General features: G+C 41.4%; 16 protein-coding genes, 1 long non-coding RNA gene and 1 pseudogene across 18 annotated transcripts; 7 read left to right on the plus strand and 11 right to left on the minus strand.

The window, feature by feature from the left end:
* Positions 1-2,948: 2,948 nt before the first annotated feature.
* On the minus strand, positions 2,949-4,761 carry LOC127778622 (ankyrin repeat domain-containing protein 2A). Its single transcript, XM_052305239.1, has 6 exons — positions 4,640-4,761; positions 4,404-4,491; positions 3,853-3,917; positions 3,684-3,752; positions 3,537-3,586; positions 2,949-3,309 (listed from the first exon to the last, which is right to left on the minus strand). Exons 1-6 carry the CDS (start codon positions 4,706-4,708, stop codon positions 3,198-3,200), a joined length of 453 nt encoding a protein of 150 aa, XP_052161199.1. The 5' UTR covers positions 4,709-4,761; the 3' UTR covers positions 2,949-3,197.
* A 3,082-nt stretch (positions 4,762-7,843) lies between these two features.
* LOC127780399 (uncharacterized) lies at positions 7,844-8,853 on the plus strand. Its single transcript, XM_052307308.1, has one exon. The coding sequence runs from the start codon at positions 7,852-7,854 to the stop codon at positions 8,560-8,562; it is 711 nt and encodes a 236-aa protein (XP_052163268.1). The 5' UTR covers positions 7,844-7,851; the 3' UTR covers positions 8,563-8,853.
* Positions 8,854-10,463: 1,610 nt separating this feature from the next.
* Positions 10,464-13,768, minus strand: LOC127778536 (uncharacterized). The gene is made up of 6 exons (XM_052305157.1): positions 13,222-13,768; positions 12,667-12,773; positions 11,392-11,500; positions 11,145-11,306; positions 10,870-11,043; positions 10,464-10,697 (listed from the first exon to the last, which is right to left on the minus strand). The coding sequence occupies exons 1-6, from the start codon at positions 13,486-13,488 to the stop codon at positions 10,668-10,670; spliced, it is 849 nt and encodes a 282-aa protein (XP_052161117.1). The 5' UTR covers positions 13,489-13,768; the 3' UTR covers positions 10,464-10,667.
* A 4,167-nt stretch (positions 13,769-17,935) lies between these two features.
* Positions 17,936-26,341, minus strand: LOC127779731 (condensin-1 complex subunit CAP-D2). The gene is made up of 17 exons (XM_052306623.1): positions 26,081-26,341; positions 24,641-24,966; positions 24,394-24,554; positions 23,166-24,306; positions 22,887-23,078; positions 21,493-22,143; positions 21,219-21,389; positions 21,061-21,128; positions 20,750-20,972; positions 20,532-20,631; positions 20,317-20,432; positions 20,169-20,226; positions 19,473-19,624; positions 19,161-19,356; positions 18,788-18,961; positions 18,627-18,711; positions 17,936-18,444 (listed from the first exon to the last, which is right to left on the minus strand). The coding sequence occupies exons 1-17, from the start codon at positions 26,226-26,228 to the stop codon at positions 18,432-18,434; spliced, it is 3,975 nt and encodes a 1,324-aa protein (XP_052162583.1). The 5' UTR covers positions 26,229-26,341; the 3' UTR covers positions 17,936-18,431.
* An 887-nt stretch (positions 26,342-27,228) lies between these two features.
* LOC127780115 (annexin D3-like) lies at positions 27,229-29,313 on the minus strand. Its single transcript, XM_052307066.1, has 6 exons — positions 29,113-29,313; positions 28,575-28,738; positions 28,237-28,473; positions 27,886-28,110; positions 27,682-27,771; positions 27,229-27,582 (listed from the first exon to the last, which is right to left on the minus strand). The coding sequence occupies exons 1-6, from the start codon at positions 29,186-29,188 to the stop codon at positions 27,379-27,381; spliced, it is 996 nt and encodes a 331-aa protein (XP_052163026.1). The 5' UTR covers positions 29,189-29,313; the 3' UTR covers positions 27,229-27,378.
* A 984-nt stretch (positions 29,314-30,297) lies between these two features.
* LOC127778691 (F-box protein SKIP5) lies at positions 30,298-32,567 on the plus strand. The gene is made up of 5 exons (XM_052305312.1): positions 30,298-30,520; positions 31,470-31,614; positions 31,704-31,782; positions 31,928-31,986; positions 32,085-32,567. Exons 1-5 carry the CDS (start codon positions 30,409-30,411, stop codon positions 32,428-32,430), a joined length of 741 nt encoding a protein of 246 aa, XP_052161272.1. The 5' UTR covers positions 30,298-30,408; the 3' UTR covers positions 32,431-32,567.
* Positions 32,568-34,510: 1,943 nt separating this feature from the next.
* On the plus strand, positions 34,511-38,242 carry LOC127778378 (E3 ubiquitin-protein ligase DIS1-like). 2 transcript variants are annotated; one of them, XM_052304964.1, is made up of 4 exons: positions 34,511-34,694; positions 36,083-36,308; positions 36,599-36,985; positions 37,377-38,224. In XM_052304964.1, exons 2-4 carry the CDS (start codon positions 36,108-36,110, stop codon positions 37,695-37,697), a joined length of 909 nt encoding a protein of 302 aa, XP_052160924.1. In that variant the 5' UTR covers positions 34,511-34,694; positions 36,083-36,107; the 3' UTR covers positions 37,698-38,224. The 2 variants fall into 2 exon arrangements, with proteins under 2 accessions (XP_052160924.1, XP_052160925.1); XM_052304965.1 differs by lacking the exon at positions 34,511-34,694 and having other exon boundaries at positions 36,086-36,308; positions 37,377-38,242.
* A 2,483-nt stretch (positions 38,243-40,725) lies between these two features.
* On the minus strand, positions 40,726-41,953 carry LOC127778886 (uncharacterized protein At5g39865-like). The gene has a single exon (XM_052305530.1). It carries the CDS (start codon positions 41,807-41,809, stop codon positions 41,174-41,176), a length of 636 nt encoding a protein of 211 aa, XP_052161490.1. The 5' UTR covers positions 41,810-41,953; the 3' UTR covers positions 40,726-41,173.
* Positions 41,954-46,463: 4,510 nt separating this feature from the next.
* Positions 46,464-50,543, plus strand: LOC127779729 (DEAD-box ATP-dependent RNA helicase 10-like). The gene is made up of 13 exons (XM_052306622.1): positions 46,464-46,701; positions 46,788-46,917; positions 47,035-47,104; positions 47,442-47,504; positions 48,044-48,118; positions 48,369-48,488; positions 48,842-48,883; positions 48,986-49,060; positions 49,244-49,390; positions 49,500-49,637; positions 49,783-49,897; positions 49,993-50,081; positions 50,397-50,543. The coding sequence occupies exons 1-13, from the start codon at positions 46,521-46,523 to the stop codon at positions 50,517-50,519; spliced, it is 1,368 nt and encodes a 455-aa protein (XP_052162582.1). The 5' UTR covers positions 46,464-46,520; the 3' UTR covers positions 50,520-50,543.
* A 40-nt stretch (positions 50,544-50,583) lies between these two features.
* LOC127779730 (uncharacterized) lies at positions 50,584-52,470 on the minus strand. The gene is made up of 2 exons (XR_008018726.1): positions 51,137-52,470; positions 50,584-50,935 (listed from the first exon to the last, which is right to left on the minus strand). It is a non-coding gene; the product is annotated as an uncharacterized LOC127779730 (long non-coding RNA).
* Positions 52,471-52,713: 243 nt separating this feature from the next.
* LOC127779728 (protein CHROMATIN REMODELING 5) lies at positions 52,714-66,871 on the minus strand. The gene is made up of 31 exons (XM_052306620.1): positions 66,414-66,871; positions 65,236-65,935; positions 65,044-65,105; positions 63,812-64,234; positions 63,263-63,496; positions 63,058-63,141; positions 62,470-62,529; positions 62,282-62,385; positions 62,028-62,079; positions 61,855-61,918; positions 61,385-61,478; positions 61,218-61,305; positions 60,989-61,123; positions 60,169-60,360; positions 60,018-60,085; positions 59,754-59,847; positions 59,533-59,657; positions 59,388-59,451; positions 58,691-58,900; positions 57,907-58,149; positions 57,675-57,785; positions 57,501-57,590; positions 56,898-57,080; positions 56,719-56,799; positions 56,343-56,582; positions 55,802-55,954; positions 55,540-55,717; positions 55,278-55,459; positions 53,990-54,337; positions 53,820-53,910; positions 52,714-53,649 (listed from the first exon to the last, which is right to left on the minus strand). Exons 2-31 carry the CDS (start codon positions 65,888-65,890, stop codon positions 53,162-53,164), a joined length of 5,196 nt encoding a protein of 1,731 aa, XP_052162580.1. The 5' UTR covers positions 65,891-65,935; positions 66,414-66,871; the 3' UTR covers positions 52,714-53,161.
* A 1,786-nt stretch (positions 66,872-68,657) lies between these two features.
* LOC127780466 (RNA pseudouridine synthase 6, chloroplastic) lies at positions 68,658-72,300 on the minus strand. Its single transcript, XM_052307381.1, has 9 exons — positions 71,910-72,300; positions 71,697-71,825; positions 71,345-71,599; positions 71,102-71,183; positions 70,572-70,687; positions 70,434-70,488; positions 70,239-70,350; positions 69,497-69,666; positions 68,658-68,991 (listed from the first exon to the last, which is right to left on the minus strand). Exons 1-9 carry the CDS (start codon positions 72,116-72,118, stop codon positions 68,686-68,688), a joined length of 1,434 nt encoding a protein of 477 aa, XP_052163341.1. The 5' UTR covers positions 72,119-72,300; the 3' UTR covers positions 68,658-68,685.
* Positions 72,301-72,762: 462 nt separating this feature from the next.
* LOC127780468 (putative cis-zeatin O-glucosyltransferase) lies at positions 72,763-74,562 on the minus strand (annotated as a pseudogene).
* A 3,176-nt stretch (positions 74,563-77,738) lies between these two features.
* On the plus strand, positions 77,739-81,937 carry LOC127778489 (WD repeat-containing protein 55). The gene is made up of 15 exons (XM_052305097.1): positions 77,739-77,903; positions 78,013-78,045; positions 78,622-78,686; positions 78,893-78,980; positions 79,070-79,142; positions 79,466-79,572; positions 80,087-80,129; positions 80,252-80,308; positions 80,397-80,473; positions 80,713-80,758; positions 80,856-80,902; positions 80,990-81,063; positions 81,148-81,203; positions 81,377-81,503; positions 81,625-81,937. The coding sequence occupies exons 1-15, from the start codon at positions 77,809-77,811 to the stop codon at positions 81,696-81,698; spliced, it is 1,062 nt and encodes a 353-aa protein (XP_052161057.1). The 5' UTR covers positions 77,739-77,808; the 3' UTR covers positions 81,699-81,937.
* Positions 81,938-86,877: 4,940 nt separating this feature from the next.
* LOC127779648 (N6-mAMP deaminase) lies at positions 86,878-90,272 on the plus strand. The gene is made up of 11 exons (XM_052306485.1): positions 86,878-87,046; positions 87,925-87,995; positions 88,231-88,322; positions 88,396-88,455; positions 88,563-88,784; positions 88,883-88,959; positions 89,051-89,120; positions 89,226-89,339; positions 89,418-89,484; positions 89,692-89,796; positions 89,903-90,272. The coding sequence occupies exons 1-11, from the start codon at positions 86,937-86,939 to the stop codon at positions 90,025-90,027; spliced, it is 1,113 nt and encodes a 370-aa protein (XP_052162445.1). The 5' UTR covers positions 86,878-86,936; the 3' UTR covers positions 90,028-90,272.
* A 510-nt stretch (positions 90,273-90,782) lies between these two features.
* On the minus strand, positions 90,783-98,492 carry LOC127779647 (uncharacterized). The gene is made up of 11 exons (XM_052306484.1): positions 97,976-98,492; positions 96,536-96,623; positions 96,346-96,437; positions 96,125-96,243; positions 93,369-93,484; positions 93,162-93,289; positions 92,983-93,069; positions 92,171-92,231; positions 92,014-92,054; positions 91,808-91,928; positions 90,783-91,252 (listed from the first exon to the last, which is right to left on the minus strand). Exons 1-11 carry the CDS (start codon positions 98,353-98,355, stop codon positions 91,193-91,195), a joined length of 1,293 nt encoding a protein of 430 aa, XP_052162444.1. The 5' UTR covers positions 98,356-98,492; the 3' UTR covers positions 90,783-91,192.
* Positions 98,493-105,428: 6,936 nt separating this feature from the next.
* LOC127779161 (ubiquitin carboxyl-terminal hydrolase 24) lies at positions 105,429-110,018 on the plus strand. The gene is given in 8 exon segments (XM_052305877.1): positions 105,429-105,678; positions 105,681-105,790; positions 106,269-106,958; positions 107,042-107,229; positions 107,810-108,051; positions 108,624-108,766; positions 109,095-109,271; positions 109,559-110,018. Coding segments are annotated over 8 exon segments (1,989 nt in total). The 3' UTR covers positions 109,748-110,018.
* A 2,060-nt stretch (positions 110,019-112,078) lies between these two features.
* On the minus strand, positions 112,079-113,132 carry LOC127779162 (protein EARLY RESPONSIVE TO DEHYDRATION 15-like). The gene is made up of 2 exons (XM_052305878.1): positions 113,014-113,132; positions 112,079-112,894 (listed from the first exon to the last, which is right to left on the minus strand). Exon 2 carries the CDS (start codon positions 112,880-112,882, stop codon positions 112,418-112,420), a length of 465 nt encoding a protein of 154 aa, XP_052161838.1. The 5' UTR covers positions 112,883-112,894; positions 113,014-113,132; the 3' UTR covers positions 112,079-112,417.
* Positions 113,133-120,364: the final 7,232 nt, after the last annotated feature.

Genomic DNA, 120,364 nt, shown 5'->3' on the forward strand with positions numbered 1-120,364 from the left:
TTTTATGATTAATATTTTTATTGTGATTGGATGATAAAACATGAATAGAACTTTATGTGTGACTATTTTTTAAATATTTTTATAATTTTTCTAAATAAGACAGACGGTCAAACGTTGGACACAGATACTCACGGCTACATTTACCTTTGCACGGAGGTAGTACTACTGTTGTACCTATACATGATTCTATCAAGAACTAATCATTCTCGGGCGCACTAGGGATTCAGATCGGCCGCCTGGGCGAAGAAGCTTTCTTCTCCGAGGCTCCGTCGACTAAACACACTCGCCCAACACAGTACAGTGGTCTGATCTACTCGAGAGCAGAGCTAGCATGAGCCTGTTTGGATGACACCATCGATCGATCACTTCGCCACAAAATATTTAGCAAAATGTAGCATGCCACACACTTTGTAGCCAATAAAATTGTTAACCACAACATCAACAAGTTGTGCTGGCCACAAGTTATATAACTCGGGTAGTATTGACTAGTGAGGTAAAATTAATGTAATAGTACTACCAGTAAATAGAGAGTGAAATGAATGCTCATGCTCGTACAGATCCTAGCAACAAATGCTGCTATATGTACGATCTGAATATGCATGCTTCTTTCTAACGATACCTCCGTGTGGTCACTGGTTGGGTAAATTTCCTGTGCCTATTTATGTGAAACGCTTCAATGCAGCCGGACGCCGACATGTGGATGCAGATGAGATGGATCGAAATGTCAATGCACCAGATCGATCAGGAGCTCCTCGCTGCATCCACTATACCAAGGGTGTGTTTAGTTCACACTAAAATTGAAAGTTTGATTGAAATTGAAATGATGTGACAGAAAAGTTAGAAGTTTATGTGTGTAGGAAAGTTTTGATGTGATGAAAAAGTTTGAAGTTTGAAGAAAAATTCTAGAACTAAAGCCCGTGTTTAGTTCATACCAAAATTAGAAGTTTGGTGTAAATTTGGAACAATGTAACGGAAAAGTTGAAAATTTATATGTGTAGGAAAGTTTTGATGTGATAGAAAAATTGAAAGTTCGAAGAAAAACTTTGGAACTAAACACGGCGTAAATACTACTACTAAAGGAACATAAGTAGCAGCAATACAGAGTACAGTTACACAGCTTCTACATCGCAGCATTTACGTGTCCCAGGTGACGCTCCAGATAAGCATTGAAAAGAAGAGGCGCCGGCGCTACACAAATTTTGACAATTTGATCCTTTGAAAAAACATTTTACAAATGAATCGTCGCCAAAACTTATTTGAAAATGACCTTTTTTTTCAACGCCAAATCATGTGGCACTGAATTTAGACGCCTCAGCGCCACGTCAACTGACGCTGAATACCGTGTCACCGCAGATGAGAGGTTAAGTTAGCATGTTACCATACATTCAGCGCCATGTTATTTGACGCTGAACAAAAGGGTCAAAATAGGTTTTGGCAGTGGTTATTTGTAAAAATAGTTTTTGCGAAGTGTCAAATTGTCTAAATTTGTGTTGGCGCTAGCTACACCCAGAAATTATTACCCAGAAAGGGCATATCTTACGTTACTTTGTTTGTCCTAAAATAAAATTAATTTTTTTTGTCATTGAGTATGCACATAACAGAACAACTATGGGCACATTTGAGTATGCAAATCAAGAACATACAACAGTATGCGTGACAAGTATCGCGATTCACGAGCCATCCGCGGAATTCATTTCGATCATAAGGCTAAACTACATAGTCGTCATGTACTGTAGTAAACAAGAGCTGAGCATGCCTCATGTATATCTTCTGCGCAAGAACGGCGAAAGGATCAGAGTTCATTGATGTATTCTTCTTTTTTAGAAGCTCCTCGTCTGCTAACCGTGAAGCTGACATGAGACTGGGTCCATTGATATATTCTTCTTTTGTTGGAAGCTCCTCGTCTGCTAACCATGAAGCTGACATGAGATTAAAAGCAAGGTATTACTACTACTCCAATGGAGAAACCAGAAATGATTCAATTCGCTAGACATATGGGGGAGAGCGACCCGGCAGAGAGCAACATGCAGGTGAGTGGTGAGTAGTGGCTATCAAAAAACCTGCTGAAAATGGCCCGGTTGTCTGTCGGGAGAAGAAAGATTGTGCACCCGTAGGCGTTATCTCAAATTCTCAACTCGACAAAGGCCGTGTTTATTTGTTTTGATAAAAAAAAATTGACGTATACGGACACACATTTGAAGTATTAAACGTAGACTAATAACAAAACAAATTACAGATTCCGCCAGTACAATGCGAGTCGAATCTATTAAGTCTAATTAATCTGTCATTAGGAAATGTTTACTGTAGCACAACATTATCAAATCATGGCGTATTTAGGCTCAAAAGATTCGTCTCGCAATTTACATGCAAACTGTGCAATTGATTTTTTTTCGTCCACATTTAATGCTACATGCATGTGTCCAAATATTTGATGTGATGAAAAAGTTGTAAGTTTAAAGGGAACTGAACACAGCCAAAACTGTGATTTGCTGAACTTGCATACTAGTCAGATAGCATCTGGCGCCTCTGGATTGGGCAGCAGGATAGGCAAATTAATCAATCGATCAAATCATCAGCAACAGTTCATTTCGGTATAGTATTCCACAAAAGAAAATTAAGGTCAGTTCATGGGCCATACTAACTTGGTTAGAAGTGGACGTTGCACTGTGCCTTGATACTCCCATGCAGGCCCAAGTACATACAGTTCAGAATTCAGAAACATAGCCCACATGAAAAATCAGCTGTACAACGCGAAATACCCAGATGGGTAACAGCTCACAGATTAACCCAGCTTACAAGCTGCAAAGCTCAGGCCAATAACATCTGTTATAACAAGCAAACTACACTTACTTCCATGAGTGGGCATGACTATGTTACTAACACGGCAAATGCAAAGTTCCAGTCCACTACAAGTCTGAAACCAGAAGATCAGTCCAGGCGACTTCGACTGGTGCACAAATAGCCTATAACAGTATATATCCATGTCCATCGTTTTAGGTCATTGATTGTAATAGCTGATTGCCGACAGAATTGATAATATTAAGTAATGGTTCAAGTTCTCCCATTGCCCAAGATACTAGCATATCAGCATCACAAGTGACACAGACAGTAATACACAGTACCAGAAAAGATAAGAACAAGGTTATATGTCATCCATTGTCAAGGAGAGGACCGTTCAGAAGGAGTACCAAGTCCTTTTAGGAGACAGTGACACCATCGAGTTCTGCTTGAGCTACTGCTGCACCGATTGCATCGATCACCTCCATCTTGCCCTTCGTCACTGCTTCATCCATAGGGGTTTTCTCATGGCTGCAGAAACATCAAAACTTTCATTCATAAACAAACTCATTTTTAACGAATGTCTAAAGACAGGGTACAGACAATTCTAACTCATTACTAACTAAATGGCTGCAGAAATACCAAATCATTGCTTAAACAAACTCATTACAGATGAAAGTCTAATACTAGGTCCATGCAATTCTATTTTGCTGATACATCATTGCTTGTTCAGATGCGGTCATTTACATTTCACATACCTGTTCAGTGCACTGACACTAGCCCCAGCGCATATCAACGCTTTAATTACCTGAGAAAGTTATTTTCACAAGCAGAGGTGCCATCAGCTATTTATTTCAGTGCAAGAAAAATCAAAAGATGGCTATAGCAGAGGGCAACACAAATACCTCGATATGTCCATTGAGGCATGCCCAATGGAGGGGTGTGTTCTTCTCTGAGTTTGTAGCATTAACATTCTGTATATCAAACACACATTCATAAACTGCCCTTCTCGCTATAACATGAACTGATGCCCAATACAGGAAAAACACTATGAAATACTAGTAATTTTCTTACCGCTCCATTTTGGATCAAGTACTGCACCACAGCGAGATGTCCATTGGCAGAGGCCATATGAAGTGCTGACAGAAATAGGAAAAATGGTTAGGTAGCTGCTGATCGAATAATTAGTCAACATTCTACAAGGAAGTTTGCATGATTAAACAGCAGATCACTCAGGGTGCTTAGGTCCTTCCAATAAACTAGAAAACTAATCAGTTTTCAGATATATTAGCGCATACAGTTGAATTTATGATATATGCAGCTAAACATGTGGCAAGACAATTGAAACAGCAAAGGGAAAATGATAGCTATATCACTCTCCATAGTTAGTCATCTACAAGACAAATAAAAAGACACATCGACTCATTATTCATCCGCCCCCCAATCATGGAGCTACCTCTACTCTGCTTCAATTAAAAGTCATGGTAAATATTCAGTTATATCCAAGTACCATGCAACATCTCTATAGCATATTCCAACATCATACTAGCATGTCGAGACCAATAATTATAACAAAAGGCTAAGATCAATCCAGGCAGCATGAGAGTTCGGGGAACCAAACCAACCCGTTCGTCCTTGCGAATCCGCGGAGTCTAGGGAAACACCGGCGGTGAACAGCGCGACGACGTCCTCCAGGTCATCGTACCTAGCGGCCTGCACGAGAAGCGACACGGCGGCGCGCGATTAACCCAAGCGAAGAAGCATCCATCTCAGTACTACACACTACAGCAACGCGTAAGGAGCTGAAAGGGGAGCAGAAGCCGGCCGGCGAGGAGGCCGCGTGGGAGGGTTCAGGGCTTACGTCGATGAGATCCTGCGCCTGCTCGGCGGTCGCCGCCGCCGCCGTTGGTTGCTCCGATTCCGCGCCCATCGCCGCCGCCGCCGCCGCCTGGAGCCGAGGAGATGGGTAGAACTGCGGTTTGGCTGTCCCTACATGTCAGTACCAAGCGGGTATTTGGGCTAGTGGGCCGGCCCAGTTCAGTATGTGGGCTTTAATTAGGCTGGACCCGAAAGATTCCAGGCTTTCTTGAGAACATTTTCCTTTTTGCTTTTCATTTAGCCCTGCTTGGAATCTTGGATGAATGAAGATTAAGAAATGAAAATTAGACCAAAGTTAAGCGCAATTTTTCTGAGAATCATGGATAGACTGGCTCAACTAAAACCTCTGCAAGAACTTAAAAACAACTCTTGAATGTAAGAATGTTGCCCTATATAACTATACAAGCATGTCTAAAGAGTAGAGATGTCAATATTTTCATGCCAAAAGATGTTATTTTCCCTTCATAGCAATCTTTCAAAACAGTTGGTGCATAGACCCAAAGTTATAACACTTCCATTACCTAAAACGTAAATTGTGGCTCTTGACTTTCAAAAAAAGGGTGCAATAAAACACCTTTCAATATACATGGGATTTTCTCGAACTCATTTGTCAACCCATGATCTAACCCTGCATTAACTCCTGAATATTTCTTTTGAACTTTATTACTATATGGACAGCTTCGTCAGAGGCAAGAACAGAATTTCAAATTAAATTACTACAAGTGTTGTGACAGTTTACAAGTCTCAGCTGACCTGCCAAAACAAGCTAGTGCATACCTGGATTAGGATCTCTCTCTAGACATAACAATATACTAACATGCATGCATGTCACATAGAGGACTTGTTCAAAATACGCTTTTGTTTATAATTTACTGGTTAATTAGCAAGCTGCGCACCACAGGCGCCGCAATTTTTCTATGAAATTATTCTTCTGCAGTTGGAGAGAGATCGATAATGTCGTCGACAAAGTCTCACGTCGTCACTACGCAGCGCATTTTCTGCGCAATGTAATGCCTGCATGACCATGGGACTTGCCTGCAGGGCTTACCAAACAGTCGAAAGCTGCAGGACTAGCTCGAAAACACAAACCTCTTGGTTTTTAAAGTTTGGTCTGAGATGAAATTGGTCCTGGTTCATAAAACGAAAGGTAAGTTTTGAAAAAAAAAATAAAGCAAGCTAGATTTTTTATATTCGATAAAATTCGATAGGATTTTATCGTTAACTTTCAAATGGTTTTCACGAAAACCTAGGAAACCGCTGACCTTCGGTTTTTTTTTTTTTTTTGGTTTGAAAACCGTTTGGTGAACCTTGCTTGCATGCACCTTTGCAGATGCTATGTAAATGTACTATATTTTAGGATTAGGAGTATGTGTCTAGCTTGAAGATGCTATGTATTGTTCTACTTTAATTAATATGTAAATGTTGTAAGCAGTGCGAAATGAGGAGTAAGTCTGTCGTGGCGAATTCCATTTAATAATAGAGAAATGATTCAATTGGTTAGATTAGGATCCGGTCATGGGACAATCGAGAGGAGGATTGGAGGAAGATGTCAAACACAACAGCAGCAAGAGTACTTGCCCAAAACGTCGTTGCCACTGACGTATCTTTCACTGAATTTATAGCAAGGCATTTCATAATGCTTAGGTGCATAGTTATACTGCTAGTATAAATTATTGCGCACGTTATAATAGTAAAATAATACAATTTGGTCTCAGAAATGATACACATCTCTCGACTGCTGCAGTGCTGCGACGACTGATCAGTAGATCCGTATTGGAGTGGAGCCTGCAGAGTACGCTGCTGACCCAGCTTGATCCTGCTGAAACCTTCCTTCCAAGTTTCACCCTTAGCTTGATCCTGCGAAAACAATAGGCAGTTGACAGAACCAGTTCATCTCTGAAAAGTAGAAACCCACCCGATCCAGAGGAATTTTCACAATCTCACCGTTTGAACTACTAATAACGACTCTAACTACCAGCCACCAGCTTCCGTGCACTTTTTGTCGTAATAAGTGTCGATCTAATTTGAATTTTGGCCGTGTTTAGTTGTTTTGATAAAAAAAAATGTAATATATACGGACACACATTTGAAGTATTAAACGTAGACTAATAACAAAACAAATTACATATTCCACCTGTAAACTGCGAGATGAATCTATTAAGGCTAATTAATCCGCCATTAGCAAATGTTTACTGTAGCACCACATTGTCAAATCATAGCGTAATTAGGCTTAAAAGATTCGTCTCGTAATTTACATACAAACTGTGCAATTGATTTTTTTTTGTCCATATTTAATGCTCCATGCATATGTCGATGTGACGGAAAAGTTGAAAGTTTGAAGGGGTGACATATCGTACACTGATTTATCCCATCATTTTTTAAAACTACTCAAAAGAAATAGAGGGCTGCTACAAAACGGGATCCCGTTGCAATGGGATAGATATATTAACTATTCTCTTTCACGAGTATCATAGGTGTCAGATCCTAGGTATCACATGTACCGGGTAACAGGTATCATAACTATCGGATACCATGTAGCTGGTACCACGACAGGTATCAAGTATCAGGTACTGTCTCATAGAAGGGTATTCCGTTCCAACGGGATACCGTTGTCTAGGTTTTTTTTAAGAAATATATAAAAAAAAAGAGAGAGAAGTTTTCCAGCATGTACGTGTAAGGTGTAACATGTGAGATCAATCGATCGCTAGCTAGAATCAGGCCAGTATCCCCCCGTTGCCTTGCCGACTAGGTTACGTCGCCCCCTGCTAGCACGATCTCCACCACAATCTCGTCCTCTCACTCACCCACGCACACATGCTGCGCCCTCACCGCCACGGCAAACTGCACCAGCACAGATGCAGCCGCGCCGCCCGCCCGCCCGCCCGTGCCGCCCCCGCGCGCGATACGCGACGCGCCTGCAGCGACCACCACCAAAACTGCCCAAAAAAACGCCCAAGTTGCGCGAGATTTCACTGTATCCCGTCGTGTCCCCGCGTGAACCGTTCCACCGGCGAATCGCGCGCGCGCTAGTCGAACAAACGCCCGCGGACTTTTGACCACCGACGCGATGTCAACCTCGCGCGCGCCTCGCACGGATCGGCTCGCGGCTCGTACATGTACATGCATGTCAACCCCTTCGTGCTCCGCAATATATAGTAACGCTAAGCTCGTGTTGGTTGCTGGGGCTAGCTAGACATGGCGATGGGGAAGAATGGGTTGCTGGGGTGGCTGTGCGTCGTCGTGCCGGGCCGGCGGCGGCGGCGGCGAGGGGCGCGGCTGGTGCTGTGGGGAGGGGAGAGGCGGGCGGCGGCGGCCGGGAGGATGGCCGGGGAGGTGATGATGGAGCACGCGGGGCGCCTCGTGGTGTGCCGCGCCGACGGGTTCCGCCTCGGCCGCGCGGCCCCCGTGCTCGCCATCGAGGACCGCCTCGACGCCGGCGCCACCTACCTCGTCCTCCCCGTCGACCGCCTCCCCCAGGGCCGCGACGTCGTCACCGCCGCCTCGCTCGCCGCGCTCACCTACGACAGGGCCGCCGGCGCCGCCGGCGCCCCGCTGCTGGCCGGTGGCGCGAAGAGCCCGTTCGAGTACGTCAAGGACGACGGCGGACGGACGGTGATCAAGGTCACGGAGGAGTTCATCGTCAAGGCCGTCACGGGGAGGCGGCCACCGGCTGGCGGCGGCGGCGAGGGGGAGGACGCGCATGGGGCGGCGGCGCTGTGCAGCACGCCGGAGCTGAGGAAGCACTACGAGCAGCTGGTGGGCGCGGCGAGGGGGCGGCCGTGGTCGCCGCGGCTGGAGACGATCAAGGAGCGGAATGGGCGGCGGAGGGTGGTCGACGTCGTCGTCAGCCCCACCGGCAGGCTGTCTCCGGTGAGGTTGCTCGGGTTGGACAAGGGAATCAAGTAGACATGCATGAAAATTTTCGTCTAATCCTCTCTTCTAATTGGCTGCTGCTAGTTTTGCTTTGAAGATCGAAGCGATTTTTGGTTGGAAATTTGGATTAGATGTACATATGTTTTGGATGGGTATCTCTTGTTTGTTTCTACAAGAATTTTGTACATCCAGACCGATCTCTGTTTGTAAGGTAAATGATTTACCGTCAAATGGCAAACAGATTGCATGAACTATCACGTCTTGTGTACATCTTCTGACAATATATGCTAATTGACATGAGCTGAAGTTGTTACAAAATTTGAATTTATCTTATTTTGGCGTGCAAATCAAAACTTATTGGGACTTTTGCATGGGGTTGTTCCATTTTTACAAGTTTTCCGATTAGCTTCTTTTGTTGGATTTTCATGTCAAAGTTGCCAAGCAAGTTTGTGCTGCTCACTTCCTTTCATTTTTTTTTAAAAAAAAAAGGTTTACTGCTCACAGCGACATGCTTGGTGATTTTTTTTCGATTACATGGCAGATACACGCACACACACCACTACACATGCAACACCTTGCTTACACCTCCGTGAATACTTCTCCTAACATAAGCTCAAAGAGATGAAACCAGCCAGGGGCGAAGCTAGAAAAAAATATCATTGGGGTCACTCTTCACCTACCATGGTGCAAATGCTTAATTCTAAGAATGATTTATTAGTTCCAAGCATATTTAGTAGTGTAATTAGCAAAAATATTAACTACACGGCAATGTTGTCAGTATCCCGATTCATATCCTAGTATCTTACGATACTACGATCTACCAAACCGAAACGATACCGATCCCATCTAGTATCCTAATTTTCATAGTATCTCGATCCTACTATTCATTACTACATGATCATACGAAATCTTAGGTGGTATCCCGATTCTACGATCCCTACGATACTACAAAATATTATTTAAAATAACATGGTTTGAAAATAGTGTAACTAAATATGCTCAAATTTATATAAAAATCAGTTAAATATATCGAAACCAACGTGGTTTCTCTTGATAAATGTCTCTATTTACATGACATATATCATTACTATATTTTTTTATATAGAATGGCTATATATAATTAATATAAGTATTAATTAAATATTAAAAAAGAAAATCTCATAGTATCCCGATACTACGATACGATCCTACGATACGATATTACTTTGAGCAAAACGATACTACCTAGTATCCCGATCCTGACAACCTTGCTATACGGTGGATCCGCCCCTAAAATTAGCGGTACATTCATGATCTTACCAACACCTTGCTCACATCTCCGTGAATCTGCCCCTTAACACAAGCTCAAAGAGATGAAAAACATCGATACAATCCTTATCAAGAGATGAAAAACAGCAGTACATTAAAATCTTATTAAGAGTACACTTGCATACGCGTAATATTCGTAGGTAATAGAATTTAAACCTTGGATGGTGGAGTCATGGACCCACGATTTCACCACTGACCTTAGGACCTTACTGGTGCGCCCCCGACCCTGCTTGGTGTGTGCTCTTAGCTTGCACTTTCAAATCAAAGTAATCATCTTTTGTGTTGAAATGTTCTGTAGTTCAACATGAAAGTTTTGAAGCCAGTTAAAAGTTTTACTCCCTCAGTTTTAAAATATAACAACTTCTTGATATATTTTAGAACAACCTAACTTCTTGATATATTTTAGAACAGAGGTTGTATATGATTAGGACGGAGGTAGTAAATGATTAGAGTTGAAAGTTTTGTATGGAAGTGCTGTTAAAATGGAAAAGAAGTGTGCGCTGCCCAGAACTGGTAAGCATAATGCAGGCCTGGTCACCTGGGCCGGCGACCCAATGTGGATGTTGATGCCAATCGCCTTCAGGTTAACGTTTTCAGGTTCAGCTAACACAAGGAGACATTCAGAGTTTCAGACACCAGCAGGGGTAACGTAAATTGAGCGCTCAAAGTCTCAAATGCAAATGCAGTCATACAGATATATACTACACTGCCATCGGTTATTCTCTGGAAAAATATGTACATCAGTGGAGCAACAAGGGTTGCCGCTATGTACAAAAGTGCAACACCTCCCGGCCTTCTTATTTCAGGTGACCCAGCGGACGAACGACTCCTTACACCTTAACTCCGATCCTTTCTGCGACCTGCATAGCAATCCAGATTTGATGATGTGAGCTTGGTTCTGAACAAAGAGAGACAAGTAATAGAACAGCAACTTTGGTATTAAATGGACTAAAACAAGAAGAGAACTATGATTGGTTTGTTTGTATCTTGCAGTGTTGGAGCATCTGAAAATTTAAGGTATGTAGTTTGTACCTCCTTGAAAGAGTAAACATCACTGCCCCAGAGCCAGGCATCACAGCCTGCATCCCTGGCTCCCCAGAGATCATTCCTTCGGTCATCACCAATATGCACAGCTTCTTCAGGCTTCACACCTAAAAACTCGCAAGCCTTCAAGAATATTGTTGGGTTTGGCTTTTCCGCAGCGACCTGTTGATATAGGATCCAGAGACAAGAACAGTAAGTCAAGGACCAGCCAGGGCTTGGACATTGGGCCAAGCTAACCGGTTCATCTGAAAATGGAAACCCACCTCAGCAGATACAGCAACTGCATCAAACCAGTGATCACAATTCAGGGCCTGTAAAAGTGGCCGAAGACGTGTGTCAAAGTTGGATACAACGGCTGTTTTTACACCAGCCTTTCTCAATGCTTCAAAAACATATTTAGCGTCAGGGTCGCAGAGCTGCCAAGCCTAGCAAACATGAAGAACTTCATAAGGTATATATAACATGTAAAAGCAAAATTTGAAACGATTATGATTGCATAGTTTATCTCACCTTTGCAGTTGTATAGTACTGATAAAGTTCCTCAAAGTACTGTAAATCTGAGCATCCAGTAGAAGAGCTAACTATATGCTGCCAGAAGGGCCTACCATCATCCACATACCTGGATATATTTAGAAGCATTTTAGTCCATGCAGCTCAGATAAATTTGAAGGATAAGAAAGGTAAATATGGTTGAAATATGAATCTAGAATGTGAACAACACAATCACATATCTGGAAGGCTGCAACTCTACCATGGTTATATCTCTATTCTATTTTGGTAACGCAACAATCAGAGTTCAAGGAGGCACGTGAATGCACTGGTTAGATAAAAGGTCCATAAGAAAGAATAAATGCACATGTACTGCCTATCACCATCAACCAAATATGTCAAGAAGAATTAGATGCAGATGATTGTCCATAGTTATGTGTGCTTTGCAACATAAAACCAGGTCAAGAGTTTCACTAGTCAACCGTATAGTGTCTAAACTCTAAACCACACACACAGAGAAAAATTATCTGTATTTGATCTGAATACTGCCTATAAACGTAAGATGAAAATTCATTTCCCCTCTTCTGTCACCAAGAGATAACTCATTCCCGAAAATTGGTTAGTTCCTGAATATCAATCTGAAACATTGATTGTTCATAGAATTATAAAACAACAGTTCTTGAAAGGTTCTGTTTGGCATCACGGTAACAATTTTCTTCAGTTGAGGTTCAGTTTTGATAGAATTTTTTCGTCAGAAACAAGATGGAAGTTTTCTATCCCGCAATTTATCATATTGTTGAACGATTCACTCTATTTAAAATCTTTCATGCTTGTATGCCTGTTGGATGCTCATATTTTTCATCTTTCATGAGTTCGTACCACTTGAAGATCAAATTTGCATGTGCCCACAAGAGCAAATTCTCTGTTACGGAGTAGATAGAGGGAGTCAGGGAATATCATGTTGATAGTTTGAAAAGACCAATTTGTGCTGACTGAGTGACAAATATTAAGTTGGCAGCCGCGCTGCTTCTGCATGACACAAACCTTGTTTAAATCGCACAAAAAGCATTAATATACGACACGTCAACAACCATTTGAGTAAGGATTTGACACACTATAATGCACTCGACAGTGATAGCATAATGTCCCACAACCAGACGCTATTCTAAAAATCAAATCATCAAAATCACAGGAAAAATAAAATCACAAGGCCATCCAAGACACTGCAAAAACTAAATCCAAACCTCACAGTTACAGTAGTGGTGCAGAACAGTAAAAGCAAATTATATGATGTACCTCAGCCGCGATCTACCCCATGGCTGCGCATACGCCCTCCTGTATCTCATCAAGATCTCATCCTCTGAGTAGTTGACTCCATACTTTTCGCCAATTGTTCTGTATACCTGAACAAACACCAGGACATCAGGAGTAAGCCACATGAAGAAGACATATCCATATGCATAATTGCGCACACATATCCCAGCATCGCAAAAAGAGAGCTTTTTTTGTTGCCAGCCCATTATGTACGGAACAAATCCACCCAAATGGAAAACTCGAAGAACACAAATAGATATCACTAAGTCTGACACAACCCAAATCGATCTATAGACTTGGATCGGATAGAACATCAACACTGCAACAGATCAGATCGATGCACTGTTTAATCGCGCACATGACCACAGAAATTGTCGATTTGTCACACTTAAATGAATAATGAGCGGTGTGTAAGATCAAAATCCGCCTAGAAAAACTGAACTATTGGCATCCCGCGGAATGGAGGCGGCCGCATCAGAGAGAGAGAGAGAGAGAGAGAGAGATGCGACATGCAAATGGGGGAGGAGGCGAGCGGACCTGCGCCATGGGCTCGGTGGGGGCGAGGAGCGTCCCGGCGGCGTCGACGAGGATGGCCTTGTGGGTGATGTCGCCGTAGATGGCCCTCCGGTAGTCGTAGTACTCCCGCGCCCCCATCGGCTCCCACCTCGCGATCCCGGCGGCCGCCTCCGCCGTGGCCGTCCCCATCCACCTCCCCTCCCCACCACCACCACGTCCCACCGCCATCGCCGCCGGCCCGACCACGAGCCTTGCCCCCGCCGACCTCAGCCGCGCCGCCACGGCCATTGCCCACCACTCACAGCCTCTCCTCCTCCGCCGTTGCCGCTCGCGCGGTGCAGTGGTGCGCGCGCGCGCGCTTCTTGACCGGTGTCGCGTGCGTGTGTGTGAAGGAGGAGTTTGAGTTTGTGTTCTTCGTTGGTTTATAGGAGGAGGAGGAGTGGTGAGTTGGTGAGGCGACGGCGAGGATGGTGGTGGCGATGGCGTCCGTTGGTTTGGTTGGTTGCTTCTTCTCCCTCGGTTTCGGTTTTCTGTTTTTGTGCTTAGCCGTTTCGAGGAGGAGAGGATGAGAGGACTGGCTACAAATGGCAAATTCAGTACAAACAGGGGGCTCCAAATGGGAAAAAAAGTTTACATATAAAGTTTTTCTTGCTAACAAAACATTGAGTAAATTTACATTTTCTTTACTGTAGTTCAGTTAGATCTAACGGTTAAGAGTTAATTTGAGAATGCTAATTAGGTAGACTAATTGGCTGGACTATCCGTTCATTTTAATGTATGTCCGTTTAATCTGTGCATGCATGGTGGATTAGGACTTATGTTCAGTTCTTAGAATAATATTAAATAGGGGTATGCTATTAAATAGGCTAGAAAGTTTTTTTAAGTAAATTTTACTTTAGGCTATTATTTTTATTACCGACGTTTTGCTTTGTTCACTCTTCAAACAGTGTTTTCACTTTAGACCGGGTAATCTTGCTTTTGTTTTACTGTATCGGGCATATGAACGACCTCAAGAACGTCGGCTCCTACTCGTTAATAAACTCTCCGGTTATATATATAGACCATTTTTTTAACATATGACAAATTAGATTATTTTTTTAGATAATGAATAGAATACCATCCCGACATGTGCTCAACAAACTACAATCAATGGCAAATTAGATGTAGATAGATAAAATAGTTGAGGATGGTTTAAAATGTCACAAAGATAAAATTATCCAATCTAAAATGAAAACATTGGTTGAAGGGTGATCCAAAGAGAAACATTGATAATAAAAGGTGGCCTAAAGTAAAATTTACTCTTTTTTATTTACAACAGTTGTGGTATTACTACTACCTTGTACATTTGCATTGGTACTTGGCAGGCCTTCAAAGCATACACCAATCAAGGAAAAAATATCATGTTAGTTGATTTAAGCATCTTGATGCAATAGCGTTTTATGGTAGTAATATAGCTCAACTTAAAATTTACAATGACTGCTAGGTAAGCAGTCTGAAACCTGAACTTTCGGCTCAGCTGCTCAGGGGAGGTTAACAGAGAGTAGGATTAAAGTTGGTTTGCATGTCTACTCAACTGCAACTTGCTTTTGGTAATGATGATACTGGTTGGAACCGAATGTGCACCCATGTTAGTTTAAGAAATCATTTCACCTAATCACCTTTTTCCTTAGGTATGTTCCAATCATAAACAATCACACTTGACTAAGCTAAGACGACCCTGACCGTTTTTATTCAGGTAAAGCCTCAATCAGTCGCCACAGAGCCAATGGTTTCTCATGTCCGTTTGGTCGTTTTGTACATACGTGGATGTCCCGTAGCGTTGGTGATGGATCGCCAAAGCAAAGCTATCACGATTAGTTTAATTAGGGACGCTGCCACGGTGGTTTTAGTGGTTAATTCGGTGTTTTATTGGCCTGTGCCCATTGATTCGTACGAACGTACCCACCGAATCTTTGGTCCATTCTGTTGGAGTTTACACGCATGACGCATTAGGGAGAAGAAAATGGCTCGTAGAACATCAGCTGCTTACTCAGCGATTCGTCTTGTTCTTATTATTATTATTATTATTATTATTATTATTATTATTATTATTATTATTATTATTATTATTTTACATGATCAGGTCTTCCATTCCAAGCTTCTAATGCACGGGACAATAAATCTGGTTATCACACAGCAGCACTAAAACTTTGGAGTTATTTTCCTGATTAATTATTAATTCATCAGGAACAATAATATACGTGATCATCAATCGATCGAACAATCACGCACCAGTTTCCGCGAGAGGAGATTGGATTGGGTTTTGGGGGTTTTGGCCACGTTAGTGCCCATGCAGAATATTTCTCGACGCTTGGGTTGAACGGCATGGCATCCCGATCGATCAAGTTACGCCACGCCAGCCGCCGCGATGTCACGTACGTACCCGACACGTTAGCACGTACGTTAACGCCATTCCGATCGAATTCCCGGGTTCTTTAGCGGTTTAGCCGCGCGCTCGCGCACGGGACGTACGCTCGCCTCGCGTGCCGGCCGGCTCGTTCGATCTCCACGCGCCGCGCGGCCACACGGATCACGCGACACGGCCCGGGAAGCGCACGCACGCACGGCTCCAACTTCCCGGGGACGCACAAACCGCACAGCCCGGCCAGCTTATCAAAGGTAGTATGGTAAGTCAAAAGAAAGTGTGACTAATAACAAGTCGTTGGTCACGAGAGTGACCAATCAAACACATGCCTAACAAAAATATGATTTGTCTAACATGTGACGTGGTAAACTGTGGTAGCGAACCAAACAACCCCTTTAGTCTCGATCGCGTCACAGCTTGTACAGGACTCGGGAAGCGCCGCACGGCCCCAAATTCCGCCGCGCGGGAGCTTGGAGCGTGTGAGTGTGACGGGATCGATCGGCGCAGTTTGATTCATGAGTCATGACCAAACTGGGCTGATCTTTTGCCCGACTTTTGTCAGGGGTGGCTCTAAGGCGTAAAGGCATAATGCGAACGTACGTATACACCGGCACAATACAAACTTCGCGCGATTTTCAACTGTGCAAAAACGTGATGCTCTCGTAGTCTGGTGTTTCAATCGGGCATGGAGTAATCGACGATCTCAGCAAGTGTAGCTTAGCTAAGAGGAACAGCTTCTGTTTTAGTTGAAGGTCCATCATATCGGAGCATAGAATCTTCGCATTGGAATCGTGTGGCTGCGACGACGCGAGCTTGCACGCAAATTGACAGCTGAACGAGAGGGAATCATGTGGACATGGCGCGGTGAACGGAAACAGCTTAGCTAGCTAGCTCAATCAACTTCCTGCTTAAACCACACGGCAAGCGGGTCTTTGTCACAACATTACAGCAAAGTGTATATGCTTAGGTTGTGTCTAGTTTCTGAAAAAAGTTGTAAGTCTGAAGAAAATTGGGAGTTTGAAAAAAAAAGTTGGAAGTTTACGTGTGTAGGAAAGTTTTCGATGTAATATGATGTTGATGGAAAGTTGGGAATAGGGGGAAACTAAACACGGCCTTATTATCCCCAGTTCTTTATTACCTTAAATAAAAATACCATATTTGAAAAATATAAGCACTTTTAAGAGTTTTAATAGAAACTAACGTCCAGGGAGACATAGTTGTGATTGGTGAAGATGGGAAAGTTGATAGAAAAATGTTTATAATGGAATACATATTTTAAGTTCCGGAAATGCTTATACTGTTTTGGAACAGAAGGAGTATGCGAATATATCAGCTTATGAGCTTGGCAGTTGACATTGCTTACATCGTATAACCACAAATAAGCATCGAAATCTTTAGAGGACAAATAGTATGACTGATCAGGTGGTGTTTGAGATAGATTAAGATGAAAATGAAATTACGCAACACAAAACAAAAAATCCATTAGCGTATGAATAATTGAGTTGTAATTATTATAAACTTAAAAAATAGATTTATTTAATATTTTAGGGTAACTTCTGTATATAAAGTTTTTATAAGAAATACACTTTGGAAAGTGTGCTTATAGAAACCGAAGTAAAATCTACATCTTAATCTTAATGATTCAAAGTAAAACACCTGCTCATATTTCTACATAAACATGTCTAGTGTGACAATGTCTTTTTCACCGTGGAGAAATATGCACCGGTTGCAGTTACTGCATGGAAAAAGTATGCAAGCGACGAAGCATATGACCGACTATTACTTTTTCATACTAGTGAACTGTTATTGTTTCAGCACTGAATTAAATCTCAGATAAATCATCTGCCACTCAAATCAGTGGTCCAAATCAGCCATGGAGCATGAGGAGGACCGCGGCTGGTGGAATCCGTCAACGTCGCGGCTGAATTTCGTGATCAAATTCTTTGAGGAGAAATGGATGACATGTGGATGTGAGCAACCCAGATTCGAGGCAGACAGCGAAAAAAAGAACTGGATTGCACAAGTGGCGCAACATGCCTTTGCCTTGTCCCTGGACAACGCAAATGAGCTGCTGCCTGTTGCTTTGTTAAGTGAGGCCATGGATGATTTAGCCTGGGCTTTCCAGGGCCCCAGCTCTCCAATAAGCATATGTAATTCCTATTACTCCATCTGGTTAAAAAGTATATGATATTTCAGATAAAATTCAATCAAAATTTTAGAACTTCGACTATCAATGAATTTATATTTTTTTAGCTATATGTTCATAACTACTAATAGTATAAAGTACTTTTTCATGAGGAATCCACTAGTATTTTTTTTTCACACGACAAATGCTAGTAATACATTTAGGAATACATATATATCCAAAGTTTACCTGCATACACCTAAAACATGTACTCCAATACTGAGAATTTAGGCAGTACAGTCTACAGACAACATACAGGTACATCTCTCTAGTAGTACCAAGTTCTGGATTCGACCAAGCGAGTATAGATTTGTTCAAGCAGCGCAAATCGTAACGAACAAATAATTCAACATACGGGGCAAGGAGACTAGATACCGAACTCCAATTACGGATTATCAATCAGAGGCAACCTACTAGATGAAATATCAGCATCCAGCAAACCGTTCCGTGTGGAGCTGACCAAGATTTAGCAGGTCAACGCAGGCTTATAAACATTATGATTCAACAAATATATCGGCGTTAGATAGAGTTTCTGGTGGGACAAGCTGCCAGGGAGACCAGTTGCTTCAGAACTCCAAGATCTCAAGGCGAGATCTTCCCAGAGAGGAGTTGTTGCCACTTGGTCCATATTACAGTTCGGCATCACCTAACTGGTCTGCAAAGTTTGTAAGCAAATGCATTTCTTAGTAATTCATGAGTAGGAATTAAGGACGAGTCTAATAGCACTGCTTAGTAGTATGAACAAAGCAATGATCCAGAAAGATTTAAAATTAGAGGACGTGAAACAAATACTACTACTATGAAGTAAGATTGTTGTAAGGTAATGAGTGTAAACACCTTCTGCGAGACACACGTCTTATTGGAGCACTGTCTTCTGAGTCTTCCGGTTCTCTCATTTTATTTATCCTTGAACGCGACACGCCTGCATAATGCATGGAACAGATTCCTTGAGAAACTGGATGTGTCATGCGAATATCAGCAGTGCAACCATCTGTTACCTTTGCAAGTTCTCGCTGATTGAACCTCTGTGCTGTCACCGTCTGATTCTGTAAACGTGGATGATGTATGACTCTTTTCCGAACAAATATTGTCACTGCATTCTGGCATGTTCTCCTTATCTTCAGAATTGCTCTCCGTTGATGGATCAACTACCTCACTAGTTTCCTCTGCCACTGACAAACAGAAAGAAATGAACCTCAGTTTAAGGTAAGCATCAATTTTTCTGGTGTATAGATTATAGACACAGATTTACAGCGTAACCTTATTCTAATCTAATGTTTGAGTTCATAGTCAATACATGATGGATGATCATGTGGAGATTAACTTAAATGATATAGATGATAAGGAGATTCAGAGAAAAAAAAATTGTACCTTCAGCAGATTTTCCCTTATCCTTCCCAGTTCTCTTAGTTACCATGAGTTTGTCAAGTGAACCAATTCTTTGTTTGTGTGCCTCGGCATTCCTGGTCGTGGCCTCTTGCTCTTTCTTTTCCTGATGAACCTTGCTGAGTTTCTCATCAAATTCCTCAATGCAAACTTTGAGATCTGGCTTGGCAAACTTCTTGCACTGATAGGAGGAATTACCATAGATTAAAAAAACATTGAAGAGTTCACAAATTCAGCCCTGCTGTATTTAACATAATAACATATGCATCCATTCAGCCTAGGCTACTGAGCACCAACCTTTGCTATCACAGTTCTGAAGTGGTTCATTACAGAATCTTCAGATAATGCATGCTCAAATATCTTGAAATTATCAACTAGTTTTTTCAAACCCTTCTCTGTGAAAGTCAGCTGAGAAAGGCAATAGGATATATACTCCCACTGTCTAACATCTGAAACACAACAAAAAGAAAGGTCAAGGATCTGAAAATGGGATCACAACAATTCAATCATTCATAAATGTTGAAATATTGCATGTGAAAATTCAGAAATCTCAAGACAGGATTAAAATGAAAGGAGTGAAAATAAATCAAATTGGCTCACTAGCTTCCCATATTGCTAGCTTATGCAAAAGCCACTCCACTACAAGGTTGCAACAAAGAACAAGAATGCTGCATCACAACATTCCGTTTCTGATGTGTGCTCACATTTTCCATGTAAATATCATTGCCACTCATTTACTACCTCCGTTTCAAATTATAAGACTTTCTAGCATTGTCTACATTCGTAGAGATGTTAATGAATCTAGACACATATATATGTTTAGATTCATTAACATCTATATGAATACGGGCAATGCTAGAAAATCTTATAATATGAAACGGAGGAAGTAATATTATTTATGTCATGGTATCTTGAATACAGAAGCAATGGTAGTTGATTAGCCTTAGATGGGAAAGCTCGAACGAATATAGATGCAAGGTATATGCATAGTACCATTTACACCAGCAAATCTATTGCAGAGCTTATCCACAAGAGCTTCCATTTGTTTGTCCTGAGAATGCAGTTAGAAATGTATATAGTTACTCAAAGTACAGTTAAAGCATAGTAATTGCTGAAAACAGAAAAAAAGTTATGCTTATACCTTTTTAATAGAGCTGATCAAGAATTGCATAATGCTGCAGAACGTTTCATCCTTGAGTTGTTGATTGCACAATCTACCCAGGATATCCGGAAGAAGATTATAAATTGGATTGCTTCCTAAAAAGATCAAAAAGAAAAAGAACTAAACGTCAGACAAGTCAAACATGTATATTCAAGTTACGCAATTTATTTGACTGACACATTTGCTGGACATGCCTTTCTTTGATAACTCATGAAAGAAGAGTTTTGCAAGGCTTGAGATCCTCTCGTCTTCATCTTCTATCCTTACGGCCATTTCATTAATAAAGCCTTTAACCTATAAATATTTTGCAAAGATGTTTAAATATAAAACTGAGAGGGGCATGGTGTTCGAACAAACACACACACACGAGAGAGAGAGAGAGAGAGAGAGAGAGAGAGAGAGAGAGAGAGACCTTCATCATATCATTCAATATAAGATGTGAAATGACAAGCACGGCATTCTTCCTCACAGATGCCGAAAGATCACGTAAGCGTGCATATATGTGCTCTGTCCAAGGTTCTAAGAGGTTTGGAAAGCGAACCACTAAATCACCAAGAGCTATAGTGCAGTTTGATCGGACAACTTCAGAAGGCGCGCTCTCAGCAGCAGTAAATAGGATCTGAAGATTTGCTTCACTGAAAGTTGAGCATTTGATGGAATATAAATATCTGGAGCACATCATATTGAAAAGGTGAAACAGCTGGAATATAAATATATACTTACCAGAATTCTGCATCAATAATCATTAGCTTGCAAAGAGCAAGCATTGCAGAGGCCTGTAACCCTGGAAACTGCATTAACAAAAAAGTAAGGAACAAAAAACAGAGAGTAGTAGAGTCAAAACATTAAGAAAATAAAGGAAGCTCAATACAAATTAGGACCTTTTGAAGCAAAGCCAGGTTCCTGCAGAGTTTTGCGAGAAATGGTGCACAGTATCCAATAAGATTCTTTTCAGAATTGGACACAATCTCCCTTTCTGCCTTTTCAGCGAGGGACTCTATTGCAATATCTACAGATGCACCAATTCCCAACTCAGCATTTATACCTTGTGCCTGCCAGCATCACACAGTAAAAGAGAAGTGCAATACACACTCAGACGAAAGAATGGTAACCCAAAATCGATTAGGCCACAAAGCAAACTAAGAAATAAAATACCTCCGAATTTTTGGAGGCATCTGCCTGAAGATCCTCGGCAGTAGGCTCTGATTTGTCATTCTTCCGTTTCTGTTTCTGAATTTTCTTAACAGAAGTCTCAATGTAAACCAAATGATTCAGTGCTATATGACTAATAATGAAAAGAAATCTGCCCAAATTTGTGGCTGGTGTCGATGACAGCATGGAACCATTCTGAGTTTCATTTTCATTTGACATGCAATCAGTTCCTAAGACACCGAATACAGAATTAAGTGATTTCTTTACAATCTGAGCAGCGAAGATTTCAGGTGCTGGGTGTAAAGCGTAGATGGCACTTATAGCTTTATCTGCGGCTCCATACCATATTTTCTCAGGAAGTGAGAGGCTAGTTATCAGGCCTTGCAATGCAGCGAATACCCTACTACCAGTACTAATTAATTTGACTTTGTCTTCATTGGATAATCTTTGCAGGGCAATGCATGCAGTTCTAGCAAGCAGAGGCTCCTCCTTAGCCCAGCGTCCAAACCCAATATCAATAATATCTTGCAAATGAGTACCCAAAATGCTGGGAGATGACTTTGCTGCCATGCAAAGAATCGATAAAGCTCCACGGCTTTGCACTGGTTTCACACCATTGATGTGAAAGCAAAAATAATCCCACAGGGCTGTTATCTGCAAAAGACAATGGGATTTAACAAGTGTGAACTTCCCCAACAAAAGATAATAGGTGTCACTGAAGTTAGATAAATAGCATTCGACAAAATGGTATAAGTTATGTTATAGACAATATAAATTATTTTGATGAGCAGCTAACAAAAGATACTTCAAGATGAACAGAAAAAAGTTCCCACTGTAGGATCTAGATAAGGGAAGTTCACATCAGAAAGTGGAGAAACTGGGAGCAATATTCTTTGCATGCATCTTAAGTTCTTAATCTATGCATATTCAGCAATTAATGCACTCACTTAATTGCAAGTTAGTACTACCTTGCATTCTCAATCTATGTGCAGAATCACTTTTGGTGCACAGGAGATTGGTGTGCTAGAATAAATGAGTACTCCCCTACATTCCAAAATATAATGAGCAACTATCTCTTACACAAAAACCAAGAAAAAATCATTATCACCTTCTAATTTGGATCATCCCAATAAATAAAATGCATGCACCCAATGGGATTAGAGATCAGAGATCTTGCGGGTAGAGGCTTTAAAAATAGAATTTAGAGGAGGGGGAGGTGCTAGTCAATAGCATGCACGCATGCATGCGAACCTCGTATTATGCAACATTAGGGGAAAAAATCGTTGTGCCCTATATTTTGGAATGGGGGGAGTAATTAGCATTACTGTAACTAAACTGTAAAAAATAGCATTTGAAAGGTTGCTATGAGCAAACTTTGAAGGGAAACAAGAGTGCACCGTGTTGGATGAAATTTCTCCTTTTGATACCAATGAACTAACTAAGCTTTCAAGGGCAGCAAGGTCACCAATGCTGCATTCAATGGTAAGGTTTAATAAACTTTTGGCTGTTTCCGTGGGACTTTTCTTTGTGTATATAGTGATGAATGCACTCTCCACAGCTTCATATATTGACTTATCCTGAGAAAATACCTGCAAAATTTATGAAGATAAGGAAGTGACGAAGTGTACATTCTAACTCATATTCACAAACAACCTACACTTCCAGGGAGGCATTACCAGAGGTAACATTTTCCGGAGGGCTTCTTCCGAACCTTCAATCTGAAATTGTCTGCATCTCATTAGTAGAAGAATTGTGTTCTCAACATCAGTGGCTGAAGACGATGCCAACAACTGGACAAGAGTTGGCATTAATGAAGTTATACATGCCGAGAATCTCAGACCAGCCTCAAGTGATGCAACTAAAGCTCTAATCTGTTCCAAGTTTGTTATATCCACAATTGTGGGATCTTGATCCTTTGGGTCTTGACTAGAAGGTAAACAGCTATCACTGACACTTTCATCCTGCCCTGCAATCACTTCACCCAGTGAAAAATCATTCAAGAGCTCATCCTTCTCGGGAGAAGGAGGCTCCATTCCTTGCAATTTCTCCTTGTACCTTTCTAGAGTTGCCTCAAAGGTTGCAGTCCTTAGTTGAGGCCCAAAAGGATTGTGCTGCAGCATTGTGATGAGTAATTGCAGTGCTGATTTTCTCACAATTGCACTCTTGTCCTCCAGTCTGCCCGAAGCAACTGATGCCACTTCATTCCACAGGCCAATTGAAATAGCATTTTCTTCACACAGCTCTGCCCATACCTGAAGCACACGACTCCTCGTGTATGCAGACACATCTCGACAACGTTCAAGCAAAATTTCCAGCATAGCATGCTTACTTCGGAGCCTTAAAGAATGGGCGTCACTATCGCCTTCAACATCTTTGAAGGCCTTTGCAGCCAGCTTGCCCAAGACCCCAACAAGAGAATTTCTAATCTTGTATGATTCCCCACCAAAATGAGGTATCAGAACACCAATATTGGTTGACATGAGCTTTGGCAAGCGATCTGCAAGTTCTACTAGGAATCTCCCGGCATTGTCAGCACCGGCACTATCTCTTACATAATCTTTTGGGTCAGTCCGACCTATTTCCCTTATCAGCGAAATCGCAAGGCTTCCATCACCAAACCTTTTCTCTGCAGCAACAACTGATTCCGCTAGAAGCACAACAGTGAAATCAAATTTATGAATCAAATGCAAGACAGATGCACTTGTTTGAGATACTCTTTGATGCTTCGTAGCAATTGCACCAATTATTCGGCACAAGCCATTTCTTATTTCCTCATCTTTCAGCACGTTCTGGTTCTCACAGAGAACAAAAGTACACCTACACATATTCATCCAAAGCAACATCACTATAACTCTATAAGGAATGAATACAGAAAGCATAACACAGCTAGTTTCTTGAATTTACTTTGAAACAAAAGAGAGATATTGTTCATCAGCACCGCCTGGACCAAACAATAGTGATAGGTCAACTTCAAGTGAATTAGCAATAAGATTCATGATGCGGCCTCTTTGTGCTTCCCAACTCCAAGCATATACAGCATTCTTCTTCCGACCATGCACTGCCACCTAAGTCCACATGGCATAATAAGTTCAGTTAAAATTAGAAGGGTACAAAGAGTCCAAATAAATTGTAACTTTTGCACAGGTATTACCTTAGGGCCATTGCAACTATCAGCTCCCGATTCTTCAGCAACAACAATGGAGAGGAGGAAGAAGGAGTAGATCTTAAGGGCATTCCGATGCGAAGCAATGCGATGAGTTACTGGGATCCCATCAGAAGGGGATGACATGGAAGCTCGTGAAAGGGAGTCTATGTTTGGGAGGAGAACACTAAGATTGGAGCGCAAGGTCTCAACAAGGTTGAACTTGAGGGCAGGGGGCAAGCAAGTGAAGTCACGCACGAGGGAATAGACGCGGTCAAACACGTCCTGCTCCTCGATGCAGAAGAGTTCCTTGTCAGACAGGTCAAACGATGTGCCTATAATTTAAGAAAGAAAATGAAAGAAAGAATTAGCTCGTTCAGAGAAAACCTTTGGTTCAAAAGATAGACGATGTAAAATGCACAGCTGCACGCTCATTCAAACAGGGTGGAATATTACAAAATTGATTCAATAAGAGTTAGTACTTTGATTGTGAGATAAATTGAATACTTTGCTGAACAAACCACATGCAGCTTACATTAAGCTTAATATGCACTAGTTTGTGACAAAATGCACATTGAGAAATTTTAGCCCAGTAAAAGCTTTGTAAGTTTGGATGAATAGATGAATGGGACTAAAACTTTTTGTCTGATGTCCTTCAATGAATCGTCAGTTTTGGTGATGTGAATGCCTAAAAGAAAAACAAACTTTTCCAGGAAGAGGAATGGAGATGAAACTTACAAAAGGCATTCATAGCCCAGAGCTAGGTAAGGATGGTATCATTTCACAGTTTGAAATATTTACAGATGCACAGATGAATGTGCATGTTTTTCTTACAAACATGTGCATTAATTTCCCTACATGCCACAAAGCTCCCTGGTCTAACGAATTTTAACATGTAGAAGAAAAAACTTTTTTTTGTGGGACACAAATAGAGGCCGAACTTTTTGTCAAAAGCAAGAACACTCAATTGTTAGTTCCATTACTACACATGAGCTAGCTAAACCCTGTCATATCCAAAGCTGCAGATTCTAAAAGCAAAACAAATAAACAATCCACTTCGATGAAAATGGCCAAGGAGCAAGATGAAAATAAATTCTAAAAAGGATACGCCTTGCAATAGTTAGCTTTGAAATGACTCTACAGGCTAAATGCAGCAAAATCTTGCGCCAAAAATGTCTATCAACAGTCCACAACTCTTATTCCACAGAATCACAGGGATTTGACTTTAATTGGGTCTTAAATACATGCAAGAACCAAACGAGGAGTAGAGCGCGGGAGGCCAAATTAACGGGAACTAGGGTTTACACCTTACAACCACCAATACGAAGCGAACGATACAGGAGAAAACAATCTCAGCTCCACCGCACGCCACAACCAAACCATCGATTTACGGCAAGCGATGGAGTGATTTCGAGAGGAAGCGGAGGAGGTGGGGAGCGGGTTTTATACCTTTGACGAACTCCTCGAGGTCGGCGGCGCGGAGTGCGCCGACGGCGACGGGGTTCTGCGGGCGGAGGGCCGGCTCGTCGTCGCCGCCGCCGTCTCCGTCCCGCTCCAGGTCCCGGAGGGTCGAGGGGAAGACGAAGGGCGGCGCCATCTCGCCGCGGACGACGCCGGCGGCGGCGGCGAGCGGAGGAGGAGGTCGGCTTCGATTCGAGCCTTAGGTGGAGAGAGAGAAGGATGGGGGAATGGGGAGCGTTTCGAAACGGAGAGCGGGAGGCGTGAAATTTCGTGAGCTTTGCTGCTCTCTGTCAGTAAGGATGGGGCCCACGTGTCATGGACTCATGGCGGAGATGCCAGTTTGGAGCCGCTTGTTTAATGTGGGACCCAGCAGCGGTCCTGACTCCTGACACTCGATGGTGGGCCTGCATTGGATGGGCCTCATTGCCGGCCCACTGATGTATAGGCCCATCCAGACGAGCTTACAGAACGAAAACTCATGAATTTTCACTGTACCACTTTACTCCCATATATTTTCTTTGCAAATGGATCCCTTGTTACTATTTGCAAAATCTTTCTAGCTAAATTTTACTGATCCGTAAATTTCAGAAAACCCCAGGGTTTGAAGCACATGTAACACAAAACAACACATATTATGATTTGATTCAAAGAACCCCAGGTTTTGAGGTATCATAGTGTTTCAAGAAACGCATGTTTATGTCACGTACTCATAATTCCATTATTAAATATAATATTTTTGGATATGTTTACATTAGTAGGCTCAAAATACATACCCATCACATTTACTTCGTCTTTTTTTCTTACTTTTGCATTATATGATTGAAAAAAATACAACACAATCATACTAATAATGACATATTGACCGGTTACTTATATGGACAAACATTAATCATAATACCGTAATAATGCTCGTTAAAATGAGGCTAGGAATATCTCATATATTCTTTTTAATTATTACGCATAAATATACTAGCAAAAATGACATTGTAAACTTAAACATTTGGGTTTCTTGTAACATTTCACCCCCAAACCCTGAGGTTTTTTGAAACTTTAGGTTTTGCGTTTTGAGTGTCTTAAAAGGTTTTTGTGAAATCCATTCTCTGTCTTTTTTGCAAATCAGTGACCAACAACTTATTAAATCACAACCTTTATTTGTCCCAATTTGCCTGGTACATCTCAAAAATCACAAAGTCGAAATACCATCGTATGTCACATTGACATGTGGGTCTGGACCCCACATGTCATTCCCATATACCAATGCATTGGAACACTTCTTTCGTTGTTCTTCAGTCCTCCCTCCCGACCAACGCCAGCAAGAAGCCCTTGTAACCGAACGATGTGTCGCCGACGACGTCGCGAGTGACGGTGGTCTTGTACCTGACCTTGTACTCCTCCCTGATGTGTCTCATGTCGATCTCAGCACGCGACACGATTACTCTGGTGAGCATGTCCTCGTACGTCCCCAATCCCAAGATCGAGTGCCTGATCACCTGAACCAGCATGTGCAAGAACAGAACAGGTTAATTATCACTGTGATTACAAAGATGGCCCGATGCTAATCTGAGTTGGGTTTTTAGGTGTTAATTCACCTCTGCAAAGTGTTTTTCAGGTGATGTTAAGCACCACACGGCGGTCTTCAGCATCCTGCCAAACTGGCCGATGCAATGGCTGTCAATATCCTGAAAGAACAAGACAGCAATGAAGATCACACGTTTTCTTCATCTTTTTTTGCTTATCTTGTGGCATGATGATGCTGTTGATTTGCCTGGTAATCTTATCAAGTTATCATATACCTCAGCTATGTCTGAACCATGATCCTCTCTGTATCTCTGAAACGTTGCCCTGAGCTGGGACTTGCTCCGAGTGGTCACAATCCGAACGACCTCGTCTTCCCCGCGCGGCTGCTTCTTCTTCTTGATGGCTTCTGCCAGCTGAGACGCCTCCATCCTCACCACGTCCATGTCGACGACGCACTCATCTCCCTCGTAGCGGTACGAGCTCACCAGCCTCACCAGCATCTGCAGATCAGAAACACACCAGCAACGATCGATTAGGGAAAAAAAAAAGAAGTCTCCTTGTCTGAATTCTCTGAACTTATCTGAACATGATATGAGATTGTGAGTTGCAGTGTGATCTTGGCTTGCCTTCTTCAGAGGTTCTTGGATCGCCGGCGACGCCGCGACGTCCTCCTCGACGGAGCAGCCGAAGAGGGCGAGGTAGGCGCGCCTGACGGCGACGAGGTGATCCGGGGTGCAAGCGCACGACACCTCGATCAGCACGGACATGTAGTAGGTCTCGTCTCTCTGCTTCTTCTTCAGTGCTTCGTGCACTAGGTTCGCGTCCCGTTCTGCCGGGTCCATCGTCCACAGGATCATGGCTTTCTGAACCAAGAAATCTCAAGATTGAGAAAAAAAATATATACAGCATTTGGAGAATTCAGAAGAGAGAAGTTTATGGAAGATCAGGCAAAGCTTAGTAGTACCCAGAAATCGAGGGAGAGGAGGCAATGGCGGGAGAGCTTGTAGCGGAAGCAGTTGAGGAGGGGTTCCCGGTAGAGGAAGGCGTAGGCGCGGCGTATCGCCGCCCGCTGCGCCGCCGTTCGCCGGCACAGGATCCGGGTCAGGGCGCCCTTGTCCGCTCTCCATCCTGCGGATGCAACACGCGTCGTCACCATTCGTCCATGTCGCACTGTACGACAACAGCAAGAACAACACGAAGAGTCGAAGAATCCAGAGAGCAAGCTGCCATGGATTTTTTCATATAATGGAATATAGTTCTGGCCTTTACTCAAATATCCACAGCCAATTATTACATCAATTCAACAAAAAACTCACATATGAATAAACAAAAAACACACAAAAACTAATAAAAACTCCCACGGTATAATAAGATCATAAAAATTATTGAATTCTAATTTTCAACCAAAGTTCACGAACAGCTGTATAACTATAAACCATTGACTCTAGATGACGACACGCAACGCAGCTGCCATGGATGAATGGCGATGTGAGAGCACGCACCTTGAAGCGCCTTCCTGAGGCTCTCGGCGTCGTCGGAGGCGGACGGGACGGGGCTCGGGACGGCAATGATGGACATGATCGATCGATCTCTTCTCTGCGCTCTGAGTGGCAATGGTGGCGAACACACGACACGAGATTGCACGGACAAATGGACAGTCAAGCTAGTAGTAGGAATTATAAAGAGCAGGGATTTTTCGAAAGAGCTGGAGAAAAACTTGCAAAGTTATGGGCACATTTGCAGCACTTTGCACAAATGACAAATCACTGATGAATATATGTGCTGCACAGCTAACTTCCTTAGGCATTAAGCTTTCCTACAAAATTTCATTCAAGAACTCGTGATCTGCATTACTATTGTTTTGTCCCAAGCTTTAGCAAAGCTTTTATATATAAAACATACTCTAATTCTTCGCGACAATAGCAAAGAATCAACCAGTACGTGTATCGAGTTTGTAAAGCAAGGGCAGTAGAATAATCGCACCAATGCACATATGCTGATTATCACATTAGTCCGCAAAGATGGTATTTGCACTTTGCACAAGCATCTCACAAGCATGATTAATTACAAATAATCGGATCACAACAAATGCAAGTGGGGGAGCAACACAAAAGGGGAGTAAAGCTTTCCGTAACCACATTTTTCGCACTCACACACAATCGTACGAAGTATACTATATACTCCCTCCGTTTCACGATATAAGTCATTCTAGCATTTCCCACATTCATATTGATGTTAATGAATCAACATTCATATTGATGTTAATGAATATCTAGATTCATTAACATCAATATGAATGTGCGAAATGCTATAATGACTTACATCGTGAAACGGAGGAAGTATGTTTTTCAGATAAAAACACCGTGCATTCACATGCGTTTGTTTGACACGTGCGAATAATTTTTTTATAAAAAATACTTTTGCATAAAATTCAACAATTTAAAAAATATACCGACAGAAATCTATGTGAAATCTGCATTTTAATCAGCCAAAAAAAGAAAAGGATTAAAAACCCAAACAGTTAACTGGGCCTAAAGACTGTAATTCGTCCACTTTTATGGCCCAATATGGGCCTGGCTTAATTCTAGTCCAAGCCCATCCGACGCAGCGGAGGCAGCCACGTGGACAGGCCCGACCAACCGCCATCTGACAGGTGGGGCCCGCGATGGCGGAAAAAATCGTGGTCCGTCGAGGTGGCGAGATATCCCCGCCGCGCGTGCAGCTGCCGTTGCCGACCTCGCGCTCGCCGCTCGCCGCCGGCGCCGCACGCCGTACTGGGGGGAGAGGGATTAGGAGAGATGCCGCCGAAGCGGCAGCGGTCGGCGGCGGGGCCGTCGGGGGAGGCGCCGGTCAACAGCCTGGACGACGGCTGCCTCATGCACATCTTCAGCTTCCTCAGCCCAATCCCAGGTTCGATTCGTTCGTAGTCTTACGATTACCCTAATCTTGTTAGGAGAGAATTTGAGGCCGATTGGTAAATTGCTGCGAACGGTTGGTGGCGTAGGCTTTGGGGAATGTAAAATGTTCGAGGATTTGGGACGGAGGGGAAATGGGAACGGGCCAAAATTGGGGGTTTAGACCTGCTTTAGGCTTTAGCTCGATTGGAGTTTTGCTGGATTGTTCTAGTATGGGGTCTATTATGTAATTGTAGTGAAATTTAATTTTGTCTAATAGATGAAGATGTCACTAAGCACCTTCTCCAGGGGATGATTCGTAGGGTTTGCTTAAGTGCTCGCAATTGCGAATTCATGGTTTGATTACTCTTGGATTTACAACTTTACACAGTGAGATCATGGAACGCAATACCATAATGGTCCAGCTGATGTGTTGTTCTAGGTTCTAGGGTGAGAAACTGATGGTTGATCCATTTCGGCATTGCTGCTATTGGAGCAAATGTTCATGTGAGCTATTGCCATCTCATCCAGTAGACAACAAATCACATGAACTGGTGAACATCGCTACAATAGCAACAATTGCCAAAATGGGTGAACAAATCATATAAATTGCATGAACGTCGCTACAAGGTGCATCTTTTGAGTTTTAGAAGCTTTATTCGACTGAAATTTCATGCTAAATATTGCTATTTACATCTCTATTGATGAAATAGGTTTTATATGAAAACAAATAATTTTGTTGTATATCTGCCTTCACTGTGGGATCGGTAGACCCCTAGAGTTAGCAACACTCCACCTGGTTAGTTTGGATGTTCAATCTTGTCCCTATTTCTAGGTATATCAAACCTTTAGCTCACTGTTGGCGTGCTTGATTTTGTCCCTGCTACCATTTATTGCCTGATAATGTGACGCTGTTTATGTACTTTAAATGAGCTTTTTTTAGCATTTCATTTTTGAACCTGCAGATAGGTATAACACCGCCCTCGTTTGCCACAGATGGCGCTTCCTTGCATGCCATCCTCGACTGTGGTTGCGTGTTGAGAGGCCAATCAGAAATACAATAGAGCCAGGAGTCTATCCAAATCTTGAGTCTGCTGTTTCTGCAGCTAGGTCCGTGTTCTATCTGACTGTTCAATGTTCATTATGTTATAGAGGGGGTTATGGTCTTATGGATAACCTTTATTTGCGTTGTTTTAAAGGCCTGGGGATACTATTCTAATTGCTGCTGGTGGCACACATGTTGCACGTAATATCCAAATAAAGAAGCCTCTCTGCATTGTAAGTTTTTCCATTCATGTTTGTTATATCTCAAGAGTGAAAGTTTGATCTGGTATTCTGATGAAATGCTTCTTGCATTACACAGCAATTCTTTTTTGTTGTTGATGCAACTTTGAGCTTACGCTTGTCATTTGCTTACTGTCAGATTGGCGGGGGTGAGCTTCCTGACGACACAGTGTTAACATGTTCGCGTGGCTCTGACAAGTATGCATTTTTCTTCTGTGGCAATGGTTTTTTGTTCTTTCTAATGTTTCGTCAAAGCGGCAATGATTTCAATACCTTCCACTTGCCTGTCTGAGCAGTGCGTTGGAGTTCCTTTCCACCTGCAAGATTGCAAATCTCACTATTAGAGCAGAGCTTGGGTGTTGTTTGCTTCATCGAAGTGGTAGATTAACTATTGAGGAGTGCTTGCTCCAGTGCGAGCAAAATCCTCTGGATTATTTGTCCTTCCCTATAATTAGCACAGCGATTGAGTATGATTCGTTCTCATCACTCAAGGAGCAAGGACATGGTGTAACTGTTGTTCGCACCCGCATTGAGGGGGGTGCGAAGGCCGTCAGGACTAATGGAACACTGGCGCTGCAACATGTGCGGGCTATCTATTCTCGCAGTTCTGTTTTCTTCTGGTTCGAAGTAGGAGAAAGGTAGGAATTCATGTAAACCTGTAAGGCCATGGCCATGTATCCTATCCAGTATCAACTCTTGGCATTGTCTGCCTCCTGTTTGTTGTAACATATGATAAATATTTTCTATTTGGATCAACAGGGACACTAGTTACAAGTTAACTGCATAAAGTTTGATAATTTCATAAACTTAGCTGTCACAGATCAAATTTACCCTAATTCTTGGATCGGCAGCACAGGTTATTGATTGGCCGTTTGTAATGATCTTCACGTCCTATTGTCGTTAATTTGAACGAAGGACAAGGCGGGGACCCTATCTGACACTGACTGCTAAATTAACTTCTACCTGTTGTAAACGTGATTGTTCTTGTGGAAGCGAGCAATCAGACAAGGATGCATTTGGACTGCTATTTTTCCATTTGGATGACTGACATTCTGTTAATCATGCGTTCGATGGAGTTTGTATTGATCTTGCAGTTCTGAACTTGTCTATTTGGTGGTGATTTTCTCAGTTTTTCTTGGGAAGGAAAATGATACAGATCACTCTTTTTTTCAATGTCTGAAGCAATTGCAATTTACTACATTCGTCTACAAATATAATATTTTTGACGACTATATTTGTGGACGAGGGTAGTAGCTCATGTTCATTATACTGTTGGGTGTAACTACTTAATTATACTGTAATCAATTACCCTACTATCCATGTTCTTTTTCTTGGTGCCTGATGTTACTCCTGTGTTCGTACAATAGACAAGGAACCGTATGTAGTTCATCACTGTTACTGCTTTGTTCAAAGTCAGCGGTGAAAAAAGGGAGAAGTATTTAGTAGGGTTAGAAATGACAGGGAGGTTAATACAGAAAGTTAGATCCGTTCTAGTTAGTTGCGTCCTTTAATTAATATAGAAACTTGCATGAAGTTGCAAATTCAAACAAGTTGCAACGGTAGTCTAGATGCCACTGGACCAGTAACACATTTTCACGTGTACGGCTAAGGTAAAATAACTACAATTCGAAAGTAGTTAATAGCTTAATCTGTTTTTTTTACCCCCGTGGTGCTGATTGATTAGTGGACCAGCCAGCATGCCTGAAGCCTTGAACCTGAAGATTTCAAATTTCGTCTTGTCTCTTTCTGTTGTTTCCTCTCTCCCTTGGCCTGAATGTTCATTCTGTTAAAGCTGGCTCGTTGTTTTTTCTTTCTCAGAAAATGACAAAGGCTGTTCCCACTTTACAGTTTCATTATTAAAAAGAAATCCAAGTCTGAACTTTCAGGTTTCCTTTATTTCTGATGAAGCCATCACCTTGGGGTGCTCTGGAATCTGGATAACTTTGGTTGGGCAAGTACAGTGCAAATACTACTGGAGTACTACGCCGTGTTTAGTTCCAAAATAATTCTTCAAACTTTCAACTTTTTCATCATATCAAAACTTTCATACACACACAAACTTCTAACTTTTCTGTCACATCGTTCCAATTTCAACCAAACTTCCAATTTTAGTGAGAACTAAACATAGCTAATAGTAGGGTTTCTCAAAATCTAATAGTAAGGCTGTGTTTAGTTCACGTCAAAATTGGAAGTTTGATTGAAATTGGAACGATGTGACGGAAAAATTAGAAGTTTATGTGTGTAGGAAAGTTTTGATGTGACGAAAAAGTTGGAAGTTTGAAGAAATATTTTGGAACTAAACACGGCGTAAGTGGAAATTTGGATTGTTTCTGAAGGTATAGATTATGAAAGAATCCACAGCTGTGATAAGCCTCTCAAACAAAGCCAATGAGTACAAACTACAAGAAGTTCAAAAAGATTCCTCCGACAAGTTTTCACCATAATTTTTCACTTCATATACTGTAGAAAGATTCATTTGGACACCTGAAGTTTCCAAAAGAAAGAAAATGAAGTTCTTCAGTGTCACTCTACACTGTTGGAAGCATCAGTGTCCATCTACTGCTCATCATTAAAGAATTCGAACTACAGAGAATGGAGTAGCAGTAATTCGTTTTTACCGTTGATGACCTGCACCAAACAGACAGGCCCCCACTTAATGAACAGTAACATCGAAATAATCCTTTCCAAACCCCGAGGAGATGGGGAAGGAAAACCACAAGAGACCATAAAAAACTTCCTCTGATAGAGAGGAGACAGAGAGAAAGAGAGGAGCTTTATTTCGAATGCTCCTGACTCCTCCTCGGTTCCTCTTCCTCTCGAGCCCTTCACCGCAGTAGCATCATTCAAGCTGGACCCAAAGCATCCCAGATCAAATCAAACCCGCTGGTTTGGCCTTCCGTTTTGAGGTAGCGCATTTCGCTCGCTTCCTTTTGGATTGTTTTTTTGAAAGGAAAGATTGGATTTTCGGGGGGTTTTGAGGCGCTCCTGCCGTTCTTGGTTCGGGTATGGTGAAAATGCGGGGGTGAGATCGCGAATGTGTGTGTCTAGGTGCCCTTGGTTGCTGTCGATTAGGGTTTTTGGTCGGTTTTCTTTTGGGATTTTGGGGGGTTTGATGCTTTGGAGCGGATGGGATTTATTCATGTCGAGGTGTGCTTATTCGGTTAAGTAAATGGTTTTCCCCATCAGTGATGTATATGTACTGGACTTCTTACTAGGAAAGCTGCAATTTTAGATGATTGATCCATCTCATTCTTGGCATATCTTGACCAAGCATCTGTGAATATTTCTTCTCTTATTCGAAGCTGCAACCGTGTTGGTCGAACCGATTCTATACAAAAGAATCATGTTCTTTCTTTTTACTGCTATTTTAGGCACTTAGCTCGAGATACTGTGCATTTTGATATTAAGTTGTTATGGGCTCAACCTGATGTTCCTGCTTCTAGCTCTGAGGTGTCCATGATGTAAGGGAGCTATGTCTATGATTATGTCTTTCCAATATCAGAGATTCGTAGTAATTTCCTTGCTCCACTGTTTACGCTTTGCAACTGCCAGCATCATGGTTTCTTTGAATTAGCAATAATCATAGGTACTGTTTATACTAGCAATTCATCATTACACAAGGAGGAAAGATGCCACATTGTGATGATGAACTGCCCCCTGCCCTACTCTTGTTGTTTCTGTTGTTCAGTGCTGCTGTAAGTAGTTTCAGCTTTGTGCGCAATACAAGGTGTAGTGGAGTTTGATAGAAGTGACTCCCCTTTTCCCATTCCTTATCTGCAAATGCATAATTCGCCTCCACTACCGGCTTTCCTCCTCTTAGAGCTGTGGTCTTTACAGTCAAGCAGTAGTTGTTTGTACCTAGAACCGCCGACCAACTAACTGAAAAGGAGACAGGCCATGGCTGCAAATCTATCATGAGTTTCATCTATCTACCAAAACCATAGTCCAAAACCACTATAGGATGTAATTGACTCAATTTTGTAAGTTTATGGTTCTAAACAACCAGTTGTTCAGTGTGTAAAATGGACATGTTTTTGCAATGCTTAGGAGTATACATGTACTTCTCCAATCCAATTTCATATGAAGTCTGTGTGAGCTCATAAAGCCTTCAAGTTTGGTTTGTTTGTCTTATGACTGCCTTAGGGGTTAAAAAAATAGTTTTGCTCTGAGTTCCAAAGGGAAGGCAAGGAAATTTAGTTTGGCGACGATTTTTTGATGAGCAAACATGCACTTCTACCTTATTATCTTTCCTTTAACCACTGGAAATAAATTCTCTCTTTTTTCGTTTATACAGGGATTCTATATCTATAGGCTTGTCCATGGCATCAGTTACTTATCTTGATGATGCCCATTCTGAAGTTATCGATCCTCCAAAGAGTGAGGAGATGCTGGATGTTACTGAACTTGTTGATGATCACACCCAGCATTCACCAAAACCGAATGCGATGGTCTCTGGCAATGTGCGTGAGCTACTGGAATGCCCTGTGTGTCTAAATGCCATGTATCCTCCAATTCATCAGGTACACCTTGTTACCAAACTCTTAACTACACTTACATTACATTTATCTGAACCATCCAGTTACATTATGCTAGCATAGTTATAGGCTTTTGGCATGCTTGTATCTGGTATACAGTAGGGACTTGGAGTAAAAATGTTATTTTAGCTTTAATTTAGGTTGAGCTAACATAGGTTTCAGTTCGATATTTTTATGAAGCCCAAGTGTTCTGAAAACTGTACATTCATTAACCCTGAAGAGCAAATTGAATATGTAAGCACATTCCTTAACAATATTTCCATCACTGTGTGTAGTGCTCCAATGGTCATACTCTATGTTCCGGATGCAAGCCCAGGGTTCACAACCGCTGCCCAACTTGCAGACATGAATTGGGTAACATAAGATGCCTTGCTCTGGAAAAGGTAGCTGCATCACTAGAGCTTCCATGCAAATATCAGAACTTTGGGTGCTTGGGCATATATCCTTATTACTGCAAGCTGAAGCATGAGTCACAGTGCCAATACAGGCCCTATACTTGCCCATATGCTGGATCTGAATGCACTGTTGCTGGTGACATTCAGTATCTAGTAAGTCACTTGAAAGATGATCATAAGGTTGACATGCACAACGGAAGCACCTTCAATCACCGTTATGTCAAATCAAATCCTCATGAAGTTGAGAATGCTACCTGGATGCTCACGGTAATTTTCTCAGTGCTCTGTAATTTATGAAAAGAACACCTCACAATGTTCATGTTACTAGGTTGCACATACAAATTCTGATTGACATGTATACTAGTTAGTATGTCAATGCTTTCCAACTGTTGTTTACACTCCATGAATTCTGCAAAGTTCTCGTGTTAGATATTTTTGTCGTAAACGTAAAATATGAATTGCTGTTTGTTCGATAAGTGCATGCTTACTAGCTTGGTTAAATTAGATATTGCAACACTGGCAAACTGCCAAGTTGCTATCTTCAATTCATCATTTCCTGGTTAGAACATGATTGTACAACTGTTTTGAATCTTTTAACTTATCTTTTATTCTCCACGGTGATAAGTATGCTATAACTAAATGTGGATTCTCTATCCAGGTTTTCAGCTGTTTCGGCCAGTACTTTTGCCTGCACTTTGAGGCATTCCAGTTGGGCATGGCACCTGTCTACATCGCCTTCCTACGGTTCATGGGAGATGATGCAGAAGCCAAGAACTATAGCTACAGCCTGGAGGTCGGAGGCAGTGGTCGGAAGATGACCTGGCAAGGCGTCCCCCGAAGCATCAGAGACAGTCACAGGAAAGTTCGGGACAGCTACGACGGCCTTATCATCCAGCGGAACATGGCCTTGTTCTTCTCCGGTGGCGACAAGAAGGAGCTCAAACTGCGTGTCACCGGAAGGATTTGGAAGGAGCAGTGAATCACAACATCTCTAACTTCTCGTTGCGACTGTTAGTTTGATTGCGACATGGATCTTGATTCTTGAATTTCCAGGGCGAAATGGGATTAATGCGTAAGCGAATTGCTCCGGGAACTAGCTAGGCAGGACCTTGTAAGATTGTAGACTGTCTTAGCTACCAGCTGCCATTCTTCTTCTAGTGGTTCAGGAACATTTTGTATGGATGATTGTCTCGTGGCACTGATGTAGTAGAATTGAAGGCAAATCTCTTCTTTGCTCTTAACTTCTCCAAGAATTAGCCAATCTGGCGAATCTTCTGATGGTGACTCTGCCAAATGTAAATGATGTAGCTCTCCCCTTTGTATGATTCAAATCTATGCCAGGCCACCATTGTTTTTCCGGAAATGTAGCCCTGCCAAACCTGCATTTGCTCCTACTACTGTGTTCAGCTGTAAATTTGAACCCGTTTTCTCTGAAATTCGTGACTGTATGTTGATCTGTAGACACTGCATATGCCGTAAACTGGAACAAAAGGTTGAGGAGGGATTTGATGAACATTTGAATTCGAGATTGCATCGAGCCTGACAATGGCGAGCAATTGGTCAACTTGTGCGCCATGCCAAATTGTCAACATGTACAGCAAGAGGGGCACGTGAACAATGAAGAATTTATTTGTGCAACCGTGCGAGCTCGGATGCCAGCAGAATCGCCCGAGCTTCCACACCCATGTCCTGGAAAATGAAGGCAGCTTGCTCAGGACGTCGACGTGCTGGATGATCAATGCAAGGAACATATAATAGTTTCATCGATCTTTTTTTTTTCTGAACGAAGTCATTCTTTTCTACTTACACCATCCGTTCCAAAATATGTTCATCCGTGAGTTTCTGTCTAACGTTTGACCGTCCGTCTTATTTAATTTTTTTAAAAAATAAGTCACATATAAAATACTATTCATGTTTTATCATTTAATAACAACAAAAATACTAATCATAAAAAAATTCAGATAAGACGGTCAGTCAAATGTTAGACACACAATGTATAGATTATGGATTGTTGCGGGCATGCTTCCCAAGCTCCTAAACGTACAGTTATTTTTTTGTAAATCTTTTTTTCCATCAACATTTCTTAGAGAACTTCTTAAATCAACTTTCTAATATATACTCCCTCCGTTTCGAAATGTTTGACGCCGTTGACTTTTTAGCACATGTTTGACCGTTCGTCTTATTCAAAAAATTTAAGTAATTATTAATTCTTTTCCTATCATTTGATTCATTGTTAAATATATTTTTATGTAGGCATATAATTTTACATATTTCACGAAAGTTTTTGAATAAGATGAATGGTCAAATATATGCTAAAAAGTCAACGGTGTCAAACATTTCGAAACGGAGGTAGTAATTAATTTGTTCATGCCCTTGAATAATTGTTATAAAGAACAGATTTACTAGTGCACTTTTGTGATGACTGTTGGTTACAGAGCCATATCCAGGTTCAGTTCACTTCGATTACAGTTAAGGAGCTTTAAGTTGAGTTAGTTCAGTTGGATCGTTTCAACAAAAGAAATGTTTTGAGATTTGGAAGGAGCAGTGGATCGCAACATCTCAGTGCGGCTGCTTGTTTCAGTTTCAGTAACCATGAACGCTGGATGTATCTCTCCAGTACGAAATGATGCTAATGCATTCATAAGCGAATTGCTCTGACGCTAATCTAGCTAGAAGCTGCCAGCCTGCCACTCTTCCTGTAATCAAAGAACTATTTGTATGGATGATCATCTCGCTGAAAGCCCCTGTACTGGTGTACGCAGTGGTAGATTGTACATTTCAAGGCAAATCTCTTGTTTGCTTTGCTCTGAACTTGTTGGCAAAAGTATACCAATGCGAACGTTAACCCTCTCGATTTTTAGATAATTGGACGGTTACCGCGATAACTATGATACCTTCAGGTAGCGGTAATCCCTCCCCAAATGGCAAGGGAAACCTTTGATCAGATGTCCATGGTGCAGCTCCCACCTCGGTATGAGACTCCAATCTATGGGTCTGTTTGGGGGAGCTTCTAGCAGCTGCAACTTCTCCCAGAATCTCCAGTTGTCAGAAGCTCCCCAAACAGTCCAGCTTTTTACCTGGATTCTGAGAATTTGTAGTTGTAGAATCTGAAAAATGAACTAGAAGCTACTTCTCATCAGATTCTCACCAGTTGCTTCTCAAAATTTTAAGCTCCCCCAAACAGGACCAGGCTACCATTGTTTGCCGGTGATGTAGCATTACCAAACTAAACCTGATGCCACACGTGAGGCCATGAACACGGAAGAGTGCGAAGATTTGGGAAGCCAGCAGAATCCCCGAGCAATTCAGATTCAGATTCCAAATCATTGGACAGATTCGTCCAGGAAATTGGTAACAGATCACAGTGTTGGAGGGTGGATGAGATCTCATGAGACTGACAGACACAGTGATACTGAGAGCAGCATTTCTACATTTCCGTGCTAGTGACAGTTATTCTTATTTTTTATTGAAGATGCTCCAACATAAAACATCCTTGCTAGTCAAATAACTTGACCCAAGAACTACCCAGGTAATACAAATCAATAAAATGAATGAACAAAAAAGAGGAAATAAGAAAAACAAGCAGTATTTCTTCGTGCATTTATTTCCATCCATGTGCGATTGTGCGAGTGCAGAAACTGAAACACACCAACATGTATGCATCTTGCTACTACCTAATTCTATAGTCCAAGCATTATCTGCTCTACAATTAGGCTTAAGATTTCAATTGGCGAGTAACACCAATGTATTGACCCCAAGGAGCTTCTAGTTGCATCAATCAAAAGATATTCTGAATGCAATCGATATGAATAGATAAAAGAACTCCCCAAAACTTCTCAAACTTCTATGTGGGGATGGGAGTGGGGTCTACTGGTTCAAAGCCAAATTCAAATACAGTGCACTTCAATAAAGAAACAAAAAGTCGAAAAGTTAAACTCCAATTTAGAGAAAAGCTAAAGGAGAACATGATTACAACCAAGGAGCTTTAAATTAGTACAGTTGGATCATTTCCAAAACACATTGTTTTGAATTGTGGAGTCATCAATTCAGTAAGAAATTCAATAAGAACAAGTCACAACTCACAGGTCATAGGATGAGTTCAGGCAAGGAAAAAGATGAGGATAATCAAGAACTATACACAACCCAAACTCATGTATTTACATGTTAATATCAGTGACAATCTCCCATATATATTACATACATACATACATGCAACCATCGGCTCTTATTAATTTTTTTCAATCGCCATCACCTCATGGCAATTTTTGCATCAAGGATTCAAGAACAATTCGTTCTCTCATCCATGAGCAGCAAATCCAATCCCCCAAATGAATCGGATGAACACAAATCACACCCAGAAACCGAAAGGCGCCTCCGTTCTTGACTCTAAAGCCTCTAATTCCTTTAGTAATTAGCAGCTCGAATTGAATTGGAAAGATCATGTGTTTTTGTCGATCAAGAACAGCAATTAGGGCAGCGTACCAATCCGTTCTCGTTGCAATCGCCGCAGCGCTGCACGCGATCCTCCTCCTCGACGAACACCTTGCGGCCGCCGCCGCAGGCGGTGCAGGGGACGAAGCGGACGCCGCCGCAGCCGTCGCAGACGTAGGCCGGGTCCTGGCCGGCGGCGCCGTCGAGGAGGCGCCGCAGCTGGCCGCTCTCGTGGAGCTGCTTGACCTCGTCGGCGCCGCCCACGAGCCGGCCGCCGACCAGCAGCTGCGGGAGCGAGAAGGCGCGGCCGCGCGCGTCGAGCAGCGACCGCAGCTCGCGGCGGAACGCGGCGTCCATGGACACGTCGCGCTCGTCGACGGCGACGCGGAACCCCCGCAGGATGGCGCGCACCGAGGAGCAGTCCGCGAACGTGCGCCGCACCCCGCGCAGCGACGTCGTGTACAGCACCACGTCCTTGGGCCGCGCCCGCGGCTCGTCGGCGAGCTGGTGCCGCCTCCACTTCGCCGCCGGCGGCAGCACCCGGTGCCCCTGGTGGTGGTGGTATGTCAGCGACCGCGCGAAGTGGAACGGCTTCTTGGCGCCGCCGCCGCAGCTCCCGCTCCCACCACCGCTCAAAACCTTGCTGCAGCCGTCCTCCATCGCCGCCGCCGAAGAAGAAGAAGGAGGAGAAGACGAGGTGAGGTTCTTGGCAATGGCGGTTGCGGAGAGGCGAGGAAAGGGGGAAAAGAAAGCGAATTGGGGGAAAGCGAGAATGGAATTAGCCGTGAACGTGGGGGTTTAGTGGATGCGTATATATATTTTCTTCTGATTAAGCTGAACTTTTGACAGTTTTCTTGTTCTTGTTTCTTTTTTCCTTTTTCAGAGGTTGTTATTTTTTTTTCCTGCTTGATGTTGAGTTGTATAGTAGCTTTAGGACTGGTAATTCTTGGTAATTAACAATTCTCAGTTAATCAGTTATTACAGGTTCAGAGGGAGTAGGTACTCAATTCTGTTTAGCCTGTTTTGAGCTGGAATAGTAACATTTTTGCCGTTTCTTTTCTTAATTCTGAAGAATTTGTTTGTTCATTTTGTTAGTTTTGTTGGCTGTGAATAGACTGGTTTGTACAACCGGAAAGAAGGTTCCTGAACGTGTCATGGTCAACCTGAACGAGAGGCTGTCATTTTCCTCCTCTACCATATTTCCTCCGCTTTTTATCTTTCTTTTTTATGTGAACCATATTCTATTCATAGGTTGCTAAGCAAACGGTGCTATCTCCACTCTCAAACATTTAGGATTCAAATTTTATACGCAATATAAGCATTTCTAGACACTAATTTTATGCTTGAGAATTATAGTATTTTCAACCAATCAGATGCTTCGAAGGAGAATCCAAGCAATTTAATATTTGACCAATAGATGACTGAAAATGATTCTTTCTTTTTATCCATAATCTTTGTTAAACAACATACTCCCTCTGACCCATAATATAGTAATATAGAATCGGATAAGACATTTTATAGTACAACGAATCTGGACATATGTCTCATCCGGTTCTAGATTGTTATATTATAGGACGGAGGGAGTAAAAGCATAGCACGACTACTGTTCCATTTCTTCGCGAAAAAAAAACTGTTCCATTTCCAATCAAGGACAATTATAACTTCACTGAAAGACTGTAGAATTGTACAGACAGGGCATGGAAATCTATGTTCTGAAACCCTGAATTATCCATGGCAGAACACTGTTCAGATCACGTGCATAAAGTTTCGAAGTACTTCATGTCTGCAGTTTGAGGAACATGAGATCCCACACAGTGGCAAAGAATGGAGGAAAATGAGCTCAAGTAGGGGACATGGAAAGCTGAAGAACTGAATGCAAATCATGCAGTTTGGTTTACTGAACTATGGACATGGACCAAAGAAGGATAGCATCAAACTCCCATAATTCTTCTTTTTGGGCCCCTTATCTTACTGGCATCTGAGCTGGTCTTTATAAATGCTACTGAATGATGATAGATCGATCGAATTGATGAGTTGCTAATTTTATCATTTTATAGATTTAACGGTGAATAGTTTTTTCGCGAATTTGCAAAGCGCGTATCTTTTGTATTAAGATCGATGGTGAATAGTTGGCACATGGCAGCTGGAGTACGGATATAATTTGAGAATGGTACTCTTTGTTCTTCGGGCAAATTCAAATCCAGAGAACTTTCTTGATTTGTTTTTTTTTTCGCCGGACAACTTTCTTGATTTGGTATTTCGGTTAATTACTAGAGTTTGATCCAAACTGAATTTATGGCTTTTGAAATTCGTTGAGTTCAGTTGCAGGAAGCTCCAAAGAATATATGAAAGGGAGAAAGAAAATATCTGAACTTTTAACGTGCAGGGTGTGATGATTCAGAAATAGCTGGAAGATCTAAAGGCGTCAACGATGCCTACCAAACTGGTACTACTACACCTAAAATAAAAACAAGAGAAAAACTGCAGCAAATGCCTCGCCTGCTGTTTGTTGTTTCTGTTGAACAAGTTTATTTGGTCATTTCACGCGGTTGCGTTCGTTAGACTTTTTTCCAAAAGCCGGAACAAGAGCATATTATATCCCATGACGTAAGCTAATGTTAACTGTCCGTTTCAGGTTTTGTGGCGTTGAGAGTTGAGAGTATTCTTCAACCATTATCTTAGTATTATCTCCCTGGAGATTAGAACAATTCATTTTTAGATTGGAAACATCAAATATATTTAACATTGTGATCTTTATTGGCAATTTCTTATAAATTATAGAGATAGAATAGAAGTCGTTAAAAAATGATCCATTTTACCAAGCTCAAAAACACTAGAAAGAACAACTCTTCCATTATCTAAAGAGAAATTTTATAGTTCTTGAGAAAGTACCTTGAATTACCTAAATTTTACGCTAAAACTTTAGTACCTGAAGTTATCAAATTTTTACACTAGAAAATATGGTACATCTTGGTACCTTCTTAAAGATAATAAAATTACCCTTATCTAAAAGACTAAAAGTACTATGTTGAACAACGTATAGCGCAAACATATTTGTCAATAAGAAAGGCAAATCCCTTAGATACTTTTGTGGAAACCTTGTACTCCCTCTGGTTTTAAATGTTTGACGTCGTTGATTTTTGGACATACATAGTTACATTCATCTTATTAAAAAAATGTAATTATCATTTATGTTATTATTGAAAGTATTTTAAGCATGATTTATATACTTGCACAATATTTTTGAATAAGACGAATTGTCAAACATATGTTTAAAAGTAAACATTGTCAAAATTAAAAACCAGAGGGAGCACATGTTTTCTCTGAATATAACATATCCATCTAACCCAGAAGTGATCAATGTAAGAAGGCAAAACATACATCTTACAGGGGGAAAAACATTTTGACTTGTGAAAAGAGTAAGCCACAGGTTTGGAACAAACCAGAGTCATGCCTTGTAAGTAAAGCCACAGGAACCGAAAGATGCAGCTAAGGACCATACTTTAGTTCCACTCAACACTAGACATTAAGTGGTAGGTAATGGAATTAAGTTATTAATCCAAGAAAATACGCTGTTTTTCTCCCACTTATCTTCAGTCTCAAGATAGGAGCATATAGCATCTGAAAGCGATCAAGCAGTGTCCTACTGTCAGTCTGTCATCCTGAATAATTCCTCTTGCAGGGTTCTCAAAAAGGTGAAGAAAAAACTTTCAGACTGTTCTTGTTAATCATATTTTACTGGGACAGAAATGTCATTCCAACCAAATTAAAGGTACCAACTACCAAGTGATGTGAGTTCTCTGATGCAATGCAATCATGCATATAAATATGCTGCTCATAAACAATTCAACATGTCCCAGCAAGTCATTTAGTACATCTGCAAGGCTAACCAATTCTGAAAGACAGTCTGATAAGGAGATCCAATCTGCTGCTGGTTCTTCAGAGAAAGATGAGCTATCTGTTATCATTGTCCGGTCTCTGGCCATGATCTAATTACAGCTCACATAACGGGGATAAATTGCAGAGAAAAATTGCCAAGAAATGCATGCATGGCTGAAGTCAGCCAGATTGTTCAGAGTTCAGTTCAGTCCAACTTTCTGAATGTTAATTAGCCAGGCGCATCAAATGATCAATCAATCAACTGAACTAGGCTAATTTTCACATAGCTCTCATCAAACTGTACACAACATCATGGTGTTCCATGCCTTCTCATTATTCGTTTGGTAGCAACATGAACTTCATTCAGCTCATCTGTCATCAGTGTCATTATGTTACCTGATACCGATTTCTCTGCTTGATGCTGCTTCAGCGACCCTTAATCCATACACTTCTCCTTGTTCTGATCCGTAAACTACTCTCGGTTTTCATTACTGCAATTGTGAGATGGAGATTTTAAACGGGGACAACATGATGATCCAAGAAGTAAGCAACAGGAGCAGAGGTATGATTGGTGTTGCGATATTCTAAGACAAGTAGACAATAACTAACCAGAAAGATGGTATGTAGCTATCTAGCTCGTTCACAGCAACAAAGGATCATTCATGGAAGGCAAGTAGACAGCAGCAATGATACAAGAAGGATTAGGACTTGGATAAGCTGGATCTTGAAGAGATTATGGTCCATTGTACTTGTGATATGTGAAGTTGAGGTAGATACCAGATATCCATCTCCGATAATAACATGATTAGCTCATGAGCATGGCATATAAAAACATTTCAACACAAAAATTCTAAAATAGGGAAATCATAATTTGATAATTTTTTGTATTTTCTAAAAAAAACCCCAACATAATCATTGGTAGTTATTTAAACATTAAAATATATCTCAAGATTGGCTTATTTCTTTTTAGGGTTAATTGGACACATGCCATTACAAATTCACTTATTTAGAAAAATAACATTTCTATTCGTCAAATCAGTCGGATGCCACTCTACTCTTATAAAATTGGAACTGTACCACTCCGTCATGTGTTGACAGAAACTGTGACAGAATGACACAGTTCCAATTTTAAAATAGTAGAGCGACAAATAGTAATGGTATTTTTTTGGATGGGCAAATTTGTAATGGCATGGATCCAATTAACACTCTTTTTATATTAGAAAAAAAATTAAAAAATCTGTAAAACAATCTAAAAAAATTATCAGCTTTGTTTCTCTTGAGGCCCATTACTTGATGAGCCTTCCTGTGAAGTGGGCCTCCATCTTCGAAGTTCATCATGCAACCCTGCAGGCTGCAGCGAGATCTTTCTCAATTACTACTTTCTTCTTCTTCTTTTTTTCTCTTTTTTTTTTCTCTTTTTTTTTCTCGCCCTAAACACAGCCGCTTCGCCGCCCGCGCGCGCGTGGAGGTGGAGATTGCCTCGCGCGAAGTCATGGGGGAAGAGGTGGAGGAGCGTCGTGAAGCCATGGGAGAGGAGGTGGAGGTGGAGTCGGAGGCGCCGACGACGTTCGCGGAGCTCGGGGTTTGCCCGGAGCTGGTGGAGGCGTGCGACGCCATGGGGTGGAAGGCGCCCACGAGGATCCAGGCGGAGGCCATCCCCTTCGCCCTCCAAGGTTTGCAGCGAATTGGGCAATGGAGATCGACGGTGAGTACTAGTTTGCTGGCTAAATCCTTACTGGTTGATTGATTGGATGTATAGGGAGGGACGTGATCGGCGTGGGGCAGACGGGGTCGGGGAAGACGGCGGCGTTCGCGCTGCCGATCATCCAGGCGCTGCTCGAGCACGAGCACCGCCCGCGCTTCTTCGCCTGCGTGCTTGCGCTCACGAGGTTTGCTAAATTTTTCTATCTCTGCTTCTTTTTTTTTCCCTTTCCTGGGACGATTTGATTGCTCTGTTATTGTGAATGTGTGTGTGATTCTGGACTGCGGCTTTGGTGGTTCTTCAGGGAGCTGGCGATTCAGATTGCGAAGCAGTTTGAGGCGCTCGGATCAGCGATCAGCTTGCAATGTTCAGTGGTATATTGCCGTATCGTCTAATCACTACTAATTTTTTAGTTCCCGTAGCTAACCCAGCACTGTAAATTTATGGATGCTCTTGCTTCTCTGACTTACTAGTGTTCTTTTGACAACGTGTTTAAATGTTGTGGAAAAAAAAACACTTAGCGCAGCAGCAGGTTGTCTTGCTCAGTAAAAGTTCAAAGAATTTCAGTTATTAGATGCATTATATGATGTTCCTTTGGTGATCAACAGACATGCTAGTGCTGATCAAAGAGAGTCTCTTACTCTCTTCAAAGAGAGTATCTATTACTTCTTGCTATAATCACTTTTCTATTGATGATTTTTCTTTCCTCAGCTGATTGGTGGAATTCCTCGGACAAGCCAAACCATATCCCTTGCAAAACGTCCACATGTTGTGGTGAGTATAGTTTAACAAATTTACCAATCACTTCAGGTTTGGTGGCGGTCTTCTAGGGCCTGCCTGCCTGAGCATCTTCGCAAGGGCTTCGACTCTTGGCAGCTCTGGAAGGAGTGGAACTCGAGGGTGTTCGATTACTCTCTCTCGTCGGTTTCAGTGGTTCTGTAGTCTATTTTGCTGGAAGGCTGTATGTAGTCAGCCACTAGCGCGGCGCTTTTTGGGGGCCTGTTGGGAGTGTAGTGGGGACTCCGCCACCACCCTCCTTCAATATAGGAGTAACGTTTCATTTTAGTTTTAGTTTGTTTCCTTTTTTTTCCCCTGGTCCCCCAGCAATGGCCTTCTGGCTGGTTGCGATGTGTAAATGGAACTCTGCTTTCTTCTAATATATTAACGTGCAATCCTTTTACACGTTCGCGAAAAAAAAACAATCACTTGGTACTGGAACTTTAGCACAGTTATTATCCCTCTTAGTGAAAACTCGTAAATCTGATATCATGTAATATTTCTTCATCTCAACTAAGCTTGATTATGTTTCCTAGGTTGGAACTCCTGGGCGCCTTTTGGACCATTTGACCAATACAAAAGGTTTCAGTTTTAATAAATTGAAGTACTTGGTAAGTCAGTTTTAATAAATTGAAGTACTTGGTAAGTATTTTTCAGAATTTGGTCTTTTCTGTTGGATATTTATAGTTAGGAATATTTTGTTGAGACGGTGCAGTAGTATTCCTGGTATTAATATTTGTAATCGAGGATTTGGATGTGTCCAATCCTTGTACTATATATGTAACACATATGCCTGTTGGGCCATCGCAATATAACCCACTATTTTTTATCACCTTTATGCATATCTTTTGGTTTTGCTAGGTACTGGATGAAGCTGATGATTTACTTAAAGTGGACTTTCAGAAAGCCGTCGATGATATCCTTAATGTTATTCCTAAAGAACGGAGAACTTTCCTCTTTTCAGCCACGATGACTGAAAAGGTTGGCAGATAGGAGCTTTATTTATTTATGTTATTAGCAGGAGCTCTGCTTTTCTGTTAAGACCATATAAAAAAGTTATGGACGTTTGTGATGGAAATACTGATTTTATGCTTCCTCTGAATGTGAACCAAAAGATTAAACATTGCTGGTTGTGCATCATTTATCAGAATGACGTGGGTCACTGCTTGGAGTGATTATTAATCACACGTACTTAGACATTCCTGAGATAGTGAGAATACCATATTGGATTGCTTTTTTGCTCTTATAAGTTTTCTAGGACTACTTAAATGTCATTTCTATATAACCCTTTTAGCTACTACTGGTCGTGTGACAAATTTTTTTCGGTCCTGCAGGTGAAAAAACTGCGACGTGCTTGCCTAAAGAATCCTGTTAAGGTGGTTCCTTCTTTGTCTCAAGAGCATTTATTTGAAATAATATTAAAGGAAAGTGCTATCTTATTATTTATTAATGGGCCTTGAGCTTTTTTTTTTAATCAGGTTGAAGTAGCCTCCAAATATTCCTTGGTGGACACACTTAGACAGGACTTATATGTTGTTCCTGCAAAGTACAAGGTCACTTGCACCTCTTATTTGATCTATACTGTGCCTACATGTTTGATGTTGCTATTACATGCTGCATACATGATTTTACAGTCCATGCAACTTTAATAAATAATGTCACAAATTATGTTTCATTGTTCAAATCATTTTATCTTTCATTGCTGTTTCACCTTTTCTGTTGTATGCAAATTTCAGGATTGTTATCTTATTCATGTTCTGAACAAGATGCCAGGGAGCATGATCATGGTCTTTGTCCGGACCTGCGAGTCAACAAGGCTCCTTGCTCTTATGCTCAGAAACCTTCGATTTAAAGCTATTTCTATCAGCGGCCAAATGAGTCAGGTTTACTCACTCAGATATTCAAAAGTGCTTGATTCTTTCATTTTAGTTGGTTTAGGAGGCAGAAATGATCCCTTAAATTTATTTTTCTAAGTCATAACTTTGTGGCCAGGATAAGAGACTAGGTGCTTTAAACAGGTTTAGGACCAGAGATTGCAATATCCTTGTTTGCACGGATGTAGCAAGCCGTGGTCTCGATATTCAAGGAGTTGATGTGGTCATCAATTACGATTTCCCACTGAACTCTAAGGTTCCAACTTTATAATTTCAGTGTTCTTACCTGATCATTGCAAAACGCGAATATTTTTCCCATATGCTGCACCGAGATGATGCATTTAGGATTTCCTTTTTCATACTTGTTGTGGTTTAAATCCTAATGCTGCACCAAAATGCAGGATTACATTCATCGGGTGGGCAGGACTGCACGTGCAGGGCAATCAGGATATGCTGTGTCTTTGGTGAATCAATTTGAGGGCGAATTTTTCAAGCTAACCGAGCAGTTCCTTGGGGGTAACAAATTTTCTTTTTGAGTACTTTTACTGCATACTGCCAGTGCCAGCACGTAAATAAGGCCATTTCGAAACATACTTTCTGTATTTGGGCAGGTGAAGAAATCCCGGCTCGCAAGGTTGATGCAGATGAAATAATGATACTTCATGAGCGCAAATACGACTCAAAGAGAATCACACTGAAGGTACATACTTCCTCCGTTTTATAATGTAAGACTTTCTAGCATTGCTCATATTATATATGAATATGGACAATGCTAGAAAGTCTTATATTATGAGACGGAGGAAGTACTAATTTTCTACCTCACCCCAAATTGTAGCTGCTACTTTGTTAGGCTTCTGATCACTTTTGGTGATATAAAATTCTGTACGGATGTTCACCGTTCAACAGTATCAGTTTCCTTGTTTTAATCGACAACTCTCATTTGTTTATATTATGTTTTTCTTCCCTGGATTGATATTAACTGGAGTATCATTTTTTGAATCTTTGATTCTGTTAGACAATGAACGAGAGTGGTTACCACAAGAGGATGCATAGAAGGATGGAAGATGATGAGGAAGAGGTGGAGGAGGCTCCTGTTTCCAGTAGATCAAGGTCCTTGAAGAAATCAAGAAGACGATGACATATCTATATTCTTAGCTCTTTGGAAGTAATCTAGTCTTCTACTGACCGACCAGTTGAGATAATTTGAGAAATATCCATTGCAATCTATTTTAATTTGCCTCAAATCATGTCGTACAAAAAAAATTAAAATAACATTCGGATATATACACAATTGCAATGTGTATAAATGCTCACAAACACACAAAGAAACCAAACAACAAATGCAGGCATGGAAGATGATTTATATCCAGTTCGTCCAAAGAAATTCTAGCCGGAGACGTCGTCACCACTCTGCCTGAGCGCCGTGGCGACGTCGTCGGCGACGGCGAGGCAGGAGGAGAGCCAGCCTCTGAGCATCACCCACACCATCTCCAACACGAACACCTCCACCCTCCAAAGCACCATCAAATCACACCAAAAAGAGCTAGAAACGAACTAGGGAAGAACAGAAAATCGTTAGCTTATGATCATTTCCATCTGATACCAGCACAAGCTAGGAGAAGCTGATATACAGTGCTCCAAATTCTAAGCGAGAGTTTTTTTAAATTTTTTTTTTATTTTGCAGCAAAATGAAACAGAAAAAATAACAGACTAAGCAAAATAAAGCAGAGAACTCAACAGGGTAGAGAGCCTTACGTTGGGGATAATTGGGAAGTGCCCTTGCTCTTGTTGCTTTAGTAGTGTAGAACTTTGGCCATTTTTATGGAGTACCTGGAAATTTGGATCTCACATAGCTCTAAGCAGAAGGGGGGATAAGGAATTGCAGGGGTTGAAGATAGTTGTAGCAAAGGTACAAAGTTATAAACCTATCAAACATCATACATCCCTTTCACCTTTCAATCAGTGAGCAAAAATATCTAGCCGAGTTCCGTGCTGTTTTAATGTGATTATAACGTTAACCATCAAGGAATTTGGCACTTCTGAATTCTTATCCTTTACGAGTTTTTGTATCTCTGGCATATGTTGAAGTCAAACGTAAAGCCCTCTAGTTTTCGTTTTTATCGCTGGTAGTATTGATGTGATTGCTTCGATTTCAGAATTAGATTAGATCAGATAATTCTACAACGAATTCTGAACTGGTCATAAGAACACGTGTATAAAAACATCACAGGGAATCTCGTCTGAATTTCAGCATACATGTCATTGTTGTGCCGAAATCCTCAACTACACCATGATACTCCCTCCATTTCAAGTTATAAGACGTTTTGACCGCTTTAAATTTGATCAAGTTTGTAGAAAAAAATAGTAGTAACATTTTCAACCCATGACAAATTTATTATGAAAATATATTCAATTATTGATTTGATGAAACTAATTTAATATTATAAATATTACTATATCTTTCTATAATCTTAGACAAACTTAAAATAGTTTGGCTTTGACTAAAGTCAGAACGTCTTATAAAAAGTATTCATCTATAGTAAAAAATCATCACATTATTGGATACTCCCTCCGTTTCACAATGTAAGACTTTCTAGCATTGCCCACATACATATAGATAATGAATCTAGACACATACATGTGTCTAGATTCATTAACATCTAAATAAATATGGACAATGCTAAAAATTCTTACATTGTGAAACGGAGAAAGTGTAAAATTTGTCTTTCCATGAAAGGCTCAAAATACTTCCACGTTACAATACAAAACTATCAGCATTGCCCAATGTGCTTCAGTACTTAATTTAGACCTGCTACACATATAGTAGTATTTCGGTCTTTGCTCGTGAATCCCCATGACCAAAACAGGCGCCTATTCTGCAGATGATAACTGCAAACATGAAATAAACAAATCAGTGAGATCAAAACTAGAACTAAACAACAGGGCAGCAAGTATAGCAGGAAACATCTCCAGTAACAGAACTTCTATCCAGTTCGGTGGTCCCATGGGTTCTGTAAATACAGAGTGCAATGAAATGCAAGAAAAAATAAAAAACACATAGTTATGTCTTAAATATACGAGCATGATGTGCACACTCACCAAAAAGCACTAGGGGGGGGGGGGGGGGGGGAAGGTTACCACACAAGCACACAACCATCACCCATCTGTGGCCCAATCGCCAAGTTATGATTCCACCTCTATTTACAGAAAAATCATGTCAAACAAGTGTTTCAATACTGTCCTATGCCCACGGCGTCCTGCTGCTGAGTTACATTTCATTCGCTTTGTTACATCAAGACAATATATGTTGCACAGATGAGAGAGGCGGGTAGTAAAAATGGGCAACTAAACCATAATTCATTATATTGCAACTTAAAAAGATCATACATGTATTGATGTTGAACTATATAGATCATTGCTGAGATGAACTTTCTTAAAACATCCCAACTGAAATATTCTTCTATTAGATCACAAAACTGACCGACAAAATTTTCTAGACTCTTCCTCTTGCCTCAAGTTTTTTTTTTCAATGTCAGAAGAATCTTGTGTGTGTACATCTGCTAAAGGTGCCAGCATCTCCTCAGCAACCCCTGGCATTTCTTTTAGACTCGGATTCAAAACTGTGGTCCACATCAGGTTCCAGCACTTCATTATTTTTTTTTCTTCAAAAAGAATTTCAATTGAACGGTCTTCCCCCATTTTTACATGTGCGGCATGCTAGAAGCTGATATTTCCTTGGAGAGATGCTGCTTTAAGTGACAACATTGTTCACTTGAACAACTACAGCAAAGGCCCATGCCCGGGTGGAAAACGACTGGGATGAACACCTCTTTTTGGTCTTTCATTGCCGTATCGTCTCATTTCAACCGGAGCCCAACCAAGAATACCAGCAGAACTGCTAGATTCCTGTAACCTGTTTCCATTTGTCATGATTGGAGGAGCCTGATACAAAGGTTGGTTATCAAATTGATTATCAGGCTCAGATCTTCTCCGTCGCTTCCAGGCTTCAGAATTCCCAGTGTTTTCACCATTGTTGAAAGACTCAGAGACGTACTGGACAGACCTTGTTGACCTTTGGTTTCTGGAAGGATGGAGCTGATTTGATTTAGGCCCCCTGTTGGGAGGGACTGATGCAAAATTCCCACCATGTGACGGACCTACTCCAGCTTCCATTTGGTCCTGACTAAGTTTTAAATAGAGGTCGTGCAATTGCTCCCCGGACATACTTGAAAAGTTTGCCACATAGTTCCACAACCTCATTGCCATACCTGCAAACACCACAATTATTTACACAATATCTTTTAAAGATCAAGATATACACGAAGGTTTTGTACCCAACGTTAATCAGAGTAACCCTGAGAATGTAATTGCAGAAGACAGCTGCTTCGATTTTACATACATCAGGTTATAAACAAGGTAGAAGCTATAAGGCACTTACGTGATTGCTTATATGATTCACTATGTTGATCAACGATCTCTCCAATTTTATTACCAATTATCTGGAGGTATTTCCGAATTCTTGAAAGAACCTGAATATAGTATGTCAAAGATAAGGTTAGGGAAGAATTAACATCTTAAGAGTAAACACTTCACAGATAGAGCAGAAACCTTTTCCTTTGGCAGATTTACACTAGTATTCTGAAGCCTATCCAGCCGCTTTAATATCTCCTGCTCGTCATCCAAAACTTCAGAACACCATTCCAGCCACTTTTCTTCCTTGTCCTGACGATATTTAGTCTCTGCTTCAGATTCTGAAATTTCACCTTCTTCCCTTGCTTCAGGTTCCACCACCTTGCGTTTCTTAAAGTCATCTTTAATTGAATTATTATCTTCTTTTATTTTTGTGTCTTTTTGCCGGCCTCTTAATGAACGAGCTCCACCATTGCTTTCATTATCAATTGCTTGACGAGGACCTCCCTTGGCTTTGGAGCTCTTACCACGAAGATTGGCAAATTCCTGGATAAGTAAAATTACGTGTCAATCAAAAGCTGAACACATGTGGGATCTACTACTTCTGATTAAGTAAAATATTGAATAAATATCATAAAATTCCATGTACTTACCAAAAACATAACCACCCGACCAGGTTTAGATTTTTATTTTTTGCACAGAACCACAAGGAGACAAACAATTTAACAAAAACAAAACACCAGGTTTTTTTGCAAAGCACGGCCCCAAACAAGGAGATGAGCAGCCAACTGGAATGGCCAGCCCCTGACAATTTCTGCATTACAGTGGCTACTAGCTTTCTTTTGCGGATCACATTGGCTGCATTAACAAATCATACTGATGCATGGAGCATGCATACTGGTGTGTATATTTATATTTTCAGGAACATGACATTTTTTTCTACACAATGTCATGTTAAGCAATTGCATTTGATCATTTCAAGGAAGTAATTGCATAGAGTGACAAGAGTCCACATCTACTTGCTACAAATCAAATTGCATGAGCACAATTGACCGAGCAAATCGTCTAGGTTGTGTGAGAAAACAAACTTCCTCTGAGGCTCTGAGCTGTTTATAGCACAGCACCGTAGCACAAAGCTGCCGAGCTTTTGGTAAGATGTTCTGTATAAAATACTAAAAACTGATGTTTTCTGTTAAAAAGTTGGTCTCCTGTGGTTATGTCCAAAGAAATCTAAAAACTGTGGGTTTTTTGTCACAGTTAGCCATGATATGGGTCTTTGTGAAAATTACTCTAAAAAGCTGTGAACCCGCACTCATGCTGAGTGTCTAAAGAAATTCAATTCTTAACAAGCATTTTATGCTGTAATCTGTATGAGTCATTCCAGTACACAATAAGCAAACTCTAGGTACAGTTGTAAGTGTAAGCTTAAGATAGAGCAAGTAGGGTGGGGGAGGGGGAGGGGGAGGGGGTGCGACATGCAGATTACCTTTTGTAGAAGAGCACTAGCACGATTATCCAAGTTCGGTGCACGCGGTAAAAACGTCTCTCGTTCACCAAGGGTTGCTGGTGCAATTTTCGCTGTCAAGCTAAGTTTTGGATCTAATCGTATCTTCTCCCAATTTCCATAGCCATACCAATGAATTCCAACCATCAATCTTGCATCATCAGCTAAACAGATACAAGAATTATATGAGTATATATTTTTTTAGTAACATTTTCAACAAAGCAAAAGGTTTGACAGCAATTACTTTCAGTCCAACCACAGCTTGCTGACCACTGTGGCTTTTTGTAAGGTGCCTGGATCCGGTATTGTCTAACTGGATCTTTGTAACGTGCAATGCGCCTTGCCAGGAACTGTAGCTCTTCCACACGGGCTATCAACTCATGCGCCTTAACTGCTACACCAAAAAAATCCAACACTGTGCCCTGCATTTAAAGTACAAATAACTGAGATTAAAGGCGATGAGAAGGCAAAGGTATCCAGGTAGAGGGAAAGTACAACGATTATACCTTGGCATCCATATTATTTTTAACAGCATCTTGACAACCCTCAATGAGTAGAGTAAACAGCTCAAGCTGTTGATCAACCGAAGACTTTGCTATTGCACCACCAACATCATCCACGATTAACCCAATTTGGCTTGGGTTTCCAAATTTTTTAACCTAAAATGTTTACTTATCAGAGTAAGATGAAGCTGGGAAGTAATATTCAATCTACAACTTAATCATTTTGTGGAAAAAGTTGGGTGTCTCGTAAAGTTCCCAGAAATCACAAGAGAAGAAACTTACACTACTACTACTTGATAACTTGCAAATCTTAGTAATGCTAACTTTCAATAACTTGTCTAAGCAGAAGTTTTGCAATCTCTCACAAACCCAAAGCAGAAGAGATAATAACATAACAGTTTTTTTTTCTCGAAAACGCAGGAGAGCTGCATTTCATTTCATTAAGGGGAAGAAAAAACAAACATAATAGCATGACTCTGGATATTGTAAATATAAAATCGCCACATAAAAGAAAAAAGAATATTGAGAACGGGTGCAGATTTACCGCTCGAACAAATCGGGTAGCATCTTTCTTTGACAAATTTCCAAATGACCATTCTCGTACTTGATGTGCTGAACCATCTATGAGTGGTAATGACACAGCTGTGTCCATTGTTCTGCTAGAACGCCTCCTTGGCTTTTCTTGTGCATCGATTCCTCGCCTTTTCCTGTTGCTATTCTTATCAAGTTGGTGATCTTCAACATAGCTCTTCTTATTTCTTGCAGCACGAGGTGCTAAAGTCTCCTGCAGAACATATAAATACTTACTCTCTGAATTTTTTTGGCAGGGAACTATATGATTAAGTTACTGTCAGACAACAGCTGGAAGTGGTTTTCAACTGTGAAAAGGGCACTAACACAAAATTAGTCCAAATAAATACCTCAACCATATCTGAAGCATCTGGTTGAATTAATCTGCTCCAGAATGTGGCATCATCCTCACCACTAGAAAAGTTGGCAACCTATCCACACAAAAAATAAAAAAAGAAATATGAACAGAAGTATAGAATTTAAGCATGATGTCTGAATCACAGGTCATATGGTAGTGCACAGAACATGCCTTGAATGCACTAAGAAGTTCATTTCCTTCCTCCCCTTCACCACCCTTTGTTTCAACTTTCTCAGCTCTCTCGAGAATTTCATCAATGTCCATGCTTTCAAGCTTCTTCTTGGTCTCTTCATCAGTCTTATCTTCTTTGAATAACTCTTCTGCTCCAAATCTCAATATCGCTGAAAGTTCATTCTGGCAAAATGTATAGCTCACATCAGAAGAGCAAAACAGAAAATACAAGTGAGGTGACAAGCCAGATTTTATTTAATGCATTTCTCTCAGAATTTTAATTATCAGTAAATGCTCTTGTGTTGTAGAGAGAATTATAGCTTGGGTATCTTGAAAGAAGGCTGGTCTAGTCACATGAGCATATATATACCACACTAGACTTAGAGCCTGTATCACTAACAATCGCTTAGTTGATAAGTTACTGGTAGTTTTAACAATCTTTTGTAATACAATTATACAATAGATAGATTTCAAATATACAAATCTATCTTATATACAAAAGATTGTTAAAACTACCTAAGTAATATTGTTGTACCAAACCAATATGACATCCAAATCAACCCAAATACCTAAGTAAACTAAATAACTGGTGCAGAAACTTACCTTGTCAAACATGGAACCACCTTTTTTTGATTCTTTCTTCTCAAGCCTGCCCTCAGCATTTAGCTTCTGAATCACTAGGTGATCAAGAACCTGACATATATAGAAAAAGAACAGGTCAGAGGTTATTCGTTTATATTTATTAAAACAATTTATGAAACAAATCAGGCTCATCACCATTTTTTTCTTTGCACGTTCCAATATATCCTCTTCAACACTTTTGCATGTCACGAAACGATATATGTTAACAGTTTCTTGTTGCCCAATCCTGTGTGCCCTACTCATTGCCTAGCATGACATCACACATTCCAAAAACCCGAAACATGAGAAACTCTTTCAAGACAAAAATTGAAAACCCATATATGAGAGAGAGAGAGAGAGAGAGAGAGAGAGAGAGAGAGAGGGGAACCTGTAAATCATTTTGCGGATTCCAGTCTGAATCAAAAATGATTACGGTATCTGCTGTTGCAAGATTAATACCAAGTCCACCAGCACGTGTAGACAGAAGAAAACAGAAGTCATCACTTCCAGGCGCATTAAAATGCTCCATGGCCTGGTGACGAAGATCTGCTCTCGTACTGCCATCAAGCCTCTGAAACTGGAATCCTCGGAGGGATAGATACTCAGCAAGGATGTCCAACATCCTAACCATCTGCAACAATTTGATTCAGAAAGCACTTATATAAGTTATCTAAGGTGCAAATGCTTTCAAGCGACATATAATATATTCGTTGTCCGATATATTGATGTTGGTGTAAAATACAAATGTGGCTCTAGTAACACAATAGCTTTCAAAATGCAGGGAAACCATAATTGTGTTGTAAAAAATATAAATACATTTACCAACTAACAAAAGCAACCAATTGAATAAGCTTGTTCTGTCAGATAAAAGAACAGAAAAAACACTGCAAAGTATCAAAACAAATACACTGAGCCAGCTCTTCCTATCATCCCTGAAGAGAAGTTTCATTCTGCGAACAAAACACTAACCAACTATGCAACCAACTAACCACGTTGTTAACTTGACTCACCATACTAATTTCTCAAATTGAAGCAAATTTCTGCACGTATGCAACATATTGCTAATGGATTGTAGAAAATAAGTTTAGACAATGTATTGGAAACTATTAGTTCGACTAATATAGACTGCAACACAATGGGCATCAAATGGCAAGTAAACCAAACATACAAACCTGAGAGAAGATAAGCACACGATGATTAGTCTCCCGCAGTCTTACCAACAGCTTGTCCAATAACACTAATTTCCCACTACTCATAACAATGCGTTCAACTTTATTGCGATCACCAATGCTATCTCCACCATAACCATGATCAGCACTTTCAAATAAAAATGGGTGGTTGCAGCACTTTTTCAACTCAACAACGATATTTAAAAGCGAGACCTGCATATGCAATAATCAAGTTAGCTAGAATAATTTAAATAACCAGACATTTAAATGTGCCTGCAGAAGAATCTGTGTTTTGTTAATGCTATTTTCTTTGTGTGTATATTATGAAGAATCACCTAGAAAAAACAAAATGGAATCATAAAAAATTGAAAACACGAAGAACTGCAGATTAGCTCAGGAAAAATAGCCCTCGATTGGAAAAAGAACTGCTACATATGCACTGCTCATTTCTCAAATACAATATACAGGATATTCCATGAAGGACAATCAGCATTACACAAGCATTGTGAACAGCCAAATTATAAATAGTTGTGAAGTTAAAGATAAGTGGTGGTTGTCAAAAAATAATAATGCATCGAGTAAATCAGGCAATAAAGGTTTGCATATATAAAAGTAGTACACCGTCATAGCGACTACGTAGGAACAGAAGAATAGAAGAAATCATTACTAAAATAAAATAGTGCTCAAGATTTATCAACACCTGATTCCCACGAACTCCTTTGTTGAGATTCTGGAAATTCCGCTCCAAAATCCATTTGTAATACCTAATAATTAATTAGGAAAAATGATTTTATCTCAATGATGAATAAAAGGAACATAAACTTACATTAGTACAAAGTATTTACTGCTTCTGTAGAGGAGACATATCAACACGAAGAATCCGCTCAATTTTCGGAGGTAAAGATTTCTCCACATCTTTTATAACTCGTCTTAGAATATGAGGCCTCAATTCCTTGTGAAGATTTGCAAGCTATAAAAATAAATCAAGCAAAGTTATGGATGTCCAATGCTGACAGAATAGTCTAGGTCAAGAGAAAAGTACATTTTGAAAGAGAAAAATATTTACCTCAGTTTCATTGAAGGAACTCAAATTTTTGTATCTCTCAACAAATATATCCTTGCTGTTGAATTTAGATGGATCAAGGAAATGAAGTAACGCCCTGCAGATTTTAAAATACACTCAGCAAAAATGGGACAAAGAATAATAAAGGTAAAACAAAAATATATATAGAGGCAAAATGCAACAGTTATGAACATGTTGCAGTCTCTAGTCACCTATTCACAATAAGAATATGAACTTCCAACCATAAATCTACATAAAATCGCATACCAGAGCTCTTCAACGCTGTTTTGCAATGGGGTCCCGGTGATGAGAAGCTTATTCTTAGTGCTGAATTCCTGTGTGGGGGCAGTGAAATTAGAGTCATCTTTCCAGGCAGTTAACTCACTCTTATTTTTAGTTCAGGAAATACTGTTCATACCAAAAGAGTCGTATACAGCGATGCTTCACAATTCTTTAATCGATGAGCTTCATCGACCATAAGATAGTTCCATTTGATCTTGGAAAGGGCAGCTTTGTCCTTAAGTATGACCTCATAAGTAGTTATCAATGTATGGAATTTTACATGTCGACCACCCTTCTTATTTGTAAAAAATTCATGCTGCTGGCAGATCTGCCACAAAAAGATTGAAACTATCACGGGTATAAATTGGAGAAGATAACTTTGTTGAAAATGTAGAACCATCAATTATGAATGTTGACTCTTTTGGCACTCAGAAAAAAGCACATCCTTATCATTTGAAGACCACAAGTAGGCGCACAAGAATAACAAACATTTCCATATCCCAGAAACTAGATACGACATATGTATACATATAACCTAAACGTGACGAATTGCACATATGAATAAAGTATATGTCTTTAAATCCGCTCAAGATCCATGATAACCAAAATATTTCATTTCAGTCGAATGCAATTAAACCAAAAGAGGTAAAATTGCACCATTCAGAGGCCAATGATGGTCGAATGCAATATTCCTGTTCTGTAAAAGCTAGTTCCAGTCATAACATACGTATTATAAAAGATTAAAAAGTCAAGAAGTTCTTGGTTTCTAAATGCCACACGGTTAGTTTTTTATTTCCTACAAGACCTTTATAGGATACTTTCAGCTTCAGCAACAACCTAAATTACTAATATCAAGTTAATATTATTTCAATTTGCAAACCAGAAAATGATGTCTGTGATGTACAAGAGCTGCACAGAAAGCAAAACAAGCAACGGAAGAAATTCACAACATTTACCTCTCTGCTAGCACGATTTCCCACATAAACCACAACATTCATGTCAGGTAGCCATTTCCGAAATTCTTTCGCCCAGTTTGACAATGTTGACAGTGGAACAACCACAAGAAACGGACCATTAATTTCTTGAGCATTCTGTAATAACCACACAGAGTGTTAGTGATCAATAGATGAATTCTACTACTGTCACGATAATAGAGAAGAGCAGAACTGTGTAGGAGAAGATTACATGAAGGAAACCCAGCATGGAGACAGATTGAATAGTTTTTCCCAGACCCATCTCATCAGCAAGAATAACATTAGTGTCATTTCTCCACCTGTTTTACAAATAAATCAATGAGCTTACAAAGTGGCAACACATGTGCTCTCATTTTCATATAAACAGATCTTACATACCCATTAACAAGGAAGTTTAGGCCTTCAAGCTGGTAATCACGTAGTTTGCCTCCTTTTAGCCATTCTGGTTGGTCGTCAAGCCTCCGCAAACTAGCTGAATAATGTAAACTTAGTATAAGATTTAACTGAAGAGTAATGATCCTTTGTTGCTAGACAAAGATCTCAAATTATACCATGCATGGATTTTCCAATGCCTGACAATATTCACATGTAAAACAGTGACCCTAAATAGAAGTGCAACAAATTTGAGGAACAGGCCATTTAAAACAATAGTGGTAATCGATAATTTGCCACTCATGTGTCTACAACGTCTAGGGCCAGGACCGCACATGATAGTGACGAGTGGCAAATGAATAGGTGATCACTTGGTGTCCAGACCATCCAGAAAAGAAACTTGTCCACAAAAAGGCCAAATAAAATACCAAAAGTAATAAAGCAAACAAACAAAAAATATTGTGCGGGGAACTTACCTTTGCTTTTTTTCCTTTGGAAATCAACTGTTTTCCCGAGTATAGATGTTGCAGCTTCACGGGCCTATAATTAATATAATTAAAGTGCAACCCAAAATATTATACAATCTTATGCACATATTCTCACAATAAAGTTACATAATATCATATTGATAAAATACGCAAGTTCTTACCTTGTACTCATCAATAGCATCCTGAGCAAATTCAATATCTGTATCTTTTTCCCTGCAAGAAAGCAAACAATGATAAACAAAAATATTGAACATCAAGTAAGCAGCAGCAACATCTTTGTACATCACAAATGGCTACGGTGACCAACCAAAAAGTCCATCTAGACTAATAGTATTTATTGTAAAATAATATCCATGTGCAAAACATTATCATCGCCCTGAAAACTGAAAGCACAGAGCCATGTCAGGAATATTACCAGGTTGATTCTGCATAAGGAAGTCCTTGCCATTTGACTAAATATTCTGGCACCAGGTCATCGCCATCAACTTTGCTAACCCTATCAGCAAATATGCGTTCAACCTGAAGATTGTATACTTAGACAGGATACAAATGCCACACTAAAAATTGCTTATCAAGAGTGTTTCGTTAGAGTTAGTACAAAACCTGGCTGTACTGTTTAATAAGATCCAGCTCCATTTCCTTGCCCACATCATGCACCTCAACCTGATGTGAGAAAAAAAAAACTCAAACCAGCATTATGCTTGGGCGGTTGCTACATTACTGCGTGCAATTCCATTCATACCAAAATAATTTATCACCAATAATTTTAAATCTATAATTTACTCAAAATAGAGCAATAAATAAAAGCCATGTTTGGAGACACCAGATTGGTGGACCATTTTTGGCCTCCACATATGAACTTAAATGCCCCAAAGGAAATTCTGTCATTGGCAAAATTCTGTTAAGAGTACCAAAATTTTGCTAAGCCAAGCATTGGCAAGCATGGACATAAAAATATCAAACCAACTTGCCCCAAATTCCATAACATGATTAATGTGCCATGATCAGGTAGTTGCAAGTTAACACCCTATGAAGTCCCTATGAAAAAATAAATAGAAGTAATTCATTTTTTAGCATAAAGTTTTGCACCCTTTACATTCAGGTTATAGTGCATTTATTTACTGGAATAGATATGTAGTACCATCTGTGGAGTTACACCATTGATAATACAAAATTGATTGTTTTATTTACCTCCTCACGTGATAACGATCGCTTGTACCTCAGCTCGTCAGTAACTCTTTTCATGTAATTTAGAACCTTTTTAAATCCACTAACCTGCCATTTAAAAGGTAATGTAAAAATCATATCTTAAGAGAATCATGATAAAGAGATAAAATGTACATCAAAAAACAGTGAATATTTGTAAGGAGATACAAATATCCAGGAGGATCCTTACGTTTTGGAGCTCAGATAATGTCTTCCACTGGCAATGTAAGAATGATTGGCCCTTCCATTTTATATAGAATTCTACATCATCCCATGATTGATCCACATCTGATGTGAAGCTAATCACAGTAGGTTGAGTTGATTGGCCATTCCTCAGTGCCTCTTCAGCAACACCCTTAGGTTGATGCCAAAGGATTCTTTCAATTGTTTCCCCTTCTTCCTCTTCTGGGTCCTCCTTCAAGACCTATATATGAACATGTGTCAAAGTACTGTGGTTAAATAAAAGGAAACTGTACGAGGACATGCACATCACATAGAATCAATGTTATGGACACAGTTAGAAGCCAAGTGACTTTATAGTAAAAGCATGATGGCCATAACAAAAAAGAATAAAACAGAAAATCATATTGCTGTGCTGCAACCAAGCAAGAATAGAAAGGAGTTTCCAGAGCATAGCAAACAATAACATCGAATCATCTAAAATGGTATGTCAGTTATCTGTTTTGGTTCCTAAGCAATTCAAATGCTTCTTGCGCAGATAACCACAACAAAATCTCACCTTTTGTTGCTTAGCTAACTTTTCCTCACTATCATCACTTTCTTCACTTTCAGCATATGAAATATTTCTAGCTGTCCTCCTCCTTCCAGAAGTTCGAACCTCATGAGAATCAACATTTGAGAAAACATCCTTGCGGCCTACAGTTTTCTGATGCAACTTGTCGGGTTTTTTTGCTGGGTGACTGATATCAGTATCACTGGGAGCATCAGAGTCTTTTCCTGAAGAATCTTCATCTGTAAAAGACACCCCTCGTTTGCGTTGAACCTGTACAGGAAGCTTTCTTCCCTTGGAGGTTTTAGTTCCACCAACCTTAAGTCGCTTACATTGCCTCTTATTCTCAACAAAATCATCTTCATCATCATCTGAGAGCTCAAGCTCATCATCTTCTTCTTCGTCGGAGTTCTCACTATCCACAAACTTATCCTAAAATTTTAATGTTACAAAAGAAAGTGAACTTAATTAATATTTGATGATCAAGAGTGCTGAAATACCTAAAATTCAATAACAAAATAACTCAATATCATCAGCATTTCAGAAGAAAATAACTCAATAAAAGTTATGATAATAAACTGATTGAAACTTATAGATTAGAAAAGGAGCAAAAGAATGCATATCACTTGTTATTAGATGTCTGGCGTAATTTATAAAATAAGCAATGCAGGTGCTAATAGTGTGCAGTTCTCCATAATATCACCCAATAAAATGCAGTATACATGCGAATGCAATCAAATCGTTCAATTAAGAAAATAAACAAAATTCTACAGCTCACGGATTAAGAGTTTATAGCTGCATTACAGTAGTTGACAGAGGTAGTTCACAGGGGAACTATTTAATGCATTAAATGACCTTCTTCAAGACACCAAGAACACAGGTTCATCAATCTTCCAAGCTTCGAGCCTCACTCCTTGCTTGTTTCTGTGTGTCTCATCCTATCTACAGATTTCTCATTGATTGCTTTTCAGATGCTTCAAGGGGCAGTTAGTGATATTTAGCGTGTTATTCTTTTAAGAAACATTCAGTATTAAGCAACATAGAGTTCAATTAGAGTGGATTCTTTTCAATGACTAAGGCAGTTTTCTATCTTTATTTCAAGAAAGAAGATACCAACCAGAATCTTTTATAACTAGAATTACTACTAAACCACCTAGCTTAAATAATAAGATGACGATGTAACTTAATACGTAGGACAATATTATGGCATGGGGTGGCATGAACTTGAGTCAATAAATAACCTTATCGGCAGCCTTTTCAGTATCACTTTCTGGCTCAAAATCCACATCGTCTGGATCATCTTCTGCAAAATAGGGAAGAAAGAAAGTTGTTGATCAATGATGAGCTGTATTCTTTGCAGCTGCCAAGAAAGCAGCGGGTTAAAACAGTAACTGATCTGCTTTGCTAACTCAAGTTTCCAGATATAAGTATACCGTCTGCGTCATCATCGTCTTCATCATCATTCTCATCATTGTACTTGTCATCATCTTCATCCTCATAAGCATTGTATTTTGTCGGCTTCTTCTTTTGTCTAGAGGAGACAGATTCTGCTGCAGCCCCAGAAGTAGAACAGCTTGGGCGGCGCATCCCACCACGAAGCAATGAATCACTCTGCTCCTCTCCATCCTGCTCATAGTAGTCATCAGAGAGCATTTCCTCAGCAGGCACCTCCCCATGCCCTCGGTTCAGCTCATCATCCTCTCCACTAGCATCCATGTCGTCATGTGAACTAGCCGCCGACCCATATTCCATTCCCCTGTCACTGGTCAATTGCTCTTCCTTAGCCGTCTGTGTGGGTCCACAATCCTTCAAAAAGTTTGTACCCCATGGGCCAGAAGGCCCATTTATTTTCCGGGCATTCTGCACAGATTTATTCTCCGAGGAGTTCGGACCTGACCGGCCACCATCATATTGCTCCTCATCACTATGATAGGCATCCTCAGCCTTCTCATTTAAGTTCCATTGCCTAGAGTTCAAGTCGACATCCCTGTCCCCAACTGACTCATAGGCAGCTTCATCCTCAGCCTTCTCATTCAGGTTGTACCCTCCTGAATCAGCCCTGCTTCCAGAGTTGCTGAAGAATGCCATGACGACACATGAAAAACTCTCACGGCCTCAGCAGTCTATCACTCCCTGCAGTTCATCAAACGAAGCTAGTTTAGAAGCCCACTCGAGTAGCTCTTAGGACAACATTTAGCGCCTCAAATGGGGCGATCAAAGTCTAATCCTATTGTTTTGTCATGCTTTTTGTTATGGCTTGATCATTTCGGTGCTACATGGATTGAACTCTCCCAAGGGAAGAAATAACTCTACCCCAACTCTATTCAAAATCGACGAGTGGGAGGAGGAGGGCAACCATGGCGCCGCGCAGCCTCGGGCGCGAGGAATTCGAATTGGATTCCGAAACCCTAAATCCCGACCGATTCGCGCGACGCCGCGCAGATCAGCGCGCGCGGCGGCCAGATCGAGCCTCCCGGGGCGCGGATCGGGCGCGCGGCGGTCCAAATCGGCGCGGCGGAGGCTTCCCCCAACTCCCTAGACCCAGCAACCACGCCCCTCACCCACAAATTCCCGCGAAGAAACAAACCCGCGAGGCGGCGAGGAGACGCACCTCTTGCGGCCGCCGGCGAGGAGGAAGGATGACGCCGCTCGCTCGCTCCCCCCACCTCTGTCTCCCTCAGGTTTGGACCGCGAAGAGAAGGCACGGGGGGGGATTGCCCGTCAAGGGGGGCGATGACTATTCCCCGATGCGATCGCCGTCGCCGACGAGCACGAGGGCGGGGGGTGGAGGCGGGCTCAGGGGTGGGGAGGAGGTGCGATTCACTCTAAAAAACGAATTTCCGCGATTTTTCTCCGTATTTCCGCGGGGGTTTTTTTTCGAAAATTCGGATCGGGGGTGGCGGAGGAAAGCGGCGATCGCCGGAGACAGGCGGGGGAGAGGGGACCCGGTGGACGGCGACGCGATGCCTCCCGCGGCGGCGGCGGCGGCGGCGGGGAGGGGGATGGTTATCTATGAGAGAGAGAGAGAGAGAGAAGGGTAAGGGGAGATTAGGGGGGCAGAGATAAGTTTTTTTCTTCTCCTTTTTGGTCGCGTTTTTGTATGCGGGTATTGCTAGGCCTTGCGGTATTCGGGAGGCTCGCCTCGTCTCTGGACAACCCCTAATTTTTTTTTTCTTCGCGTGAGGAGGCGCCACGGGGGTGGGGGTCGGTGGATGTCAAGTGGGGCCCGGGATGGGGGTGGGGTCCGTGTGTCGGTGTGTAGTGCTGTATCTACGCTCTATTTACGCTTTGGGTTTGGCTTTCTTCCCGGAGAGGGTTGGCTTGGCTTTATGGTTCTTGTGGTAGTTCGTTTTTCACTGGGTTAGGCTATTGTAGCTGCATGCTTTTCGTTGTCCATTCATATGGTGTTTTGTGTGGGCGAGCCTATGGCCCTTTTTGTTTGTGCTTAACTTTATTGGTCTAAGCTTTTAAGCCGATTTTTTATTTATAGGTTTATATATTGTATATTTGATTTAATTCATAAATAGACACTTCCTCCGCTTCAAATTTAACGGTGGACTTCACATAAAAAAGAAATTCTCCAACCTAGAATTTTAAATTCGAGGCAACTTATAATCATAAATAAATAGGGTCGATATAGTTACTAGTAGTAATCATTAAATTTTGACGAAAAGTGTATGAAAATGTAGAAAGGATTATCGAAATTATGTGATAACTTTGGTGTGAATAATTGCTTATTGATATTTAAGGTTTACATGTCTACGTTGAATGTAATTCATTGTTCTTTCTCTCCAGGGGCGGAGCTCTAATATATTAAGGGGGTGCCCAGGAACCGGTTAAGAAAATTTTTTAGCTATACCTCATCTATTTTCACCATGTATACACCCCCTCAGTATAAACTTAGGCACCCGCATGAGTTTAAACTCGATCTAAAATAGAGTAAATTAGTGGTACCACCCTCTATTTCGTTCTAGTTTCATCCCTGTTCCCCCACCATGCCTGTATGGCTGTATCATATTCGGATCAAACAAAACAAACGGAAGTATAGTAATCATCTCCCTTTTAGGGATGGATTTGTGGCGTCTTTTCATCTTCACTTTATCTCCTCGCCTAACTGTTCAGTACAAACCTTACCTCAACCAATACTGGCCCCAGGGGAGCCTAGATTTGTCTGGTCAGATACGTCATAACTCGTGTCGTTGGCCTATAGCAATCACGTCATTGCCCCCTGCACGAATCGCAACTCGTCACAAGTGGCAGCAGAAGCCGCCAGCATTCGCGAACCCATCCGCTGTTCAGCACAGGCCCACAAAAACACCAGGATAGCTTTCAAGTCTGGGCCGACATTCAGCTTGGGCCTGGCCCGTGTACCACAGCTCAGAACAAAAGGTGTAACCTCAAATTCAATTCAATTTATAAACAGTGCCATGTGAAGCAGGAAAGCAAATCTCGGGACAGTACAAAATACCAGAACAAGTTACTGACAAAAGATGTAAATTTCGAAGATGTACAGCACCTTGGGCAAAACTCTGACAAAATTACACTCTAGAAGTAAAATGTTGCATGTGTGGCAATGCAAATGAGCTACTCCACCCCAGATATAACAGCTAGAAGTGTACAACTCAACTCTGTCAGTAAGTTTCATCTGAGATGTAGAATAATCTGTAGCAAGATATTTTGGAAGGATGTGGGAAGATTTTTGGCGTGTAAGCTTTTCATCGGTGGCACCACGCATTCTGTGGTTTTCATATTTGGCTTTTTTTTTTTATGTTTCTCTTTGGCGGCCAAATAACCTTGGAGATCCGACCTCTGCCAGAACACACAAAATGAGCCACCCCAGGCTGAGGTTCAGGGCTAAAATTCTCATATACTCCTGTTCTTCTTCAGATCAAGTCAGATTCAACTGCATCTTGCCGCCACCATGGAACTCCTGCCTTATAAGAATGGTGTTCACCTTCATAATCCCATGAGATCTCAGATGCTTGTAGGCCAATTACTGATTTTGGTTCTTTGCCATGACAAGAAATCCAAGCTTCAACAGCAGCTGCCTTTTCATCTTCACTATCATAGTTCTGTCCCCATCGACCAAATGGATTTATGCTTGGATTAACTATTGCTGCCATTGCTGCCGTCATATAGGCAGAATCCCCTACAATTGGAGTGCCTATAGCAGCAAGTTGTGCTCGTATCTGCATACCATATCATCTACCCGTTACTCTATATAAACACAATGTTGGCAATGACCATACCACTCAACGAAACAAAAACATATTGACAACTCATTCAATGCAACAACATAATTAGCGCTGGGCTATGATTCAACCCAAGGAAATAGTTGCAGGTTTAGCTTATGTAATGGTGTTGTTGCCCCCTCATTTTCCTTTTTTCAGTACATCAATGGTGGAGCTTCAAATACTAGTTTGGACTTTGGAGTATAAACTATCAAAAGAAGCATCAGAAATGTGTGTGTGCTAGCCTACCTAACCCAGGAAACTACAGCCCACTGACCCACATGGTCCATGTTTATGATCAAATTGAACTAGAATAAAGCAAACTTTAAATCAGAGTTTCCTATTCTAAGTGAGAGTTTGTTAGTCATGGATCTTTTCTCTGAGCCCCCCAAAAAAAGCCTTCTCCACAAAAAGATAATTAGCATTTAAGACTGACATCTCAAAAAATACAATAGTATGATACCTGATGAGTTTTTCCTGTCAAGAGATTGATTTTACATTCATAGGCAGCCTCCTGTTGGGGCCAACCACAGTTGTCTACTTTATGGACTTTTCTGATCAGAGAGCTTGGCCATGGGACCTTCTTACAGTCCAATATCTCCATTTGACAAACATGCCATCCTTTAATATGATCTGGTTAAGTGTGACAAGAATATTAATCTACTAACAGAGACAGGAAATTTATGATATATGCATGCATGGTAAAACATCCGAGGTCAGAATACAACGAGCCGACCACGGACTAATTCAGAATTCTTAGTGGTACCAGTCAGGCCCACGTGTACGTAGTATGTAGGATCCTAGTTCTAAATCTAATCATATCAAGTTATCTTTACCATTGTTTAAAATCCAGTAAGTAATGGCACAAGCCAAATGACAAATGACACAACGTAAAATAGGTGAGTATAAAATGCGTAAACAGTTAATTCAATACCTTTGATGAACGGTTACAATTTACAATGCTGTGTGACTGCATATATATTTAAATAAAAGTAACAAGAATCTCACCCAAACTCTAATATGTGTGTAAATTGTAACCAAAACATATGCATAGTAGAAACTAATCTAGGAGCTGTTAAAGTACTAAGAGCCAACAATGTTTTTGACCTTGCACACTAAGAGCCAACAATGTTTTAGCACCTAGCCACAAATGAACTGTCGCCAAAACTTTTAGAAGCAATAATAAACTGCAATTCAAGGATTACCTTCTGAAACTAATCTAGGAGCACGATTAATAGGACGCATGTAATGTGTGATTATTCCTGTAGACACAGGTGCTGTAGTAAGTGCAAGGTAACGTTTATTGACCTGTTTTTCCTGTCACAAAATTAAAAGTTTAACAACATTACTAGAGGCTCAATACCATGTTATATATCATAGTAATCGATAAAGTAGCTTACCCTTATCATTCCATGGAAAACTGAGCAAAACTCCTTAGTTTTAGATAATACCACACTGCAAACAATCATGACATTACTTAATTACATTGTACACTTATGTATACCTAGTTTGTAGAAGTAAAATGGTAAGAGACAAACCAGCCTTCAGAACAGTTATCAATTTGATGAGTTGTCATTAAAGGTGTTTCTAATCCTAGTGCGCGTGAAGTAAAAACCACACAGGATTCCTCAATGTTATCAGTTGCTCCTCCCACCTACATGTAAAAAAATCATGAAAAAAAAATACGTGAGCCTCAAAAAAGTTTAATCATAAGCCTAGATGCATCAATTGGGCTGTTTCTTAAATCATCAACTCCAAGAACTTCCAATGATAATCTCTTAAGTAACACTCTTGGTATTTGTGTTCATGTTTTATCTTACATTAGTGGCATATTTGCACATTAAATGTGTGAACCAATAATAAGTAAAATCCAAATGGGTAACCTACTCGACGACAATCTGAAAGTCATATCCAACATTCTTGCAACACAGACTAAGTGAAACTAATAAACCAGATAATTACTTGCAAAAAACATATCCAATATTCTCATATATGTGGCCTTGGAAATCCAAATCTATGAGGTTGTTGTAGATGCCAACTAGAAAAGGGAAAGAGAAGAGAAACATACTGATGTTGCAGCTGGTTTGTCAAGTACGACATAGTTATCAGTTACTGCTATTACCCTGGATTTCCAGTCAATTTCATAACACCTGACAGTATCAGATAAAACACAGACACATAAGCATCTGAGATGATTTGATAACTGACTGACCGCCGGAAAGATTTCACGGTGGGAAGTTAAAAACAAAGCTCAAACATAGACCATCACAATATATAGAAGGTTTCTACATTACAAAGTTCAAATCTTTACCTAGGAAAACGTTTGGGATGCACATGAACCCGCAGATACGTGCCGGCCTCGAGGCGCTGGTTGGGGTCTGTCACCCTAAATGTCTTCTGCGCCTCCCTCACCGTCTTCCCTTTAATGGATTTCCTACGGCACAGGACCGAAGGCTCGGTCACCTCTCTAAAAATCCTAACATGCTCCGGAGCCGCATGAGGAGGCGGCTGCGGCGCGACAAGCGCATAGTAAACAGCCCCAAACTTGATGAGATCTGCAACGCACCTTCACACCCACAATGTTACTCATTTACTCTTATACCACTACTAATTTCACATGAACGATGCAATAAACAAAAGAGAGCATAGGGGTGCTTGCTTACAGTGGAGGGAGGGTGAGTGACCTGGAGATGAAATCGACGGCGACCTCGTCTTCCCGCGCGACGAGGTGCTCGATCCTTGGAGGGTCATCTTGCAGAGGGCAAGGCAAGAGCCTGCCATAAACTGGATACCTGCAAGAACCCATATATACCACCACCAGTCAGTTCATCGCTCGGAGAAGAGCAGCTTGGTCTGAGGGTAAGAGGGCAGCTTACGCTGCGGTCGCTGGGGCTTCGACGGTTGCGGCGGAGGTGGACACCGCCGCGGCGGAGAGGGGCGCCGCCGGCGAGTGGAGGGCGGCGCGGTGGCGTCGGAGGAGGGGAGAGGAGGAGGAGAGGGCGCGGTGGAGGAAGGGAGGGGGCTGGACGGGGCGGTGCCATAGCTGCGGGAGGAGGGACGCGAGGGAGGCCGCCGCCTTCGGCATCGCGGCGGCGGCGGCGGCGGCGGAGGGAGGAGTCGGGATTGGGTTCGGCGGTTTTGGGTGGGGTTTTTCTTCTGCTGCGCTGTTGCTGGTTTGGCGGGTTCAGAAGATAACGCGATGAAATTGGGGGAAATTCATCAATTATACTTCAATTTTTTTTTAAAAAAAAGCATATATGTCAATGTTAGAGCATGACCATATGCTAATATTTTTAGTGCAAAATTTAACCATATCTGCCTACTGTAAAAAGGGCAATAGACTGTATACATCAGTCCTCCAATGAACATTGAACAAGGAATCAAGGGGGACCGTGTGAGTGTTGCTGTTTGAATCTAAAAGCAATGTGATATAATTACTGAGTTTATGCAAATCTGTCAATTCAGTGACTTCCTGATGCTTAAGGCCCATTATTTTCTAATTATAGTCACGGAATTATTGCGGGCACACTTTCTGAACTACTAAACCGTATAACTTTTTAAAAACAATCTTCGTTTGCATTTCTTATAATTTTTTAAAATCAATTTATCAGCTAGTAATATTTAATTAAGTTGTTTGTGCTCTCGAATAATTGTCATAAACTCAGTTTTGTCTATCATCCATGGACCCTTTCAAACAAGCCCTTACGTGTTTTTAAATGGAAAAGTCTATATTCTAAAATTGTTGAATTAAAATTGCATATGTTTATAGACTTGTTGTCTTATTATTACAGGAGCAAATTATCATTGTCTCCAGCAAAATCTGCTTATTGTGTGCTGGGAGCCAAAAGAAAATGAGATATACGCAGTACTAAATTGTCCAATAGAGAGCCAGGTGCCCAGGATCGAGGACAACCAGCACAGTCCCAAACTTATTACAGTAGTAGCTTAAATCCTGGACGAAATGATCCCAATTATAAGATTCAAAAGAGTGGTTCTAAGCAAGCAGTGATCTTTTGGCGCGAACAGCGGCATGGAGTGCAGCTCAGCCGCCGCGCCGGCGACGAGACGATCACCTCGTCAGGTAGGCGACGAGGTCGTCCATGTCCTGGCGCAACGACCCGCCCTCGGCCACGGCGGCGCGGACGGCCTCCCCGATCGCCGCCGCCCTCGCGCGCAGCGCCGCGCCGTCCCCCGACGCCATCGCCCTCTCGATCACCTCGCGTATCGCGGCCGCCGGCGTGACGTCGTGGCGCTCCTCCCACGGCCGCACGAGGACGCCGGCGCCGAGGTACTTGCACACGAGCTCGGCATCCCACGGCTGGTCGCTGTGCATCGGCCACGCCAGCACGGGCTTCCCGTGGCTCATGCTCTCCACGACGGAGTTCCACCCGCAGTGGCTCATGAACGCCGCCGTCGCGCCGTGCGCCAGGATCTCCAGCTGCGGCGCCCACCCGGTGACCACCACGCCCACGCCCCGGGCGATCTCCTCCCGGAGCCCGCCCGCCGCCTCCGCGAGGCGCGCGCCGTGCACGGCCGCCTCGGCCTCGCGCGTGTCCATGTCCGCGCGGTCGGCGTCCCGCAGCGCCCAGATGAACCGCTGGCCGCTGCCGCTCACCGCCGCGGCGAGCTCCCTGATCTGCTCGCCACGGAGCGTCGACGTCGTGCCGAACGATATGTACAGCACCGACGACGGCGGCTGCTTGTCGAGCCAGCTCAGGCACTCGTGCCGCGGGCGCGCGCTCTCCTCCGGCGAGCCCCGCGCGCGCGTGTCGGGGAGCACCGGGCTCAGAGGCCCAACGGCGAACAGCTTGTCGCCATCGGAGGACGGGATCTGCGCGAGCACGTCGAGGAACTCCCCCTCCAGCGCGCGGCAGGTGTTGACGACCATGCCGGCGACGGCCGCGCGCCTGCGCTCCTGGCCCATCCGCTTGGCGAGCGCCACGAACTCCTTGGTCGTACAGGCGTCGGGCGGGTGGAAGACGAGGCCGTGCTCCACCAGCAGGCGGTGGGCGGGGTACACCCACCCGACATTGTACGACGCGGCGAGGCAGTGCACCCCGAGTGCCTCGCCGTTGGGGATTCGCGCGGCCTCCACCGCCGCGAACGCCGCCATCCGGTCGTGCAGCACGACGACGCGGCGGTGGCACGCCGAGAGCTCGCGGAGGAGCGCCGTCGCAGAAGGCCTCGAGGAGGGGCATCATGTGGCCCGGGAACGGGGACGAGGGGTCGGGGGGAGGGGATGCGTACCCGCCGGGGATGTCGAGCGCGCGGAAGCGGACGGCGGCGAGGCGGAGCGCGCCCGCGGCGTCCCAGCCGTGCACCCGCGCGCGGGCCTCCCGGAGGTGCGGCTCCGGCGCGGCGTAGTGCACGGCGAGGCCGCGCGACGCGAGCAGCATGGACAGGTGGAGGAGCTGGTTCAGGTGACCCTGCGTCGGGAACGGCACCGTCACAACGGCGACGGCAGCGGCGGCGGCGGAGTCCTCCATTGCTTTGCTCGCTCGCGTCGCGGCGGCTAGAGATGGGAGAGAATGATTTGTCCTAGATTTTTTTTTTTACCAAAAGTACGAGTTCTCCTTTTATAGAAAAAAATGGTGAAATGGCATGTGACAATTTGGTTCCACTGTATTAAATAATGGATTAGGATCCGATGACTTTTCCGGAGAGTTTTGGACTTATTTTAGGGACTAATTATAAATCTGTTGACAGATTTTATGTACGAGACTCCAATTTGCAGCGGACAGCCAATTCGTACCGTATTTGTACTGTTAGCCATGGCATTCCTAATATAGAAACTATAGATTGCTGTATTTTTGGACTTGATTTATGTACGTCCCTTCCTTTAGTAGTCTTTAGTGCTAGGGGATTCAGTTTTCAAAAGATTGACATTTAGCATGATTGTACTTTACGATATTCACAATGGAAACGAATCATCTAACTTACTGGTGGTTGACATATGAACCCCCACAGCTTGTTAGCCCATATTTCAGCAAGACAGCGACCCATGTGAGAGTAGTTCTTTCATTCACAATACACCTACGGATGAGTAACATCATTAGCTGGTGAAGTGACTTCACAAAGCTTCTACATGCAAGGATAGTCTCGTAAAGAAAAACCAAGCCACATAGGTCGGGCCCGTGAACCAGGAGAAAGAAGAAAGAAAATAGCCGACATGAGGAAGTGGTACGAGGACGATGCATCCACCGTCGTCAAGAACCAACAACAAGAAGAAGATGAAACATCTGGTTGGATCTGCTTGTCCCCCAACTCTAACCATTATTTTGCTCGAGAACGTTGACCGGCAATGCTAGATTGATATGCATCAGCACCGGATTGAGGAAAGAAATGGTGGTGTTGGGGAAAAGGGGAGGAGCAACTAGATTACGATTGTGTTGCTCCGATCTCGTTGTTGGAGAATGGAGGGGAGAGGCAAGGAAGACGAGGTCTCGCGATTCTTCTTGGCAGTACCTCCGAGAGGAAGACGAGGTCGCGCAGCTCCTTTTGCATGAGCCAAAAGATGTGGATCGATGGTAGAGGTGAGGTTTCAACTGCATGGAGACAAAATGCTCATCGTTCACCTCTTGCTCGAATACAACACCCAACGATAAAAGGAAGGAGAGAGGAGACAACAAATAGGGTTGAGGTCTCAACTCTCCCACGGCCGGCTGATGAACTCTAGCCTGCCAAAAGGAGGAGGAAGGGGGAGAACGGTGACATTTTAATAGTTTCTGGTTTTGAGTGTATAAAGTTTGAATTTTTGGGCTTATGTTTAAATAGAAAATATTTAAGGGGCTAATATACAAAATCAAAGATACTAACCTACAGCTAACATGCATCGTACTGGAACATGTGTTTATTCGGTGTGTGTCCAGCTTATATAGCACTTGAGGCCACTCACAATATGAGTTGCTTGCCTTGATAATGTCATCACCAGGGTTTACAGAACCACTGTTATAACACGTGGCAACCTTCTTAGGTTTAAAACCACGGTAATCCTCGTGATAACCGTATGTCACGGTAACCGCACGGTTACCGGGATAACCGTCTTACCATGTGGTGACGATAACTCGACTAAAAGCGGTTTGGTGAATCTTGACCCTCATCTTTGGTGGAACAGCCACATCATCTCACAGGTGAATCCATTTATTGATAGTGTGGTTTATGAAACGACACTGCCAAAATATATGTAGTTAAATGCCAAGTGTCAAAATATGCGTGACTTTCTGTAACTTGACCATAAAACATGTAGTTTTGCAAAATTTACTCAAATAACAATAACATAAAACTTACAAGGTGAGAAGCATATGGTACTAAAATGTCACTCTTCTTCGTGGTATCATCGTCAAGGAAAATTTCACACGAAGAAAGAAAAAAGGAAAAAATACATCGAAGGTCCTCAACTTGTCATCGAGTTACAAAATCGTCGCAGAAAGAGGTGCTCACGTCGATGCGGTCGTCGTTGCCGCCGCCGGCGAGGTGGGGGGAGGGAGATGCGGAGGTGCGGGCGGCGGGTGGGGAGGAGGCCGGCAGGGCGAGGCGAGAGCGATGCCCGGCGACGGGCGACACAGAAAGAGGTGCTCGTGTCGATGCGGTCGTCGTCGTCACCGCCGATGAGGTGGGGGGGAGGGGGAGGCGGAGGCGCGACCGGCGGGTGGGGAGGAGGCCGGCAGGGCGAGGCGAGAGCGATGCCCGGCGACGGGCGACACAGAAAGAGGTGCTCGTGTCGATGCGGTCGTCGTCGTCACCGCCGATGAGGTGGGGGGGAGGGGGAGGCGGAGGCGCGACCGGCGGGTGGGGAGGAGGCCGGCAGGGCGAGGGAGCGGGTGGGGCGAGGTGAGAGAGGCGCCCGACGATGGGCGACGTGGAAAGAGATGCTCGCGTCGATACGGTCGTCGTCGTCGCTGCCGGCAAGGTGAGGGGAGGGGGAGGTGGAGGCACGACCAGCGGGTAGGGAGAAGGCCGGCAGGGCGAGGTGGCCGGTGGGGCGAGGCGAGAGAGGCGCCCGGCGACGGGCGACGCAGCGGTGGCGACGCAGAAAGAGGTGCTTGCGTCGATGCGGTCATTTTTGTTGCCGCTAGCAAGGTGGGGGGGCAGGGGGAGGTGGAGGCAGGGAATGGCGCCGCGGCAGCCGTCGCCGAAGGACGCTGACGTTGGTGCCATGTCCACCACGGACGGCGGGAACCGCGTCCAGCTCGACATCCGCGAGGGCCATGTACAGACGGTGGCCGCCACACTCTCCATGCTGCGCAACTCCCCCACCCTGCGTCGCCACCGCCGCCGCGTCGCCGGCCGCCGGACCTCCTCTCCCGCCTTGTCCCGGCGACCTTCTCCCCACCCGCCAGGCGGCTTGCCATGAGAGGAGAAAATGAGAGAGAGAGAGAGAGGAGGAAGGGAGACTGGGAGAGAAGGGGGAAGAAAGAGTGCTGATGTGGCATCCTGACATGTGGGACCCACATGAGTCCCACGCTGACGCCACGTCGGATAAAACTGGGATTAAAACCACAGATTTCGTAAGTTGAGAGATGTCATATATCTGGTTTTGTGGTTGGGGGACGATTTTGTAACTCGATGACAAGTTGAGGAACCTTTGGTGTACTTTTTGCAAATAAAAATGTGGAAAAAAAAGTTTTTGGGCCTTGTTTGAGGCCCATTTGCTCGTACACAGCCCAGACAAGGAAGCTTTACGTGAGGCTACAAGCGCATTGCTCCCGTCTCCTAGGCTTCTTCCCCGTCGCGCCGCCGCCTCCTCTGTCTGCCGCCACCGCCGCCGCCGCCGCCATGGAGGCCCTCCACGAGGAGATGCCCTTCGACCTCGCCTTCCACCCGTCCTCCCCCCTCGTCGCAACCTCCCTCATCACCGGCGAGCTCTACCTGTACGATCCACGGGCGCGCCCCACTACTTCTTCATCCCCCTCCTCTGATTTTAGTTTGTTCTTATCGCGACCTTGGTAATCTTCTCTTCTTATCGAGCTGGTTTCGCAGGTTCCGGTACGCCGCGGAGTCGCAGCCTGAGAGGTACTCACGACCAACGCTGCTGTTCATCGCGCTCTGTTAGTTTGTGGTTTGCATTGATGATCCTATCATTGTATCAGGTGTTTAGGGTTTAGTTTTTAGGTGTTAGTTTTAGTCTCTCGCTCCTTGGATTCAACAACTTTACAATTACCACCTTTTGAGCTATAGATGTTCGTGCTGCTAATGCTTATTTTGAGATTTCCCTGGAATTTATGTATACTTCAGGATTTTGTAGTACTACTAGGTGCCTGTTTCAGCAGCTTATGGTAGAAAGTAAATGCTAAATGTTTGGATTATCGGCTGTATTCAGTCTTTTGTTAAGATATACACACTGTTTCCTTGATATCCAAGGGTTTCAGCCTTTTTCAGCGTTTTAGTGCTACTTTTATTTTGATATAAAATTTACATGCGCTAAGCTGTCAAAGTAAATGTATTTTCATGATCTATGCAATCCTCATCCAGTAGCTACTTTTCTTTCGTATTGTCGTCTGTTCTGAGTGCTAATATGTTAAGGTTGTTGCATGTCCACTTTATATCCTGGGGATTGATGCATACTCCTTTTTTCTCTTGATTTTCAAGGTTGTTTGCGGCAAAATCTCACAAGGAGTCATGCAGAGCTGTCCGGTTTGTGGAGTCGGGAAATGGTAATAACTAATCACCAACTTTCCGCTTTAGTGATCCTTGCCGTAGTTGTGCTTATTTGCTCAAGCATGGTGCTGCAACATTAGCAGATTCGTGTTCATAATGGAATTGTAAAACTAACTTGGATGGGAAGGAAGACACATACATTCATCTGTTAGCTCCTCTAACCATGTCGTGCGGGCTATCTTGACTTTGTGCCATGTTTCAGTGATTTTGACAGGATCTGCTGATTGCTCAATTCTTGCCTCTGATGTGGAAACTGGCAAACCCATTGCTCGCTTGGAGGATGCACACGAGTAAGTTTTGTCAGTTTGCAGACTTGCAGTTCTTTCTTTGAATTTTGCTTGTGGAACTAAATATCTTCTTCTTTCTTAAAATATTATAGGAATGGCATAAATCGCCTTGTGTGTCTTACTGAAACTACTGTTGCTTCAGGTGATGATGAAGGTTGCATTAAGGTATTATAAGTAGTCAATCTGGTTTAACCGTGCATGGTTGTTGAGTGTAGGCCAGCTTTATCATTGACTCTTAAAACCTGTATATTTAAAAGGTGTGCAAATATATATTATTGATAAGCTTATTTACCCAAGGATGTCTTGTTCGTGAGTATACATATATGCACATCAGCACATGATTGGGTAATAAGCAGAAAAGACCATCCTGGCCAAAATTCCATGTACATTTGTTTTTGGACCGACACCTGCATTGTATTGTGTGTTATTGACTATAGTTTGCCTCTTTGGTAAAGTCAATTTGAAGTAAAATAGCTGTGCAATTTTAGGTATGGGATACTCGGGAACGTTCCTGCTGTAACACCTTTCACTGCCACGAAGATTACATATCAGATATGACATATGTATCTGACTCAAATCAAATACTGGCAACAAGGTAAATAATTTTATTCGCCTTCAAGCCCTGATCAATATGCATGTCATTCAGTATGCATGCGAAATCTGCTTTTTTGTTGGAAAGAGATCAGCATTGCTTGGCTTATACACCATTTTATGTAATTATTCATGAAGCAGCTCCAGCCATTTAGGCCCTACTTGGAACACATGGATTTGAAAGGAAACTTTTACATTCCAGCACGAATTCAGTAAAATTTCCACGTTCCTTTTTTTAACAAAGGAACTATAATTTCTGGCTTCTGCACCAACTAAGGATGCTCAAAGCCATATTTGTGGATACCAGGATTTGAACCTTATATAATTTACTTCATACTGGTTCAGAAACTACTCATTTGTTTCTTAGTGCAATGGTGTTGTATTAATGATGCTAATGTTTTGTTGTCTCACTGAATTTTATTTTTCCTTTGTGTTACTTTTGCTCGTTCAATTCTAAGCAGAAGTCTTCGTTGCCTTGATGTTTGGTAATCAGAACTAACTACTTGGGTTGTTTGCAGTGGCGACGGGACTTTATCTGTCAGCAATCTTCGTAGGAATAAAGTGAGTTGCTTTATAGTATATCAATGTTGTTCCAGTTTATTGAATTCTAGTTGGTTATATGATTTTGTGTATACTATCATATGCTATTTTGCATACTCATATGCTTCCTGTTACATTAACAGGTAAAATCACAATCTGAATTTTCAGAAGATGAGTTACTATCTGTGGTGGTAATGAAGGTAACTATTTTAATGACTAATGTTAATAAAGTCTTCCGTGTGTAATTTCATGGTTACTGAATTAGAGTTGTTTCTTTGTGATTCTCAGAACGGTAAAAAAGTTGTATGTGGCACCCCAAGTGGAGCTCTGTTGTTATATTCATGGGGATTTTTTAAGGATTGCAGGTACTAATTTTTTCACTACCCTATACTTAACTTGATGAACTAGATTTTTTTTTGTCCTGAATATTTATATTTCCATTCATCTACTCTTGCTCGGTGTTTGAGCTGTGGTTATATAAAATGCATAAAAAAAACTAAAAAAATGTATCATAATCTCTTCATTCAACTACTGGGATGGCAGACCAAAGTTGTAAGTTTTGTCATTTTGAGTTGTGTACTGACTGTATATGTGTTGTGGCTAGTGACCGCTTTCTGGGGCATGCACAGTCTGTTGATACAATGCTGAAGGTTAGAGCCTAAACCTTGTGACAATTCTTATTGTAGCCTACTATTTGTTGTTATATGCAATCCTTTGTAAGCCAAATGTCTTCTTTTTTTCTTTTAGCTGGATGAAGAAACTCTAATATCTGGTGCATCGGATGGTGTGATCAGGTTTGGTGCCTTGCTTCCCTTTACCCTGCCCCAGTTCCCAATAATATGTATTGCTGTTTTAACATGATGCCCATGTTTTCCTTTCAGATTAGTGGGTATCTTACCTAACAGGATCATTCAGCCACTCGCTGAGCATTCAGAATATCCAATTGAGGCCCTTGGTACGTTCTGATCATTTGCTGCCTGCTTAAAATACGTGTAAAAAGTACATATGTTCTAACTAGTTACTTACCTTTGCATCACAGCTTTCTCAAATGACAGAAATTATCTAGGCAGCATTTCACACGATAAAATGTTGAAGGTGATCTCTCTTTTCCCATCCCCCCCATAGCGCACCATATTTTTAGTCTAAATAACTGTATCCTATCTAGGAAGCATTTCACACAATAAAATGTTGAAGGTGATATCTCTTTTCCCATTCCCCCATACCGTACCAAATTCTTAGTCTAAATGACAGTATCCTGATTTATACAGCTCTGGGACTTGCAAGACCTCTTGAATCGCCAACAGTTAGTTCAGGATGATAAACTTGGTGAACAAGATAGTGATGACAGTGATGATGACGGTATGGATGTAGACATGGATCCGAACTCTTCGAAAGGTAGCATATGATTTTAACATAGAGCATTGCTATAGCAATACCGTTCCTGTCTTCTCATAGTTGTGCTAGCCTATTCTTTGCTGGAAGTTATTTCATACTAAGTTCTTTTCTGGTTGGTCAGGATCAAGGAGTACAAAGACAAGCAAGGGTCAGAGTTCAGATAGACCCACATCAGACTTCTTTGCAGATTTGTAGCCTAACCATTTCACAGGGCAAGGTTGTCCACAAGCAATTTTTGACGGCCGATGCAGTTTTGATATTTTCCGTTGCAATGCATATCAATGTTGTTTACTAGCGCATCGGCTTGTATTAGGGTGTGATTTTCATGATCTCTCACCAACAGGGAGAGACGATATGTTCAGTTATCAATATTCAATATTGAGGGGAAAAAATGTTCTAGGATGTGCTCAATTGAGGTATACTAGTATTGTAAAGTGCTAAAGTGCCCTGATATTGTCGAATGCGTGAAGCATGGATCTTCTTTCCCTTTTTCTCAACAGTTTTTATGCTAGTCGCTTTGGCAGTTCGTGCTTCAATCATTGGAAGAATATTTTGGAGTTGGACGTGGTGTGCACTGTATTTTTTTAGACACGCAATTGTATTTGTACGCACAAAAAACATTATGAAACGACAAATTTCTGGAGAGATTTGAGCTAAATCCCTGACCCATTTATTACCACAGCGTTGTATTTGTAGTTGGAACTAGCTATAGGACAGAAATTTTCTTCAATGTAGTTTTGTACTACCACAGTTCTTCGTCGATTAGCCTCGGCGTCCATTCCTTCCAATCACAAAGAGCTCTCAGGCAGGATATTTGGTTGGCCTACAGATGTACTCCTATACAGCAGTACAGGGCTGTGAAGCTGTAGAAATGCATCTACCGAGGAATGAATTCTGAATTTGAGATTGGAGTAGAGGTAAGATCCCAGGTGATTGCTAGCTCATTGTGAATCTGATCTACGAAATCTTTTCAATTCCGTTTTCTCATCCCCTCTCTAATGGATCTTAAGCTAGCTAAGATGTGCTTGTTAAGAGACTATGTTTGACAGGCATGTGTTGCCGCTATTTATTAACAAAATTTGTCAAACTTTCGTTTAAGGTTAGGTGCCTAATATTTTGTCACATATCTTGTAGTAGTTTTCCAAGTCTGTGACCTATGAGACCTAGTTCATTGGAAGCAAATCTTGCTATAATCGTGGCTGCAACCAGATAGCTGTCAAATTTGGTCAAACTTACTTAAACGGAACAAACTTATAGCTGGCAACCAAACATGTCCTAAATTTGCAGTTGAGCAATCATTGAGCATGGTGTGACAACAGAGAACAAAGGTAACAGTGAGCAGCATGACAGCCAAAACTAGTGCGAGATCGATCGAAAAGAAAGTGATGCAGCTGCTGCCTCATCTTTTCAGCTCAATCAGCCTTTTCCTCTGAATCATTTGCACTCACTGACCATGCAATCATGCAACGCTGCAGCTCCACAAAAATGACACATGAAAGGTCAGATTCGATCGCCCAATCAACGTCAAGATCACACAAAGGACACACAAAAAAAATGGTGACGATTGATGAGATAGCTATACGAATGAATGATTTGCCGTCCGAGGAGCATCAATTCGGGGCCTGATTGATCCGAGGATCCTGTTCGACGGAAAGGTGTCCAAAGGAAGAAGCTTTAACACTGTATCTGCTTTTGGACTCATCTCTGCATTTCGTCAGAGCTCATCGAATTCTTCAGCAACAATAGAAGGCAACAGCTACATACTAGCTCAGCTCACTTGCAATTATATTGGAGTAAATCGTGTTCATGAATACTAAGCACACATGAATGATCTCTAAATCTTCTCTAAAAAAATGAATGATCTCTCAATAAAAACTTAGTAAGGCTAAATATTTATGCTGGCTTTCGTCTCTTAAGACCTTGTTCAGTTAATCCCTATAAGGGAGGAATTGGAGGGGATTTATTCCACACCTATTGTGATGTGAAATTATTCTCTCTCAATCCCCTCCAATTCTCTTCAATCCCCTCTAAATCGAATAAGGCCTAAATGTGTTATGGTCTCAGCAGTGTATTCACGGGTACCTAAGTATAGGGCATACGTGTCTTCCATATAATCTGAAAAGAAAGCTACATGCTAGCTCATCTCGCTTGCTGTTAAATTGTGTTTACAGATATTATTATGTACACGCAGCTGAGCTTTTAATAAAAATTTAGTGAGACCAGGATTTGTCGTTGGCTTTTATCTTCATGAGTATGTGTTACAGTATATATATATGTGGATCAGTGGATGTGTGTGGGTAGTAGTGTTTGTGTGTACGTGTCTTCTGTGTAATCGAGAAAGAAAAGATATATGCTAGTTCAGTGCACCTGCTGATTACACTTATCTGTACCGCAGATTCCCTTGTTCTTGGACGACTTTAAAAGCCTCGAAGATCTTTCAGGCCACGAGCTGTTGATACGTTTGCTCAAGATTCTTTCGTGTATAACAAGGTCAGATGTGGTATAGTTTAGTCCATGTCCGAGTTGTGTTCTTGGCGTTAAGTCTACTTAACCTGACTAGCACTGAACAAGACAATGCGTTTTGTTCTGTCAGGGTTTGATTTTTAGTGAAAAGTCTGGTCCCCAGATCGAACAGACAAATTAAGCTGTTAGATTAGTCTTGAAAATTGTAGATGACAACCATAACAAATCTGTGGAGATATTTCATGAGTTATTTACTAGGACAAAGTGTGCTATATATCAGCAATAATGCAACCTAAGCTTGATCAGATCATCTGATGAGTGGATTTGTCTGTCTGCATTTCCTTTCTTGTTTTCGTTTACTCAGTGGAAGCTGGAAGCTGGTCAATGATAGATTATTAGTATGCTAGCTGCTGCTGCTATACTATCAGTACTGGCAAATTACTTACACCTGGTCAAGAACAGATTCTTAGTACGCTACCTGGAACTATCAGATTTGAGAATAAAATAACTTCTGAATTTATTAAGCCCATCATATGATCATATCCAGATGCAGATTTTATGCACTATTTCCAGATTGGCACCAACAACATGCTTTAAAGTATGTATCATGTCAGACGTGATTAGGCATATTAATTATCCAGATTTTGCTTCCATTCGTGACAGATACACATTGGCACCATTTTCACCACAAATTCTTCATCAGATATTTCCTGGCACATGATCCGATGATGAGAGTGGAGAGGTATCAATAACCACGCGTTATCGTCAGCATAAGCAAATCAATCAAGTGTTAGATTTTCGCGGCGAAATTAAAGTCACAGATGTAATCTGATGGCTATCTAATCACCAACTGTTCCTTCAACAATTGCGCTGTGACCTTGTTAATATAGCGTTGGAAGATTGCACAATTAAGCTAGTGACGACAAAAAAGCTTGGGAGATGCGTGCACGCGACCAGCGAATGGATCTGTGGATGTCAAACTTTTCTGTCGCCTAAAAGTCCCCTTTTGCGTGATTGTCAAACAGTAAATCTTCTGTTCTTACTTTACCCTTTTCCTTATTTTTCTCAATAACAACAGAGATGTACTTGCACAGGATATATCTTAACGGAGTAGGGCATGTTAGGTTACTGTAGTAGATGTTACTCCTATATGGATAGAGAGAATTGTTAAATCTTTTCTAGTTTCATTGTGGTTTGTGCCGCGCTGCACACTTGCACCGGTGTGATCAACTTGATTTGGATGGAGGCTAACTTTGCCACACAAATGTGACTAACAATTTTTTGACCATAACTACAGTAAACATTGGTTAAAAAATAAGAGTATGAGGTATAGACCAATGTATTAATAAAGTATGGATTTGCTCAACACCATGCCACTCAACCAAATACTAGCATAAGAAAATGTGGCAAACCTAAGATTTAGTGTGGCGAACTCATCAACCAAACAACCCCAACATTTTCCGGTATCTAAGGAGGATGGACTGCTTGGGGCTGAAGTAGCTGTAACTGCTAGAAGCTTCTACTCACTACTAGAATTAATTCCTAGAACCAAAAACCCAAGGGAATGGCGCAAAAACTCTAGAGTGAACCCTAGGGAATGCCCTCTAGGGAAGCCTAGTCGATTTGGATAGCAACTAGAACAAAGAGGGATTTTGGGGGAGATTGGAGAACGAAACAACAACAAATTTGGAGAGGAGAAACCCTTGTGCTGTTGTTTAGGGGAGTTGGGGGGAGGGGGGGGAGAAGATATTTTTGTCTACTATATTGCCCTTCCCGCAAAAAAAAAATCGTTGCTGGGAGTTTTGCCTCCAAAATTTTATATGGGATCCACTTTAGTTGTCACTGTGGCGCCAAGAATTTCACTATAGAGCTTATGTGGTATAAGTTCCCTAGGTTGCATATTGTTACTCTAGGGAACATAAATCTTCCCTTTAGTTCTCCATAGTCACCCTAGGGATTCTTATTATCCCTTGAGTTCTAGTTTAGACTCTAGGGAAGTTATTGAATTCTAGTAGTGAGTGGCAGATTGGTAGCTCGGAGATTACAGTTCGCGATGGACAACCAATTCAATAAACATGTTTAGGTTGCTTTGAGCAGAGAAATCTAATTAGATTTTTTTTAACATTTTGGCGTGGTTTACGGAAAACCGAAGCTTTTAAAAACAAGTTGATGAGAATATGGAGAAGCTCTAGTTCCTTGCGTCAATGAAAGTATAACCACCATTTTCACACTTTTCCATATTTAAAATATTATAACCACTGAATCTTATAATCACGACATCTTTTTCAGATAATCCACCAAATTATTACAGTAGATTATTTGCTCCACGTCTTTAAAACTACGTTTTCTGAAAAATATTTCCTCCACTATAAGCTACTTGTTTGATTATTTATTAGGTTTGTTTATCAAAGATATTTATTTTTTTTCTATATTTTAGCAGATATAATCCGTGTCAATAAGGGGGTGTTTGGATAAAGGGACTAAACTTTGGTACCTGTCACATCGGATGTTTGGACACTAATTTAGGGTATTAAACGTAGACTACTTAGAACACTAATTACATAAATAAGAGCTAATTCGTGTGATAAATTTTTTAAGCCTAATTAATCCATAATTAGCACATGTTTACTGTAGCATCACATAGGCTAATCATGGATTAAGTATGCTTAGTAGATTCGTCTCGCGAATTAGTCCATGGTTATGAAATGTGTTTTATCAATAGTCTACGTTTAATACTTCTAATTAGTGTTAAACATCCGATGTGACGGGTACTTAAAAAAATTTAACCCCATCCAAACATTGCCTAATTCGAGTGATGACTTCACTAACAGTTTGTCATCCCAACAGCACGAATCTCAAAGCAAAGCTGGATATATATAGCGCGCCCATCACGCGCACTCTTCCGCCGACCCGAGCAAACGGACAAACCAAAGGCGGAAGCTAAGCAAGCAAGCATCAGCAGCCGCAGCCATGGAGGCGGAGAAGGAGAAGGAGAAGGAGATGAGGGAGTGGTGCGTCGCGCTCCCCAAGGTGGAGCTCCACGCCCACCTCAATGGCTCCGTCCGCGACTCCACCCTCCTGTCAGTACCGCCACTCCCTCTCCTCCCTTCCTCGCTGCCTTCGCCTGCCTCCCTCCCCAGTTTTTAGATTTCTTGAATTTGATAGCTAGTCACTTGGTTCTTGATCTGATTCTAGAATAGGTCCTCATGGCAGTATATTTCTTCCAAATTTTAGCCCTATGCATCATTTCATCTGATCCAAGATCGTTTGGATTAATGGATTTGGTCGAACGATTCTTGATTTCTAGGAGGGGAGTTTAGCATTTTTTTTCTTGAGATGGGGAATTCAGCACTTAAAGACCTAATTGTGCACGCGAAATTCGAACTTTGGTAGGAGACTAGGAGTGTGCCATTGTGAAATTTGGGTTTTGACAAAGTGTATATTCATTCATACATGGTCAGGAAGCATGAAGAACAAATACAGCAGTCTGCACTCTGCAGACATCGGGATCCTGGCACTATAAATTTATAATATTGGAAGTGCTCATGTGGGACAGAATCTTTGCCTACCTTTTACATTTTTATAATGCTACTTTTGATTAACATACCACAAATGACTTGGCCTCCACGAAAATGACCTCAGTTAGGAGTTACTGGAAGACAGGCCTGATAGTTACTTCAGTATTACTAGTGTATGAATATGGATAATTTTGTTTCCCACTTCAGCCAAAATATTATACAGTTGTAAATTTTAACTAGCTGTTTAAACAACTAATAGGTCTGTATTGTTACCATTAAGTAGTACCAAATTGACTACCTTGATTTTAAAATGCAATAAGCCAATAACTACTTTGTCTTCAACAATAAAGAATACCAGACAAAACATATGTGATGTTTTCTGCAGTAGCATTTTGTTTCTATCTTTCAAAATGCTAATGCTTTGTTGTCTTCTTGAATAGAGAACTTGCAAAGCAACTAGGTGATAAAGGAGACATTGTATTCGAAGATGTTAAGGATGTAATCATGAAGAGTAAGTGGAAGATTTTTATTTTTATTTTTTTGTTAGTGTTGTTCAGCAGAGTTACCAAGTCTAAGCCATATCAAAAGACATTATGAACTAAGGGTGTAAAAGAACCTCTGAAATATTAATCATTAATCACATGGTTAGAAAAAAAAATGTCTGATGGATACCTGTGTTGCAATTCTTTGTGAGCCATAAGTAATTAGGGTGCTCATTAACTCTGGCTTCTGAACATCTTAAACAGATGGAAGATCTCTCCCTGAGTGTTTCCGACTTTTTGAACTGTATCATATACTTACAACTGATCATGATACAGTGACTAGGATCACCAAGGAGGTATTGTGATATTTATAGTTTTGTGATTTGTATACTGTACTTGCCGGATTCATCATCGAGACAAAATTGGCAGGTTGTGGAAGATTTTGCCATGGAGAATGTAGTATATCTGGAAATAAGAACAACACCTAAGGTAATATTTTTATTTGTCTGTTCCGTATTCCTCTGGTACATTTTTTTAGTCTCTGTGGAAATAATGTGATTTATTATTTTACTTTATTTTGTTTCACTGCCATCCAGAATAATGAAGCCAAAGGGATGACCAAGAGGTCTTACATGAATGCTGTTATTAAAGGTCTTAAAACTGTTGAAGCTGTTGAAGTCGTGTTATTCGATTCTAACTCAAGAGCAGATAAAACTCCTATGAGTGAGCTGGGTGGCGACACAAGGAAAAAGAAGATATATGTTAGGCTTCTTCTGAGCATTGACCGCCGTGAAACTACTTTGGCTGCATTGGATACTGTATGTTAAGATTTTACAAACTGTCTAACATTCTAAGCAAATTTAGCAATATGACAGCTAATGACAATATCTATGAATCGTTCACCTTTGTTTGTCAGGTTAATTTAGCAATGGAGATGAAGGACCAAGGTGTCATTGGCATTGATCTTTCTGGCAATCCAGTTGTGGGGGAGTGGTAAAATATTCTGTGCCTGTGTTGAACTAAGTGGATACATCCTACATAATTTTTGTGCTGACATTCCTGGGATTTTTAAACATTTATGAAGGGAGACATACTTGCCTGCCCTGGAACATGCTAAAGAGCTTGGAATCCCCATTACAATTCACTGTGGCGAGGTCTGCAAATATATTAGAACAACTTCTGAACCACTCTCTCCTTCTTGATCATTATTTCCCTGCAGAACTAGTTGATCAATGAAGTGAAAAACTTGGTGACAACAGGTAGCAAACAGGAATGAGATCCGAGCAGTGCTGGACTTCTGCCCACAGAGGCTGGGTCATGTCTGCTGCCTCAACGACGAGGAATGGAAGAAGTTGAAGTCGTTAATGATTCCAGTGAGCTTTTCTCTCATTGTCCCTAACCAATTCCATGTCACACTCACACACGCTTAATCCAAAACTGAAATTCTGCAGGTCGAGATATGCTTGACTTCCAATGTTATGACCGGTGGTGCGCCTTCACTGGAGCTTCATCATTTCGGTTTGTCCCTGGCAATAGTAGTACTTAAAAAAATCTTGACAAGAACTTTTAAGTTACTGAATGTTGACAAGAATTTTTAAGTTACTGAATGTTGAGAGGATTTTAAGTTTCTGAATCTTGACAAGAATTGAAGTTACTGAATGTTTGACAAGAATTTAAGTTGGCTTCCCAGCTGATTAACATTTTTGAGTTACTGAATATGTGCAGCCGATCTGTACAACGCGAAGCACCCTCTGTCCCTGTGCACCGATGATTCCGGCCTCTTTTCAACGAGCCTCTCAAATGAGTACTACCTCGTTGCATCTACCTTCGGTATGCGCTCTCCTTGAAAAAAGATCTGCAAATAGTCTGACAATTGTTGTTGTTGTGTGTGTGTACAGTACTCTGAACTCTGAATGCAAAATCCAAAATGTGGCAGGTCTCAGCAAGGCTGAGCTGTTTCAGCTAGCTCAGGACGCGGTGGAGTTCGTGTTCGCCGGCGACGAGTTGAAGAGGTCTCTGAGAGAGTTGTTCGAGCGCGTCGGGAAGGAGCTGACGACGTAGGGTAATCCAAGATGCGTTCCTGTCGATCGGCGTCGGAACAAATAAATGTATTTATTATTCATGTGGTCTCGATTGTGATTTTAGATTTTCCATCGTTTCTGCGTTTATGTTCCCACGGGCGTGTTCAGTTTAAGAGTACAAGCGGCTGTCCCGAGAATCCACCTATAGGGTGTGTTTGGATAATGGGAAATGAGGGTGGGATTGGAATTAGAAAATGAATAAAGAGTTAGGATTAAATGGAAGAGGGAGAATGAATGGTTAGGATTTAAAATGGGTGGGAAATCATTTCCTTTTCCCATTTGCCAAACACTACCATAATGTAACGGAAATAAGTGGGTAATCTATAAAAACGGATTATCCATTTATTCGTACTATGGGTGGATTCGTGGGCCGGCCCTTGCACCCAGTCCAGTCCCTTCTCCCGCTTGCAAATCCCGGCGCCGGGGATGCGAGCACGGTGGAGATCTCCAGGGAGAGTCGCCACCGCGCTCCTCGCCGGCGAGGACAGAGAAAAGGCGTGGGCCTTCAGTTGGGCCGGAATGGGATGGGATTGCGGCCTTCAAGCGGCCTGTTATGTATATAGGCCGGAACGGGATTGCAGCTACGTGCGGCCCGTTTAAGTCGGCCGGGGGAGAATGAATTCGACCGGAAATGAGTGGAAGTTGACATTGATTTGAAGTTTGTATTTGGTTGAATTGAAACATTGAGCTGGAATTTTAAAACTACACAAAACAAAGGATGGAGTCTTTAAACGCTTCCGCTACTAATGTCGCACAAGGCGGTAATGATTTTTCAGAAGAGTAGCGCAAGCAAGTTCCTTGAAGAAACTGTTTGCAAAAATACAAGTCTTGTTTCGATCAAAAGCTTCAGGAACTCTATCGTAGCAACCTCATAAGGCCACACCTCAGATCTCATGTAGTTGTTTTGTACAAAAAAAAAAGGTACGAACTCCAAAACCCCGAAGGCTTGACACAAACTAGATGCAAATGCTAAGTCATCAGAAAATTTAAAAAATTGTGGACAGTAAGTAAGGTGTTCTTGCATCAGCTACTCCTATTTGGAAGATTTAGGTTGGTTGTTTACTGCTAGTCTACAAATATTGCCGAGAGAGAACAGCTGTCAGGTAATAACAGATTTTGATTGCCGCGGCATCCTGTCCAGGTGATCATTTGTACCATCCAGTAATCATGTACCTCAGCCAAAAGCAGAATAGGCATGACAACGCCTGCCAGACATGAACACATGGAGTTATTATTACCACAGATTGAAATTCACACAGCAAGTATAATTTGTCAAAAAAGCGATAGTAACGGACAGCGATATGTTTAAGTAGCATGGGGCTACTAGAGAGAGGATTGGATCTCCAAGTAATAAGGATATCAATGTCAAGATATCTGAAAAGTGATTCCATTTGAACCACCATTATACCATATAATAACAAAATGTGGATTAGTTACCGTTATCCAAAAAAAATAAATTTGTGGTTTAAGGAAATCTAGTGACCACAAAAAAGCAGATAGGATAAACGGATGGCTTAATTCAAAGAACTTATTCCTCATTTAATGTTGTTATGCATAGCACAAAGTTTTAGCTGGGATTTTGTTTGCAGATATTCCTTGTGTACTGACATTTGCACGAACCCTAGGACAAGGCTTAGCCATAACCATAATGGAGTAGATTTGCAAATACCAACTACTTTATTCATGATAACTTCCACAATGAAACAAAATGAAATCAGTAGTTTGTAGTAGTTTATAGCATCAATGCATTTAGATTTTACCTGAAATATGAGCAGCCTTATGCAAAGGGTCCTCTCTGTGCATCTTCCAAATATCCTAAGGAATATGTTTACCAAGTTACCATCTTTGGTACCCGTCAACAGTCCTGTGTGGGGATCAAACCTGTGGGACGCAAACACATTTTACAATATTTATCAGAAGTTCAACCCACACCTCAATAGGTTTTCTGAAAATATATTCTACATACCTTGGCAACCTGTGCCTTGGGCAGGGAACAAACTTAAACAGCTGTAGCAAATAGGAGCACAAATTAAAGTGTAAGCAGACCAAATGCCTAATTAACTAAAGAAGATATTGTATCAATTGAGAGGAAAATAAAAAAAATGAAATGGATTCTTCCATACCTGTGGGACTGAGCACAGAAAGTTAAGAACCTCAGGTAAAAAGAAGAGCAATAATGTCTCGCTGCAAGTAGAGAAGAGTTATTGATCAGCTGCAGTTGCTAATCAGTATTGGGTAAAGCAAACTGTATGCACAACGAGCACATGCTAGAAACATCAGACAGATGCACATAGAAAGTATTGATGGCACAAGAGAAGCCTAAACAGTTACGCTTCCAGGATATATAATTGTATGGATGGTACACAGGAAGTTCAACAGGCAACATACTTAACATTTCAAAACTAGATATTAAATCCAACCAACACTCTGTGGGCTGTACTAGACCAAGAGGACCATCCCAAAAGATCACCATTTACATGCTTTACATTATATGTGGCAGAAGAGGTAAGAGAACGGTGAGAAAGTGCATGGAGGAAAGACTTAAATGTGCATGAAGCTAGAACAAAGATTCTTGACTGTACTTCACTACAGAATGCAGGCTGTTAATTGCATATCCTTCCATATCACAAACAACCACTCCAGATGAAGCTCGCTAAGTGCTTCTTGTTTTCTTTATTGATAGATAATAACGGAACATGTTTTTTAGACTAAAGGTCAGAGACCCGGCTTTTAATCGAAAGCCACATAGGCAGAGTCTTACAACTGGGGATACCAGCGAAACAGAGGAGCATAACATAGTTTAAACACAAAACTCAGGACACAACTCAGCACGCTAATTCAGGCAGACAAAGCAAAAGCATCATTACACAGGACAGATTAAGTCACAACCAAAAGATAATAACGGAACATGTAGGGGATAACTGAGGACGTTTACCTGAAATGACCCAAAATTCCCACCACAGCCAATGCCATTCCAGCAAAATAGGTGTAGGTATCACCAACGAAAACAGATGAAGGATACCTGATACACACACATACAAAGTCATTCTTTCTGAAACAAAGCAAAAGAACTTTTTTCTTTAAATAAATGTGCATGCTTCCCATGGTCCTTACCAGTTAAATGCGAGCAAAGCTAATGAAGTGGTCAAGAAAGGCAGGACAAGATAAATCGAGAATGCATGGGCTTGTTGCGCTTCAATGTCCGTAGAAGATCCTATGCGCATTACATTATGTATCAAAACCTAAAAAATGTTATACAACATCAGTAGACAAATAGAATTTGGGTTACAAAATTCTCATCGACAGATATTTTGTTCATACCGCAGCAGATATAATAACTGTCTGCCCAACTTCAAGACCATTCAGGCCAGCATGTATATTGATCGAATTTGTACAAAAGACTGCTAATAGGAGCATAAAGAGCTTGTACAGAGAACCTGCATATGGAAGACAATGTCAGGTCAGTGCATTGTATAGCTATTTGCTAGCAATAATAGAATTAAGGTTCATCCATAGAGTTAGGTTGAAACTTGCATAAAGAAAGCAAATAAGCAAAATGAAGAAGTATATCACAGATGCACTGGCTCAAAAATCCCTTCTTTCATTCATTTTATGTTCAACAGATTTAGGTCACTTGTGGAAGAAGCATTTAAAGTGGTTCACTGGAATGAGTACTGATGGTAGATTATCATCTAGCACGTTAGCAGTCAGCATTCACATATGAAGCAAAAAAAAATAGTTGCCAACAAGGATTAATAGTGCTATTACAAAAACGTAGGATCAATACTATAAGATCCCCCTGTACTAATTTGCAAGCCTCCTACGACCTACAGGATTAAGTGATATACGAGATCATAAGTTGATGAAGCTAAGTTCCTATGAAGTAAACCATCACACAAGTTGACCAGAGTCCATGTTAGGCCCAATGTTTCACCAAGTCCCCCTGTCCAACAGAAGTCTTTATTTAAAAGTTTATAAGCCCACTGCCTGAAGCATCTAGGCCCCCGGTGTTAATTTTGGTAATTAATGACAAGCGCTAATTGTGGACTAACCGTTGTCTTTGAGCTATACATTTTAAGTCAGGTCCACGTCATATGTGCGCATGGATGATTATCGATGGATTAAAATTGACGACGCAAAGCAAAGAGAAAGAAGACGGTAAAACTAGTGCTTTAATTTAGAATTGATCGAGGTGTAGGGCGATCAAAATTGCTAGTTTATTTTCTAGTTTCGCTGTACTATTAAGAGGGGTAATGACCTAGCAAAGAGATGATTGAATTGCCACATTAGGTCATTGCATTTTCATTTGTGCTCTCTTTTTCATCACACACACATTCACTTGCAAATTCACTGGGTTCGGCCTGACCAGGTGGCGGTCAGACCGGCCACATAGTGGCGGTCTGACCGGCGTGCCCTGGCCGGTCTGACCGGCCCCAAGCGGGCGGTCTGACCGGCGCATAAGGCCGGTCTGACCGGCGGCACTGGCCCGGTCAGACCGGCCCCCTGGAGGCCGAGATGATGCTGCTCGGGATGGCCGATACAGAGCCGACGGAGCCGTAGTCGATCAGACCGAGCCGATGGCGGTCTGACCGAGCCGAGGCCGGTCTGACCGCCCACTCAACTCCGGTTTGACCGGCCAGGCCGATGGGGCCCTCTGACAGCACTTCAACGGCTAGTTTTCTAGCTGTTGCAGAGTAGCACGATCTGACCGGCCACATACCTCCGGTCAGACCGGCAGAGCACAAAGTTGGGGGATTTCGCCCCCAACGGCTAGTTTTGGTGGGTGGGAGTATAAATACTCCCCCACCAGCAGCAAGGGGACTCTCTTGGCACCCAATTCAATTGCATACATCCCTTGCACCTCTCTCACACCCACTTGAGCTTTGTGTTCATCCATCTAGTGTGTTAGAGGGTTGATTAGCCAAGAGTCAAGTGCATTGCTTCCATTTGTAGAGCTAGTGTGGCACTTGATTGATCATCTCCACGCCGGGTCATTGCTTGTTACTCTTGGAGGTTGCCGCCTCCTAGACGGCTTGTGGATGAGTTGCCCGGTGACCTCTCCGAGAAGATTGTGGAGGAGGCCCGGCGCCGATTTGTGAGTGGTTTGGAGTTCACCACCTTCGGAGTGAAGGAAGAACTACCCTAGTGATCGAGGCTTGGGTAGTCCTCTCCGTGGGCCGGCTCCCGCCTTGCCCACCCCTTGACGAAGGGGGCGTGCGGTGGCTTCGTGGTTGAGCGGTGGAGTTGGACTCGCCTCAACGGGGAGTAGGAAACCAGCGAGTTTCCGAACCTCGGTGAAAAATCTCTTGTCTCCTTGTCTCATTTGATTGTCGCATTTACATTTGTGCAAATTTACTTTTCTAGAAACAAACTAGAGATCATATCACCCTAGGATTACTAAACATTGACATAGGAGTGTGATTTACTTTCCTAGAGATATAGTTGAGCCACAATCACCCTAGGTTTGCAAAACATAACTTAGTTGCTTAGTTAGAGTTGACCCTCACCAAGCCTAGCAACTTAGGTTAGTTTTGATTAGGTGTCATTTAGTTTTAAATCGCCTATTCACCCCCCCCCTTCTAGTCGACATCTCGATCCTACGCTGCCACTGACCTGAGGGACATGCCTACTTATCAGTTACACGGATAAATTTATTTGGACCAAGAAATAACATTGAGGGCTTATTTAGAACATTGGGTGACTGGAAAAGCTAAATTCTTACAGAGGACCTTGGTGAAAGGAAAAAGTGAAATAGCGCCAGCAGACCATACTTACTGATTGTTCCATAAATTCTCATAAAAAATAATAGCCAGTACTGTGGTATTTCATGTCACTGATAATCACAATTCTAAATGATATAGGTCGTAATTAAGAGAGTGTGTCTAGTAACTGCATCAGTGCATATAAAAAAGTTAGTGAAATTTGATGAAATTTCACCAATTACTTTAAGTAAGGAAAGTATCAATTCTCCCACCTTCCAACAAAGATCATCAGTGCTGTAACCAGAATTAAAATATTGCGCAACTAATGAATATTCATCATCACAACGTTAGCTTATTTTGGACTTATCAACATACCTAGCTCCAGAACAGCTACTCCAACATAAGATGTTAGAGGCTTTGGAATGCTGATGGAAGTACCACCAGCATATGCCATCAGCAAAGGAAGTGCTGCAATTGTGGGTAGTAGAAGTTTCCTGTTGAACACAGACCATTCCAAAATAATGTTATTATCATAAAAGGGAAGATAATAGTACATCATTGGAGTAAACTGGAAGGCATTATGAAAAACAACATACACTCTCCATGGAACATCAAGAACATCATCAATAAATCCAAGAAGCACCATAAAGCAGACTGATGCTAGTGCTGCGTTGTATTCAACAAGCCACTGCAACAAGGAAGTCAAAAACAGTAATTGTAACACATGTTTCAGGTCACAAAGCAACGTTTATGAATGCCAATTATAGTAACTTCTAGTCAACATACCATAGAGTCTGCTGTGAAGTTGAAATGTTGAAATAGAATAGCAATGACCAAGTAGACAATCCCAACAACAATGCCAAGTGCCTCAGGCCTGCAAAGCAAGTAAAATGCTTAGACAAGCAAGAACGAAAACTATTTGATTTGTACCTCCAGTGAGTCCTGCTAAACTCTTAAATATTTCAAACAAATAGCACATAATGGGTATTTTTCATATCTTAAAATATTCTCTTACATGCTCAGTAAAACTCTAGAGGTATGCTGATAATTTCCTAAAATCCTACTCCTATGCTTCATGAGCAGGTTAAGAGTGTCTCCAACTGAATTTTTAAAAACCTTGAAGCATATGTATGCACTAGCATGCATTAGTAACATGGCCCAAAGGAGGTAGTCACAACTCATAACCTTCCTTAAAACAACTTTTGTGTCCTTGTTTTGAGCGACACGTATTTCCGAGAATCAAGAACTTTTGCCAAGAAGAAAAAAAAAAGAGAAGGAACTGTTGAATGAAATTTGAGTGATTGATGAACTCCAATGTATCAGTTCAGTTTACACTAAACAAGTAGTTAGACAAAAACGGTATGGTGCATCAACTCTACCTCTACGTGTCGGCATGCAAGACAAAGGAAATGCTTAACATCCCATAGAAATGTAACCCTATGATGGGCCCAGAAGAAAAGGAAAATTAGTTAGAACACACAAAATCTGAACTATGTTATTCTTCAGTACATCGGTGAAACACTGAAACTAGACAACACAATTTAAGAGTTTACAACTAAGATAGATCTTTTTTTAATAGAACAATTTACTCTGCAACCCAAATGTGATTATCTTCCCAAAGTGCACTAAATACTGCTGGCGTGTTTCAAATTCCCAAAGCACACTAAGTGATGCTAACACTTTCCAGAGACCATACCTACCCAATTACTAGCTCCCAATCCTACAAGACAAAATTGAGTGAACCTGATAAACTATTACACGTACGGAGCATGCATGATGTGTAAGGTTCCACAATCAACATTTGTAATGCGAATGTAGAATGTAAGACAGGTCAGCTACCGCAACAACAATTACCAACATACAGACGCATCACTTGAGGAAATTCCTACTTGAGCTGTCATGAAAAACAGTCAGGTAGGACTGAACAAATCAAGGTATTGTAGTAGCGTGCCCTCTAATTATGGCGTATACCCCAAATGCACTGACCCCAACTGAGCTAAATCACAACTAGTATCAGTAACCGCTACGAGCTACAGTAACCATCTGCGTAACAAAGATCCCAAAGTCAAAATCCTCGCCCCTGATGCTTCCAATAGCAGATCCTCAACAATGACACCTAAATTCTGATGCTAAACACTCAAATCTGGTTAAATCTAATCCTAGGGAAATCGCATTTGCAACCACTGCAGTTAAAGCCATCTTTCAGAAATGCAATCGGTGACTAACACTCTGATCTCGCCCATGGGCAAGCCGCGCTTGTTGATGTCCTTCCCCCACATCCCGCGACGGAGGAGGTAGCGTGCGGCGACGGGGACGAGGCGGAGCACGACGACGAAGCCGCCGAGGCTCATGGCCCCGCAGATGAGGATGGATCGCCGCAGCGCCGCGTCCAGCGGGTAGTGCACGAACGCAAGGTACGAGAAGGGCGCGAGGAAGGCCACCATCGCCGCGGCGACCACGCGCAGGTTCGGCGCCCGGAGCACCAGCTCAGCATCCGCGGCCTCCGCCGCCGCCACCGCAGCAGCCGGCCTCGCCCGCGGCTGCGCATCAGCGGGTGCCGCCGCCGCCGCCGCCGCCGTCGCCGCGGGCCTGCGGCGGGCGTCCATGGGAGACTAGGAGGGGAGTGCTAGGGTTTCGGCAGAGCTTCTCCGGCGAGTCGGCTGGTGCGGCGGCGGTGGCGGGGGTTTGGTCGCCGGCGAGGGGAGCCGGGCCGTCGAGGAGGTCGGGGAAAATTTATAGCCGCGGCCGTGTTGTGACGTGGCAGGCTCCCATTGGCTGGAGTCACGTGTTCGGCGGCCACTGGAATGGCTAGCGAAGCATGAGGAATCTTGCGTGGAATCGAAGTGATCAGAGAACGAGATCTGGACCGTCCAGATGTTATCTAACGGTGTAAATCTTCCTCAGTTGAAACTGCCCTCGGCCTGCATTGGCATTGGCATTGATACTGTGCTGAGGTGATCTGAGCCTTAGATTTAAGATCCGATGGTTGTAGGGACTGCAGAAACATAACCGAGTGGTTGACAAGGGGTTTGATATATTTGATAAGCCCTTGAGAAATAAACAAAAGTAACCAAAAAATATTTTTAGTTAAAACTTTTTATCTCTATTCTTAGAGGTTTATAAACTCAGAGTGTGTTTGATAAATGGGATATGAGAGATGGGACTGGGAAAGGGAAAGGGAAATGGATGAATGGCTAGGATTAAATAAGGTGTAAATAATGGATGGTTAAGATGCGATGTTGCTCTTTGGAGGGTGGGATATTATTTTTCAATCCTATTTGCCAAACAAAACCTCAAGGTTAAAAAACAAGCTTAAATAAACATCCAATTTTAAATAAAGCTTTGAAAATTAATTTTGGTTCTTATGGACTCCTAATTTAACTATTATACTTTTTCACAAGGTTTATAGCAGATTTATGTTGGCCTCCTATGATAAGCATGCGTAAAAGATTTGGAATGCACGTTTTTATTGGATACATAACTAGTTACAAACAAAATCACAATCCCACAGAAGAAGCAAGTGGTGGATCTACTACCACCCCTACAAACAAGTACCTACCTTTTTATGAATGGAGAGAAAATAGTGTGGCGCTAATGGACCCACCTGTTAGAAAAAGGAGGTATGTCGAAAGTGATGGCAAAAACAGGTCAATGATAATGTTTTTTTAGAATAAATCTATTGCAGCGCACGAGTAATATGTTACTCCCTCCGTTTCATATTATAAGACTTTCTAGCATTACCCATATTCATATAGATGTTAATGAATCTAGACACACACATATATATATGTTTAGATTTATTAACATCTATATAAATATGAGCGATGCTAGAAAGTCTTACATTGTGAAATGGAGGGAGTAGTAGAGAAGAGCGTTTGACTTTGTAAAGAAAAAAAAAATAAAAGAAGATTTGTGCTCATGTGCTAATATGCCCATGACACTAAATTGAGGCATAGGTATATAATTCACGATAATTTGCTCCCTCACTTTTAAATTAGTTGTTGCTTTAGCTTTATCCTAAGATAAACATTTTAACTTTTGATTATTAATTTTTAAAATGCTATATAGGCTAACATGTTAACTGTGCATAAAAACATTACTCATGATGAATCTAAAAATATATAAATATTATAAAGTTTAACTGCATGGATTATTCAAATCAACGATAAATATTTGACTCATGACAAAGCTAAATCGGCATGCAATTGTGGTCTTATCTCTACTACTACAAGGGTGTATGCACGGAAAACGGAGCGCTTCATTAGTGCGCGATTAATTAAGTATTAGCTATGCTCTTTTAAAAAAGATCAATATGATTTTTTAAGCAACTTTCGTATATAAACTTTTTTAAAAAAAAACGTACCATTTAACAGTTTTAAAAGCGTGCGCGTGAAAAACGAGAGGAAAAAGTTGGGAACCAGTAGTGCCGAACACACCTAAAAGAGGTAGCCTTCATCCTTCTGCCCCCCTCCTCCTAAAACCACTTCCTTCCATAAAAATCGATTTCTCTAAGAAAACCTGACCATAATTAAAAAAAAAACTAAGCAACCAAACCTATCCAAATTCTTCCACTAAACTAAACTAAATAAATAGACCATTGCAACGCACTGCTATATAACTAGTTTCTCCAAACAACAACAACAAAAAAAACAAAACAAAGAACTCAATCCTTGAAAATGTTATATAATCTGATGGAGCTTAGTTCACCTATGGTATTTGAATCTGATGAAAATAAAAATTAAGTTGACGCACGTAAAATGAAAAAGCCATTAGCACATAACTAATTGAGTTTTTAGTTATTACAAACTTGACAAATAGATATATGTTGATATTTTAAAGCAACTCCTGTATAGAGAGTTTCTGCACAGAACTGTTTAGTAGTTTAAAAAGCGTTATAAGTAAAATGATCTTAGGCCCTGTTTTTTCTCCAACAAGGGTTACATGAAGATTAAGATTTTCGTAGCAAAAACGCTTTTCAAACTGCTAAACGATGCGTTTCGTGCGGAAACTTTCTATATGAAAGTTGCTCTAAAATATCATATTAATCTATTTTTTTAAGTTTGTAATAATTAAAAGTCAATCAATCATACGTTAATACCATATCGTTTCGCTAAAAAACTTAATCTGCATCTCCATCTTACACCACCTTATTCAGAAACGTACCTCTCTCCGATTTTTCTTTTTCTGAACACATGCAAACCACTAATTACAATTGTGAGCACGCAAAAATTGGAATTCTACTTCTAAGCAAAACTGCCCACGTCACCACCATAAATCTGATTGGCCTGGTGATAACTGTCCACGATATGGGCTACCTATTTGTTTAAGGAATAAGTCTATTACACCTCCCTAATTTCTTATCCGGTTGGCAATTTTGCTGTCTTGTTTTTAATCAAGAACATACAAGTTTTTTTGTTTCTTTCTCGTATCTGGCTATATTCATATAATAGTGAGATAAGAATTGCATAGTTATATTAAAAAAAAAGTAAGAAATGCATACGGTACATTGAATTGTAAAACCAAAATAAGACAATATAAACCATATTTAAACATGCAAACTCCAAATAAACGACCATGAGTATGTCAAAAACATTATTATGAAGTAACAGAAACTAGAGATGTCCATTCATTTTCCCGAAAAAACTAAGACATAATTAATTTTGCAATCAAAATGCATTGGAGCCTTCATGGCATAGGTCCCAGAATTAAGACACGATACATTTAAACGGTTCTAGAATATCTAATTGTTGGCCTTCTATATTATCTTCCCAATGACTAGATCATTCTGTCAGTGCGGTCCGCTTGATGATGCACCTGCAAGTAAACCAATATTAGCATATTATAGTGTTAAGTAAGGTCTCAAATAATGTGAGAGAACTATCCTAACAAAAAGTTACAGTTACAAACCGGCTTGATTCTTATCTCGTGTTGAACGATGTGCTTGATGTCCCAGTCGTCGACCTTGCATTTCATCCATATACATTGGGATTCTGTTGTGTCTCCGTCGACCCCGTTGTATTAACCTCTTGTCGGGCACAATAACTGAACCAATATATGGTGGCCACTCATTTTGATTTCCATATGGATGAAATTGACCTGCCCAAGTGCTTGCCAGTGTTGACGAAGAGTAATATGGATGGATAAATTGATTCTCATTGAAATTTCTATCCTTGCAAACAGCAAGGGCATGAGCGCATGGTATTCCAGTGAGGTTTGGCTTTAGGCATTCGCACATAGGAGGAGTATCATTGTGTATAATTACTTTATACTTGAAATCTCTTCGAACATATGCAGTATGATTTCCTTGCACTACTGCAACTCGCTCATGGTCAACCTTGACCTCATACTCACCACCTTCATCACCATAAGAAGTCACGTGCATGGATCCAGCCTTATTCCCTCGCTTTATTAACAAATTCTCAACCCGATGGGACCATATTTTCTCTGAATCTGCAAGTTCAAGAGCAGATTTTCTTCTATCAACAAACCATTCTAAGCATTTATTAAATGTTTCCTCCACTATTGCTGTCACAGGTAATCTCCTTGAGTACTTGAACACATTATTTAATGATTTAGAACCATTACTTGTCATTATACCCCAACGGTAACCACCATCCATGCATTGAAACACCTCTCAGGTTTCTCAGGCTCATCTTTATCCTCCTGTCGATATTTTCCAACACTTTTTAGATAATCAATTGCATTTGGACAACTTTGTGTAATTGCATCCATGCCTTCTACAAACCTGCGTGGTTTCTTCTTCTTTACAGCCCACTTGAATGTTTTTATCACATCATCATTTTTACATCGCTTGTACAGATTCTCAGCAATATGTTGGGAACAAAATCGATGCACACACTCACCACCAATTTCGTTCCATCCGATATGTGGCTGCTTGAATACCCACTTTATAGCCTTGTGACGATCAGAACAACACACATGAAATTACCAAAACCAATCACCTCTTTTCTTAGCCATCTCATAAACCAACCCCAATTGTCACTATCCTCCTTTTCCACGATTGCAAAAGCAAGTGGTAGTAACCTATTTTCAGCATCATATCCACATGCTATCAACAACCTGCCCTGATACCTACCAGATAAAAAAGAAGCATCCACACTAATTACCGGTCGAAGGTATGGGACGGATTCAATGCATGGCCCAAAAGCCCAGGCCAAACATTTGAATGATTGGTGTCCTTCAGGAGATGTAGGATTTGATAGAAGTTGATATTTTGTACCCGGATTAGATGCTTTCATTGCCTCCAACAACGGTGTGACAAGTGCATATGATTCTTCCCAACTACCAAACAATTGAGCTATGGCCAACTCTCGACCACGCCACAACTTGTTGTACTTTGGTTTCACATTTTTATATCTTTGTCGAACCAACTGACGTATGCTTAATATACTCAACTCCAAATTCTCCTTTAGATCATCACGTATCACATCAGCAATGACCGCTGCTGTTAGCTGTACATGATCAAATCAGTCAACAGGTGCACGACATGTGTGGGGAAATTGGCAAGTTTGTATTTTCCAACTCGAACCAATTTTTGTTGTTTTTGCATATAGCTTCCACTTGCAAGTACTATCTTTGCACTTGAAATCTAGTCTTGATTTGTTGCTTGTAGATACCCTTACTTCCATATTATTACTAATGTGAAATTCATTTACTGCAAACTGTAGGTGTTGCTTGGAGTAAAAAATTCGACCTTTGGCCAATGGACTCTCAAAGTGTCTCTTTGAACCAAAGAAACAATCATCAGCTCTTGTCTGACGCAACACAGAAATGTCATGAAAGGCACTTACGGGGTGCTTACCAGACCTACCCATGAGTGGCTGCGATTTTGCAGAATTAACCAATGCAATACTATCATTCATATTCTCTTCGTCTTCGCTACCCTCCTCCACATCTTCCTGGTCTTCATCCTCGTCAATATTGCCTTCATTGTCTGTCTCTTCTCCAACATAAGCCTCCTCTTCAACATTTGTTTGCACCACATTCCTAGCATTATGACCATCAAGGGAAGGCATCACAATTGATTCTTCTCCATCTTGATTAGCTTCAGAAGAGATGACATGACTAGGTGATTGATTAACTAATCCTTGCTCAATAATTTCAATGGTTGGAGCAGTGTTAGGTTCATTATTTCCTCTTGTCATGACACCAATACTTGAAGTATGACTTCTCCCAATATTAATTGATGCAGTCTCAACATACAATTCTACCATATGCCAATTGGTCCGTGCTGATGTCATTTCAAGGATCATTTGCCAAGATCTTTCCTCGTATAAGGGGATTAACTGGAAAAAATGTGGACCAGGTGCCCCAACATCATACCTCACTTTTACAACCAATGAATATGCAACCTCAGAAAAATCTAGGCCACGGAAAATCTCATTTTTCACATCTTCTAGCGTAGTAGACTTGATAGCAGGAAAAGTGATCTTGGGAGGAATACTATATGATGCACCTGCCTTCTCTTCGTATATGATTTCACCACCCGCATACACAAGAACAATTATCATGGCTTGTGTAGTTGTGCCTAAAAAACAAATAACATGTTATTATCATTCACTTGATATACATGTGAAAGTAGCGTGAACTATTTACCAAACATATATAAATGTTGAATTCAATCTAAGTTTTTGGCATAATATAATAGACAATTAATATATAAAAAAAACATATGCGGAAAACGGTGCCCCATGAAAAAAGTTATCTAACTTATCGTATATATGGGAAAAGCGCTATATGGTCCAATGTAGACAACGGCCAAGTTGCAGTGTGTGTATGTATAAACCATTTAATATAACCTTCGACAGTGACAGTATTAGTGTGGCCATAGTGCAACTAAAATTCATCAATTCTGAGCACATGAGACTAATCAAACTAGCGTGCAGCAAACAATTGATCCACTAATATGAATCGCTAGTATTGAAAATTTAGTAGTATAATACCACGTTGTTTGTATTCTCTTTGTGATATGAACAATGGAAAAAAAAAACTCGTTGTATGCAACTTTAAACCCTATGATTTTGATGTACTACCGGATGAATTAGATTTGAACAATGGGGAAAACTCACCGTCTATGCAGTTCCAATATCCAAAACGGAAGCCAACATCTAAAACCAAGAAATATTGTTTGCTGGGTTAGGGCGGAGGAAGCTGCGATAGAGAACGAACAAAGTTCGACTCTGACGACAACGGCAAGATGGCAAACTGCCCTAGTTTTCTTGACTCCCCGTAATGATGCAACTAACCAATTTTAGAGGTGGGTTGTTGGGTTAACTTAATCAATTCAGCAGCCCAATACGGCCCAGTAGTTTGTTGGGCTACTGGTTAGATGGAAACATATTGCTGCATATGAGCATCTTGCCTAAATAATTAAATGTGATTGTTGCGTGCTCACATTTGTAATTAGTGGTTTGCATGTGTTTAGATAAAAAAAATCGGTATCTCTCTAGTAGACTAGTGCTAGTAGCAAAACCTACCGAATATGGAACACAATCGGAGTCGATTTCCAGGGCCGTGAAACACAAACGCTACTGGACTCCTTTCCGCCTAATAAAAAAGCTCAAAGCTCACCGCGACAAGAAGAAGCCCAGCCCACGACAAACCACACCCACCACCACGCACGCACGCACGGTATACATACACCTTCACATTGGGGGCGATGGGCAGCAGCAAGGCCAACCACCCGGCGGCTTCCTCGTCCAAGGTCTCCTCCGTCTCCTCCTCCAAACCCAAACCCAAACCCACCCCGATTAGAAACCCTACGCCTCCGCCTCCTCCTCCTCGCCGCCGCACGCCCCCGCCTCCGCCGCCGGGGTCGGGCCCGGGGCCGCAGCGACCTTCCTACCTCTCGGTAGCGCTCCGCCGCCGCGGGCCTCCCGCGGGCAGCGCGGCCGGGACCCCGGCGCCGCCGCCGCCTTTGATGTCGCCCCCCCGGTCGCCGAGCGCACGGACCCCGTTGTCTTCCCCGCTTCATTAGCCGAGATGAGCGGCGGCGGCGGCAGCAGCAGCAGCGACGATCAGGTATATACCCCACCCCCATCTGCTCCCCGCGCATCGGCTGGCTCGTGGCTGCTACGGGGTAATTGCGTTTTTGGGTGCGAGTGAATTAATGTTGTTTTTTTTTTTTGGGGGGCGGGGGGGCGGTATTGTGATGCTTCAAAGTTTGTCTGGATCATGGTACATGTGGCACTAGATTAACGCAATAAGTATGCTACTCACTTGTTTTAGGGGCTTTTGTGGCCGATTACTGCATAAGCTGTTGTTGCTTTGAAGTTATATGGAGTAAGAGTAGTTCGTTTGAGTTTTGAAGGTGCTACTTCAAAATTTTAAGTGGAACCAAGCATTCCCTTAAGCCAATGCAGCTCCTCCTGTGTTAGCTTGATATTTAGGGCTACAGATATCGACGATATTTCGATTAATAGTTGTTTTGGACGCTCCACAAGTTATTATGGTCCTGTGGTTATGATTTTCTCATCATATAGTTGCTCCTGTTGTGCAGATCCTTCTGTTTGGGAGCTTCACAGAGGCTGAAACCAAGTTGTGGCAGCCTAATGCAAATAAAACACGGGAACTCTCTGAGATCCAGTTTGGGTCACTGAATTTCTCAGCTCTAAATTTATCGAAAGAATCAAATTCTATTACTCAAGGTGCTGTCTATCCTGCAAAATTAAGTGACGGCCAGAACAAAATCATCATTACAAAGGATATTGCATGCAGCAACAAAAAGGAAACAGTAGCTCCTACATTACCAAATGGCAAGCCAGTGCTATTCAATGGATCTCCCACTGCCAATGCCAATGTGTCTCCCAACAATGGCGTCATTGAGAATAATCAGAAGGCTGTAGCTGCAGTTCTCACGAGTGTTCCTGCTAAAAATGTCAGCAGCCCAGCACCACTTTCAGTGCCAGAGGTGGACCATGATGGGATCGAACGCAATCAAAACAGCAGTTTAGTCCCAGAAATAACTGAAAATGGAGGGCCAGCTATTGATACACCAACTACTGCAGCTCCAGTGGATGAGCTTGTGACAAGCTTAAATAAAAAGGACTTTCGGAACAAGCCCTTGCTTCCTCATGGTTTGAAGAATACAGGAAATATATGCTTCCTGAATTCATCCTTGCAGGCATTGCTCTCATGCTGGCCTTTTGTCCAGCTTTTACAGAACTTGAGGAACCAGAATATACCTAAGGTGCTGCTATTTAAACAATTAAGCTTGATGTTCTAACCCCACTTATTTCAGGCTAATTTTTCTGACTACTTGTTGCATTTTAGGCTGGTTACCCAACACTGAATGCATTTATTGAGTTCATCTCTCAATTCGACGTGCTCGATGATTCAAATGTTAAGAAAGACGAGAAGTTTGCTACAATAGCTTCAAAATCAGTTATTCCCTCCATGTTTGACACAGTTCTGAGAAATTTTACTCCAGATGTGCCAGCTGGAACAGCTTCTAGGCCAAGGTAAAAGACTGTTAATGCATTTTTTTTAACTATTAGTTTTACTTGTGTGAAAGTAACTCATCTAGTTGTTAATGCTGATAATCTGATGTTTGGTTTGTCGGTGCAAATTGTGGATATCAATGACTTTTTGGCATTTTCTTTAACATCTTTAGTCCAACAAGCCATGGATGGCAGTTTATAGTCTGGTGTTTAGCTGATCCTTCTAGTACTATAATATATTTTGTTCATTCTTTCTTAAAGAGCTGTATTGAGTGTATTAAGTTAAAACCAATGGCTCAATGCTTACAAGCATGATTGCACGATGCTTACGATGCTTTTGAACCCCTGACTATATCCTTTTTTTTTTAACCCTCTGCTTGAGGCTTTGCTTGTGTATCACTATGATATTTAGGATATATGCCATATAAATATGAAGTTCATTCAAACAAAGTAGTTTGCTGCATCACATATCGCTGGGACATTGTGCATGCTATTCTCTATCCACTTCTTTGTGTTGTTGTAAATGTCCAGTTTTAAGGGTTCACCTCAATTTGCAGTAAGCTATCCTTGTTTCAGTTTATGATGCTATGTACTTATGCAGGCAGGAAGATGCTCAAGAATTCTTAAGTTTTGCGATGGATAGAATGCATGATGAACTAGTGAAGCTTAATGGCAATGGCTCAAATTCAAAGGAGGGTATGATTGTTTCATCAAATGATGATGATGCTTGGGAGACTGTTGGAAAGAAGAACAAGTCTGCCATAATGAGGAGTCAGAGTTTTGTTCCCTCCGAGTTAACTGCTATTTTTGGAGGCCAGCTGCAAAGCTGTGTGAAAGCTACTGGTAAAATTTTCTTGTGCAGAGAAAAAGCGCACACTGTTTTGGAAATTTTAATGTCCTTGCTTTCCATGTCATTACTGTTATGGTATATCTAACCAACTCAACATTTGCTTGTGCCATGTAACTCTATAAATGATGTTCCTAAGCATGCACGAAAGTTGTCAGGGAAATAGTGTATATGCTTATGCTTGACAATTGAGATTAACTTAAAAAAAGAAACTGTTATACTATTTATTTCTCCCTAAGAAGTTATTTGACATTATTACCAGAATCATGGGCTATTGTCCTTATTTTATACCTGGAAGGTTTACTTCATTGTCATTCTTCTAGTTTTACTAACAAGTCAAATCACACCCATTAGTCCTTAAGGTATTACTGAATACCACTCCTACATGAATCATGTAACTCAATATACCTTTTGCGAATATGTTCCCCACTGATCATGAACTCATGACTGGCAAACCATTTGTCACGGACTCAAGGTGAAAACTGTGTTTGAGTGGGTCAAATTGTGCAGTCATTTGCTCTGCTTTGCTTGGTGAGTGCAGACTGATGGATTATTCTTTTATCTGCAGGTAACAAAGCATCAGTCACCGTTCAGCCTTTTCGACTGATCCATCTTGACATATTCCCAGATGCTGTTCAGAAACTTGATGATGCCCTTCGTCTGTTTGCTGCTCCTGAATCTTTGGAAGGATACAGAACAGCTGCTGGAAAGGTAGCTTGTTGAAATTTACTCTATTATTTGACCTCTTAATTATGTCACCACTCAAATGATTTGTTAATTGCATGTATGTAAACTTGGTTTTTTTACATGCAATGGAAAATCCATTTTGCATCTACTGCATTTTACTCAGTAAACTATTTATGAAGCCTTCCTTTTTCAATGTTAATATTCTGTTAAAGCTGCTATTTAATAAGCTATGTTGTTGAAACTTCTCCTTGTGGTACCACTATATTTGGTGCTTTCTTCTTCATATGAAAGATGCAACTGTTATTTCTTGCAATGAGTTAAAATTACAATATGTCAAACTTTGATCTTGCAGGCTGGGTTGGTGACGGCTAGAAAATCAGTGAAGATACACTCACTTTCAAAGATAATGATACTGCACCTGAAGAGGTTTAGTTATGGAAGTCATGGCTGCACGAAACTCTTCAAGCCAATTCACTTCCCTCTTGAGCTGGTTCTTAGTCGTGATCTGCTGAGTTCGCCATCATCAGAGGTGATAGTTTGCCCGATATGGTTTTATACATTTCCTCTCAAAATTTTGAGCTATCTTTCATTTGTTTCATCCCTCCATTTTCCTCTTACAGAGGCAACCATGTCTTGGTTATGCAATTATTGTGTTATTGCATATGCAGTAGGCTTAAGTTTGCACTCCAAGTTTATGCCCCCATTATGGAATCACGATCATTTCTTAGTTTCCAACATGCTATTGAATTTGAGACAAATTGACGCTTCTTCAAATAGTTAAAATGGGATCTAACAACTTGATTTCATCACATGCAGAGTAGAAGATATGAGCTTGTTGCAACCATCACGCATCTTGGGGCAAACCCGTCCAGGGGCCATTACACTGCCGATGCAAAGTCTGCCAGTGGGCAGTGGCTTCGCTTCGACGATGATAACGTCACACCTGTCAGTCTGAACAAGGTCTTGCATGACCAAGCATATGTCCTGTTCTACAAACAATTATAAGTTTGGGGGTATTGCTACGGAGTTGATTAGCGGTTCTCTTATTGCTTGAACAGCTAGATATATACTAACTATATCGCCCAGTTAATGTAGCTGCCGTGTAACTGAGAATCTTGTCTCAAGTGCCTGGTTTCCTGCGTTTATTTATATATGCTCGATCACATAGTGGGGGATTTTTGTTCAGGCCATTGTTGAGGTTTTGTAAAATGCAAATGTCATCTTGGTAATGACCATTAAAGTAACCATGAGATGATATCACTCGTTAGCCCTAAGAAACTATATTGATCATGTTATTGCGGTGTTGCATTTGATTATATTAAAACGTGATTAAAACGTCCAGCTTGTGAGCTTGACGATTGCTGAAATATGGCTCTATGGCTGCCTACTGCGCTTCAGGTTTCAGTGGCTGTCAATCAGTTTGGAAAGCTGAAGCTGTAGAGATCAACCTGAAACTGTGAATTTGTGAAGCAGTTTATGCCTACTATATACGAGAGATCGTGGCTGATCTAAAATGACTTCTGCAGATGCCATTTCCTCGTAATGCTGGATCATGATCCGCAAGAGATGATATCTTGCACTACAAAATGAATTCTGCAGATGTCATTTCTTCACAATGGTGGATGATCTATCAAATGAGGTGTCATTTCTTCACAATGGTGGATGATCTATCAAATGAGGATTTCAACACCCTTTTTGCACAGTTGTACACTGATTTGTATTTTTCTCCTCTTGCTCTTGTGCCATCCTTCATCTCCTTTCAGAGACTCAATTCTCCCGAGGCTTTACACTACTATCCGGTACGTATACCTAAGATCCCCCTCCGTCCCAGAATATAGGTTTTTGTATTTTGGGACGGAGGGAGTAACAATCACTCCACTGTTCGAGCATGAATTGATGTGCAAATTATTCGATTTCTCTGTCAATACGTCCTAATTTGCAGCTTGTGACAACCATCAAATCGAGGAAGCTGCCGATTGTGCTTTGCTGATGTTATCTGTTCAAGGAGCCCTGAAAGTCTGAAACTGAAAAACAACATGAATAACAGTGAATGATTAGAACCCAGAAACCTGCTAAATTGTTTATCAGTGAACATCTTCATAAACCGTAGTGGAACCCTTCTGAAATCAATCTGAACTGAAGCTGGCATCTGCCTGTTAATACATTATACATAATAAAATTACCGGATCATCATTTTGTGCAGATCAACACACTGTAACTGTAGTATGCAGAAATCCCGATCTGCAGCTGTTCCTGTGATCCTGTCTAGCATTTTGTAAAGAAGAAAGCACTGGAGCATGAAAAAACCAATCTGAAGCTGTTCCTGTCAAGCATTTTAGTTGTTTGTTTGCGTTGATACGTTCTTTGTTTCTCTGTGGTATTGTCAACCAGTCAAATTGCAATATAATATCATTGAGCGTTATATTTGACCAAGTTACTTCTGAATTCATGCAGACCACTATCACTTTTGACCAATTACTTCTGAATTCATGTTCCTTTCTCTATTATCACTTTGACCAATTACTTCATTTATGTTCTTCACCCTACAATCACTTTTGAGTTTTGACCAACTACTTCTGAATTCATGTTCTTCTCCCTAGCTTGTTTTAGAGACTTGACTGCTGAATCAACATGGCCTTCCATAATTTGCTACCTAACTGAACCTAAACCAAGACATTCTCTTGCACGATACATTTTGCTTTCATGCTTATAGTTTAGAAACCATGTCTTATCTTGCATTGCATACTAAGTTCTCAAATAATTTAATGACAGTTTGACATGGCTGAGCTGCATGCCTGTTTATGCAAAGCTGGCATGTTCATCATACGAACTCTTCAGTTCAAAGTTGAGAGAGTCAACCAGAAATTGAAAGCCAACGTCAAGAATAAATCAGCTACCTATTGTTAGAATGTCTATGGATATCTCTGCAACCTTAACAGCCAGCTGCAGAAATCAATCTGAACTTAATGCTGTTTCCGTCTAGCATTTATCTGTGACACCTCACACGTAGATATTGCTCCTTGAATGGTACTTATGTTGCTTTCATTTCTAAAGTTACTAAATCATGACCAATTCGATGGCGATTTCAGTCCCAGTTCGTCACATTTCCACACTGATGTCTTTCAGAGGCTTTAAACTTCCACCTTCTTTTCAGAGCTCCCAATTAAATCATCTTTCTTGATCAGTCACTTCCATTTTTGCTACTGATGATGCCAGTAATAAACCACCATCATCGGCATCGCACATGATGACAATTGACGACAACTTTCGAGATCCAACAAATTCACAGACAACAAAAGAACAGGTTTCTACCAGATTCTGAAGAGAGCAAAGGAATAATCAGAAGTTGAAAGATTCTAAACATTAGACTGCTTGCCATCTTAATATATCCAACATTAACAAGGGCGGTAGTAGAATCATTAGTACACATGATTCTACATCACTCTCTATTTTTGCTTTTTTTTTTCTAACACATTTTAGATGATGCACCTGAAACTGAACAGAAGCTGCTTTACTACCACAAGGGATGCAGCACCAGAAAGCTGCAATTTTTTCCCCCATTTTTTTTTCAGTTTTTATACACAGTGAAGAAAAGCAGAGAGACTAAACTCTGAAAACTCCAAGGTTATACACTAGACAGCAGCAGCAGCAGCATCACCACTCACCCATGGCGCTCTAGCGAGGCTGGTGGATGACGTGGCGGGCGGCGCCGCCCTTGGCGGCGACGAACTGGACCGGATTCTCGGCGTGCCTCACCATCCCGGCGCCGCCCAACCTCGGCGAGTTGAGGCTGAGCGCCCTGAGCACGTCGGCGTCGAGGGTGGGAGTCGTCGTCGGCTTGTGGTGGACAGGGGGGTCGGGGGTGTAGAAGAGGTCGTCGGTGTCGACCATGTCGAGGAGGTCGAGCGAGTCGTCGGGCAGGAGCGCGGCGAGGTCGTCGTCGAACACCTGGCGGTGGTGGTCCTCCTCCGCCGCGGCGTCCTCGTACATCTGGTGCTGCCTGAACCAGTGGTCGCGGAACCACGCCGTGGTCTTGACGAGCTCCCACCACTCCGGCGAGAAGTCCTCCACCCTCCTGAACGCCGCCGGGATGAACGGCGCCGCGTTCGGGTTCAGCGACGACATCGCCATAGCACTCATCCCTCACTCCAACTGCAACAAACAAGAACAACAACAACAACGCCATCAATAACCCAAAAAAGAAACAACAAGAAATTCGCTAGCTAGCTAGCTCATGGCGATCGATCAAGATCGTCGAAGATTACTACTACCTTTTCTTGGGGGGAAATATCTCGTGGCGCGACGCGAACGGCGATTGATTGATTCCCGCGGTTTTGAGAGAGAAACGGTGGGTTTCTTGTTTGGCTTGGCTGCGCGGTGGTGGAGGAGGGGGAGCGCGTTTAATAGGCGAGAGGGGAGGAGTACGAGCGGGTGGGGTGGTGGGGCCGGGTTGTCAGTGGGAGTGGCTGACGTGTGGGGCCGGGTTGGGGTGTGGGTGGGGTGGGTTGGGGTGGGGGTGGATGGTGACTGGTCGGTTTGGGTCCCTTTTTCACATGGGGGGTGGGGCCAATGGGGAGTGTGGTGATGCTTGGGCGGGATTTTCTGTGGGCGAGGGATATAATAATTCGGGTGGAAGTTTCCTGGCGATAGAGATATTGAAGTACTCCTATGGAGAGAGAGAGGGTGTGTTTAATGTGTAAATCGTGTACGGTTAGCTTGTAGTTATCGGATAAGATGGGGCTGTTGGGATGGGACTTTTCAGTCCACCAAGATGTTTGACACTAATTAAAAGTATTAAATATAGACTATTGATAAAACCTATTTCATAACTCGGAACTAATTTACGAGGCGAATCTATTGAGACTAATTAAACCATGAATAATTTATGTGATGCTACAGTAAACATGTGCTAATTATGAATTAATTAGACTTAAAAAATTTGTCACGCAAATTAGCTCTCATTTATGTAATTAGTTTTGTAAGTAGTCTATGTTTAATACTCCAAATTAATATCCAAACATCTGATGTCACATAGACTAAAGTTTAGTCCCTGATCCAAACACCACCTAAGTTCTATTCTTCATTCATTTACTTACTCTATTCCAAAATAATAAAAGAAAGAGATTCCAAATACATTTTTAAAAAGAAATTGATTCATTCTCTCTCTATCCCAAAATAATAAAAGAAAGAGATTCCAAATACTTTTTAAAAAAGAAATTGCTAGCGTGTTGAGGATTGAACACGAGACCGCAAGGTTGAAATACACCCGTTACCACTACTGCATTTCTATTCCAAAACATAACAAACTTTGAGTTTAAAGGTTGCTATTACCTAGCCCCTGACAAATATATAACTACCCCATCCATTTAAAAAAAAAAACTCAATTCTAGCTACGAATCTAGACATGGTTTGTCTTTTTTTTTTTTTTACAAACTAGTAGGTAGCAACATTTTTAGGCCGTAAGAAGTAATAAATTCTCTTTTTATTAAATTAATTAATGTGGGGATTCTATGTTCGTTCATTTCATTATACTTCTCTTGGTCATAAATATTTCTTCAAACTCTATAAAATTTTGACTATAAAATTTCAACAACTGATTTTATGTTAAAAGAAGTTTATAGGATCTAATAAATTTATGATATTATAATAGTACTTTTTGAGACAAATCTATGTAGTAGTATATCATTTGTTTTGTTTCAAGTCAAAACATTTAAAAAATCATGGATTGTCGGAATTGTAAGAAGTTTGAGCAGATATTATCGTAAGCATCAAATGATTTTGACAAGAGGAAGTACATTATGCCAAGTCCTTTTCGGTTGCATAATTATTGTACAGTTGTATATTATAGTATGACAAAGTCACCATTGTACAGTGGGATGACTAGAAGGTACGCATTCTAAATTATTTATGGACGAATGGATTATATGCGTTATTACACTTTTTAAATTATGATTTCTCCAAAAGTAGGCAACTCGTCTATGCTATTTTTATTTTTATAAAATATAATATCTAATTTCTTCGTACTTAATTGCAAAATAACAAGTAGTGACATCAAGAAAAGCTTTTTAGGATTGGTTGAGATTTGGACATGATCTCAATAGCTTTATATATATATATATATATATATATATATATATATATATATCAAGAAACGCTTAATTTATTCCTACTTAGTTGAATCTGCCCAACCATAAAAATAACAGGCCCTAACATTGAGAAAACCAAAGCAACTTTTTTTCAGAGGAAAAAAAAAGAAGATGTAAACCAAAACTAACCCCCGAATTGATCAGCAATGTTAGTATATAGCCTTGGCCAAACCAAAACTAACCCCCGAATTGATCAGCAATGTTAGTATATAGCCTTGGCTTACGGCATCAGGAACTAAACCACAGATTAACTAAATCCAACATGGAGCCCTAATTATTTATCAGATAGATACAAACACGTCGCCATCGAAAACCGGCACCGTCTTGTAATCATACTTAATTGCAAAAAGAAAAAGATTTGGTGAAACGTTTCTTTTATGCCTAGTTGGGTGGTGACATCAAGAAAAGCTTATTAGGATTGATTGAGAATTTAGACATGATCTATCGACGCATGCACTGCCTTTGCTTTCCACGCAACACCCATATGAGCTGAAAAATTGGATTGCAGAATTATCAAGAAAGTGAAATGATTTTGATTGCTATGCTGTGGAACTATAGCAATCAGTCCGAGTTGTAAAGTTTCAGTTAGAAGAAAAATAATTGCAGATAAAAATTCTTGTCTGTTTTACTCGGTCAAAATCGCCGGTCAACTGGCCGGTGTGCTGCTCCACTCAAAGTCTCCTGTGGTAGACTTTGGGGTTACACAGAGTCACTGTTCTTTGAACGCGGTGATAGCTAGGTTTACTGTATGTGTACATCCTGTTTGGAATGAGAAATTCCGTGGAAATTTCACAGTATTTTCAAGACAGACAATGAACAAAAAACCTTTCATGATTTTTTCAGGCATATGAAAAATTCCTATGCTTCAAACGAGAATTCACGATGGATGGTCTGAATCTAGAATTAAGATCTTTTTGACGTAAATTCAGAGAAATATGTTCGCTGACATGTTAGACGACGGGGAAAAGTTATGTCAGAGATTCTTATTAATCCCTAAATTTGTCGTGGGTTGAGAGCGTTTTCAAACCGCTGATCGCCTCCGAATTCAGATCAGCTAATCAAACCGGTGATCATTCCAGCGTCGTCTCATCATCGACCCCATGTGGATGCAACCGTGCACGCCAACCGACAATCAATCATTGGGTAACCTCTGCATCAACACGGGTTTAGAATTCAGAGAAGATACGAGTTCGATTAGAATTCAGGCATGATCAGCAGCAGTTTAATTATAATTTCAGAAGATAAGATACCATGAGCTGTGGATGTTCTGCTGTTCGTCTGTTACTAAAAGATCAGTTGTACTAGCTATGCTATGCTCGAATGATTGTGTTTCTCCATCTTTTTTAAGGTTGGATTAATTTAAGCTGCTAATTACGTAACTTGAGGAAGATAATTTAGACTTATATTAAATTATGTGGCTGACGTGATTTTGATCGATGGGCGAGATGCACATCGGTTGAATGTTGCATTGGACCGCACCTGCTGACCCATTCGAATCATCTAAAGTCGCGCATCATTTTAAATACTAATAATCTGGGCACACATCGATCGCTAATTTGAGCACTGGGTTTGGAGAGAATAAATTAAAAGAACCAAAACGACAAGGAACAGACACCTCATTGATCGGTTTCGCCGTCGCAATCGGCGAAACTATGATGAACATGTTAAAAATAAATAATTTAAGTTAAGCCGACATCACTCCATTTGAAAATGAAGCTAGTGGGATGGGTTATATTATGGTTTTGGTTAGAATTTTGCCATCGATTAATATGACCTATAGCTCTACCGTAGGTTCTTCAGCTTATCGTCCGTAACAAAAAATATATTTAGGAGTAATTTTTATTTTAGAGTTGATATTAATTTTTTTTAATTTTATTTTCTTGCAAATGATCGTTAATTAATAAGAACACATATATAAAAGTTTCACTTATTATTTATTCTTATAAGTTATATGCGAAATGATAGGATTATTTAAGGCCATGTTTTTTTAACACTTTTCCGACTTATACGTTCGTATTTTTCACACGCGTTTTTCAAATTATTAAACGGCGTGCCTTTTATAAAAAGTTTCTATAGAAAAATCTCTTTAAAAATCATATTGATTCAATTTAAAAGTTTTTTTAACTAATATTTAGCTAATTATACGTTAATATATCATTCCGTTTTGCTCGTCGGGTGGGAGGGGATCTCAACCCTAAGTAAATGAACACAGCCTTAGTCATCTTCTCACACTTAATTGCATACAGTATCACTTCTACTTTTCTTTTTTTTCTTTGTGGAAAAGACTATGCTATTAGTATTTCTTTAGATTCCTTGACAGGTGATCTGACGCAATTTGTAGCTATTAGGCCCCGTTCGAATCCACTGAAAATAGGGGATTAAATTTTGGATTAAAGTAGCACGACTTTTAAACTGCTAAACGGTGCGAGTTCATGCAAAAACTTTCTATATGATCCATTTTTCAAGTTTATAATAATTAAAACTCAATTAATCACACATTTATTACCACATCGTTTTACGTGAAATACTTAATCTTCATCTTTAGGAGATTCAAACACCACCTTTTTAGGTATCAGAAAGTTTGCATAGCACCATGGCTAGCTAATGATGGTATGTGTTGAGGTATCAGAAAGGTGGCAAAGGTGCGGTCAATAATTCCGTCGAAACAGTCTCTTTATGTCCGTACATGTGACATTCTGTTAGCAATTTCAGTGATGTCGCCTACACAATAATAAGATAAAGAGGATGCCGAATATGACTGAAATAGAAATACGAGTACTAAAAATCATTTTTTTTCGCTTCTGCGCACTAGTTCGCTGAGATGGAGAGCATCAAGCATGCCGGCCAAGTGCCCATAGTACAGGTTATGTATAGTACATGCCCTCCTTTTTCCCTCGTTATGAATGGAATTTCTATTATGTATATTTTTTTTTCAAAAAGTATATTATTTTTATTAAAAAAACTTTATTATAATACTCTCACCGCTCTAAAATATATTCAGTCCGTGCCAAAATAAGTACAGTTTTGCATGGTTTATGTGAAACGTTTGACCATTCGTTTTATTTGAATTTTTTTATGATTAGTATTTTTGTTATTATTAGATGATAAAACATGAATAGTACTTTATGTGTGACTTTTTTTTCATAAATTTTTCAAATAAAACGGACATCAAACGCTGGACGCGGATTCTCATGGCTACACTTATTTTCGGACGAAGGTAATAATAACTTTTAGCGTGTCCTAAAATATGACAACTTATTCTCTTCTCTACTGACCACAACCTTGCACCTCCTAATTTTCTCACCTAGCTACCTTACAATCAATCACAACTTTCACATACTTCCTCCGTTTTATAATGTAAAACTTTCTAGCATTGCCCACATTCATATAAATGTTAATGAATCTACACACATATATATATATATATATATATGAATGTGGATAATAAAATATTATAAAATATATGTCTAGATTTATTAACATCCATATGAATATGGGTAATGCTAGAAAGTCTTACATTATGAAACGGAGAGGGTATTTAATTTCATCTATTTTATTGTTACTTGTGTTTAACACTAAAATATTTTGAGACGGAGGTAATAGTTAAGTCATTTGTTCGAAACATTCCTCTTTTGGAGGTAATGAACGTCCAAAAGGACAAGCCAGGTGAAGTGAACTGGATGAGCTCATCCATTGGCTCACCTGCCAAGTACACCGGATTAGGATCCTCTGACATAAAGTCAAATAGACTGATATGTGAGCCTCACCGTCTACGGGTCCACTTGTTAGTGACCGCGTCGGAGGATATGCTTCCAAGTACACCGGGTGCTAGCTAGCCTACTACTGCTAGTCTCTAGCGAGAGTCTAGTCTCCTCTCCACATGTTACACGTTCTGAGATGAACGCAAACGCGTGATGCTCACACCAAACGACGAACAGAAACGCCAGGCTCCGTTTAGTTCCCAAAATTTTTTCTAAAAACATCATATTAAATCTTTAGACATATATATGAAACATTAAATATAGATTAAAAAAATTAATTGCACAGTTAGGGAGTAAATCACGAGACGAATCTTTTGAACCTAATTACTCCATGATTAACTATAAGTGCTACAGTAACCCACATATACTAATGGTGGATTAATTAGGCTAAAAAAATTCGTCTCGTTTTTTGCAGGCAAGTTATGAAATTAGTTTTTTCATTCATTCCAAAAACCCCTTCCGACATCCGGTCAAACATCCGATGTAACACTCAAAAATTTTCATTTCGCGAATAAACAGGCCGAGATCGAGCATTGTACATACATAAAATCCAGTGCCGGAGACAAGCCCCGTACGTCTCGCCGCGCGCATCGTGGCGCCTAGTAGCTCTCTATTAGAGCAAGTTCAATAGTATAGCCAACTACTAGCTCCAATCTATAGTCAATCTAATAGCATTTATATAATAGTTACATACTACACTATTAATATATGGTCCCACGTGTCATACACATATTGTGTCTTGGAGTCCGTGCTACAGCTGGCTACAAATTTATAGCCCGCTGCTCTTCTCTCCTCTTATTTATCTTCTTAAAATATGTTTACAGCGCCTGCTATTGTACCTGCTCTAACCTCTCGTGGGTTGCCTGCCGGCGATGGCGATGGCGATGGCCGAGAGACGCGTCGTCCTGCTCCGTGCGGCGCCCCGTACGTCCAAAAGCGCATGCATGCGCATGGTTGGTTCTGGTCGCCGTCGTCGCTTTCGCCCGCGTGGGGGTGTGTGTGGGGTGTCGTCGCTGTCGCGCGGCGCGAGGCCAGCCAGGGCCACCACAGTCCACAGCTGCTGCCAGCTGATTGCGTTGCACCGCGCGCGCGCCCGAATTATTACCGCCGCGGCGTGCGTGCATGGCATGGCAACGATGAGTACGACCTCTCTCCGATGGCGTGTGAGCGTGGATAGATCGGTCCAGGTTCTCTGCAAAGTGCAAACGCATTCCCGGCCGCTGGTCCCAACCCAACTGCAGTTCGTGTTACCAACTACTCCCCTCTCCAACACTGCAATAAGGGGCGGATCGAGGAAAAAAAATTAGGGTGCTCAATTACGCAGTTTTTTAACCTCCATCAATTTAAAGGCTTTTAGTTTATTATTTATAGTAAAAACGTCGAAGGAGATACTCCGAAGATATCCATAGATCTTGTCAGTTGCAGGGAGACTTAACGTGGGATCCGCTCCTCTGCATGTATCATGCTTGCAGCAGCCACCGGCGATTCATCATAGCCGTTGCGTACGTGTTGCTTTCCTAATAACACTGCATGCAACTAATGGTCGTGGAGCTATATACCAGAGTACTCTATCTGTTAAAAAAAACTGATTATGTAACCAGTTTTTTTTTTACGCAGAGAGTACGGTTGCATTCTTTACTCGTGTTCTTAACTCCACCCCTACTCGCTTTTTACATGAACGCTTCCCAAACTATTTAAAGGTATATTTCTTGAAA

Source organism: Oryza glaberrima, chromosome 7 (genome assembly GCF_000147395.1).
Source record: "Oryza glaberrima chromosome 7, OglaRS2, whole genome shotgun sequence".
Lineage (NCBI taxonomy): Eukaryota > Viridiplantae > Streptophyta > Magnoliopsida > Poales > Poaceae > Oryza > Oryza glaberrima.

Excerpts from the sequence above, each read along its gene's own strand:
- LOC127778536 (XM_052305157.1), bottom strand. The coding sequence starts at position 13,488 with ATGGCCGTGGCGGCGCGGCTGAGGTCGGCGGGGGCAAGGCTCGTGGTC. Across the intron at positions 12,774-13,221 it reads CCACCGAGCCCATGGCGCAG|GTATACAGAACAATTGGCGA; the intron begins GTCCGCTCGCCT and ends GTGTTTGTTCAG. Across the intron at positions 11,307-11,391 it reads AGTACTATACAACTGCAAAG|GCTTGGCAGCTCTGCGACCC; the intron begins GTGAGATAAACT and ends CATGTTTGCTAG.
- LOC127778622 (XM_052305239.1), bottom strand. The coding sequence starts at position 4,708 with ATGGGCGCGGAATCGGAGCAACCAACGGCGGCGGCGGCGACCGCCGAG. Across the intron at positions 3,753-3,852 it reads ACTTGATCCAAAATGGAGCG|AATGTTAATGCTACAAACTC; the intron begins GTAAGAAAATTA and ends TTTGATATACAG. Across the intron at positions 3,310-3,536 it reads AGTGTCAGTGCACTGAACAG|CCATGAGAAAACCCCTATGG; the intron begins GTATGTGAAATG and ends ATGTTTCTGCAG.
- LOC127778489 (XM_052305097.1), top strand. The coding sequence starts at position 77,809 with ATGGAGGCCCTCCACGAGGAGATGCCCTTCGACCTCGCCTTCCACCCG. Across the intron at positions 78,046-78,621 it reads GCGGAGTCGCAGCCTGAGAG|GTTGTTTGCGGCAAAATCTC; the intron begins GTACTCACGACC and ends TTGATTTTCAAG. Across the intron at positions 80,759-80,855 it reads CTGTTGATACAATGCTGAAG|CTGGATGAAGAAACTCTAAT; the intron begins GTTAGAGCCTAA and ends TTTTTCTTTTAG.
- LOC127780399 (XM_052307308.1), top strand. The coding sequence starts at position 7,852 with ATGGCGATGGGGAAGAATGGGTTGCTGGGGTGGCTGTGCGTCGTCGTG.
- LOC127778378 (XM_052304964.1), top strand. The coding sequence starts at position 36,108 with ATGGCATCAGTTACTTATCTTGATGATGCCCATTCTGAAGTTATCGAT. Across the intron at positions 36,309-36,598 it reads TGTATCCTCCAATTCATCAG|TGCTCCAATGGTCATACTCT; the intron begins GTACACCTTGTT and ends CACTGTGTGTAG. Across the intron at positions 36,986-37,376 it reads ATGCTACCTGGATGCTCACG|GTTTTCAGCTGTTTCGGCCA; the intron begins GTAATTTTCTCA and ends TTCTCTATCCAG.
- LOC127780466 (XM_052307381.1), bottom strand. The coding sequence starts at position 72,118 with ATGCCGAAGGCGGCGGCCTCCCTCGCGTCCCTCCTCCCGCAGCTATGG. Across the intron at positions 71,826-71,909 it reads GAAGCCCCAGCGACCGCAGC|GTATCCAGTTTATGGCAGGC; the intron begins GTAAGCTGCCCT and ends GGGTTCTTGCAG. Across the intron at positions 68,992-69,496 it reads TGACAGGAAAAACTCATCAG|ATACGAGCACAACTTGCTGC; the intron begins GTATCATACTAT and ends TATGGTATGCAG.
- LOC127779162 (XM_052305878.1), bottom strand. The coding sequence starts at position 112,882 with ATGAGTGCTATGGCGATGTCGTCGCTGAACCCGAACGCGGCGCCGTTC.
- LOC127779647 (XM_052306484.1), bottom strand. The coding sequence starts at position 98,355 with ATGGACGCCCGCCGCAGGCCCGCGGCGACGGCGGCGGCGGCGGCGGCG. Across the intron at positions 92,055-92,170 it reads TTCTGTGCTCAGTCCCACAG|CTGTTTAAGTTTGTTCCCTG; the intron begins GTATGGAAGAAT and ends TATTTGCTACAG. Across the intron at positions 91,929-92,013 it reads CCAAGGCACAGGTTGCCAAG|GTTTGATCCCCACACAGGAC; the intron begins GTATGTAGAATA and ends TGCGTCCCACAG.
- LOC127779731 (XM_052306623.1), bottom strand. The coding sequence starts at position 26,228 with ATGGCGCCGCCCTTCGTCTTCCCCTCGACCCTCCGGGACCTGGAGCGG. Across the intron at positions 20,433-20,531 it reads TCATGAGTTATCAAAGAAAG|GAAGCAATCCAATTTATAAT; the intron begins GCATGTCCAGCA and ends TGATCTTTTTAG. Across the intron at positions 19,625-20,168 it reads TAGATTTGCTGGTGTAAATG|ATGTTAGACAGTGGGAGTAT; the intron begins GTACTATGCATA and ends GTTGTGTTTCAG.
- LOC127779648 (XM_052306485.1), top strand. The coding sequence starts at position 86,937 with ATGGAGGCGGAGAAGGAGAAGGAGAAGGAGATGAGGGAGTGGTGCGTC. Across the intron at positions 88,456-88,562 it reads AAATAAGAACAACACCTAAG|AATAATGAAGCCAAAGGGAT; the intron begins GTAATATTTTTA and ends ACTGCCATCCAG. Across the intron at positions 89,485-89,691 it reads ACTGGAGCTTCATCATTTCG|CCGATCTGTACAACGCGAAG; the intron begins GTTTGTCCCTGG and ends GAATATGTGCAG.
- LOC127779728 (XM_052306620.1), bottom strand. The coding sequence starts at position 65,890 with ATGGCATTCTTCAGCAACTCTGGAAGCAGGGCTGATTCAGGAGGGTAC. Across the intron at positions 62,080-62,281 it reads CCTTATGCAGAATCAACCTG|GGAAAAAGATACAGATATTG; the intron begins GTAATATTCCTG and ends GCTTTCTTGCAG. Across the intron at positions 61,479-61,854 it reads CCAAAGGAAAAAAAGCAAAG|CTAGTTTGCGGAGGCTTGAC; the intron begins GTAAGTTCCCCG and ends TACATTATTCAG.
- LOC127779729 (XM_052306622.1), top strand. The coding sequence starts at position 46,521 with ATGGGGGAAGAGGTGGAGGAGCGTCGTGAAGCCATGGGAGAGGAGGTG. Across the intron at positions 47,505-48,043 it reads CAAAACGTCCACATGTTGTG|GTTGGAACTCCTGGGCGCCT; the intron begins GTGAGTATAGTT and ends TATGTTTCCTAG. Across the intron at positions 48,489-48,841 it reads CAGCCACGATGACTGAAAAG|GTGAAAAAACTGCGACGTGC; the intron begins GTTGGCAGATAG and ends TCGGTCCTGCAG.
- LOC127780115 (XM_052307066.1), bottom strand. The coding sequence starts at position 29,188 with ATGTCCATCATTGCCGTCCCGAGCCCCGTCCCGTCCGCCTCCGACGAC. Across the intron at positions 28,739-29,112 it reads CCTCAGGAAGGCGCTTCAAG|GATGGAGAGCGGACAAGGGC; the intron begins GTGCGTGCTCTC and ends TTGCATCCGCAG. Across the intron at positions 28,474-28,574 it reads TCCTCTCCCTCGATTTCTGG|AAAGCCATGATCCTGTGGAC; the intron begins GTACTACTAAGC and ends TTCTTGGTTCAG.
- LOC127778691 (XM_052305312.1), top strand. The coding sequence starts at position 30,409 with ATGCCGCCGAAGCGGCAGCGGTCGGCGGCGGGGCCGTCGGGGGAGGCG. Across the intron at positions 31,615-31,703 it reads TCTGCTGTTTCTGCAGCTAG|GCCTGGGGATACTATTCTAA; the intron begins GTCCGTGTTCTA and ends GTTGTTTTAAAG. Across the intron at positions 31,987-32,084 it reads TGTTCGCGTGGCTCTGACAA|TGCGTTGGAGTTCCTTTCCA; the intron begins GTATGCATTTTT and ends CTGTCTGAGCAG.
- LOC127778886 (XM_052305530.1), bottom strand. The coding sequence starts at position 41,809 with ATGGAGGACGGCTGCAGCAAGGTTTTGAGCGGTGGTGGGAGCGGGAGC.